General features: G+C 41.4%; 1 protein-coding gene and 1 long non-coding RNA gene across 4 annotated transcripts; one reads left to right on the forward strand and one right to left on the reverse strand.

Moving 5' to 3' along the window:
• Positions 1 to 33,283: 33,283 nt before the first annotated feature.
• LOC144588114 (uncharacterized) lies at positions 33,284 to 51,949 on the forward strand. Its single transcript, XR_013543465.1, has 3 exons — positions 33,284 to 36,448; positions 40,230 to 40,351; positions 43,946 to 51,949. It is a non-coding gene; the product is annotated as an uncharacterized LOC144588114 (long non-coding RNA).
• SLC5A7 (solute carrier family 5 member 7) lies at positions 45,395 to 101,453 on the reverse strand. Of its 3 annotated transcripts, none has more exons than XM_072994539.2 (10): positions 101,311 to 101,453; positions 100,634 to 100,680; positions 72,594 to 72,819; positions 64,316 to 64,429; positions 62,906 to 63,061; positions 59,224 to 59,372; positions 57,775 to 57,918; positions 56,845 to 56,998; positions 55,781 to 55,998; positions 45,395 to 53,491 (listed from the first exon to the last, which is right to left on the reverse strand). In XM_072994539.2, the coding sequence occupies exons 3-10, from the start codon at positions 72,769 to 72,771 to the stop codon at positions 52,871 to 52,873; spliced, it is 1,734 nt and encodes a 577-aa protein (XP_072850640.2). In that variant the 5' UTR covers positions 72,772 to 72,819; positions 100,634 to 100,680; positions 101,311 to 101,453; the 3' UTR covers positions 45,395 to 52,870. The 3 variants fall into 3 exon arrangements, with proteins under 3 accessions (XP_072850640.2, XP_020639703.3, XP_078246375.1); XM_020784044.3 differs by having other exon boundaries at positions 100,948 to 101,433; XM_078390249.1 differs by lacking the exons at positions 100,634 to 100,680; positions 101,311 to 101,453 and adding an exon at positions 74,048 to 75,885.
• Positions 101,454 to 144,179: the final 42,726 nt, after the last annotated feature.

Raw genomic sequence — 144,179 nt, forward strand, 5'->3', positions numbered from 1 at the left:
CCACAGGGCCCTCTAATGCCTCCCATGGAAAGACTAGGGGCAATGCCTTAGACCACTCCTGGTCACCTCCAGGAGCAGCTGCTGCTAGCTTTACAGAGGTAAGAAGGTGCCCCACATCACCTCCCCATTCTCCCAAAATTCAAAGATAAGACTGGAAGGGGCCATCTGGGCATTGCTGGGAGGTTGCCCCTCTGGATTTTTTGGTGGTCATTTCTGGGCCTTGTGTGGCCCCTGTTGTGTGCTAGGGGTGCACATTTCGCCTACAAGCTTGCCAAAGTTATTCCTTCTTCAAAATGGGACATGCTGCGTGTTTGACAAACCAGCTCCTTCAATTAATAGATGCTGCTGGTTGAAACCAGTCCAAAGAGGTGTCCATCATCAGCAGAGACATTCCACACAGTCCCCTTTTCCCTCCTGGGTTCCCGTATACGAATCATCTATTTTCTGTTCCGATAGTTTCAACTCAAATGGCTCAAAATAATGCTAAGAACCTTTGAGCAAGATTTCTCTCTGCCCAGTTTCAGGGCAAATCAGATGTTACATTAACAGGAGGAAATACAAGGAGCTTTTTCAAGAGAGAAAGTATAGAATGCAAATGTGGTTAATGTCACTGGTATTCACTCCAGTCTTTAGTATCCAATACGTATCCTTCTGAGAGGAGGAAAAAGAACAACCCGCTGTGTTATGGTAGCTTTCTGCTAGAAGCAGTCAATGAACTAATACATGCTAAGAAATGCAACCCCCTTCACGGATTGCTGCCTTGTTGTGTCAAAGGGGCTTGAGTAATTCAGAGAAGCTATGGGCTATGCTATGCAGGGACACCCAAGATGGACAGGTCATAGTGGAGAGTTCTGACTAAACACGATCCACCTAGAGCAGGAACTGGCAAGCCACTTCAGTATCTTTGCCAAGAAAAAGAGTCCCTTGGACTGCAAAAAGAACAAACCTATCCATTCTAAAGGAAATCAACCCTGAGTACTCCCTGGAAGGACAGATCCTGAAGCTGAGGCTCCAGTACTTTGGCCATCTCATGAGAAGAGAAGACTCCCTGGAAAAGACCCTGATGTTGGGAAAGAGTGAAGGCAAGAGGAAAAGGGAATGATAGAGGACAAGATGGATGGACAGTGTCACCGAAGCAACCAACATGAATTTGACCAAACTACGGGAGGCAGTGGAAGACAGGAGGGCCTGGCATGCTCTGGCCCATGGGGTCACAAAGAGCCGGACATGACCTGACGACTAAACAACAACAAAAAGAAATGCAAGCTGCAACATTCTTCACAATCCTGTCCTGTAACAACTTGCCAGCAATTTATAGATGATATAAAAACTGATTTTTAATATCAGTTTTCAAGACACCTATAGCCACTGAGCTGTAACAACACTTTTCTATTTTTCTAAAAATAAAATATATATGTATGGTTAACATAGATCTCTTGTGTATTTTTTTAAAATTCTAAAATTGAGTGTTCATTACCGAATAATATTTAAGAGTATTAATATGTAAAATTGTTTGGTAATAGTAAAGAAATATACCAGACAGCTTTGTCAGCGTTCATCCACAATGCAGTGAATACTAAACCTGTCAGAAGCTTTGAAACTCTGACAGATCATTCTGAGCAAAGCACTTTATTTTTGACAGAAAAGCCTGTTTTTTTCCCCCAGTCCTGTATCCCTGCTTCACTGAGCAAAGGATGCTGTTATGTTTGACTAAGTTCATTTTTGAGTCTCCAGGGGTCACAACCCAGAAAACTGAGTGACAAAGGGCCATCAATCAACACAAGATGACTCTTGGCTCAGGATCTGAATTCTGGGTACATGACGCTGGGTACATGACGCTCACAATGTAACCTGTGGAACAGAACTATTTTAATGCTTTTGACAGCCTGAAGCTGAGATCAAAATTCAGCCGTTTCCAACAACCTTGTTAAATGGCTGAGCTCCAAGCCTGCAAGTTGCTGGACGCAAGTGCAAATAAGTAGGCATTTTTGTTTATGGGGACTGGTTATCCTTCAAAAACTTTCCTATGCCACTCTATTTGAGGAAGCAGCAAAGCTAGCCCAGAAAAGATGTCAGGGGTCCAGTCAGTGAAGAGTGACAGAAAGAATAATGCCAGTACGTATAGGCCCCACCTGAACCCCAGATTATGATCTGGGGATGCAACGGGACTTATTCATAGAACATTTGCATTTTAGCTGGCACAGCAAATAAATGTACTTGTTTCTCTCTTTCTAATCTCAAAAATAGCAAGCCTCGATGTGAGGATCATACTAGTTATTCTGTTCCCTTTCCTCTCCCACCAGGGTAGTTTTCTGCTCAAAGGAAACACACATTTTCTTCTAGTTATTCTTTAGTGTACTGTGGCTAAGACTGTTGTTAAGCACACCAGCTAGGATCAAAAGCCCACTGAGTAATGCATATGACAAAATAAATTCAGAAAAAAGTTAGGTATAAGTTAAAAAAACAACCATCTCAAATGTTTAGTTCTGAAGCTTGATGCAGATGGACCAAAGTTAACCAGTTCCAAATCTGAATTGCTACTTTGGGAAATATGCAAATGTGTATAATACTTGTGTCTGAAAATATATATGAGATTTTGTTAGCCCTTAGTTGGAAAGCTGTGTGTCTTAAATGGCTGCTTTTTCCAAATTCAGAATTTTCTGCAAGTGTACTATAGAGATGCATGCAAAATGTATTGCATAACTTGGAATGAGTCCTATACTTGCATACTCTGCTTGAAGGGTTACTTTCTTGTTACTAAACCTTACACTTTCTCCTTGCCTTGTTGCCTAAAAATCAGCAGAGGGCGTACAAGTTAAATGAAGGAAAACCAATTTCATTCGGCCTTGCAACAGGAGGGAACTTAAAACGATAGATCCGGCGATGATGTCTTGCAGTAATAAAAATCAATTGTGTTTTTCCAAGGTTAAGATGAATGTGAATGTACTTCCTGTTATGTCCTGGGATGCCATCTCAAGATTATATCCAGCTTCACTAATGAGATATAGCAAACCGAGGGACACATACAGAAGCTCATAGGCAGTCTTTCATTCATCCAACTCTCACTCATCATTGTGATTAAGCTGAGTGTCAATTGGTTGTTGTAGTTTTTTTTTGGGCTGTTTGGCCGTATTCTGGAGGTTTTTCTTCCTAACGTTTCGCCAGTCTCTGTGGCCGGCATCTTCAGAGGACAGGAGTCAGAACTCTCTCTGTGCTCTGAAATTCTTCGAGAATTCATTGTCAATTCTTCTTGCAATAAAACGAAAATCCTGCCTTTTTGGAACGGACTGGAGTCTCAGGAACTGTTGGGGGATTCTGCTAAATGTACTGTTCTTAATTCCCACCATGTATTTTAGTAAGAGACCAGGACAAGATAATATGCATAGATCTGTGATGCATTTCTTGTAGTGACTGAGCACGGTGAATGAATGAGCTGAATCAACAAAGCTTGTGCTGATGCTGATCAGGGTTGAATGAATCCATTACAGAGCATATCTCTTTTAAAAGGAAGTATGTGAATTGGGGAGCAAAACAATAGTGGGATTGCTCGTCATACATTTGCACAAGAGACTATACCCATTTGTGAAAGAGATCACATTGTTCACATTTAGTGGAACCATCAGCACTACCATCTTTCCTGGATCCTGATGTTCAAACCCCAGATTTTTTTGTTTGGCAGGCCAGACATTCACTCTGATTAATTCAAGAAGCCAGGATGAGGACAAGGCTGTGATGTGAAGAGCTGCCCTGTACCTGTCATGGTGCCGAGGAAGTTGGCAGGTCATTGTGTGCCTGACGAAATGCCAAGGATGGATTTTCTTTAAAGTTGGAAAGGTCAGAAATCTGAAATTTAGGAGCTTAAAAAGTGACAGAGTTTGTCAGTATCATAAACTTGAAACTCGCTGAGGAAGATAGTCAAAATTAATGGCAGTAGGAGAAGTATCGCGAAAACAAAATTTTGGAAGGGCATGTCTTAGCTTTAGCACTATTTTAGTTTTGTTTGTGTATTTCCATGATAACTGCAACAACAAATACATATGCCATGGATGTGTTGGCATTGGTTCTGGTTATTCATGGTTGAATGAAAGGACTCTGCACATGCTTATGCAAACTCTTACTTAAGATAGACATTGAAAATTTGTTTCATTACTGTTCTGTGGCAGCCCTGGCTTAAGTGAAGCCTAGGCTGTGTTAGCATTCTTTCCCCCTTTGAATAAATGTTTTGTTCAGCTAGAGCTGACCTCCTGAGACCCAGTCTTAGAGATGTAGACAGCAAATTTTTCATATTTTTTTTTTCGTCTTGAAAAATGGGAGTTGCCTTTTGGGAGGTGCCTTTTTCTTTTTTGTGATTTTTGTCCATTTGTCTTTGGGAAAATCTATTTCAGGTCAGTCTTTTTGAGCTTTTCTGGCACTTAAAAAGCTCAAAATAACTTAAAAACCAGTCACAAAAATAGATAGGCAAGGCAACAGAAAATCAGTCTACTCCAAATGCTGGGAACAACACATGAGAAAGAAAAACGAGACATATGCATGCATTAGTTGATATTATTGCATTTACACAGCCATTGACATATTAGCATAGCCACACACAGTCCACCCCCTGGCCCATCCACCCTACGATGATAAGCAAAATAGTCCTAAAACCTCCACCACGATAAACAATTTTAAGAGAATAAATTAACCAAAGAACAATTTGTTCAGTCAAAAAACAGGGAAAAACTCCCCAACAGAGGAAAAAAATACGGACCATTTTTTAAAAGGAGCCCCTCTCCCAAAAACAAACAAAAGAAGAGCAAAAAGTAAATAAAGAGAAAATGTTTACATCCTTCCAACCAAAAGGGAGATTTATCTCTCCCCATCACTTCATGCCTTGTCTTATTTGGGTGCAGCAGGCAGCAGCACGCAGGCCAAGTTTAGACATCAAAAATAATCAAAGAAAGGACAGGGAGAAAAAAGGTTTTAAAGTCTGCAAAGAAATCTGGGGAAAAAAACCTCAGAAAATAATCCCAAAGAGGCACACTGGCATAGGCAGGCTGCCTAGTAGCAGGAGCAAAAATAATCCTAAGAAATGAGGACAAAATCCCCATCAAGAAAAACAGTCAAAAAAGAGAGAAAAGGCTCGAAAGATAGAGGCACAGAGACAAGGAGGCAGGACAACCCAAGATGAAAGGCAACAGGAGGTCCTCAGCACACAACAATCCCATCAACAGGAACAACTCAAGCCAAGAGTAATCATCACTGGGTTCCAATCCACTCAAGTCCTTTGCCAGATTTATGATTCTCTGTCATGCCCTCCTGGACATTCTACCTGCCCGCTGATGGCGGTCCTCACAACACCAGTGGATGAAACATTTCTAGAGAGATATGACCAACAAAGGGTGAAAGAAACAGGAAATGTTCATGTACCTCTCTTTTGGAAACACAAACCATTTGTGTTTTGTTGCTCTTTATGCTGTATAGAGGGTACCTCATGAAGACTCCCCCCCAAAAAAAAACACTGGTGGAACATCTGCCCAGGAAGCATTGCAGCAGGAAATGAAGGTTTAAAAGACGGTCTTGAAGGAGCCATCGGCCTTGTCCAGGTGATTGGAATGAAGGTCTCTGCAAAGATATGTTTGTGGGCTGGAACATAGAATTCTACCTGGGGAATTTTTGGAGAGTTCTGGGATCTGGACTCCAAAAAACTGAACGGCACACTCCTACTAGCATTATCTCCACCGTGTACATTGTTGAGGGCCAAACTGTTGTTGCAAGAGGAAATTTCTTATGTAATAAAAGTGTCTGATTGTTATAGCAGGAGCTTTTCATGTCATTGTTGGTTTGCAAGTAAGCTAGCATTGGTTTGTTACTGGCCATCAAATGATAAGCATAAGCCTCATTTGCTGATTCACACCTCCAAAACACTAATGGATTTCAACTTGGGTTATGAAATAATATACAATTAGGCCCTGAGACTCCTTTGTGAAGTAGCAGCCAAATGCTCCCCAGTGCTTTGCCTCAGTACTCCTAAGCAAGGCACTTCAGAGGTTATTACTTCACATTATAAATTAACAAACTAATCACACTATTTCCTGTGACAGAAAACATGCCTTGGCTATGGTTTTCTACAGCAAGTAGTTTAAGGTTAACTTTTCTCTTTTAGTTGAATCCCTCTAGATACAAATACTCTGGGTTTGGCCCCTTGTTAATATTTGCTTCACTGCCTCCTTTCAACAGGACTGGCTGCTGTGAAAGGCGAGTTAGAATTTCTGGGCAGCAAGGCCGCAAATGCCTTGAGGAGACGCCGTGCCCTACAAAGCGAGACCGGCAGCCTCCATTTGCAAGGCTTCATGAGTAAAGTGCACTTCCTAAATGTACACTTTACAAGTTGAAAGCCTCTTCATAGCAATGCCACTTAAACTGTGAGAGAAATTTAATTTTCAGATTCAGATTCCTTAAATTGCACTGCTTCATAAATGCTTCAGTTGAAAGTGCAGACATTTTTCTTTTCTGTTTTTTTTTCCCCTGCATATGTGCTTGTTCCCACACAGGAGAGGAACGATTGTGCCTATAGGCTCATCCTTCCCTCTTCTTTTCTTGTTCTACTTTTCAAGCCGGCAGATCTATTGGAGACGCCTGCTGTTTCGTTCCTCTGCTGTTAGGTAACCAGCACTTTAATGTTTGCTGTTGCATAGCTTAGGGCTTGTACATATGTCCCCCAATTTAGCAGGTGGGTGTACTGGGTGGAGGAAGGCACAGATGTATTGCTGTGTAGCAGGACATTGGTGGTGAAGATCCCTTCCAAGAGGCTGGTTCTATCCCTGTTGAATTTCTAATGGGTGGTGGAAACTACTATTCCATATGACTACTGGTTTTTTTATAATGGCTTTCAGTTTTCTTTTTAGTTGCGTTTCTAAAATGCTTTGACATATTTTATTGAACATCATTTTGTGTTCCTTAAGTGTGGAAAAGCAGTAAGAAATTACTATAAAACAAACAAACAAAGGCACTACTTAAGCCTCCTGTTGAATTTTCCTGCCACTGGGCAGGAGCCATTTTTAAGGCAGGAATGTTTAACTGAATAAGGAGTGGGGAGAAATACTATACAACCAATAAAATTAATTCAAAGATTCAAAAAGAAACTGATTGATGAAACCACTCCCCCAAGTTTGTTTGTTCAAAACATATTGCTAATTCTTCATTTTCTGGTAGCATGTCTATGAAAATGACTGGCTTCCCTTGGGACTCGCGAGTAAGTATGCGATATGTAAGGTTTTGAATTTGGCATCCATTCTATGATGGAGACCAGACTAGTCTTTTTAAAAGTTGTACATCCCACTCCGATTCATGTTTAATTTAAACTAAACCCAATGGGGTTGAAGAAGTGATTCGTTTTAAGTAAATATGTGCGGGATGGCAGCCCTTAATAAGCTGCACTGTATGTTGTACCACCAAGCTCCATTTTGACTTTGTCAGCAACCTCTCTTGTTGTGGGTGTCATGATTAAATCCTGATTAAATGCCCCCAGGGGAGAAAGCAGAGACGGTTCAGATGTGTGCTCTTTCTCACATCGATCTTGCTGATAATTTCCCCTCCCCCACCAAAATTCACACAATGGCTGAAATCTTGTTGCATATCATAAACAAAACTGCAAGTTTCAATTCATTCCTTGCCAGTGAATAAAGAACTTAGATGTGGGTGTGGGTGTTAGCGCCCGCCTTGAGAATTGTAGTGGGGGGCTTTTTATTTCCAGGTTAGCAACAGACCAAAATGTACAACTTTGCTTGCATTCTACAACAGACTTTTGGCCAATATGCTGTAGTTTAAGCAGAGGTACAAGCCGTATGATTCCAGAAACAAGCACGCGGTCAACAGCAAAGAATTAAAGCTCTTACGAATTCATGTTTACTGTGCTACTGGCAATGGAGAGCTGTTTCAAAAGAGAAAACACAGTAATTGATTCACGAACCAGCAAGATCCAACCTAGGATTAGAAGGCTCCAGAAAGAGGAACAACCACAAGTATGCACAGTCCCTCCCTTATTCACTGTGCACAACAGCTTTTCAACTTAATAGGAAATGTCATGAAGGGTGCTGAATGATTTCCGGTGCTTCAGCTTGGGTCCATTCAAATAAGAACGATTTCTCTCTCAAGTTCATCTTGAATCCTCTCTCACATTTAAGAATCAAGAGCTGCCAGTGATAATAAGGTCATGGATCCTTCTGTGTCAGCTTTGTCACAGACAATATTCCTGTGGCAGGCAGAACAGAGAAGAATATAGTACTGAAGAAGGGGTGAGGTAATCCAGTGAGCCAACTGACCTATAGAGCCTTTGACTTCTCCTGGCCCCTCAGTCTTGGGGGGGGGGAGAGTCAACTGGTATGTGGCTGCCCTTCCCTTTCCTCTGCTTACCTGCTTTTAAGGTCACCTGACAAATTCATATACAGTAGTGCCTCGCAAGACGATTGCGTCACATGATGACGAATTCGCTTTACGATGAGGGTTTCGGAGTGATCTTGCGCTTCGTTTAACGATGTTTCCTATGGGCAATTTTTGCTTTACGATGTTAGGGACCTTGACTCACAAGACGGTTAAATTTTAGGTCCCTGTTTTTTGCTTTACGATGTTTTTGATAGCCTGGTCTTGCTTCGCTATACGAGTCTTTTAATGGTCTCTTTTTCGTTAGACGGCTGTCTTCGCTTGGGAACCGCGTTTCGCTTAACTATGTTTCCTATGGCAATTTTCGCTTTACGATGACAATCTGTTCCCATTGGAACAGATTATCAGGTTTTCAATGCATTTCAATGGGAAAACGTGTTTCGCAAGACGATGTTTTTGCTTAACAGCAATTTTTGCGGAACAAATTAACATCATCTTGCGAGGCACCGCTGTATCTTCCTTAAGCTTGGGAGTTACAAGTCACAAGTGATGCAGTTCCCTCTAGTTACATTTGGATGAAAAACACACAAGAAAATTATCTTTCAAAAGTAATGTGATGAGCAATAAAGAATTTACTTTTTAGTAAAGACATTGTGGCAGGACAAGCCTGAAGGCTAGTAGGCCCTGCTGGGCACTTAATATTGGTAGCTGCTTAGTTTGCTTATTTTAATTTCAATTGGCCATTTCCAATGCAAGCTCAGTGGAGTAACAACTCCCATAAATCAAAGCACAACATACAAGCAAATACAGTTAAAATCATAATTCTAGTATCAGAGATGTATGACAAAACATTGGAAAAACATCAGGTAGAATCAACAACACGTGTAGCCCAATACTGGGAGGGGATGAGTTAAAAATCGCAAAGTAGCAAAATTAACTATCCCTTACCCACATACAGCGGGCCCAATACAGATGCCAAGGCAGCAGAGTGCTAGGTGGCGGCAGATCTGCCATTGCCATATACTCATTTACTCATATGTAAAATCAAAACTTTCACAGGTAGATAATACAATTTAATCCTAAATGTCAGTAGTAAAACATACTAGCGTTTCTTCCTCATGATGTATTTCCTTAGATGGACATTGAGCTTGTTCATTCTGCTTATTTTAATTGGTTATTCATTCCAAGAACTTTAGGTGCTTAAATCTCCAGGAGAGACTCAGGAGGAAAAGAATAATAAATAAAGAAACAGAAAGAACAAGGAAACAATATACTGTACAGCTCAGCATGGTGGATTTCTCCAAGAAAAGAGGTAGATTAATTAAAATATCAGTCAAAAATAGAGGCATTTGCTTAAAGTCCAATAAAAATCCACAGAATCAGAAAACCATTGAAGTGCCTGCTAGGTGGGTTTGATTTTAAATAAAAACTAAATAATTCCTCTAGATGAAAGTACAGAATAAAAAAGCAGTCACCCACATATAAATTAGACTTATGGGGAAACAGAAAGCAAACACCAATTGTCTTTAATCTGCTCAGAGATGTAAAATGTTCATCTCTCTACAAGCCCTGCCTTTTTCAGCTGAAGGAAAAATGAACGGGAACAAAGAGACCACTGGCTCTTACATTTCCATCAGTCATACACTGGGTTTGGCATATAGTATTTTAAATACTAGAGCCCACAGCAGGTCAAAAACAGTTTATAATGCCAACTCTTCAATGGAAGATCAAGGGGCAAGCAATCAGGTCTGTGCCCAAGAGACCAGGTGACTTTCAGAGTTGGTACGTCAACCATAAATAGCAAAGAAAAAGCAACCTGCAACAATTAGAATCTTAGATAATCTTAGAACTACAGAGCTGGAAGGGACCCTTATGGATCATTGAGTCTAGCCCTGTCTAGGAGGCTCAATAGAGAGTCGAACTCTCAGCTTCTGGCTCCACAGTCAGATGCCTAAATCAATGAGCTACCCAGCAGTTAATGGATAACAGTATTCAGAAATGACCACACAGACATTTGCTCCAAGTAGATACAGACATTTCTATACCACACCCTGGCATTCAGTTTACCTCTCTAGTGTTAAACAAGATGAAAAATCTATTTTAAAAAACATAATTTAGAAATTACATGGCATTTGTAATCCTTACTTGTATGAGCAGAAAGCAGTAGGATTCAATCCCATACCATGCCCAACTCTGTGCATTATCAGTGATGTTATCAGGATGCAACCAACAGTGGTCCTAATAGACCAATATAAGCAATCACACAAGCCAAAAGCTAGACAAAAGAATGCAAGCAAGAAAGGCCACCAAAACATACACACACAACACAAGCCTTGCTGGTTGAACAAAATATACTGCATACTCATGCCAGAACATCAGAACTGTTTGTGGTCGGTGATCAATGTTGTGCAGCCAGTGAAATAAGTATAAAAAGGAACACAGAGAAACATGGCATAAATAATGGGATACATACCCGTCTACAGTAGTTACTCTTACTCCAGGCACTTCCACCACGTGTAAATAGCATTTTCCTATCTTAACAAAAGGCACACCCTAATAAGAGGCAATTGCTCTGATACACACAATTGCTAGTTACCTTGCATTTTACACTGCTAAAGGTATTCTGCATTCCTTTTTATGAGACCTGATATTTGCATTGCAATGTCCCCTGACTCAATAGATGGTTTAAAACTTGTTCAGCGTGATTTGATGTGAATTCATGCTTACTCTCAAATTATGAAACATTGGGTTATATACTAATAAATACATATTTTCTTCTTTTTTAAAAATGCACATTTCCTCTATATATACAATAGCAGAACTTTGCAAACGAAGGATTAAGCACAAGGCCGCGGTGTTTATTACTATATCTCTTTTTGGTAATTTCATGAGGGTGAAAAAAGTCCACATTCCATCTAGATGGCCCCCCCAAAAAGAAAAAAAAAGACCCGTGTCCTAAACCAGTTGATTTCTTCAGCTTACAACATTTTGGCTCTACCAGGCACTAAGCTACTCCACATACTGTACATATTTATTTCAAAGGAAACATACATAGGGTCAGATTGCACTGGAATGCTGGGTGTGAGGAACGAGGAAGAGGTGTGTACATCAGGCATGGCTTGAGAGGTGAATGTACTCTCTGTGTCAATGTTTTCTTCAAACACAGCATTCTGCCAACCCAGACAGGAATGAATGGCAGACATATCTTGGGGAGCAGGTGTTGGCCTTAGGAGCAGGTGACCCAGGTGATGTCCAGAGCATCTTGCCCCAGGGGACGTGCTGGGCTCCTGTCACAGGCAATCTCCTCAGTTGACAAATGGAACAGTTCACCCTTGCATGTCCAGCTGGCAACTCTGAGCTGTGATAACAGAGCTGTGTTAATGTTCAAGTCACTAAAGTACTGTTGCTAATTCCAACTTGGTGATCCTCCCAAGATTTTCTAAGGAGGATTACGATCCAGTTTTCTATACCAAAGTTTTCTAGGTATAAAGGACTCAGTCTCTGGCTTATCAGTCTCCCCTTTAGGTGGCACTATGGAACTGTGCAAGTTGCCCAAGGCCACCCAGGTGATGAGGCACTTGATCCCATCAGCCACAGAAGGGGGATCTTGGTTGGCCATAAATCAGAAACGACCTGATGGTCCATTGAAAAGGATACAGTATACCTTTGAAGCAGGTGGATAGGGTTCTCATGGCTATACCTTGTGAATAGAAGCGGCCATTTCCAAGGAACTAGGAATCCTTTGTGCAGAGCTCTGTTTTCAATGTGTGCTGCATAATATGTCTTATTTTGACTTCAGAGAAGGTGGGCCAGATTATAATCCTGAGCACAGGGGCAGAGGAATCTCTGTAATCTCTGCAGAGCCCATTACATAGAGGGAGAAAAACAAGACCTTCTGATTAATCCTGTCTTCAGTATGTGGAAAGAATAATAAAAACAACAACAACTACAATGGCACTATACATCTTTTGTTATCTTTAAAATATTTTTAAAAAGCAATTTTACTTTTTAATTTGACTGTTCAACCTGTTAAAATAACATTAAGACCACAAACAGCTGGCAGGGTAGGTGGGAGGGTGTGCTGTCCAGAAACTTATTTCCAGGCCCAAACAGGACATAATCTCATTAGCTGCTTCAGATGGTGACTATCATAGAGAGTCTAGTAGCTGGTCAAGACTATGCAGTCCCTCAAAATATTTCATTATTAAGGCAAATATCTGATTATTTTGGAGGCAAGACATGTATAAAATCATCTATATGAGTAGACTGAATTCAAATCTTTATGAGGAGGCATGTATTTTTATTTCAGCGTAGGTAATTTGCATCATTAAAGCTCAAGTTAAAGTAATCAGAACAACCAGAGTTTTAATTGTTTTAAACGGAGGTCATGGCAGGAGTCTGCCCAAGAATGTATGGACTGTGAATACTTTAGGACATCCCTTGAGCAACAACAGCACCCTGTCAACTGGTTCTTCCACTCCAGAAGCATCACTGCTTCTGATATGAACAAAGAAGAATTGTTTTATACACAAACTGTCTCTGGGACTCCGGCTCTGGATTATGCCTCGAGGTTAACTCCTGAAGCCTTTTCCATCAGCAGATATAGCTACAAGGCAGTGGAGGTTCGAAATCAGAGTTTTGCTTCTCCTAGATGGGCTGCCTTCCAAGGCTGACGAGCCCCACCTACCCGGCCTGCTCCCTAGTAGTGCGTAAGTATGATCCAACCCCTAAAACGTCCTGCCTCCCAGGTGTATGCAATGCTATTTGGCTTTCCTATTTACCAGATTAGAGTCAAAAACAGAATCAGAGAATTTCGCGCGCCATAAGGTGCACACTTCTGCTCTCGCTCATTGAAATCTAAACCCCGCCCCCTCAGACCATGCAGTCAGGGAGAGCAAAGGTCAGCCTAGAAAAAAATACCTCACCAAATAAAATGTCTTCCCAAACACAGCTCACCTCCTGCCTCAGCTTCCTCTTCAGGAAAACACAATAATAATGTTGCTGACAAAAACATTGTGCCCTAATGAAGCCTGCTGCTTCACACCCAAATGTGACTCTCTGTGCTTCCTAAAATCACATTTTTAAAATCTTATTAATTCAGTATACCTTCTCCTGGGACTGAAATGAAGCCAGTTCACAAAATAAATTGTGCTTTGTTGGATTCTCCTCAACAACTGACAGCAGAGCTACATGAAAAATATTATGACTTGCCTCTGTCTCATGCAAGAGGGTGAATTACTCTGAAGTATCCCTATTCCTGTCTTTGCCGCAGTCTTCCATTACAGTCCTTGTCTGCATTGTACCAATCATTCATTATAGTTGATGGGATGAGAACGGGAAGGCATTGCACTCGTGTCGGTATCTGGAAGATTTCATCTTAGATTTTTCCCCCCATTCAATCCTGCTAATAGCTCTGCTGGCACAAATTCAGAACTAAAAATGAAGGGCTTTTAAAAAATGTATATATTAGAATGAACCAAAATGGAAGGTACCAAGAATTATGTTAATAACACGTTTTGTTCCATTATTTTAAAAAGACTTATGTTTCAAATGCCTTTGTTAAGAAATTGATTCTGCACTGGTGATAACTTTTCTGACTTTTAAGGGTATACACCCTCCTTATAATGTTTCTGGCACAAAGAACCAAACAGCATGAATCACAATGTTATATTTATAGGTGATTGATTTAACATTACAACAAAAGGCAGTCGAAGTTTGAATAGCAGATGGATTTGACAATACTTTTCCCAAAGTATAATTTTGTTTTTAAGAGATAAATTTGACTTTCCCTATAGTATACAATGGTTGGCTAGCTCACTGCGTTAAGTATCTGAGTTAGACACTTCCCCCTATATTTTGTGGTATAAATCCTGACTGACTGAAGATTGGCTGACTGGATGACTAATTGATTGATTGATTGGTGTAGTGTACTATTCTGGACAGTTAACAAACTAAACAAGCAAACAGTAACAAAAACACCACATTTCAAAGAAATTGAAAAACAAGATAAACATATAAAACATTTTCTCTTAACTATTATATTTTGGCCCAAACAGAAATAAATTCAGGACTTCAGACATAAATGTGAGAGTTTCTTTAAAAGATCTCATAATATGTTAAACATTATGGGTTTTTCACCTCTTCAGGATACATAAGATTAAGATTCATTCATGATCAAAGTAGGCCCCTTTATGCTAAACTTGATAAAATCATTGAATGCAGCTGTCAAAATACAAATAACTCCAAGACAGATTGTCTAATTATAAGAAGCTTGCTTCAGTAGACTGGAACTTACAAGCATTTTTGCTGCATCAGGGCAGTAAACCCCATTTATAGTAATAAAAGGACACAGAAAAAATGCCGTCAATATTTCAATTTGTTTGATAATCGTGTGTTTTCTAATTACAAAAGTGGTATGAAAATGTTTTACAGAGTGTTTTTATAACATTGATGTAAAATGAATTTAAAGCAATTAATAATATAATCACTTATATTTTTATTGACAGCGCATAGACATATGATACAACGCAACCCAAACATGTTTACTTAGAAGTAAGTGCTATTAAACTCAGTGGAGTTTACCGCCAAGTAAATCTTTGTATTGCAGGCTAAGTTGGAAATCCTTTGTCCACCTTCTTAGGAGTTAACCCCAATGGATACACTGCATCACACTTCCTACTAGAGAAGTACAGAACTGCCTTGTTAAGGCCGTAACATTTCATTGTTGGCTCCCTTAGTAGGAAATGTAAACATTCCCCGCTTATCCCTAGCTATGACATTGCCTTGATACATTTAATTGTCAGTGGCTAGTAGGAATGGAAGACCGGTTTCCCCACTCATTTGTCTGTAAAGCCATAAAACCTTGGGGTCATGCTGGGAAAATAATTTTTATTAAACACCTGTGAAGATTAAAGATCACATGAAGATCTATAAAGAATATAAAAAAATGGGCAGAGACTTTTTGTAAAGAGATGGATAGCAGGGAGCAAACCTAGTCTCTGTGCTTATGAGGTAGGCTGTGGCTACAAGCTCATTCTACTCCCTTAGTTGTCGGCTAGCAAGGACGGCTGTCGATTTTTGATGAATCGTGGAAAGTCTGTCCTTTGTCTGTATGAATAATGAGAAGGATTGTCTGAGTCAGTCTCTTACCAGACCTATCAGTCATGATCAAAAGTAGTTGCTAACATCCTGTCATGCACATTCACTGAGAACTCGGGTGGGCAACATGTGGCCCTCTTGAGCTTGCCGGGCTACAGATCTTGCTAACAAAGCCAACCATTAGGGATAATGAATCTGAGCAGTATCTGAAGAGCCACATGTTTTCCCATTCCTGATTTTTTAAAAAAGTGACCCAAATTTTGCAGGGTAATATTACCTGTTACTCCTGTACAGTATTGTACTTTGATGAACAAAGCATGTTCTGTGGAGAGTAAACTTGGAATTCTTCAGAAGGGGAACGTGAATTTCTTGAGGGAAGGACAAGCTGTGGTGGGTAAGCTCCCCTGAAAATTGACCCTCCCTGTTCTGAGTGTACCCTCTGAGCAAGGACAGAACATTTGGCATGTTGAATTTCAAGAACAGTTTGAAATAATGTCCTTCTCATCTGATTTCATTAGATATTCCTTTACTTAGTACAATAATGTAATTAACGTTGCGAGGCTCCTGGCCCTGTGTTTTTTAAAAAAAGGAATTAAGCACCATGACTCACTTGGGCATTATGTGAATAAATTCCCCTGACTCAAAATAATTCAATCATGAAGATGGGTATCAGACAGCATTCTGATATATGTCCTGAACAAGGGACACTTAATCTCATCTAGGTCCATTACTTTCAGCCTACACCAAAAATATATTTGGGAGTGTGTGCCGTTATTTTAGGTATACTGAGGATTCTTATCTTCCATGCCCTGTTGTCTGCCCTTTCAAATTAATGAAGTTCTGTAAAGCAAGTCTTGTGAAGTCTTGTAGAAAGGCTGTTTGCAAGGATGCTGAAGTTCAGCAGGACTTTTTGCTAGATTAATATGTATAGGACGTCAGCCATCCACACTTCCAGTTTGCTTACAGTTGAAAACCTCAAAGCAGATTCGTTTATCTGGTACTAAGATAAAAACCGTATAATTATATTTATTAATTGGAAAGATTCTTAGGGCACAATAATGTTTATTCTTTCTGCTCACCCAGTGATCCAGTACACCATTTATGGAGCTTGTGCAAATGGATATTTAATATGTTCTCACACAAGAAGAAGCCCTGTGTCTCTTTCCGCAGGAAGGCAAGTGGGCAGGGCTACACAAAGACTCAGCTAGATCCTGTCCTTATTGTCCAAAAATGTGAAAAATAATACCCTCATTTAAAATAAACAGAAAAAAATTGCTTTAAGAAATTGTTGAAGACAATTTGCCTGGTCAAGTCTGACTATGAATGAACCCCCTGCAAAGAATAAATTCTACTAAAAAGCAGAGTGTATTTGTTTAGGTGTGGAAAGGTATGATCCTGAAATATTCCAGAGTTCTCTAATGCAGTGGCCCTCAACCTTGGGCCTCCAGATGTTCTTGGACTACACCTCCCAGAAGCCTACACCACCACCTCTTCTGGCCAGGATTTCTGGGAGCTGAAGTCCAAGAACATCTGGAGGCCCAAGGTTGGGGACCACTGCTCTAATGCACATCACTCTAATCAAACGTTGTGTGCATTTTTCATTTTCTTTCTTTTTTAATGATTGGCCAGAATTGTTTGTTACACATCTGAGTGAACTGGCCCCAAAGGAAGAATTTCTCTAAAATATGTATTCAGTTTTTTAAAAAAGGTTTAGCTGTAAAAAAATGACTTCTGCTACTTCTACTATTCATACTGCTACCAATTATAATTCTGAATTTGTCACAGGAATCACTTTTAAAAGTGAAGGGACAATGGTGGTGTAAGATCTTAAGAAAGGAATCATGGAATAATTGGTGGCATGATGTAATTCACAATAAAGAGTGAGAATGAGAGGTTGCTTTTATGTAACGTAGCTCCCAGAATACAGCCTACAGGGACTTCATCTCTCCCCTGTTTTCACCTCTCACTTCCTATCACAACCATGCTGGTTTGAGAGATTCAGAGACGTGTAGGCTGAAATCCAGTGGTAAGTCATAACTAGAGTAGGCTCATTGGATCAGTATGGATTTAGTAAGTCAACACCTATATAAGTTCCATTGATCCAGTGGGCCTTTTCTAATTGTTATTTACTACTGGATTTCAACCATAATCAGAACAAACCAACGAGCACCACTGTCTGACTTGGCTTACCACTCTATACCAGTATTATGTATTTCCTGGGAAAGGGGTCCTGGAAAGGGCTCCTTTCTAGAAGATGTGAACATGGCTTTTTAATAGTAATGAAACAACTAGATTCTCTTTATCTAAGCAAAATGTTCTAATTTGTTGCTATGTGCCGTCAAGTTAGAACTGAATTATAGTGACCTTAATAGGCCTTTCAAAGTGAGTGAGATATTTAAGGAGTAATTTTTACCAGTTCCTCACCCTCCCAGTGAGTTTCCATGACTGAGCTGGAATTGGAACACAGGCCACCTGGGTCCTAGTCTTTCACTTCATCCACCACACCACACGAAGTATCTGCATGTACTAATTGTGTGTGTGTGTGTGTGTGTGTGTGTGTGTGTGTGTGTGTGTGTGTGTGTGTGTGTGTGTGTGTGTGTGTGTGTGTGTGTGTGTGTGTGTGTGTGTGTGTGTGAGAGAGAGAGAGAGAGAGAGAGAGAGAGAGAGAGAGAGAGAGAGAGAGAGAGATTTATGGCAACCCTTTCTAGGGTTTTCTAGGTAGACAATATACAGAAGTGGGTTACCATTGACTCCTGCTAAATTAAATTACTGAATAGCATTGATAAAACTCTAAACACAGGTCATGATCTGAAGTCACCATGATGCCAATGTGAGTTCTCAAGTTTCTAAGAGATCAGCTAAGAAGACTAAGATTGGAAAGCTGTATCTATATGTAATGTAGTGCATCCACAACAAGCCCAAGATTGATGCAAGTTGCATAAAATACGCATTCACCTAGTAACTTGTATAAAAAAGATAATCAGTTCCACATTGCAACAGATTCTTAAAAACCTTCTTCTATTGAGTGTGAAAACGCTTTGATTTTAATCTTGGCATGATTAAAGAAGCTTTTCCCTTCCAATGGAGGACATCTACAGCAAAATGTTATTTGTTTGCTTTCTAGTCTGTTACTAAAAAGGAAGCAAATATAGGTAACCGTCTTCAATGAACAAATAAGTATTCCCAATATATTTACTGACAGTTGTATCAATGCGCTGAATGCTAGAGTTGTACATCATTGCTGCTACTTAAGGTAATGGATTTAATTAATGATGATTTACATTGACTTTTAATTTTTCCCAGCCACAAGATTTTCTAGTTTAATGCATTTTCCCACGCGCCCCTGCTTCTTCCGATGCACCGAAAGAATGCAAAGATTATCTCACTGCATCTTCCTCAGGAGTTGGAAGAAGACTGCTCTGTTTTAATACAACATTATTGATTTTTCCACAGCATTTTTCACTGATATTAAGGGCTTTCAAAAGTCAGTAGCAGAACAGGGACTTTCCCTTTAATAAAGATATGGCAATGTTCTTCTCCCCATTGCTCATGCTATATACTGTAACATAGTTACTGGAATCAGTAATCATTACCTCTTGTGCTGTGTTATTCAAATTCTCATTTGTATTTCCCACCGTTTCCCTTTCTTTGCACCAAAAAATAACAACTATTCTCTATTTTATAATCCACCATGGTTCCTAAAAATGAATATTCTTCTTTCCAGAAATCTAAATACCATAGAGGAGAAGGTTGTCTGTTGTTACTAATCATAATGACTAAATATTACCTCCAGGGTCAAAGCCACCATGATTTGGAATCAGAGATGGGGATGAACCACCAAACTGGTGGTCGGTTGTGGTTTGTGGGTCGTCAAGGCTGACAACCCAGGAATTTCCCCAGGAATTTCCAACAAACCATGAATCGGTTTGTTGGGTTTTTTAATACAGGCTGTGGCTGTTTTTTTTTTTAAAAGGCGGAGCCAAGTCAGCCATGATACTTTGAAACAGGATACAGAATCTTTTAAACATCTTGCCATTGGTAAGGCACTTTCTACTGGTAAAAGTAAGGAACAATTAGTTACAATTTAAATCACTAAGAATTGGTTCCCATTGCCTAAATCCATTAACCCTCGTACCTGATAAGAGATTAGGAGTAATGATAATGGCAACACCCAGTAACATTACTTGTTGCAATGACAGAAAAGGAGAAGGGAAATGTGGTGTTCTTCTGAAAAAAAAGAGAGAGTTTATATTTTCAAAAAAAGGAAAATGAATAAGGCTGAGAGTTGTTGCCATTTATTTTCTTAACTCTCACCAATAGATTTGCCTCTACAATTCCATGACCTCTAAATGTTGGTGCCTTAGGGGAAAACCCCAGTTGCTTGAAAGCCCCGAGGCAGGCAGCACTGGAGGAGGAGATAGTTCGAGTTGTTTGTGTGAGGTAGCTTTAAAGCCGGACACCCATCTCTGCTTATTCCCAGGTTCTGCCAGGCCTCTCTGGCTAACCATAAAGATTATACCTGTATTAATGTTATTGCTCAACATCTCATGGTGGGCTCAACTGCATGCACCCACTGCTGACTCTTTCTCTAGTCCTGTACGTACCTTCACTTCTAGCTTTTTTCCACACCTTGATGTTGGATCTGTTGGTCTATGGAGAGCAAGACAAGGAGTGATTCCTTGTTGCGCAAGTCTTGACAGCAGTGGCCAAGACTTATGCAACAACAACAAAAATTCCCTTTCTATCTTTTTCCTGGTCTGTCTCTGACATCGCAAGAATCTGCTCTTGCCTCAGTTTTTAGCCCAGAAATCTCAGGGAATGAGATGCTGTTCACCCAGAAAACCAAGACAGGAGGGCCATTCGGTTAGGTGCCAGTATCCAGTATCAGCAGAGTCAAAGGGGAACACAACCCTTGCTTTCAGGCAGGGTGGTTCATTGGGTTATTATGAAAGTTGCAGTTGAATGCCTCTGGGGAAGGGCACCTCATTGGCAAAGGCAGGCTTATAGTTTCCAGAGGAGGACATGGCTGGCCCATATTCTAAGCACATCTCTGAGGGCTAATACTATGCCACCACATTTTTGCCCCTGACCCCAATGATTACAGATATTCCTATACTATCAGGCCATAGAAATATCAAATTAACACAGGTTTACTTAGCAAGCCGGATTGATGTTGTGGCAAAAAGATATAAGGAAATATATTTTATCCTCCTAACAAAATTTTTGAATGAACCCTAATACTGTACTACTCTCTCTTTAGGCCAGATCACAGATCAAACGCCACAGATCATCCTACATAATTACAGACATCCTTAATTTTCTTATCACTTGGTGAACAGTGCCTATATGAACAGAGGGCCAAACTACCGTATACATTACCGACAGCGGATTATTAGGAGAGGGCATTCCCTCTGAGCTAATTGTCTGCAATTATCATGGCAGGAGATTGTTTAACCTCCAGGAATTTGCAAATCATCTTGCTTTGCTTTGTGGTTGGTCTTTGAGACTTAAACATGTTTTTCATTTGCAAGTCTCAAGTCTACTAGAATTACATTTCTAGAACACTATGTAATTTTAGCTTAGTACTGCAAACCACCCTAAGTGGCCCTCAGCCAGATGGACAGTCTATAAATTGAATTAATAATTTAATTTCAGTGTTAATGAGGGGTTATCTGTAACCTGACTTGTGCAAAAAACATCTTAGGGTAGCCTGACATAACATGAAAGAAAGATATGTGGTATTTGATCTGTGATAGCTCATGTACACCCATGATACTGCAGTCGTCAACATGCATGCATGAGCCATCCATTCAGAAAACTAAAGGCTCGTTGTATGTGTGTGTGTGTGTGTGTGTGTGTGTGTGTGTGTGTGTGTGTGTGTGTATGAGTTCTGTACATTTTACCAAGCTTCTTTCTCTGAGCATCTAAAAGCCTTATTGAATATCTTAATTATAACCACAGGGTTGCGCTCAGTTGGCTTTAAAGTCTTCTGAGGAAACTCTTGACAATTTACTCTACACAAGCCTGCATTTCTTTCACTGTTAGTTTTATGATGGTGAAGGGACCATAAATTCGTAATAGTTTTCTTCTTCGTCAACCCAATATTAGTTTATAGCCCAACTGGGAGTCTTCATCTCATTAGGAATGGGTAGTTTAACTTTGACCCATTCAATCTGCTTCAGTTGCATAAGGAGGAGGAGCTGATGCTAGAGACAATATATTCTGTGCTCTAGCTTAGAAAACAGAAAATGTTTGGAAGTTAGTGAGGCAGAATGAAAGGAAGTAGAGACATTGGCAAAAATATGGCATTTTGTGACATAGTGCCAAATGTTAACAATAACTAGATTGAATAGATAGACCTCATGTAATTATTTGGGGAAAATATATAAACACACTACTCAGTATTCTTGAGAAAAGAATGTGGACACATGTCTTCAACTAACTGGGCAAGTGCACAGCTCACCTTTTTGAAATCTCATCATCCTGGGACAATAAGAAACATCTCATGTTTTCTGCTTTAGTAGTTCTCCGAGACCACAGCATCTGGAAAGTCTTAATTACTGATTTGCCTCAGTAAGAAGAAAAGACAAAAGCTAAATTCACATGATTAAGAATCTCTTTTCTTTATCAACGTTTCTGTTCCAATTCAACCATCAGACATTTATTTGGAACGATTGACAGTGTCATTCCACCACACGGTTGTCTTCATCAAGGCTGGTGAACACAGACATGGATCTACTTTTGTCCTTTTATAGAAAGAAAAGATGTCCTAGGCATCTCTCTAGAGGTGATTTCTTAGTGCATACTTACACTGAAGAACAACCTTTACACCATGGAGAAAACGCACAGAATATTCTGATTATAGATAGCATAGTACATTTTTGTTAGCAAAAAAAATTCCTGGAACATGGCAAATCATACACAGAAAAAGCCGGGCACACTGAACATTGGCACGCACACTCATGCTGCCATAGCGAACAACATGGGTGAAATTTAGCTGCAATCTCTACAGCTACGATTTCTTGTGAGGTAATTGGTTTATCTTTCATTTGTCCATAAATCCAATTTGCCTCTTTGACTTCCTGTATTGATACAAATGGAGTAAATCAGAATATGGCTTAAGCAGTCATGTCTAGGCATGCATTTTTCATTCCTGTTATATCAATTAAATGAGTTGCAATTGCATTACAGACGACTCTGCCCCCAAAGCCCATAAATATTCTTAATGCCTTCTGTCTAGCTAAAATGCAGAGTGACGCAGACAGCTGCACTCATGACCCCTTTCTTTTTCTTCCTTGACATGTAGCTTGGACAGTTACAATTTCTTGATTTTTTTTTAATGCTTGGAATGAAGAAATCTATCTATATATATATATAAGTTCTCTTTGTTCTCATTCTCTTGCTTACGTTGGAAAATATTGTCTGACTCTCTCTCTCTCTCTCTTGTACTGGTTAGACATCAACAAATTTGGCTGGAAGCAGAATTTTATATTAGCAAGGAAAATCACTCTGAAGCAGCTGACATCTGACATTCAGAATTTGTTTTCAAGTAACTCTTCTCTTGATAGTAACCGAGAAGTGTAAGAAAAGGGGGACAAAATGTAGGATCTCTTGTTTTAATAAACATGTACAGTCGTGCCCCGCTTAACGATTGCCCCGCATTATAACGAATCAACTTTATGGCGATGTTCAAAACGATGGTCTAAATGGGGGAATTTCGCTTAGCGACGATCGGTTCCCTGCTTCGGGAACCAATTTTCGCTTTACGATGATCAAAAACAGCTGATCGTCAGGTTTTCAAAATGGCCACTGAGTGCTTAAAATTGCTCCCCACTGTGCTTAGGGACGGATTCCTCGCTATACAGGCACCGAAAATGGCCACCGTATGGAGGATCTTCGCTGGACGGTGAGTTTTTACCCCATTGGAACGCACTGAACAGTTTTCAATGCATTTCAATGGGGTTTTAAATTTTGCTTTACGATGTTTTCACTTTACAGCGATTTTCCTGGAATGGATTATCGTCGTTAAGCGAGGCACCACTGTACAAACATGTCCAAAAAAGCCAAATGAGTTAGGAATGAGGCAGCCTAACACCAAAAGAAATCTCACTCTTAACTCCTTTGGGTCTGACATCATCATGTAACCTCTTCAGTAACTACTGTGTTTCTGGTTCTCTCTTCCTCCACTGTTGTAGTGCATATGTGGACAATTTATGGTCCTCCTACTGTTGGGGTGCAACTCCTATCATCCCTGGCTGGCATAGTTGACAATGAGGGAGGATAGAAGCTGCAGATTACAACATCCGAAGGGCTATACTGTATATTCCCTATCCCTGTAGATTTGGCTTACTTACTGGCAAGTTATGGGCCAGTTCTGCTGGCTTCCTCGTGCCTGCCAGTTGCTAAGATTCCTCCAGCGCTGGACTGGTTGGGTCTTTTCCAGACCCAGAAAAGCATTTTACATATACTTGGCTATATACCTGTGACTACAGATCATGTGTATATACCTGGGAAAACAGAACACAGACTGGCAATGGTTTTCAGCTGAGTATGACTTCTAACTTTGTGAATTTAAAGCTTTGGTGGGCCACTATTGAAACCATTAAAAAATGGACCATGCAAAACTCAAGCCAGACCAACCCCATAGCACAGCTTACCTGTGCCCTGATGTCAGACATACATTTCTCTTCTTTGAACAATGGGTGCCCAGACTGATGGCATCAGTATAATTTGCTACGTGTGTGTAATGGAAAAATGAGATGTGTGGCTTCCATGTTTTTGCAACTGCTGTAGATATAACATAATATCCTGCTCTGGCTTAAGGCTACACACTGATCAAGAAGAAGCATTGTACAATTCAGGTGGACTAACTTTGCTAGTTGGGTGAAATCTCATTCCTCCTGCTCAACACCTTCCAGCAGACCATATCCTGAGACAAACCAAGAGAATAGGTTTCAGACTCCACTCCTGGTGGAGTCTAGTTGGATTCTCTCTCCCATCTCACCAAACAAAGGGCTGCCAGGGACTTAGCGTTCTTCCTCTTCCATCACCTAGTTTCCTTCCTTCAGGATGTCTTATTGTCTGGGGATTGAAGTTACACAGGAATGTTGCCAGTTCCCTGACAGAGAATTAGGGAGGATGTTTAGGATATCCATTAGGTAGAGCCAATACTGTATTAGTGGTCTAATGAAGGTATCGCCTGCCCTTGCTTTTCGGTTGATGAGCAGCAGATGAGCAGAGGACTTGCAAAGTGGTGAAGCAGCAAAGCAACTAAGTGATATCTAAAGACAGGAGTTCTTCTCCTGAAAAGGAAGTTCTCCAAACTCGGGAGGCAAGGTAGATGAAGAAGCATTACAGAGCTCTATTGAATGTTTTTCTTTCCTGTTCCCTTATCCTCCTCAATTACTAGCTTCAATGGCACTTCTCACCATACACATCTGCTCATTCTTTTTGGGAGCTCCAATGCAGGCAAGGTTGACCCTGGAATTAGGGGTTGAATAACATCATGCGGGCAGAGCGCCTGTCCATCTCAGATGTTCATTTTCCTTTCCCCACGTACCTCTAGCTACTGCTGTTCTGAGAGCAGCGTTCCTGTCGCCGGGGGAGTCGCTGGTAACATCTGCCGTCCCCAGGCACTGGGTGAGAGACAGTGCCTGGGAGTATTTCTGGCCTGCACTCCCCTGCCCTTCAGGACCGGGACCCTGCTGCTGCTGCTGCTGCTGCTTTGGGCAACCCCACCCCTTCCTCAACACCAGCCACCTGGCTGGGAGGGGAGGGAAGCTGTAAAAGCAAGAAGCCGGTGCCAGGGCCCTGCGAGAGCAACGTTCCTGTCGCCGGGGGAGTCGCTGGTAACATCTGCCGTCCCCAGGCACTGGGTGAGAGACTGTGCCTGGGAGTATTTCTGGCCTGCACTCCCCTGCCCTTCAGGACCGGGACCCTGCTGCTGCTGCTGCTGCTTTGGGCAACCCCACCCCTTCTGCAACACCAGCCATCTGGCTGGGAGGGGAGAAGGGGCATTAGAAGGGTGTGTGGGCTTGTTTTGTTTGTTTTTAACTGTTATTGAGTTGCATAGAGACCCACAGTGGACCTGATGGAACAGGAAGGGGGGAGGGCGTTGGAGGGGGCAGCCATTGAGGTGGTGCTGGGTAGGGGAAGGAATGGTGGTGGGGGTAGAACATGCCCGCGTAGGAGAAGAGAGGTTAGATATCTTACATCTATCCCCTCTTCTAGTCCTACCTCCAACCAAATGGTATCAGGCGACCATATCAGCAAACCCTCGAGCCACACGGTGCTGTTGATGAACGCCAGGTCAGTACAAAACAAAACTGCCCTCATCCATGATGTAATTCTGGATGAGGGGGCTGACCTGGCGTGCATTACTGAGACCTGGGTGGGAGAGGAAGGTGGTGTCCCCCTCTCCCAGCTGTGTCCTCCTGGGTACTCAGTCCAGCACCAGTGTCGCTCAGAGGGTCGGGGAGGGGGAGTTGCTATAGTCTATAGGAGTTCTATCTCCTTGACCAGGCTTCCTATCCCTCTGAGAGGAGGTCTTGAGGGCCTGTATTGTGTGTTGGGCTCACGAGACAGATTAGGGATTCTGTTGGTGTACCGCCCACCCTGCTGCGTACCAACAGTCTCCCTACCTGAGCTGACGGAGGCAGTCTCGGACCTGGTGTTGAGGACTCCCAGGCTGCTGGTGCTGGGGGACCTCAACATCCATGCTGAGGCTGCCTTGACTGGGGCAGCTCAGGACTTCATGGCCGCCATGACAACCATGGGGCTGTCTCAATGTGTCATCGGCCCGACACATGAGAAGGGCCACACCTTGGACCTGGTTTTCACAACGGGACTGGAAGGTGGTGGTTTGGATGTGGAGGGGCTGGTCGTGACCCCATTGTCATGGTCAGACCACTTCCTGGTCAAGTTCAGTCTATTAGCGTCTTCTTCCCTCTGCAAGGGTGGGGGATCGATTAAGATGATCCGCCCCCGGAGACTAATGGATCCGGATGGTTTCCTGAATGCTCTGGGGGAGTATCCGTCTGATATGGTTGGCGCTCCTGTCGAAGCTCAGGTCACCCTATGGAATAGGGAGATGACCCGGGCGGTTGACACGATTGCGCCTAAGCGCCCTCTCCCTGCTCGCCGAGTCCAGACAGCTTCCTGGTATACTTCTGAACTGCGGGCGATGAAGCAAGAGGGGAGACGGCTAGAGCGCAGGTGGAGGAAGTCCCGCTGGGAATCCGATCGAACACGACTTAGAGCCCATTATCGGGCCTATTTCGTGGCAATACGGCTGGCGAAACGGCAATATTTCTCCAGCCGTATTGCTTCCTCAGAATGTCGTCCAGCAGAGCTGTTTCGGGTGGTCCGGGATCTTCTTCAACCGGGAAACCCGGTGGAGGTCCCGGACTGCTCATCAGCTCGCTGTGATGAGTTTGCTATTCATTTTGAGGAAAAAATCGCTCAGATTCGCAGTGGGCTGGACTCCACTGTTACCGCAAAATCGGAAGATGTGTCCAGTGTGCCGTGCTTAGGTCAAACTTTAATGGATGAGTTTCAATTGTTGAGACCCGAGGATGTGGACAGGGTGCTTGGATCTGTCCGTTCTACCACCACGCCGCTCGACCCTTGCCCATCTTGGCTAATTGGAAGATCTGCCAGGGGGGTTCGCACTTGGGTCCAGGAGGCCGTGAACGCCTCTCTGAGAGAGGGAGTGGTCCCTACCGCCTTGAAAGAGGCGGTAATTCGACCACTCCTTAAAAAGCCTAACCTGGACCCAAGGCTGGTGGTCAACTACCGACCAGTGGCGAACCTCCCTTATTTGGGCAAGGTGTTGGAGCGGGTTGTGGCCGGGCAACTCCAGGCGCTGCTGGATGAAACGGATTTTCTGGATCCATTTCAATCGGGTTTCAGGCCGGGTTTTGGTACAGAGACAGCCTTGGTCGCCCTGTATGATGACCTTTGCCGGGAGAGAGACAGGGGGAGTGTGACCCTGTTGATACTCCTGGACCTCTCAGCGGCTTTCGACACCATCGACCATGGTGTCCTTCTGGATAGGCTGGCTGGGTTAGGAGTTGGGGGCACTGTTTTACGGTGGTTCCGCTCCTTCCTAGCTGACCGTATCCAGAGGGTGGTGCTGGGGGACAGTTGCTCTGCCCCATGGCATTTATGTCATGGGGTTCCTCAGGGCTCGATACTGTCCCCCATGCTGTTTAACATCTACATGAAACCGCTGGGAGAGGTCATCAGGAGGTTTGGGCTGAGGAGTCAGCAATATGCTGACGACACTCAGCTCTACCTCTCGTTTTCCACCAATCCAGGTGAGGCGGTTTCTGTGCTGAACTCGTGTCTGGACCTGATAATGGACTGGATGAGGGTTAATAAATTGAAACTCAATCCAGACAAGACGGAAGTGCTGTTAGTGGGTGCTTCGCCGGACAGGTTGGAGGGCCACTTCCCTGTCCTGAATGGGGTTACACTCCCCCTAAGGGACAGGGTCCGCAGCTTGGGGGTGCTCCTGGACCCCAGTCTAACACTGGAAGCCCAGGTGGACTCGGTGGCCAGGGGCGCCTTCCTCCAGCTGCGGAAACTATACCAGCTACGGCCCTACCTGGACGAGCGGAGTCTCATGACAGTTACACATGCACTGGTAACATCTCGTATTGATTATTGCAATGCGCTCTACGTGGGGCTGCCTTTGAAGACGGTCCGGCGACTGCAACTGGTCCAGAATCGAGCTGCGCGGCTGGTGAGTGGTGGGGCCGCCAGAGAGCACATCAAGCCGATTCTGTATAATTTACACTGGTTACCAGTTGCTGTCCGGGCCCAATTCAAAGTGCTTGTTTTGACATATAAAGCCCTAAACGGCTTGGGCCCTGGATACTTGAAGGACCGCCTCCTTCCATATGAGCCTACCAGGCTGTTAAGATCTAGCCAGGGGGCCCTTTTGAAAGAGCCATCCCTCAAGGAGGTAAGAGGGATGGCTTGTAGACAAAGGGCCTTCTCGGCAGCTGCCCCCAGACTATGGAACGCCCTCCCAACTGAAATTCGCCTGGCGCCGACACTGATGATATTTCGGCGCCAGGTCAAAACCTTCCTGTTCCAGAAGGCTTTTAATTGAAATAACATTAACTGTGGGTCTTAATGATGGCAATTTTAATTTTAATTGTATTTTTAATTGTATTTTAATTGTATTTTAACTGTATTTTGATTATTTTATTTTATCGCATTGAATTTTAATTGTTGTAAGCCGCCCAGAGACCTTTGGGTAGAGTGGGCGGCATATAAATTAAATAAATAAATAAATAAATAAATAAAACATCGGCTGCTAAAGCCGTGACATAAAAGTTGTGATCGTAAGCCCATTTCTTTGTCAATGGCAGCAGGGCATCCTCTTTCCATTAACTTACATTTAGAACAGATATAAGAGGAACAGTTGGAGATGAAAGATGAGGAGGATAATGCTTTCTATGCTGTGTGGAAAAAAAGCAAGTCTTTCTCTTGGAATTAAGGAAAAACAACAGCAAAACAACCCCCCCCCAAAAAAAAACTACCTGAAAGTATCATGAAATGCATTTAATTTGCCCATCATGGGTGAATATTTATACAACTCATATTCAGAAGATTTGAGTCCAACTGTTACAATATCTGAAAAATTTGCAAATCTTAGCCCTCAGCTTCTGTGGCCTAGAAGGGCAGCTAGTGAATTTACTCAGAAGCATTTTCTGTTGTCATTCTATTGTTGAAAAACAAAACACTTAACACTGATGAGGCAAACTGCTTAAGGACTGAATGAGTGAAATACTGCTGTGAATAAAGTCGAAAACCACTCCTCATAGTGTCTGCTCCTGCAGTGATTAAAAATAGAAGAAGCTGATGATGACTTTTACATTAACAAAGTAAACAACTAACTCTTTAGACAGTTATGGTTTCTGTAATATTCACGTCAAAGGTTACAATGGCACTAGCAATGTTGTCCCTATGCATTGTTCATGTCCTCATTACAGTCAACAATCCCATCCTTGAAGAATAACGGTAGCAGAAGCTGCAGCTACAACCACAAGGGAACAGGCATTAGGTTTCCAAATCTATTTGTGTTCAAGTAACTTTCATAATACTTGTTTCTTTGTGTTGACTTTTATACAATCACTGAAATAAAATCAAGAATATAGTGTTAGCTGATAAGGAGACAGTTGCTTTTTTGGAATACATTTCTCAGAATCCCACATGCAGCATAATCACTGGTCATACCAGCTATGGGATTCTGGAAGTTGTCATTTTAAAAAGTTACTTTTGCCGTCTCTGCCCTGTCTGTTAGTACCATCCTGCCATACAGGTTCCGTTCCAAAACAGCTATTGATGCTCTGACCACTGCAATTCAATAATGACACAGGCAAGAATTGAAAAAAGAAAAACAGAGGGAAACTCTGAGCATATAAAGATCCAGTATATAATCCAGCAGGATGTTCTTCTGCTCTGTGTGTGTGTGTGTGTGTGTGTGTGTGTGTGTGTGTGTGTGTGTATGTGTGTGTATGTGTGTGTATGTGTGTGTATGTTCTGTGCTGTCAAGTCGTACCAACGTAGAGTGACCCTAATAGGGCTTTCAAGGTAAGTGAGATATTTAAAGAGTGGTTTTAGCAGTTCCATTCCCCCAGTGAGCTTCCATAGCCAAGTGGAGATTTGAACCCTGTTCTCTAGAGTCCTAGTCCATCACTATATCCATTACTGTACACAACATTGGGAATCTTCTTCTGCTAGGGTCTGCGTAAATAAATGGGAGCTGTGCAAGAATGTGGTGGGTGAGTATTGAGTAGAACCACTTGATTTATCACAGTTCTTAAACTGGAATTGCGTACTGTAGCCATTATGGGTTCACATCTCCTTTTTAAACTAACGAGTTTACAGTATAGTTGTCAAGAAAACAATTTGAACAAAAGATGTCAAATACGACTCGAAAGAATTAATAATGTAAGTTTTGATTGTGCTGAAATCTCATAGCAATGCAGTGTACAACCACAGATATAAAGCAGTGGCCAACATCGTAAGCCAGATTGGAAGACCAATTCATGCACTAGAACCCCCACTATCCTACCAACATTTGGCAGCAAGCAATGAAAATCCATCTTGAACAATGATTGTGTTATATGCACCAGGGGAGAGAAACATGTGACCTATTTAGCATAATTATGATGAAGAATGATGGGAGTTACAATCCCACAAAATCCAGAAGGCCAAATATTTCCCATCCCTTTTATACAATAACTGCAAAAACACAATACACATAAAGTATCCCGCTCAGAATAACAAGAAACTAGCAAGCTGTCATGGAGACATTTCACCTGTTTGGTGAAGTCAAGAAAAGAGCTTTGGAAGAGACTCTGTGGAGAAATAATACATGCAAATAAAGAAAATATATGGTCATATTTCTGATTTACATAATCTAGTCTAGTCTCACCGGATCTGGATTTCTCCTCGGCTGAACAATTTGAGATTCTTAGCGCAAAATTCAAAACCTCTGACAGAAGACCTTTCCTTTGTTTTTAATAATTACTTTTTCAGCACTGGTGAAAAACAGCTCCTTCTGTGAATTATTACCACTGCCTCAGAACACAGAGTATATCTTCTCATTTTGCCCAGGGCAAACATTGCTGATTATTCATCCTGTGGGAAGAGAAATGCTCATATGACTAACAGCGAATGCGGATGATGCCATACAGTGAGACTGAACATAGCGCCTGCTATTAAACAAGAAGTACTGTTTCTTCTCATCTTTAGTACACATTCTCTTAAAATTAATAGCAATGAATGAAATGATGAATATCCTTCAATAAATGGCAGTAAGTTTAGATGCTAACATCAATCTAGATACGATTAACCCAACAAACAAAATAAATTACAAGGGGGACCTACAGAATATTGTCCAGGGTTTCTTAAAAAATGTAAATGGTTGGTAGAACATTGTGAATTGCTGGATAGCTCAGCGGTTCAGGTCTCTGGCTGTGGAGCCCAAGGTTGGGGGTTTGATTCCCCACTGGGCCTCCTCGACAGGGACTGGACCCAGTGAGCCATGCAATCCCTTCCAGCCCTACAGCAGAACTGCTGGATAGCTCAGCGGCTTAGGTGTCTGGTTGCAGAGCCTGAGGTAAGGAGTTCGATTCTTCCTTGAGACAGGCCAGACTCAACGATCCGTAGAGTCCCTTCCAGCTCTGCAGTTCTAAGATCAGGATGATGATTACGATGGTTTTTAAATGTGTGTGGGTGTTTCTCTCTGCTATAAGGTAATGCCTCTCCCCCATAAGTCAGCTGAGTCTGTTTCAACAGCAGTCTATCTATTAGTCATTTCGTCTTCGTTTAGTCGTTTAGTCGTGTCCGACTCTTCGTGACCCCATGGACCAGAGCACGCCAGGCCCTCCTATCTTCCACTGCCTCCCGGAGTTGTGTCAAATTCATGTTGGTTGCTTCGCAGACACTGTCCAGCCATCTCATTAGTCATTTAGCAAACTATATTCAGCTATTTGTTCAGGAAGCTATAGAAATACTGTAGCAGTCAATTGTCGGAGAGCATAAATACAGCCAACCCAGCTTGTAACTTATTACAATATAGTGATGACTCCTCTCCCCCACTTGCTTGTTTTGTTTTGGGCAGAATCTACTTAACTAGAATTACAGGCTGATTGTAACATGGATTTGTTGAAGAGGTTTTCAATGGAAATCAACCCATCTATCTATCTATCTATCTATCTATCTATCTATCTATCTATCTATCTATCTATCTATCTATCTATCTATCTATCTATCTATCTATCTATCTATCTATCTATCTATCTATCTATCTATCTATCTATCTATCTATCTATCTATCTATCTATCTATCTATCTATCTATCTATCTAACTTATATGCCGCCCACACTATCCAAAGGTCTCTGGGTGGCTTACAGCAATTTGAATACAATAAAAAGATAAAACAATTAAAATACAATTAAAAATACAGTGCTCTAAAAATTGCCATCAAGACCCACAGTTGATATTATTTCAGTTAAAAACCTTCTGGAACAGGAAGGTTTTGACCTGATGCCGAAACGTCATCAACATCGGCGCCAGACAAACCTCCCTCGGGACAGCATTCCATAGTCTGGGGGCAGCTGCCGAGAAGGCCCTTTGTCTACAAGGCATCCCTCTTACCTCCTTGAGGGACAGATCTTTCAGGAGGCCCCCCTGGCTAGATCATAATTGCTGGGTAGGTTCTAATTGATAGTGCAGGACTTGAAAAATCCAAGGACTGTATTAGTGGGATCAACCAATAAATGAATGCATTGTTGGAAGATATAGATTGTAATCATTTACACACTTACATTGAAGTGAATCCTAGTGAACTTAATGCAATGTCGGGATGGATATATGCATGAGTGCACTTTGAAATTACTATAATATCATAATAATCTTCTTGTTAGTTTTCCAGAAGGATATGAAGGACAGCAACTAGTTATGAAATATCAGGGCTCAAAGGATCTACAGTAGTCAGTGCCCAGACCTACTGCTATAAAAGCAATTCAAGGTTCTTTGAATCTCTGTTTCAAGCACTTTTCCTATAATTATGCAGTTTTCTGGTATCTGATAAGAGAGAAACCAAATACGAGATGGACTGACTCCCTAGAGCAGTGATCCCCAACCTTGGGCCTCCAGATGTTCTTGGACTTCAACTCCCAGAAATCCTGGCCAGCAGAGGTGGTGGTGAAGGCTTCTGGGAGCTGTAGTCCAATAACATCTGGAGGCCCAAGGTTGGGGACCACTGTCCTAGAGGAAGCCACAGTCTTGCATTTATAAGAGCTGAGCAGGGTGGTTGAGGACCGGACATTTTGGAGATTGCTCATTCATAGGGTTGCCATGAGTCGGAGGGGATGTGATGGCATGGAACAACATCTGATCTTGTAAATGTTACATTTAAAACTTCAACCCCTAGAATTCCCAGCCAGCATTCTGGAATTCTTGGAATTTCAGTCTAAAAAAAGTAAATTTCCAGAATCCTCTCTACAACAGACAGATTTTTTTACAAAATGTCTGCTTTTTTAATGATGTGGGCTTTACTCTTCTGCTGTCTGTGAGGCCAGAGCGAGAACATGTCTACAGGAACACCCAATATTGGTATAGGGTTGCTTGCTATAAAACCCATTTTATAAGTTTTCTATGAAGGATCTGCAACTGGTGTTTTCCTGCCAGTGGATGTGCATAAGATAATCTGTCACAACATTTGGTACCAAAAGCAAAGATTACTCATCAGATGAGAACACTGTGTGCACGGAGCAGTTATTTTATGTTTCCAACCATCTACTTTCTGAGGAGAAAAAAACCCCAGCAGGACTAGAAATAAATCATGGAATGCAGCAGTGGCTTGATGAGCGGTCAATAAATCATTTCTGTTGAAAGCACAACTCAAAAGAGGTTTTTGATTTTTCTGTGGAGATGGTGGTGATTATTATCATTACGAGCAGTGGCTGAGATAACAAAACAGCCACCATCACAACAAAGGTCATCTATTAAAAATGGCTTGCTTGAGCCATCTTGAGAGAGAGGGTCTGTCTGCCATGAATGATACCCGCCAGCCAGGACTGACCACTCCAGGCTGCTATTCATGTGATTAATCCGCCGACGACTCACTGGAAGGATTCACATAATCAGCTTTGATTGCTTGGGGTGCTTTGCTTTTTTCTTTTCAAAACTGGCAAAAGAACAAAAATGTTCTGGTACATTCCCCTATCTAAAACAGGAATGCAAACATCAGACCTGTCCATCTTGTTAGCTGCCTTTGTTTTTTATTTGACCAAGGTGAATTTTGAGGGAATATAATTCCCTCCTGTAACAACCCCCCCATAATCTAACAACTTGCTTGGGGGTGGGTGGGGACAGCTGGGAATGTTCCAGACCAAGTTTCAGAGTCAAGAGGGGCCACAAGATGGAGGGAGTGGGGAAGGAACTTTGGATGATGTTGGGAATGTAGCCCTGAATTTAGAAGGAAGAGGAGTTAGAGGAGGAAGGCAGCATGTAGACAGGAATTATGAATATGAGATTGGGGCTGGGTGTTTTTGGAGGAAAGGGTGTAAAAGAGCCTCGTGGCGCAGTGGTTAAAATGCTGTACTGCAGCTAAAACTGTGCTCACGACCTGGCGTTCAAATCCCAGGTAGCCGGCTCAAGGTTGACTCAGCCTTCCATCCTTCCGAGGTCGGTAAAATGAGTACCCAGCTTGCTGGGGGGGGGGGGGGCAAAGTGTAGCCTGTATAATGAAATTGTAAACCGCCCGGAGAGTGCTTGTAGCACTATGGGGCGGTATATAAGTCCAAAAATAAAAATAAATAAATAAATAAATAAATAAAAGAATGATGTAAAAGAAATGTAAAAGAAACAAGCAAACAAACAACATCAAGGACTCTTGTAGCACTACGAAGTCAGACTTCAAAGGGATCCCATGCTCTTCTGTGTAAGTCAAAATCCACTACTAATATATTAAATAACTCACAATTTGTTACCCTTTTATGATACCTCAAATTACTACCTGACGCCAATGTCTCACTCTGGCTAATGATATTATCCCCTAAGGGGAATAGCAGCAATACCAGACTGAACAGTATACTGTTCCTTTCAAGAAAGTGTACAACTGCTGCTATGGTTTCCCATATTAGCAATGACAAAAATTAAAATATTCTCACAATATACTGCAACATTTCCCAGATATGGTAATTCTTCAGTTTACACAACTGTGGTGTGGTAATGGCAATATTGTTCAAAATGATGATAAATTTAATACGTAACATACACTTATTTATAACAGATACACTCTGAGTTGACTTCTAACCTGAACCGTCTATGTTTCAACAAGGCACTGGAGCTGATCTCCCTTAAACACCAGGAGTCTATGATGAGCCTCGGGCTGCCTCCGGTCTCACATCGACTTTGTCCATTTTGTAATCTTTTTCTGAAAAGATGTTGGTGCTTATCATTTCTGCTGGAACTCATGTTCTTAACTCTTAATATCCTTCCACTGTGGCTTCTTTTCTCTATTGCTCACTCAGGGTTCAAAATGGTTCTTTGACATCCTGACCGCTTGCTCACCCCCTTGTCCCTCCCTCTCTTGCTTGCCCACCCAATCACACTGCCACATTGCTCACCCCATCAACACCCTGCTCCTCACTTGTCTCCCCACCAGCCCGATTGCTTGCTCGTCTCCTTGCTCACCCCCTTGCTGGCCCACCTGATTGGCCCCACCAGCTTGCTCGCCTCATCCCCCTACCCCTCACTCATCCCCTTCCAGCCCAATTGCTCACTTAGTCTCCTGCCTGCCTGATTGCCCCCACAAACCCGATTGCCCCCGACTGATTACCCCCGACTGACCCCTCACTCCTCCCACCCGATTGCTGCCCTGCTCAGCCCCCCATGCACCCATCCCCCATGACTCACCTTGTTTTAACAGCCAGCAGCCTTGGCGATACAGGCACAGGTGAAGGCAGCAAAGGTGAGGACACACACACGCCAAGTGAGTGAACAAGTCGGATTTAGAACCTTCAGTACAAGGTTCTGTGAAAAGGATGAACCACTGTCTGCATAGACAACATTTTTTTCAGCCACTGCAATGTTGCATTAGTCTGGTTCCTGGATAGATCAATGAGTTGGGTATCTGGCCGTGGAGCCAGAAGGGCTGTTAAATTCCCCCTGCGCCTCCTGGAAGACTGTATGGTCTTAGACAAGCTGCTCAGTCCCAGAGCCCCTTCAGAAGAAGGGAAAGAAAACCCAGTTCTGAGTACTCTCTACTTGGAAAACCCTGGAAAGGGTTATCATGGTCAACATTGACATGATGGCATGTTGTTGTTGTTGTCGTCGTCATCGTCTTTATCATTATTAATAATGTTCTGTTAGTTTTGCCTGTATTTGGCTTTTCCATTTGCAATACAGAAAGAAACGGAATGACGGGAAGCCAGAAGAAATTTCCAGTTCCTCATACTTTTGGTAAGGATGAGAACTTACACCCTGATGCTCAAATTACCTTCAGCTTCCATACTACAAAACTATCATCCTGTGACTCAGGCTAGAACTCTACCATGTGAATGTAACTGTGTTATTAAAAGGGCAAGGAAAATGTGAAACCACTGAATGAACCACTGCCTTGGTTAATCCTCCATGCTATTAGCTCTAATGAAAACACACATTTGTTTCTGAAGCCTAAAAGGCTGCCATGAGACAGGTCCACTGCTGAGCAATATTTGGCGACATGAATTGCTAATCAATCAGCAGGACCTTTTAGCCAGCTAATGAGAGTTCTCAGCTAAGCAGAAGTGCACTCAACCATTTGTTTACAGCTTGGCACCAAAAGAAGATATCAAAATGAAAACACTGCACTGAAAAATATTTAATCCATTTTATATCAACAGCATCCAACTTTTTATGAAGTTACAGCAATTGATCACTTACAACTTGTTGCTACAAAGTATTGTTGCTGGGCTATGCAGGAGTAATTTAGTACAGTGGTGCCTCGCTAGACAGTTATCCCGCATGACAGTTTTTTCTCTAGACATTGACTTTTTGCGATCGCTATAGCGATTCGCAAAACAGTGATTCCTATGGGGAAATTTCACTGGACAATGTTTGGTCCCTGCCTCGCAACCGATTTTCACTAGACGACGATTTTGACAGCTTCCTCTGCGCTCTCAAAACAGGTGTTTTCGGGACCTAAGCTTTGCAAGACAGTGATTTAAACAGCTGATCGGCGGTTCGCAAAGCGGCTTTCCTATGGCCAGTCTTTGCTAGACAATGATGATTCTTCCCCATTGGAACGTATTAAACAGGTTTCAATGCATTCCAATGGGGAAATGCTTTTTGCTAGACAATGATTTCGCTAAACAGTGATTTCAGTGGAATGGATTATCATCGTCTAGCGAGGCACCACTGTAAATAACATGGCTCACTATATATGAAGACATTCACAGTAGAGCAGGAGAGCCTCTTTTCAATAATCTTTACAGCTTTTCCTCTAAAAAGGCTTGCCAGATTTGATCCAAGCTTGACAAAACGATTGTTTGGGACTAAAAAAATAAAAATAAAAATAACGATGTCCCAGTGAATTCGGAAATGGCATGCACAGGGAATGCAGGTGGCCACTTCCAACTGATAAGAAAAGACCTCTCGTCTTTTAATGTATTCTTTCCTCTCCACCTCTCACGTTTTTGCTTTATGGTTAGCCTCAGTGAGGTGAATCAAGAACATGAGAATTTGCCCAGAGGACGCACTCTGAATTTGTCAGCCATTTTATGCAGCATTGTCACTGGAGATTTGGGCTTAAGATCTGCACACATAGTTTTGTTATGATGTTACCAATACTGGCCCTATTCCTTTGTTCTGAAATTATGTAGAAGGGAAATGTGCTAGCTTGTTTCTTCAGTCAGTGGCAGTTTATCCCTCAGGGCTACTGAAGCACTGCCCACCTCAGGCAACTCTCATTTTTAGCTGTCTTTGTCAGGCGGAAGTCCCACAGTGGAGAATTATGGAGTTTGTAGTCTAAAAAAATCAGATGCTAGGACTTCAGTATACACATGAAAGGGCATCGTAATCAAACCTGGGTCTCTAGAAAATATAATTGTAAGATGTCTTAGTTTCCATGTCCGTTACATTCTTACATGAATGTATAATGTGTAAAAAACATCTCTCAGGCCTAGGAGTCATATGGAGAAGATGGATGTGCACAAAGAACAGGTGAGAATTTTCTTAAATACAAATTGTACTGTAACTTGTTATGTGCTGTGAAGTTGCTTCAGACTCATGTCAAGTCTAGTATGGTTTTTGAGGTATATGAGATGTTCAATGAGTAGTTGACCACTGCCTTCCTCAGTACGTTTCCATGGTTCATGTACCCAGGTCTCCTCAGTCCTAGTTTGACACTACCTAGTGAACCACACTGGCACTCAGACTGTGACTTACCCAGGATAAAAAGGGCTGTAGCAAAGGAATGAATGAATGAATGAATGAATGAATGAATGAATGAAGGAAGGAAGGAAGGAAGGAAGGAAGGAAACTGCTTTACCTCTAGGATCCACCTCATTTTTATATGTAATTCTTCTAATTTCATGCATCTAGTTAGAAACGTGCACCAAAGAAAAAATAATAAAGTCCCCCCCCCTTGAGATGTATGCCTTTCAGTTAATACTTCAATATGAACGTAATGGAACCCTGAAAGAACAAGAACAGAGAAGGAAGTAAAGTACTACTGATATTTGGACAATGTTGTCAAAAGGGTCTGGGAACTCAAATGCACTAGGGACTCCCCAAAGACAAGCAAACTTGTCTGAAATGCCCAGTAGAAAAAGGATGACAGTCTAGGCTTGTAGTGGTGTTGAATAAAGGACAAACATATTTAAAAGTTGTAGCAGTCAACACAGTCCTGATTGCTCTCTCTGTGTGCTTTTTTCATGGAGAGATCTTTACTTGATAGGGTTTGGGCTTATTGGAACTCTGAGCCTCTGTAGGGGTGAGGTGGGCAATTAAAAAAGTCTGCCCCAGGAGACTGATGGATCCAAATGGTTTTCTGATGGCTTTTGGGTGTAGCTTGGATGTGCTCCTGGTTTCAACTCTGAGCTTGGATGCATAAGTCTCAATGGTGACCAGGAGTGCATTTGCACAGTTAAAGCTGGTGTGTCAGCTACCCCCGTTTCTTGAGATGTCTAAACTGGTCATGCCGACATGTGCCTAAATTAAATCTTGTTTGGATTTCTGCAATGCATGCTACAAGGGGCTGCCTTTGAAGAGTGCTCAGTAATTTCAGCTGGTTCAAAATGTTGCAGCCAGGCTGCTGCCTAGCATTGGTTACTGGGAACATACAACTTTCTTATTACAACAGCTTCACTGGCTGCCAGTCTGTTTCCAGGCCCATTCAAGGTAGTGTTGATTACCTATAAAAGCCCTATGCAGCTTGGCTCCATACTATCCCATGTAAACCTTCTTGGTTGTCAAGATCTTCTGGGAAGGCCCTTCACAATCTCATTGGGTGTGAACATAAGAAAGGGCCTTCTCAGTGGCTGCTCCCAAGCTTTGGTATGCACAGCCTGAGAAGCCCAGATTGGCTCCATTCCTTTTAGCCTTCCCTCATTGGCTAAAGGCCTTAATTTTCAGGCACGTTTTTAAGTAAGAAATGGGGTGTGTGTCTCAGGATTGCTTTATTTATTAAATTTAGGCATTCAAAAAGGTTTTTAACATTTTTTAAATGTTTTTAATCATTGCTCTTAATATGAATAGATTTTTAATTGTTTTTAATGTAGTTTCTTTAGTATTTTTTAAACTATTTGTTATTGTGTAATTTTAATTGTTGTGAGCTACCCTGAATCCCTGATGGGGAAAAAGGTGGTATATAAATCATACAACACAACACAATAAAAACAGAGCATAGCACTGTGTATTTGTGACTCACAGGCCTTCCCTCACACTCTTACTTCTTTGTGTGTGTTCCACTGTGCTCTGGCAGTCACAAAATGAGCTTAGGGGAGTCTTGGAAAGGCACTCTTGAAGAGGAATGCAGTCGCATGATGGCTTTGTCATTTGCTTGTCTGTCCCTAGGCCGGTTTTCAGCTCTTAGAAGTGATGAGCTCATTAAGGCCTCTGCTCCCTAAAAGCCCTTCAGGGAAACATTTGTCTGACTGTTTGCCATCCTGTATTTACAGGTTGCAGTTGCAAAACGTGCAATGCCTGCTTTCTCATCTATCCAGAAGCACCTATCACACTTTTTTGTTTGTTTTTATTGCAGAATAGTTTGCAAAATGCTGCCAACACTCATTCTAAAACACAGATGAAGATCCTCGTTCCTGGGACAGTCCTAAGTTAGACACAACTTGACAGCCCATAACACCAACAATCAATTTGTAGAAGGTGACAAAGTTTTCAGCTTTCGGGAAGAGACAAAATAATTTGTATACTGTTTTTATAAACCAGAACACCATTTCTGTGTCTTAAGAAAGAAAGACCTCAGCTTGTCACTCAACCTGGAAGCCTTCCACTTGAGATCTTTGTCCTAAGTGAGCTATATTTATATATCTGTGTCTGTTGTCAGATGTCAGATAGAACTCCCACAATGGAGATGTTGAGATCTGTAGTCCAAGATATGCAAAAATCCCACCCCTGGTGACTAAGCCCAGCTTCAGTAATGATCCAATACAGGAGTCAGACTTCACTGGGTTCGTAAGTTGCAGTTTGCTGTGAAGATGGTTTGGCCGTCAAAGCCTTTGGGCTCCATTCCTCTGCATGTCTCATCCATACCGTCAAGCAGATGTTTTTGCCCATTGAAGAGGCATCAGGCCATCCAGGATTTCAAATTTTTAACAAACTGATCCTACCTCTCTTCGGTCAGATTCCCAGTCCCTTGGAAAGGTTTTGCACAGAAGCTCTAAAGCAGGGGTCTCAAGCATGTGGCCCGGGGGCCATTTGCGGCCCACTGGATGATAGTTTGTGGCCCCTGACTTGCCTGCCCCCCCAAAGTGCCCACGCGTCCTCTGCTGTCAAGAGCACCTGTAGGGCCCCCGCCCCGTTCTGTTTAATTTTGCAGGTACCGGTGGGGGCTTTTCTCCTTTAGCAAGGAGAATTCTGTGAGGGTTTAAAAAAAAAATGTCTTGCCCTCCTCCCCACCCCGCTAGGCGGTTGCCAGTACTCCCTTCCTTCTCCACTTCATCCTGCTGCTGCTGGTGGTGGTGGCGCCTCGTGGCGCAGTGGTTAAACCGCTGTACTGCAGCCAAAACTGTGCTCACGACCTGGGGTTCAAATCCCAGGTAGCCGGCTCAAGGTTGACTCAGCCTTCTATCCTTTCGAGATCGGTAAAATGAGTACCCAGCTCGCTGGGGGGGCAATGTGTAGCCTATATAATTAACTTGTAAACCACCCAGAGAGTGCTTGAAGCACTATGGGGCGGTATATAAGCAGCACGCTTTGCTTTTGGTAGTGAAGAAGGAGCTGGAGGGGTTCGTGGCTGGCGACGAGGGCTCATGTGCCCCTCCTCCTCCTCGGAGCCCCAGCCGGGCTAAGGAAACTCCTGGGTGGCTTTCTCGGGCTCTTGCTCCGCTTGGCGGAAAATCTGATGCAACCCAGCCTCACCCAGATTCTGCCTCCAGCGGCCCCCAGGTAAATTGAGTTTGAGACCCCTGCTCTAAAGAGTACAGTCATCCTCATGGTCAAATGACACTGCTGAATTCATACCAGCATCTGCATTTAAGACGAATAGGCTCCATTGCCTGTGCCCAGAGTGATCCAGGTGTTCTTTAATCAAAGTCACATTACCACCACATAATCAGCTTACACTGCACTTGCAAATAAAAATAAAAATGGCATGCTGCCATTCAGAAAACACAAACTGATTGGCAGACAGAAACCAAAGGTCAGGCAAGTAAGGCAGTACCTTTTGATTAACGTAGACAGAGATGTTTCTGTTCTGAGGATAAGCAACTCTTCCATTAATAGACTGATCTGATTACTCATCCCATGGAGGATTAAAACACAACAAAACTGGGAAGTTACATTTATCCTGATTGCTTTATTCATATACACCACCTTAACTGCAGTCACAACAAAGACTTCATGATGTTAGTGTTTCTTCTGTAAGAGAAATTTAAATGCACTTTAAAGGCTGGATCCCCCTGACCTCCAACTACAGGCCCTGTGTTAGAGGTGGAGCCTGGCAAAGCATCAAGGGATCCCTATTGCTAAGCATTCTGGAGCTGTATCTGTGTCTCTTTCCCAGGGGTTTTAACAGGCAAGAGTCCAATAAACCAGTCTAATGTCAGAAGTCCACTAGATGCAAAACAGATATCAAAATGCCAGAGCCAAAACACAAACCAGAGTCAGAAGTCAAAGTCCAAAGCTGAGAGTCTAGAAGACAAAGGCCAAAATGAGCAGGAGCGTAGATGCAAGCCAGAGAAATTGACTTGTTACTTCCACGAGCTTCCCAGCCATCTGAGAACTGCTTATATAGTAAAAACAGTCCTTGAACTGCTGGAAGCCTTTCATTCTGTCAAAACTCAGGACTAGCTGATCTGATGTTTCTGTGGGCAGCATTCAGGCGATCCTCTGACTTTTGTGTCATAAGTCTTTGCCAAAGTCTGGCCCTCACCCTGTCTACTGGGGGAGGAGAATCTGGTGCTGTCTGTGTTTCTAATCGCTCAGCATTCTCCTCAGCTGTAGTTAACCCCTCAGGTTCTGGATCCTTGGCTGAACTCATGACAATCTGCCTATGACAATGTCAGGTTAAATTCAGGGGATTCAGGTTAATGCAGTATTGTATTTGATTAATTTACTCTCTGAAGGCACAGTACCAAAGATTTTCAAGTCCTTTTCTCTCTTCCCTCCCAAGCACACAAAACCTATCTTTCCCTTTAGAGGTGACACATCCTGACACCCACCAAACCTGAAAATGTGTCTCCTCACTTTGCATGAGCTTGCCTCCATTTCTCTCCTTTGCCGAGTACTAGGGAAGTGTCATTCGATCGGTTGATCCTAATAAAGGTCTCCCTTCCTGCCCTTATCATCTCCAAGGCTGCTGTTTCTCTGTCTAACAAACACAGCTCAGAAATGGGAGATAAAGAAGAAGGAAAACTAGGCTTCTCACCTTTCCGTTCCTCTGGGAAAACTCCATGTGTGTTAATGTCTGCTTTGCTAAGAGAAGCAAGGCTCCACATACCAGTGGCTGTGCCAATTGAGGGTGGTAGTCCAGAAATATTTCTAAGACATATGAAATCTTATCCAGGTTACAGATTTATGGAAAATATGCTCGTGGTACCCTGCCATGGTATGAGGGAAGGAATCCATGTTGCCCTTTTCAAAGATGGCAGCTGCAGCTTCCCTACCCTAAATGAAGCCACAGCTGCCATCTTTACCTTTTTAAATACGTGGCTGGGAGGTCAGAAGGAGACCTTGGCAGCAGCGATTAAGGTAAGGGGTTGTTGGTGGGAGTGGGGGTGGAGGCCAAGGTAGAGAAAGGAAGGGGTGTGTAGGCTGTTGGGGTGGTTGGCTGTGGGAGGGGGATGGCTACCTATCTGCCACCGATCAGCTGATCGACGGCCAGTAAGAATGGTGTTTGTTGGTTTTTTTATATGAAGGGGGTGTCGGTGTTGGTGGAGGTGGGGGAGGGATAAGGTAGGGAGGCGAAGGGTGCGGGAGGGTAGGCTGTGGGGTTGGGTGGCAGTGTGGGGTAGTGGCTGCCCATCCCCCACTGATCAACTTATCTGGGGCCAGTAGGCAGAATGGTGTATTTTTTGTTTTTGTTCTTTAATATGAAGGACGAATAAAAATGGGTAAATATTCATCCCTTTATATTCATGGGGATCTCTGGAACCCACAAATATGAAGGGATGAATATTTAATGAATCGGCTATTTTTGTAGAAAAACCCAATCCGTTTTTATATTTGTCCCGATCTCTTCTTACCACCTGAGTGTATGATCAAGAATAATGTATTTCTAAACTGACTTTAATTTTTCAGAATCAAATTACAGTCTGTACCTACCTCAGCTAATTGGATACTTGCTATTTATCACCCTACCATCTCTGGAATTCATCAAGCAGTCAGTCATAGCTGTTTATCTTCATTACTTCACTCAGAAAAGGAAACCATCCACAGTCTCCTGATATGGCAGCCTGAACTTGAACTGTCAAGCTTTTTGTATTAATGCAAGTGTTTTCTTTTTTTCCTTTTGGTTTTTTTAAATATTGGTTTTATGACACATTCTGTCATAACACAACTGGCAGGTTCATTATTCTCTGTTTGAGCTACACTGCAAATTTACATTGTGTTTGCATTGTGGGGCATGGAATAAAGAAATCTCATGAAAAAGCAAAGCTTCAGCCTGGCTTGCTTTGATTTTTAGTACATGCAAACCATGGTCTGTTTTGATAGTAAACATAAAGGGCAAGGATGGAGAGCTGAGAAGCCGGTAACACACTGCCATGGCTGGACAAAGGACCCACTTTGAGATTTCCATCCAGGTAGGACAAGTTGCACCTATGTACTCCACAACATTATTACACTAGTTTTATTTCTCCTTCCTCCTTGATAGCAGAGCAGGCAGCTAGGTTAACTTTGGGATTCAGCCCCTTAATATTGGAATGGTTAGCAAAGCACACTTGCCCCTTTGGAAAGAAAGTACATTTAAGAAAATAAGGGTTTGACTAGATAGTCAAATTGGTAGATAGTCAGGCTAAAAAGGATCACAAAAAGGTGCAGAATGATATCTGGTGCAGTCCTGGTGTGTTTTGGGTCAAGAAACCAAATGGCATTTCAAGCAACTTTATTTCTGTTTCCTCCTCTTTCTGGGAGGAAGTTTTCAGTTTTCTTCATTTTTTCCCTAGGAGGTATAGCACATCAATGCTATCTTATAAGTCCTTTAAAAATTTGCTCCCCCCCCACAACTCCAAGGAGGTGAGGGGATCAGCTTTTAATTTCAATTTCTCAATACCATCAAGTGCTGGAGCTGAACTAAAATGGAGGGATTCTACCCACACCCAAAACACAGTAGGCCCTGATAGGAACCACCAAAGGTGTAGCTAGGCATGCATCAGGGTCAGCCTGATTTGTGGAAAGGGTGGACCAGCTCATCCCCAGAGCAGACTGAACCGCATGACAAATCCCCATCTAGTGGTACCCTGAGAAAGCTAGTATTTATTGCAGAAAGACACTGAGCTGGGAGAGACTGTAGGTATCCTAAATCTAGCTGACTTAGGTGGAGGTGCAACTGCGAGGGCTTGGAGATACCATCTCCAGAAAGTCTTTGTACCTGTTAATTAAGCTACCTCCTTGCAAGTTTTAAAAGCAGAGTGATTCATATTCACAGTAATTCCCCTTAGATATCATACACACCACTCCACTGTTTAATAATAAAATAAATGTATATTTTTAATACCTAGACAAAAATGAAATCAAAACTAGACAATGTTTTACTTTTCTCCTCTGAATTTTCTTGGGTGTTATTTAATATATTAACACACGGAGAAAGAAAACATATACATCAACAGTGTGTTTCTTATTTGATTTAGCCATTTGTTAAACATGTTTCTGAGACAGATAAAAATATACATCTGTTAACAAATAACAGCGACGACTACTACCCTGTTTAAATAGCAGACTTACAATTATATACTGGTTAGCTGCACAATTTACTTGATCAACTCAGCTTGAAGGGTAGACAGATAATTCACCATTGTTGTATTAGGACTTGGATTATTTGAAATATATTTCATATATTGAACAGTTACACTCTGAAAATAAAATCCTAAAAAACGGATTGTTGCATTATTTGATTAACTTCTTTTAAGGATACATTCAATTCCGTTTCTGGTAATGTTAGTAAAATACAGATGTAATCATATACATGGATGACATATTATCGCTTTTGGGGGCTCAAATCTTTGTGCATTGTAGTTGCACTCACGATCCCCATGAGTTGTGAATGTATTTGGGCGCAGAAGGAAGACAATTCCACAAATACCCCTCCTCTTACCTGGCACTAAAAAGAGAATATGACAATAGCGTATTAAAAGACAAACAACCTGAAAACTTGCAAACTTTTCAGCAACCCGAGGCAGTTGCCTCACCCTACCTAACAAGAAGGCCGGTCTTGCTGCAGAGAAGCCAGAGTTTTTCAGCTCATAGCTTGTGTAAGACAGGGTCACTACTAGGAGCTGGCTTGTGGGGCCACTCTGTTCGCCCAGTGGTTGGCTGGACTGAACTAACGGTGGCTCCTCCCCATCGCTGTAGTTGACGGAGCTCCTTCTGCTGAACGAATCCGCAACACCAGCAGGCTGCTGCAGTTCTGGATCAAAAGATAAGGATCAACTTGCCCTCGAATCAGACCCCACTTATGAATTTTTGCGGCAGAGGTGAAATAGTTACTGAAGCCAACAACAACAGGAAATGAAGCGTACGTGAACACTAGTAAAATGGGACACCATTTTGCACCTCATCTCAGAGCAGAAAGCTAGCAGATCTGGTTTTCTGGTGCACACACCTCTGCCCACCAGCAAAAGGGAATGGGCGGGGGAGGGTGGCAGCTGCTGCATCAGCTGCTCCTCCGTATCAGCCAGCATCCGGCACCTGCTTTTCCTATGTGGTACTGCTGTCTTGGACATAAATAACCATACCTAGATCTGATATGTCATAAGGAGTTTCATTTTCCCACTCATTGGGTGATGGTGCTGTGGATAAGCAAAACAACAATTTAGATGAAAGAACCTAATTCAATGTCAAAGGTTGGAAAAGTTACGTGGACTACAGCTCCTAAAATCTCCCAGGCAACATCCTTTGGGGAGGGGAGTGAAGAAAGTGGTTTATTTTGGTGAACACATGGCCATAGATTTCATGTATATAAATATTTTTTATGGCCATAAACAAACACAGTACCTGAGTTAAGCTGTTTCTTGCAAGATCTCTCACTTTCCTGTGTATGGAAAACAAACTTTTAGGCTTTAACCCTTACAGCTCTTTCTTCACTCCCACAAGCAACTTATGAAAACACATACACAGTCATCTGAAAAACTTCACATTTGGCCTACAGCATGATTAGAGATTCTCTCTCTCTCTTTTTAGCAGGGAGACAGTGCTGTGAACAGTAATTTGGTAAGTCTTTCTCCTCTGAGACCTATAATAATAATAATAATGTGCCATCAAGTCAATTCTGACACACAGTGACCCTCTTCAGAGTATTCAAGGTACAGAGTACTCAGATGCGATTTACCATTCCCCTCTCCTGAAGGTGCCCTAGGACTGTGCAGCTTGCCCAAGGCCACACAAGCCGGTTCTACTCACAGGACCCACAGTGGTAAACTGAACTCTCAACCTCTACCTCTGCATCCAGATACCTAAACCACGGAGCTATTCAGCTACGCAGGGACCTATAAGCCACTCTTCTCTAACATGGTGCTCTCCTGATGTTCTAGGCCACTGGTTCTTAACCTTTGTTACTCAGATGTTTTTGGACTGCAACTCCCAGAAGCCTTCACCATCAGCTCTGCTGGCTGGGGTTTCTGGGAGTTGCAGTTCAAAAACACCTGAGTAACAAAGGTTAAGAACCACTGTTCGAGGCTACAGATCCAGTTAGCTCAGGTAGTGTGCACAATTATCAGACATGAATGGGGACTGTGGCTCAAAACACCTGGAGGGTTGAGAAAGCTGCTAGAGTGCACCTTGTATGTTCATACATTCATTTCAAGTGATACCTGCAGGTGATGTGGTGCAATGAGACAGCCCAATGACCCACTGACTATCTACTTTGAGGGATCCTCCACAGAAGCTGTTGTAAAATGTCAGTGCTTTCCTGTTTATCTTGTTGAGCTAGTTTCGGGGTGAACCAAATGCAACAGGCTTGAAACAGTTCTGCTTCCTTCCTGCTATTCTGATATTCCTGGTGCCCAACGAGATGTTTTGTGGTTGCTGTCCCATGACAAACTTGCACATGAATGCACAGATCTGCTATTTACTGATTGTATGGAATGTGCAAAAGTACAAAAAATAAATATATGGAAAATGCACAAAGCGTTCTAGTTTCACTCTGGTTCTGGGGAAAACACATTTACAGGAATTCACTGTACATTTCCACTCCTGAAGGAGGTGGAATAGCATAGCTTTCAAAGTGCACGTTGGTTTAAAGAACTCTTCCGTTCCTTAGACTAAAGAAGTAGTTTGGGAAGGAAATTTTCATTTCTGAATCAAATTGTTCTGAGAAACAGAAAAGAAATGCCAGTCTCCCCGAATCTGATTCCCTCCATAGCTGTTGGACTACATGGCAACACTGCAAGAGAGTGATGGGAATTGTAGTCCAACACAGCTAAAGGGCACCAGATTTTTGAAGACTGCCAAACTTCATTATCAGATCTACATTTTTTTGGGACCAGAAATGTATGCTATGTGATTTCTCAATGTAATTGTCTTCTACTCAAATGAGGGCTACAGGATGAGGTCTGTCCCATTCCCCTTTGACTGCACCCCCAATTCAAGTCATCCCTGGAGCGCTGATTGTCCCTTGAACTGGAAAGACACAGGCACAGTCCAGCTGCATGTATAGGTAGCATCATCACCTCACCTGCAGCTAATAGTAGCTCAGTGGGGGTAAGTTTCATCAGGCTGTCACTATATATGGGTGTGTGTAGGACAAAGATTGACACTACATATTGCATTGCTGCTTGGGCTGCTTTTTAGCAAGATTACATGAGAAGGTCCATGCACACATCTCCCATACAACATGTAGGAAGCCTATTATTTGTTAAATGTCAGGCCTTCCTTGTTCTGTAACTTTTTTCACTGCCCAGCAATAGGGGATTTAAAGAGGAGGCAAAGCAATGCAATTTCTTCATTAGCTGGATTGATAAAAAAACAAAAGAGACAGACAAAGAGAATGACTGCAATAACAGCAACAGCAACCTGGTGGCTTTTTTCTTGATGAAAAAAATTAGGTATAAGAAATCCTGGATCAAAAGATAAGGATCAACTTGCCCTAGACTCAGACCCCACCTATGAAGTTTTGCAGCTGAGGTAAAATACAAAAGAGCTTCCCCATTCCAGGTACTCAAGCCAGCAATAACAGAAATTGAAGTTTACACGAACACTAGTAAACTGGACACCATTTTGCACCTCATCTCAGGGCAGAAAGCTAGTTTAAAGCCAGCAGATCTGGTTTTCTGGTGCATACACCTCTGCCAGCCAGCAGAAGGGAATGGGGATAACTCCATGAAATACTTTACCATTTAATCATCTGCACTTTTCAATTTTAGCTTTAAAAAGTGGGACTCAGCCTCAAAATGGAGGGGCGAGTCCTCCCACATTGAGCAAGTGCCACTGGTGATAAAAACATTTTACCAAGGGAAGCTTATTATTAAAAGCTTTTGGATATCTCTGAATCACATTATGATGTCCAATATGTGATCTTCTAATGAGAGAAAAAAGGGATGCTTTGGGGAGACTCAAAACTAGCTTTTCTATTCTGTTATCGCTTCACTGTTTCTTTCACAGAAATGTAGGCCTGCTCTTCCTGGTTACTATTAACTGGCAGCTGTCATTTCTTCCTAATAATATCCAACGGGATTAGAGGGACAAAATGGCACCCTTGTTGGCAGCTATCATTTTCTTTCTTGGAAGAATACTTCCTCATGATTGGGGAGAACTAGTAACCACTCAAAGGAATCTTGAGTGGTGAATTCCCACTCCTCTCCAGTGTGGAATTCACTCACTCATTGGTGGAAGACCAGCACAAGTCCCCTACCCATTTTTACTACTGTACTTCCCCTTACATTTGGTAGGGCTGTGCCCTGGATTTGGACAAATCATCCGTTCCAAACTGAATTGCCTAATCTGCACTGATTTCTATGAAGTCTGGATCGAAAATTTTGGAGTGGCCAAAAATTACTTTGTGTCCAGAGCAGAATCTGAATTGGAAGGGGCACAAATCTTTTCAACCATTACCCAGTAGGACAGTTACAAATTGCCCTGGATCCAGGGCACGAAACAAAGTGGATGGGATGTAAATTGCTCAAGACAGAATCGAGAAACATTCTAAAGCCTTGTAGTGGCCTTCCAGCTGCATTGGAAGGCCTCTGCACAGCTCTAGCGACAAGCGATGGGTTCTTTCTATCTTTCTTCCTTAGAATCAGTTTTCAGTTCAAATTATTGCTGTAGAATGTATTTATATTATGACTCTTCCCTCTACTGGTTGCCACCATTTACAAGTAGGAAATTGTGATTATATTCATCCTAGTGTAAGAACCTTATGCTTTGTATCCAATAGCTAAAATAACTTTAAATTTCACATTTTACAATACTCTTAAGTACTTCATGAAAGACTATGTTGTAAACAAAATTGATTTCTTCATAGAACTGTTATACTTCTAGGCAGTCTTTTTTAGAGACTGAAAAAACAGAGCAAGGGAGGCTTGGCTCAGTTCACAGATCTTCTCAAATAACTAGGTAGAATACAATTCATTTGTTACTGGAAATCAGAAAGGGAAGAAGGAGCCTGATGACCAGAGCAGGCAGCCTGTGCAAGAGAGGCATTGACAACATGCTAGTATGGGGTTCATAGCACTGCTAATATTTGTTTCTTCTTTCTCCTAGCCTCATCTCCAGTTTACAAGGAAGAGGATGCAGATGGAGTCACTGCCAAGACTTTCCCTGACTTAAAAAATCCTGTCCCCACCCTGGAAACAATTAGATACTGCATACAAAAGAAAATACTGTTATTGATGATGGATTGATGTGGAGCACCAGTTACAGTAATGTGCCCCTCTCTTCTTCTCCTAAAAGTGAAATCACTTTTATCAGATAACTGTTCTGGTTGGATACTGATAAATGTGAGATTCCTTCCTATCTCAGAATAGCCAAAAGCCTATGCTGAAATGTGTCAATCTACCAATTTTGATTTCACTGAATTTCACATTTCCCTGATTTCAGATATGTGTAGGCCTGCACTGAGTTCAGTTTGGAAACACAGAAAAAGGTACCCTAATATATGCATTTTTGTATTCACTTTTCTGTGTGTACAAATGCACAAAGGGTAGTAATTCCCCAATCCTCTGGATTGCCACTAGTGACACAGGGATATGTGAAAAACAAGCACGGAAGCTGAGATTTTATCGAAAGCCACAGTTTGGATGAAGTGTCCCTGTTGTAATCTGCAGTCAAGTACTTAATTAATTAGTAATACAGCATAGTGAGTAGAGGTCCTGGAGGAGGTATCTGTTTTGAGGAGTTACCATTTCAGACTGCAAGTGAAGGCATTAAAACTCTGAATGCTCTCCAACATAAAATGTGCTTAGTAAACATACCAGATTAGCATACCAGGAATACAACTTTCAGCTGGTCTATCCCATGATGTGCTAGCACTGTGTATGTGGAATGGATATTATGTTGAAAAGTAACTTTTGTTGAGTAAATCCTCTCCTACAGAATGTGACAAGAAAAAAAAATACATATAATGAAATGCTAAAGCCAGCCAGAACTGAGTGCTAAGATGATGCTTTAGATTCCACAGCATCACCCTACAATGGCTCATATATGGATGGCTTCTGCATGTCCTTATGCACATTCTTCTTGAAAGTTACTTGTCAAGCACTGAACTTCACCTCTTCCCAGGTCACATAAAAAAATTTGTTTTTTGATATTTTGAGTAACTCTATTGAAATGGCTGGAAATGGCTGCTTGGAGTGTTTTCCCCCTTTTTTCTGCTTCCTGAACTAAACTTCACACTTCAGACGGGAAACATTGGTTGTGATCTGTAACATGTGTTATTTTTTCACTGGCTTCCAATGCAGTCTGGGAGGCAGAGAAAGCTATATTCCCACATGAGATTGCTTGTTTTCTAGCAAGCTGTCCCTAATGAAGATTACCTGATTCTCCTTTGCAAAGCTAAGATCCTTACTGCTGGGTATGTGGGTGTATATTCAATGGTGAGAGTAGACTGAAAAGGGGAAGCTGGCTAGATACATGGATTTGGGTGAACCCCATTTCATGCTTGATCCACATTGAGCAGACTTGGCATTTTTCAAAGAAGGGAGTTTGCATTACAAATGCCCTTCATAGTTAAACTTTACGTTGAATTTAGCATTTCAGTATCACCCTATAGAAGGAAATGGGACAACCCAGCCATAGAGCTTCTGGTAGGTAGGGATTAATTTTCTTGTCATTCCCACCAGACATCAATGATTTATTGTGGGTTCAACTGAACCTTTCAGATGCCTAGACAGAAGTATCCTCCCCCGTGTGACTTAAAAATTCTCCCTCAAAATGTTTCCTTAACCTCCCAGGGTGGTCATGTGTGCTAGTTTGCAGGGGAAAGTGATCCATTTTAAAGATGGTCAGTCTTCTGTTTGTAAGTCTGTCCAGCTTAAGTCCTATTTAAAGAAAAAAAAGACCCCTAAGGATGGAGGGCAGCAGAGCCTGAAAAGTTTCTGATCAACAGTACCTAGCAGCAGACTGGGTAGGCATCCTGACCACCCAGCCAGTCTATGGTGAAATATATTCTATTTCTGTTCAAATTATGTATTTCTGCATTTATAAGTATGTACGTTTTATGAAAATCCCTGCCCTTTTTTTGGCCCACATTTTTAGAGGCGCATTTCCTCTTTCTTGGCAATACATATGTGGCCACTCTATCTGTTAAATAGCATTCTGCTTCATTCAAATGCTGGAGGAATAAGATACTATATAGTTTACCCAACACATTTTATAATAGGCGTAACAATTTATTCCACAGACTATTCCTGTTCCTATAGATGGACTAAGAGGATTGTGCAGTGGCTTGATGTTTCCTCTCCATTTCCTCTTTGCTCTTCTTTTTTTAAGAAAAGCCGCTGAACTCCCCTTCTGGCATACCCTGTTCCACTGTGGGGTGTGTGAAAGCAGCATTTCTCTTTGGCTGGGTTCCTGTCACTTATCTTCCGCAACGGATACCTCTGGGCTCGAGTCAAGATCACTGAGGGCCTCTTTGTTTGTGAAGGTGGAGCTCAGAGACAAACTGTGTCGAGGGTTCACAGGTGCCAGCTCATTGAGGACAATATTCTCGCTTTTCACAAGCGTCGTCTTGTCCATGTTCTCGCGACTGTACCTTGCCACGACAGCATCCAGAAGGTCTAGTTTGGGTGGCAGAGTGCCACTTTCAAACAAGTATTTTGCTAGGTAGGATACGCCGATATTCGTGAGGAAGGAGGTCAGCATGGCCATGGTCTTAAAAGGGAATCGCTGAACGTATCGATCATTGTCTTTGTACCAACCAGGATAGAAAATCAAGGGTTTCAACTGTAGATACGGTTCCCCTCCAGTGATTCGGAGCAGGAGGCCAAACAAATATCCGGCAATGGCTCCGTATGTGTTCGTTCCTTTGACAAAAAGGACACACAGGAGCTGAGGGAAGATGATGATGTATACCAGGTCTGAGCTCAAGTACCAGAGTCCATACACTGAATGAGTGAGTAAGGCCATCGCTGTTGCCAAAGCTCCAAACACAAAAATGGTACTACGCATGACCCAAACTATTTCTCTGTCCGATGCCTGCAAGACACAAGAACCACTGTAAGTGTTTTCTATTACTGTTCTTTAAATCACAAAGAAAAAGAATCATATAGATTCAAATTTACCAAATAGACAGATAAATTTCATTAATCTAGGATAATTATGATTTATACCTCAAATGACCTGATAAAATCCTGACATTTAGCAAGTCCCCAAGCATCCAGGATTGGATACTTGCCATTCCCCAAGTATTAATTGGTTAAAGAGCCTTAGAGAAACGGGAAATGACTTCATTTTGTTGGACCCTGAGAGCTGAGCAGTCAGGGCTTGGAAATGTTGGCACTGGATAGGGATTTGGGGAGTTACTGTTTTTTTTTTTTAGGTAACCTGTTCAACCTCTGAAAATATGCCTGAAAAATATTACGTAGTAGAAGGGTTGCCATAAGTTACATTCGCCTTGACAACATGTAATTAGATTATTAGGTCCTTTCTGGTAAAAAATAACATCACAGAGTAGACGAGGAAATGGAATATTTGAGAAGTATAATATACACACATCTCTCAATGCATATAGAAAAATTTCCACCTGGTCTCTTTCTCCCTTCAGAGGCTTTTAGTTTGAGGAAAATTCAAATATTCAGTTATGCCCTCTTCAGCTTTCTAAAATGGTATAATTCTATGCAGAACGGGACCTTAAAAATTAAAAAGAGGTCGAATTGGTATCATCCCCTGCTTATCAGTGATACATATTTTTTTCTGCTCAGACAGTTTGGGGAAAAATGACCTTTCTGGCGATGTACCTGCCTGTTTCAGCACATCAGTCATAGAAACACCTAGCCTCTTTTGATCCACATCTGCATCTGACTGTGGAGCCAGGCAGGAGAATGGGCTAAAATCCCATGAAGTTTCCTTAGAGCATGCTCAAAAGTATCATCTCCAGGTATGAAACGGGCCAGACGGATTATCTTTAATGCCCAAAGCATGCCTTTTTATATGCAGGCAATATTTTACTTGGTACGAATAATTTGAATGTAGCAAATTGTCACTGTTTGGCATAAATTTGATGGGGGGGGGAAGCTGAAATTCCTGTATTGCATTCTAGATTGTTCCTGCCGTCTGCTCAGTGACAGACCATGGCTTTATATATATATAAAACACAAGCTAAAACAAAGACCCTTCTTTAGAGCATCCATTGGACTTAACGGTTTTCTGTTTCACAACTGACAGTGTTAAAATGTCATATCTGAATGGAGTGATTATGGAAATAGAAGAGTTTGGGTGTCATGAAGGGGCAGTAAACAGTTCATAGTTTCCTTTGATATTATTAGGGGATTTTCTGATTTATGTGCCACAAGAACTTGACTGAATTTGGATACTATGTACCTATGTAAATAACACAAACAAACAAATAAACATGTACTCATGGCTAAACTGCAGTATGACCTGAGTTTGATCCTGGGCGCCGGTACCTGGATTGAGGTTGACTCAACCTTCCATGGTCAGTAAATTGAGTACCCAGCTTGCTGGGAGGGAGGTAGTGTGTATCATGCAAAACTGAATTGTAAACCACCCTGCTTCACTCTTCTCTTTCTTCATAAATAGAACCTGGGAAGATCTTTTGCAAACAACCCACAAACTGGGGAGAGAAGCCCACAAAAGTAGGTGGGGATAACTTCTTATTTCAGGGCTTTGTGTGGCTGAAAAACAATGGAATGCTCCAAGGACACGCAGATTGGTAGACTTCGGTCTGCTAGTAGAGTTCTGGGTGATTTGTGATAGATGGGCTTCTGACTCCCAGTAGTATGTGAATAGCAAGCAAAACGAAAAGTTTCTCTACAATAAAACCTCCCTGTTGCTCCTTACCTTGTGCTTCACAAGATATGGTGCATCATTATTGGTCAGTTTGATCCTTTGTGTATCTAGCCTTGATCTATAGTAACTCTGACATAGGATTGTATTTGAATACAGAGATGGGAAATATTACCCTTTTTTTAAGACCATAGTTCCCAAATTTCCATAACCAGCACAGGCATTAGCAGATTAGCATTGGAATGCTGGGGGTTCTTTAATTACTCAGGACATGTCTCACAAAGTCTAGCAGGTAATTAACTCCATTACACATGCGCCCATTCACACACAGTTTTGCACAGGGTTTTGATTAGTAGCCCACGAGAATCACATAAAACTCAAGATTGATCCCCCAAGCCAAAATCTGCCCATCCCAGCAACACTCCTTCTTTCCTTTACGTGTTAAGAATGTCACCAACTACCAACTATGGCACTATTGCCATCTCCCACCACAAAACCCCTGTTGCAATTTACTCTTACACTTTGCCGGAATGAAAGTTGGTAAATATTCCGTGCAAACATGGAACTTGCTGATAAGATGGAAGAGTCAGCAGAGGACATAACGGCAGCAGACACTGCCCCGAGGCCAAAAAAGGAGATGTACACTGGGCAGAGATACTGAAGGACTATGGGCAAAATCATGTCAGCTTCATTTGCTGACTTGGGATCCAGGCCTTCATAATCAGTTTGGTTCCAATCTGTAATACAAACATGCAGGAATTATTAAGTGCGCTTCATAGAAGGAAATTCAGGCTTCTGCACCAAGCTGATCTTGATTTCGGAAATCAACATAAGTTATGTTTTTAAAGAAGAACAAAAGTGCATATGGCTAAAGTTTTGAATGAGATCTAGGAAGAACCAAGTCCAGCACTCCTACTAGTTGAGTGGAAAGTCAAAATGCTAGCAAGAAAAATAAACCAGTACTTCTGGATTGCTGGAAATCTTGTCCAGCACTCCCCCTCCCCTGTATTAAAACTTTGTATGGCATTAGTCACTGACTTTTAGGTTGATCTCTTGAACTTCAGGGCATTTTAGTTGCTGTTTATAAAACAACATATAAAATGTAAAGGCACATTTAAGACAACATGCAGGTTGACCTTAAACCTCAGTGGAACGCCTTGTCCAGTGGGCTGTCTGTCTGTTACGTGAAATGATTATATATCACATATGCTCATCTTCCCACACTGCTTGTCAAAAGGCACTGTATATACCATGATTACCCGCACATTAGGAATTTCCGATTTCTCATATACAGTATTCTAAACTAAATCAAGATTCCCCATAAAACTAAAAGAGACATTTTTGAACACATATTTTAACATCACTAAAATCATGTACCCTAGAGCAGGAGCAAGGAACATCCACCTCCAACCTGCTTTTCTAGCTACAGTCAAGGCATAATCCCTTATTATTGGTGAGGCTGATGGGAGTTGAAGTCCAAACCATCTGGACCATTCAAAGTTCCCCAAGTCCTCCTCTAGGTTAATTTTCTTTTCTTTAGTATCCGCTGTTTCAAGTTAAAAGGATCTGGAGACTCAGTGTACCTGTTGATGCTCCAACTGCACCAATAAGTATTGCAGGCAATGCCATCAAAAGACATCCAAAAGCTGCAAGGAGGGATAGCACTTGAGCATACACAGCAGAGGAAGAAGAGAGGACGCGCTGGAAATACGCTTGCCAGGGGATTCCTCCAAAGATCTGCAAAGAACAGGAAGTGACCTTTGCATTATTCCTGGCTCAGGGAGGCATGGCTACGGTCACTTTAATACGTTCCAAGTCTGACTTTTTGCTGCAGCCAAATGATTGGTAGCTCCTGAAGAGAGGCCCAGCCGGCCCATAGCCGGTTTTCCTTCTTCTAGGAAGAGGGGTTTTCTCATAGAGGGACCCCTGCACAAAATACTCCAAAAGCTACAGCGTCACATGCTGGTTTTGGATCTTCTGTGTCTCAGTCCCACGCTCCACCTGATATACCACTGTCCATATAGCTTGATTCCAAGAGGTTGGAATGGGCATGAATTTCACGTGGTTTGTTTTTAAAAGAGAATTCCCCCAAACTCCCAAATGTCTTCATGGACTAGATGGAAAGAATTTGAAGCCAAATGAAAGTCAACCTGATGGCCACTGAACTGCAGGGATATGAGTGCTTACCTTTTGAAGTTGAGCTTCAAATCCCTCTATATTGAACTCAATTTGAATTATCACACACTTCCCCTCCCCATGAGGCCCTCCTCATTTTTAACTATATTTTTTAAAAAACACATTTTTTGTGGCCTGATCCTCTGAATACTCCCAGCAAAGATGTTTCTCCTGCTTTTTTTAGCCAATTCTCTAATAATTAGAAAACTGAAGTGATTCATTAAGCATATGATTATTCAGTGATAACGCTTTGAAGTCTAACCTTGTCACCATTTTTGAATTTTGCAGAATAAATCAGTGAGAGGTGACAGGCCATAGCCTCTCACAGAGATACTTACCAGTAAGGCGAAATTGTCAAACCATGTGAAGAGGTCAAGTGTTTTAATTGATCCAAGCCAAGGTTCTTGGTATACTTCATGTACAGCAGTGTACCCAATATCTGTTACTGCAGGATGGGACATGGCAAATGGAACGCTGATCCACTGTAGTAAAAAAGTGAAAAGTAAAAATAGGCCTAAAGATATGCAACAATAATATTTGATGCAGTTATATGTTGTTTAGCAGTTCACTAGTTCCAAGATGTGGTTCTGCTGAGGAAACACAGAAGGCACCAGGATTTCTTGCCACCAAAATTTAGTACACACACACAAACACACACACACACACACACACACACACACACACACACACACACAGAGAGAGAGAGAGAGAGAGAGAGAGAGAGAGAGAGAGAGAGAGAAACCATTGAGTAGTGTGGGGACATCAAATAAATATATTGCTTCAACAATATTTTCTGTGTTTTGTAAGCTGAGCTGTTAGGGCAAGGACACAAATTGGTGTGTTTTAATAAAATGGATGAGGGCTTGAATGTCTAAATGTTGGATTTACCCCATTATCTTCATATGTTTTGCGGCACAATCTGTCTGGAAGGTTACAAGCTGCCAACCCTTGAGTTGAGGTAATAGAGACCCAGAGCTAGGAACTAGAGTCAGAAAACAAAGGCGTAATTTGCTTCAGCAGCCACATTGTGTAAACAGAAATCATGAACAGCATTCATTACTGTAGAGCATCCTTAAGGTTTCAGAGAGGGAAAAAGGTCTTTTCAGCCAAAAATTGGTGATAGTCTGAGGATGGGCAGAATGCTGCCGGGGAAATGTCACTGGTCTCTAGGAATTTTTTAAAATGCTCCAGAAATCCTGCATGTATTTCCCTTGAGTTCCATCTTCTCATAATTTGTTTCCAACTTGTATTTCTGGGAGAATTCTAATGGCATTTGGAGGTAGAAGCCTAAATGGTTTTGGTGTGCATGTAATGATGATTCCCTCTTTATAGCAGTTAAGAAATTGGTAGCAGGCGGAGGGGAGGGGAGGCAGCCTTACCATTCGGTAAATGGGACAGCTGCCTCAGGCAGCACATGCTGGGCTGCTGTGGGGTGGTGCTGGTGAGAGAGCAGTGGGAAAATATAGGGAGAAAACTTCATCCTTCTCTGATCAATAGGAATGGGTTTAATGTGTGGAATATACCAACAAACAAGAACCAGTTGCATTGGTACACCCTACAGATAATACAGGCACAGCAGCAACTACAAGAGTTGACTGAGAGGGACATTCTCTTCCTCCTCCTCCTCTTCTCCTTTCAACACAGCCATTCAGCATCTTTCTCATACGTTAGGTCTCAATGAAGCATCTGCTTCCTATGTTTAGACCACCTTGGCTTTATCAATAGAATATGTATGTGCATATGTACATGCACTGTATGGATGTACACAGGCAGAGATAAAGACTTACCAGGCCTATGAATATGCAGAACAGCTGGACCACATCTGTGTAAGCAACTGAATAAAGACCTCCCACCAGTGTATAGAGAACTGCAATTAGGGCAGAAATAACAACTGAAATATTGACGTTGATGTCAATGATCACACTTATGGTGGCACCTGCAAAAGAGAGATGAGGATTGGAAAAGGAAAAAAAAAGATATTGGTCTACCTTATTGCCATTTCAGTACATTTTTACATGATTGCTCATCTTCAGATTTCACCTGTTTTAAAAGCAGTCTGTATTTTTCTGAGAAAGTAAAGAATTACGAGGATTAAGGCAGACTCCCTAAAAAGCCTAATCTGCACTGTGTTTTTTCTGAATTCTGATGTGCACAAACTCTTTGTCAAGTGGATGCCTCCGGAGAAGATCTCTTATGAACACGGCTGCTGTGATGTGTGGTATAGACCATCAGGAGGATCTTTCACATCAGAGCACTCCCAAACCTTGGCCAAGAGTTCAACCTGGAACATGCAGTACACATTCTGTTGGCCAGGCACAGAGGTTAGAAAGGTTATCTTTTTGGACTACAACTCCCAGCCTCCTCCAGTTGTCCATGCTGCTTGGGGAACTCTGAGAGCTATAGTTTTAAAAAGTAACTTTCACAAGCTTTAGTCATGCAGCACAGCCATTGCCCTGCATCACTATTCCAAGGCATCATGATGCTATGGAAGAAGCTCCCTGCAATGTGGCCTGAGGTGTCATCAACACGACAGAGGCAACAAATACATCATGGGGCTGAAAGAAAAAAAAGAAAGAGGGAAAAGGGAGTTCTGTGGGAAACTTTCTAACCTGGGATTAGAAAATAATGATGCCACTCATATAGCTGAAACACCTTACAGTAATATTAAAGACAAATGCAGAAGCAAAATGTTAAAGTTATAAACATAGAGATAGGCCTGGAGTCATACAGAGCTGCACATCCAAAATCCTGCCCATTTTTGAAATAGAGTACAAGAAGGCAGATATTATATGCCCCTCTTTCGCCTTGCTCAGATTTCTCCCATGGTGTGGGATTAGAATCGTGTTTCCTCAAGGAGGCAGAAAGATGGGTGGGATGGAATGAGAGGGAAGAAGAGGCTACAGACAGGACACAGAGCCGGCGGGAGGTCACCTCCCAGCTCGCTTGGTCCATAAGCCACTACAGGAAAGGACTGCAGGAGGAAAGTCTTGTCCCCTATTGCCTTGAATGACTCAGAGGAGGGTGGGAGGTGGGTGGAATGAGGGTAGAAAATCCTTCCTGAATTGTGATTTGATACCTCCAGATGCCCCATCTACTCTTCTGCCAGAAAGAGAGAAAAAAAGAAACAGCTAACTTGTAATGATCTTCGGTGAGTCTAGAGAGCTATTTTCCAGGAAAGTGATACTTCTGTGACACCCCCCGCCCATGTTTTTAAAAAACCAGAGAGTCCTCACATAACAGCACTGGGTAAGCTGATTCATAGACGGGGGTGCATAACTTGGTTTCTGGCTATTCAAGGGCTGTAGTCTACACATGATGCATACATTCAGTCTGTAGCATTAGATTTGTTTAGGGTTTTAAGAACATCTGCACGTGCCCATTCAGGTGGCATCCTCAGGGCAGAACTTGGAGCCTAGGGCCCCACTCAGCACAACTGACAGGTGGACCCCCAAACACAGCAGGGCTGACTTTGAAGAAAGTGGGTTACTGCACATTTCCACCAAATACCCTCTGTATGTATTTTCCCATAAGACCATGCATTCCAACAGCACACACGCACTAATTGAATTATTGCCCCTTTCTTGTATCGGAAGGCTCACAGAGAAAGCTTAGGCTCTGATATGCCGCTCTCCATGGTCCTACTTCTCAGTGTATTTCAGCCACTCAGTGCTTTGCCTTAACATTTGTAACAGAGATTGCTCACTTAAACGCTAGTCTGTATGCTGTCTTTTCGTGAGCATAACAGGTTTAAAAGGAATTCACAAAGCTGGCTTTCTCCTTGTGAAACGCCACAGATAACCTTCTCTTAAAAGAAAGCAGATATTTCAAAGTACCTGGAAGTTGTTTAAGCTGCTCAGCTTCCAGCTCCTCAGCATGGAGTTTATTCTTAGACTCTTGAGCATTTCCAATAAAATTATGGTTAAAAGCTCCCCATTGCTTTCCAGCTAATCAGAGCACAGCTGGAGTTGTGATTTGGTTTTCTAAATTTCATTTTAAAAAGACTTTAAAAAAGCTTTCTGTGTGCAGTTGTGTGGGGTGAAAAACAAAAAAACACCCAATAGCAAAAGCTGCTAAGACAATGTTTGGAAACACATTTTTTGCTGTTACTGGGCACAATTCAAACGGCTGGCTTTGACTTGTAAAACCTTAAATGCTTTGGGTCCAGGCTATTTTAGGGGCCCAATCCCCCATGTGATTTTGGGAGAAGGTCTCAGACCCATTGCTTTCATGGACATGCCTGGTGTGGAGATGAGAGTGGGACTTCATGAGGGCAGCTCTCAGGCTCTGGAATTCCCTTCCAACCAAGCTGGCCCCCTCTTTGATATCCTTTAAGTAGGCTTTTAATAAGAAAGGTGCTGCTAAGGGAAAGGTTTTAACAGGGCCATTGCCTTTTTTAATATTTTTAAATGTATTTAAAATAATTTAAAGGACTGTTATTTAGTCCCTTTTAAAGACTGATTTGTTTAATTGTTTTTCATCATCACTTTATCATCATTGGCTGAAATCCTGTTGCTTAAATCACTACCATCACATGCCTGCGAACACAACCAAGTAGTGGCCAAATGCATTGCTGGCATATATTTGGGCCCACAATAACCATCCAGAATGATCACACACTTCAGATACACAGGGTTTGGATATATGCTGCACAAACCCAATCGGCTTCTGGACAATAAATATATAATTCTAAAGAATCAAACAGCATTTCAAAATCTGCATAATCCTTCACATGGTTTGTTCAGACAGATCCGTGCTTGTAGTACAGTACAATGATTTTTTAAAAAAATCTCAGCTATGGTCATCATACTATATATACAAATGAGAAGATACATTGGCTTTTGTGATTTCAGGGTTTTGTTACAAAAATGGAATGGCTTAAGATTAACAAATACAGTTGCGAGTCCAACATAATCACTAGCAATCTCTTTAAGTTAGAGAACTGGTAGAACTAAAGCCTTTTGTGATGAATCTCCTCAAATGTTTCTGTAAATACCAGGATGCCTGACACTGCTCCACAACTGACAATCAGTTTTCTGACAAACAAGTGGCACCATGTTTTTGTGAACTTCAGTCTTGAACAGGCTGTTTAATATTTTTTGTATTACTTGACTACCCATCAGCATGCATTTTATATATTTTCAATTCAATATTTATACCCCACCTTTCTCTTAAAAAGGACCCAAGGGGGCTTACAGTATTCAAAAACATCCATGTGCTTGTAAATACATACACTTACTGGTAGCTTGCGGTCCACGTGGGGGGGGGCACAGCCCATTGTATCTTATCGGGGTGAGGTGCCTCCTTTGCTCAAAACATGGTTTGGCCCCAAACTCATCTCTGGGTCTGGTCATTCCTTGTTTATGCTGTGCCTGTACTGATCAGCTATTCCCACTCCCAAAATGCTTGTCCAGAGACTAGCAGTTGGCCATCTCTACTTCATTCAATGAGATTGTTCTCAGCACTCCTTACCTAATGCAGAAAAGATGGCTGCAGCCCAGAACATTTCACCCATCAGAGCAGGTATGAAGATGAGCCCTCCCATCCGTTTTCCATATATCTGCTGAAAAGGGTCCAACATGGTCACATAGCCTTTGGAACGCATGGGTTTTGCAAAGAACAAGCCACCTGAAATATCAAACACCAAAAAACTAATAAACATAAAAAAAGAGGAAGAGCTCTCATGGGTTGTCTGGTCCAACGTAACTTTATTCTTCAAGACTCAGTCTAAACCAATGGTTGTACATGAAGCTATTTCCCCATTGTGGGATAAATGTTTATTTTCCTTAAAAAATCTGCAAAACTTTTCCAGGCCATAAAATCATGATTTTGTTTGCCAGAACAAATGAGACACCTTTTTATGTAAATGGGATTGAAATCCCACACTCATGCAACGCTATGGAACAATCTCTTTGCTAAGGACTATAACATTCATATTATATTCAGCTGTATAGACTAGAACTTTAAAAATAAAAAAGGGAATCAGCAGAGCACTTTAAAGACAATATGAAATAGAACAGTCTGGATTCTTGTGAATTCCCAGTTTAGTACAGTCACCCGATTCAATGGTGCTTATTATTATTTTTCATCTAATGTTTGATAGATGCATGGTTTATTAATGGACCTAGAGGGGGGCTGTACCCCCCAAGTGGGGAGTGAGGTACCCTCTCACTTAATCTATGAATTGCTACTGGCAGCTCATAACAAAATTACATTTGTGGGTATCTAGCATGGATCACGGCTTTTGTTGTTACTGTCTATAATAAAACAAGCTGTCCAATGCTTTGTCACCAACCCTTACTGCAAATAAATGGCAATACGATCATGGGAATGGTTGTTATTGTGAAGTGCTGTCACTGTCAGCCGACTATCAATGGAATGCTACTCATCAATACGAATGTGCTAGGGTAAAAGCAAACATCCAATAGCTTCTGTGTAAACTTACTGGGAGCAGAGCCAGTTAGTCATAACTCACATAAAACCTGTTGATTTGAATGGGTCAAATCATGATATTAAGATTGCATTAAACGCAAAAGATGATATAATTTCATTAAATGCCCACATCCCTGAAGCTCCTTCTGTTCTTAAGACAAACAACAACAGAAACACCAAGCAGCAGCAACATGTGATGTAGTGCTTGTCTTTAGCATCTTAAATAGAGGCCAGTGGCACACTGCTCTGCAAGCTATCTATCTCCTTTCTGGTGCTCATCCTTCCCTCTTCCCAGATATTCACCATAAAAAAAACACTAAGGGGGCAGTCAACCAAGCAGTTCTTTGGTCTGTGGGTTCAGTGAAATGATTAACCTTGACTGCCTTATGTTTTAACATTGCTAGTTTGATGAAGATCATGCTATGTGCCGCCTTCATAGCATTAGCTTACCTACAACCAGGCTAAGAGAATATCCAATGGGTGCCTGGGCCCAGGCCATCCCATAACCTGGGAGGTATACTGCCTCAGCCGTCCCATTTATGTAACCGCCTCCAACCCAGGTAGCTGAAGAAGAAACAGAGAATTACCTTGAAGTGCATAGCAGACGAGGAAAGACAACCAACATACTACTAATAGAGAGTAACAAAGATGGTATACAATCACTCCTGACTGAAGAAGCGACTAGGATGAATAGTGAAATGTTTCAACCGAACAAGAAAGAAGTCCTGTTACCATGACTCAACTTCCAGATAACCTCACCTGGATTACTGAGAATCTTGATAAATCACGCCTGAGCTACGTTTTTGATTAAACTGGTGAGCTTTTAATATGCCAATTTGTATTAGACACTGATGGTGAAGTAGATTTATCCAGGGGAAGGTAACTGTGGTCCTCTAGATATTCTTTGGACACTACAACTCCCACAGCCCCTCACCAGTGGTAATGATGATTGGGGCTGATGGGAGTTGTAGTATTAAAAGCTCCCGGAGGGCCACAGTTACTTTCTGCTGATGAAGTTATTCTAAAGAAAAGTAACAGAGAGAATGAGAGAGTGAGACAATATAGTAAGCTCTAACAGTGCCATAACCCATCCAAATGTTACCCTTTACTCTTCTGTTTTTGTGTAAACATGTTTCTGTGTTAAGCTATGTATAAAATCTTGCCATTAGAAATGGCAGTGTCTCTCACATAGCTCCCTCCTGAGCAGCTAATGAGCTGATGCATAGCAGCATCTCCATCTAGCAGAGAACAAGGAAGACTCTGAGGCATCTCGAGGACACCAAGACATTAACATTCAAGCTGGGAAAATAGTCCTGCTGACAACCATTTGATGGAGTGTTTTTCTTCATTCTACAGAGCCTGTTAAAGTTCATCTTAAAAATTGAATGCTTTTGGTAAAAGTCTTGGTTATACTGGCTATAGGCCAATTTTTTCTTAAAAGAAATAAGCAACCCACCAGTTTGCCTTCTCTTCTCTATCTCCTCTTCCCACTCTCTCCACCAATTTGTATGTGGGGAAATTTGTCAGGCATAAATCCCAGTTTGGAATTTCTTTAAAGAAACCTTGACATTCCCCTCAGGTTTAATAAATCAGTCTTGCAAATTTTTTTGCAAGCTGTACTAAAGGCTGAATCTAGACATAGTCATTCTCATAGTTCACCCAATGAAATCAATGGGAGAAGTGAGTCATGACACCCCTCTTGAATCTTATGGATTTCTATGGGTCTCCTCTATATATGACTAAATCTATATCTAATCCTACATTGCAAACACACAACAGTAAGATTTGATAAACCTTTACACCGTATCTGCTACAGCACTGGCTCAATACCACTGTAATTCCATGTGAGATTTTTGTTAATTTATCAGCATTTCTAAAAAATGCTTGTACCTTAAGAGTTAAGCCATCCTCCCCATGCACAATGGGTCTCACCTGTTCTCCCCCTCTCCCCAGCTGTCTTCACAACAATTTAATAGGATAAGAAATTAGATTGCAGATATTTATTGTCTTTGGCACACTGTATTCTTGAGTACTCGTCAAGGGCAGCTCATTGTGCAGGAAGGGCACCTTCACCCTGAGATTGTGGGGTGAGATACCCTGCTTTGTTTAGAGCATGAGCTTCTGGCATGAGTATCGATATGATATTCTGAAGATCTACAATGAGATCTCCATCTTCATTGACTGTCAATTATGTCCTCCTCTGACTTTTTATTTATTTATTTATTTATTTATTTTATTTCTATCCCGCCTATCTGATCATATTAGACCACTCTAGGCGGCTTACAGTAAAAACAACAATGTAATTTTAAAACTTTACAGCAGAAACTTAAATAAAAAAATAATAATAATAAAGAACAGAATAAGAAAAAAGATCGTCAAGGGTTTTCTGTTGGGAAGGCCCGCCTATACATCAATGTTTTTAGTTGTTTCTTAAAAATGCCCAGAGAGGGAGCCGCGCGAATCTCAGGGGGCAAGTTGTTCCAAAGGCGAGGAGCCACCGCCGAGAAGGCCCGGATTCTGGTCTTTTCCTTTTGGGCCTCTCTCGGCGTTAGGCTCCTCAGCCTTATCTCCTGGCTCGCGCGAGTGACACGGGTAGATCTAGATCTAGTTTTCAGTTACTTTTATCTCCAGCACCATTTCTGCCTTTTCTGAGTTTTGGTGACGCATGTCCTTCTTTTGGTGGCATATAAGTGAATCCCAGTGAGTTTTCCAGGCTGAGCAGGAATTTGAACCAAAGTCTCCTGACTCTACTTTGACTCCCTGTGCATGACACCACTCTGTCAGATGATATCTTTAATAATAATCATCAAATGTTGTCAAGTCAATTCCAACTTATAGTGTCCCTTTTCACAGTTTTTCCAGGTCCAGAAGACACTCTGGGACTGTGCAGCCTGCCCAAGGCCACACGGGCTGGCTCTTCCCCTACGTAGAAGGCACAAATCAAATTTCCAACTTCTGGCTCTGCAGCCAGATACCTAAACCACGTAGCTATCCAGGCAGCAAGTGATCCCTTTTCTAGAACAATAACATCTCAAAACCAGAGTACATTTTGAGTCCTGCAGAAGTCTTCATCAGGCTGGCTTGGGGAAAAAACCCTCCCAAAAATATTTTTTGTCAGATATTGTGGTTAGGCTATTAAGAGTGATTATTCTATAAAGGTAGTTCTTTGTGCAGAACAGAGGATTTGATTGTAAATATATCTAATCAGCCCTCTTTCATTTTTGAAATAAATGTATGGGGGGGTCATTTTGTAAGAAAACTGTAGTGGCCTCTGTTAATTTCTTTCTATATGTATTCATCTCCAATAAGCTGCAAAAAATACAAGGCACAGAGAGTTATTAAACATATGCCTTATTTATTTATTTGTTTGGTTGTTTGGTTGATTGATAGATTTACTGTATATCCCAACTTTCTCTCAATGCTTTGTCCTAAGATGGTTGCCTAGTTACAATCTGGTGTAATATGGTGAGCAGTAGGATACTTCCACTTAAATTAGAGTAATAATATCTAATTGTAATAATATTTGCCTGTAGTATTTTAAATTAGCATATGCATGTTTCATGCAAAAATATCCTCCTTTTTGTGAAGAATTTCTCTCCTTTGGGTGTTCCATATCCTTCTTTTTCCAACAAAGCATGGGCTCCTGTATTTCTGAAGCATGGTTGATGGCAACACACAAGAGGACTTTCTTGGTGGTACCCTGTACGTGGAATTCCCAGTCCTGAGTGGTTAAGCCAGAGCTTTAAAAAGTTAGAGCTTTTCTTGTAAAAGTTAGAGTCAGCTGGCTGGATACTGGCTACCATTCACGGAAGTTTAAACCAAATGTAACTTGTTAGTCTTTAAGGTGCTGCAAGACTGCTTGTTTTTGCAATCTAAATACAGCAGGACCCAATTACCCACTGGGGGGGTGGGTTTCAAGCCCTCCTGGCAGATGCTGAAAAAAGTGAATTATAGACAAGACTATTTTAATTTTTTAACTTTCATTTTTAGAAATATATATTTCTATGGTTTTTCTTTTAATATTTTCAATATTTTCAGACCATGAAGAAATGAATCCGCAGATACTGATCCTGTGGATAAAGGAGTCCTACTGAAATTACTTTTCCAGGGTCTTGGCTAAGCTATCTTCCTCTTCAGTTGTGCTCTGCTAGTAAGTGACGATGTTTTTTTTAAAGCAAGCTTTTGTCCCAGTTGTTGTTTGGTGCTTAATGGCTGGTCCTTTGAAGGGTTTTAATGTTCGTTTGCTCCTCCTCCTGCTTTTAGTTTGTTAATGTGTTTTCTTCTTCTATATTTTTATGCTTTGCAAGTCACGGGGAGGAACTTCTTTCTGGAGAGGTTAAAAGTGGAATAATTTTAAACCATTTTTTTTTAATTGTCATAACTGAGTCTTGCACTGGTTGAGATCCATCATTTAACCTTATGAGTTGCTTTCCTTGCACGGTCCTTCTGCTGTTGCTTGCTGGCAATTGTCCCAGTGTTTAGTCCATAGAGACTCAGATCAGCTGCACGTGGCTCAGCAATGAGAGCACTGAACTATGGATTTGACTGGACAACATCATTTTTGATATGCTTAATAAACAATCCATTAGTATTTCTGATTACTTCCTTAAGACTTTTAAATAATTACTTATTCAGAATTCATAAATACAGAGCTTGGAATTGCTCTATATACTTGTATATCTCAAGAAGGCTTTGGGGGTATGGGAGGGATACAAACAATGACCTGTCAACTAGCAGCAATTTGCATCTGCAGTTTACACCACTGCTGTAACTAACCAAGAGTTACTGTAACTGTAACTAACCCAGTTACTATAACTAGTTACTAGTAACTTACTAACTGTAGTTACTTTTGGTTACTTGCTGTAATCAAAAGTTACTACATTTGCCTGATGTAGTAAAAAACTGCATTATTTTGTGTGTGTGTGTGTGCGTGTGTGTGCGCGCGCTATGTGCTGTCAATTCACATCCAACTTATAGCAACTCAGGGTTTTCAAGACAGGTCAGATATTTGAAGAGTGGTTTTTAGCATTGTTACCTCCTGGGTTTCTATGGAAGAGCAGGGATTCAAATCCAGGTCTCCTGCATCAGTTTATCACCCCCTCGCTAGTTACCACAACATTGTGCTACTATCTGCTAATAATGGCACTATGGCTATAAGGAAAATGTGAAACCAAATATGGGTTTACAGAAACTGTAAGATATATTTGCTATTACTTCAGTACAGTCCTTGTGTTTTGGAGAATAAAAACTATGCACAAAGACTTTTCAGTATATCCCCATGTATGGGAATGATGAGCAATCTCACTTCTATAGGTGTCGTTAAAACAATAACTTCCATATAGAACATGCAAGCAGGTTAGGGGGAGATTAATAGAACCACAATAAAAGAACGAGGGAGAAAACTTCAGGGGAAACGCTCTTTCCAATCAATCACCTCAGAACATGTGCCTTGGGCATGCTATTCAAAATGGGGAAAAGGAACAGGATATTCTAGAAAATGACCTGGCTAAACAGGAGTACTCCTCACTAAAGTATTGTATTGTAGACTTATCATGTATTTGTGTATTACTCATCAACCAACAGTGTTAAACCACAAACTCAGATCACATCCAGTTTTGCTACCTGGCTGAAAACATGGCTAGTATGAATGAACAGATGGATCCTGACATCCGAGTCTCCCTTCAATCAATTTACCCAACTCATTTCTCAGGAATCAGTGGCCTCAAATCAAGGGCCCAGACAGCTTGTTCTCCATAGGAAAACAATTGCTAATGATCTTTTTTATTTTTTTTCCATTCAAAAAAATTTCAGTGGCCAGATTTTCTGAGCAGTATACAAGTAGCTTAAAGTGGTAAAAATAAATCAGTCCGGGATAATACCATAGCAAAACTAGAAACAAAAGATAAAAGGGTGGAGAGCTGAGTTTGCCAAAAGAATTTCCGAAATGCATGCAATGAATATACGAGAGACTGCGTACCACACAATATATTTATGAGACACCGTCTACCTCCTGTGCAACAGTGTCACAGATAAGGGCATGTTGATACATCAGCTACAATTATGCAATAATATATATAAACTGATTTTATATTTCATATATCAACTTTCTCCTTTTACGGTACATATCACTCACAATGCTTACAGTATTTTACAAATGCTTAGTAATAGGAAAGCTATCTGAAGCCTCCTTTTTCTGGGTTTTAAGACTATTATAGAAGGCTGCTTCTGACAGTGTTTTGATTTTAATCTCAGCCAGATTAAGTGCTTTTTTCAAGACCTTTTTATCATAGACTTTTATTTTGAAATAAAATTATAGGTAACAAAAGAGGATTCTGTGAAGATAGCCAAATATGGAAGAAAGCAAAATTACAGATCACGGTGTGTGAAGGGTAAATTTATGAGACAAACAAGTTCAATTAACCAGAGTGCAAGACGAAGCACATGACTGACTGAGTGAGTTTGGATGTGAAGATTATGTAGCTAAATCATAGTCACAACCATATTCAACTAGAATATGATCAGATATTCACTCAGGATCTCGACTTATCCTGGACTTGAGATTTAAACAAAGATTTAAACAAATAGCAAAAAATATGCAATACAAATTAAAATATATTTCATTTTTTTTTCACGTATGTAAGGTAGTGTTCCTACAAATAGTTATGTAGTAATAGCTCCATAGGTTGCAGTAGGTCTGGGCTTGCATACATAGGATATAATTTTTTTTGTGCTGAAATGAAACTGTTTCTTGAATTTGCTTGCACTTTGCGAACACATGTATTTTGCATGGAATTCTTCCTTTTTTAGTTAGATACTTCTGTTAAAATCATACTGTTTTTCCTGTAGCTCATCAGTAGTAATGGAAACCATTTGCCACCATCAACATTTAAGAGTTTAAATATTTATGTTACATAGGTATTTCACAGCAGACAACTAGCATTTCTTTTGGTGAAATTGTCTGCAAAACTCAATTCATTTTCAGGACTGGCAAGCAGTTTTTTAAATAGAATTAAACATAGTTTCTCTTTTAAATTTTAGGAGTTCCCGTCCCTTCTGAGAAAACCATAATCAGTAAATATTTTCTATATTTTAATATCTGCCTATCAAAAATCAGTGTGAAATTATGACATAGTGACACAAATTGTTGTAGGATGGGGATCTTACCAAATAACATCATTTCTTATTTTGCATGTATTACCTCAGAACTCCCACCATAAGAACAATTTTTTGAATGTATACTGAATGGCAATCCAATGGGCAAGCAAAGGGGGAATACAAATGGACATTCTTCAAAAGGGAGAGAAAAAAGACAGAATTTTGTATAGTGTAGCTGATGTTCTCAATAATTTTCCATTATGAAGCTCTCATCCTATCTGTAATTGAGTGAAAATTTGATGGAAACTGACAGGAACAGATCAGAACAACAAAATTGTGTCCTTATTTTTATATTAAAATTTAGTAATTTCAATTTCAAAGTTGAAACTACTTCAGGTAGCACTGAAAGATAACTGTCAAATCTGGAACTGAAATGCTTAAGAAGCCTAATCTGTCTTAAAAATGAAGCCCTATAATGAGCAGAGTGGACTCATTTTATATTTAATGGCATTTCTAGACAAATCCTAAATGTCAGTTTGATAACACCTAAAAAGTGGAGTGGCTTGAGGTCCAAGCAGGAGAGGGCACCTCAGCCTGAACGGCGGTCCACTGATTAGGGGGACCGCTGTTCAGATCATAAACCACCAGTGCCTGCAATGGATGGCTTAGCTGTTAACGCTCTAAATATTTTGGTGCATTATGACTCACTATTTGGCCAGTTTGGCCTCTGTGATGTCATCATGGAGTCAAAGAAGCTTGACCCCATTTAAAGGAAAACAAGCCTCCAGGTCTTTGGATGTCAATGCATACAATAATATTAAGGCTATACTCCTGTGCAAAGTTAGCACCACTGCATGGAATGGGACTTAATTCTGCACATACAGGATTTCCTTGCACAACTAAATGGCTGAGCTGCTTTAATGGTCAACATATGGCCTGGAAGGTTTTGTGGATCAGAATACGAAATATTGGATTGTCTGCTTACATAGGGATAGGGCTGGTTCAGTGTATGCCTACTATGACTGAATCCAAATTACAGTTTCATCTGGTTCAAATTAAAGAGTTGTACTTTATTGCTCTTTAACATGAATACTACTTTTATCCTTCTTTGCACATAAACACATTTTGCCTTCATTCTGTGACGTGTACACAATAGATTTTGAAATAAAAGTAAAAATAAATTAATGCTCCACGACAAATTCTTAGGGGTCCATAGAGCATAGGAGTGGTTGACTTCTTTGTTCACCAGTTTTGCAGTGCAATGCAGGAATAGAGAAGTTAAGCAGTGATTCTTTGGATATTAGGTTGGAAAAGTCACTTAATTTGTTAGACAGCTTCTATAATAATGAATAAGGAGGTATATTAAGAAAATCACGGTTGTATATATCAACATTGACTTCTTCATGCTGTATTATTCAGCAAGCCCAGTGGGGTATGAATTTCAAAGCCCAAACCTTTTCTGTGCAAACACTTGGAAGCAACTTGTTGAAGTCTTTCTGACAGAACTATTTATGGAGCATGCAATTTCACTGGATATGATCCGTACAGTTGTGGATTTGCAAAGGGAACGATTATACCCACATGAAACAAATGTGTTCCTTAACTGACAGATAAACGAGAAGGACATACTTACCAGTCATGGTGAATCCACCCACCAGCAAGCCAATATCTCTTCCACCAACTATTATAGCTTCACTCCGATCTCCATCGCTGCCACTGTTTTTGGTTTTCCAAGCAGCCCATATTCCAACAAGAAGGATGGCCAAGTAGAATACAATGATGGCAATCAGCCCTTCCACGTGGAAAGCCATTTTGAAGTCACCACGCTTCTCTGGGCTGCTATTTCATTAACATGAGAGCTAAGGAAAAAGTAACAGCATATTATAAACTCACCAGACAGCAAATGAAACATGTAGAATCCGAATAAAACTGGAACATTTAAAAAAATCCCATTTAACTTTGCTGTTTATCCTGACAGCTTATATAGCCTTTTTAGAAACGTCTTCTTTGTTTCAGACAATCCATATGCCGTTCACAGGAATCACAGAATCTTTGAACAAATATTTCAATCTAACCATCAATCATATGTATATAAAACAATGCACATATATCCCTATGCCTAAAAATCAAGATTTTTCAGTCTTCTTCCAGTTTAAACAGGATGAGCTTATTGAAATGTATTGTTCTACAGGAACTTGGTTTGCTAAATCTGAATTTGGGTTCAAGATCAAAGATTTCTCCATAAAAGTCAAGATCGCTTTTAATCACCCACAATGGTGAATTCTGGAAGACTTTTTAATTAATTGAATAAGGTATTCACTTTTAATGAATTTTTAAAGTTATTATTACTATTTTGAATCCTGTTAAAAGAACAAGTACTAAAAATACAAAAGTGAACCTGCCACTTTTACACATGTAATTTTAATCTCAATGGCATTTCTTTCCTTTGTGCATTATCTTTAGTTTACAATAAAACTCATCCCCTAGAACATTGAAGATACAAATAGAATTCAGCACAGTCAATAGCCATCAGTGAATGATGAGAGAGCAAAAGTATTGCACTCATTTGATGTACTTTAGCCCTGATTTTGTCTGTTCAGAATTTAGTTTTTATTTCACCAATAACCTGAATTTTGTTTTAGGAGAGGACTGCTATTGTGAGTAAAATCCATTGTCTCCAGTCACAACAACATGCACAGAGGGATCTGTGTGACATAAATATTTAAGTTTCCGTAAGAACCAGAGGCAAGTACGATTTAATTAGTGCCGACAGCATGGGCATTCAAGCTAAATTACTAATTTTCTTCTCATCTGACTCCCCATGCCTGATTATTACCTTAGAAATTGATGACCAGTTTTCCAAAGTTCAAGCTTTTAACGCTGGCTGCTGGAGGCAATACATGAGTTTACACAGGCAATTCTTCAACTCTCAGATTAGCTCCAGTAACAAGTTGGATTCATTGTATTACTCCCATCCGAGAAAACCAATTATTCTTCCCTGCATTGTTAGACGAAAGCTCTTCCCTCCCCTCCATGCCCTCTCCCCTTTCTTACCCGTTTTCCTATTCCATCCTGCCCCCAATTCACCTCGTTTCCAGCAGGTTTCCTCTTCTCAGTTCTTCCAATGCACTCTGATTTACTTTCCCTGAATCTGGCATCAAGCAGCTCAATCTCAGCACCTTGTGTTCATCCACAGAGGCAGAGTGTGAGAAGCGGCTTTCCTTTGCTTTAAAGGGACAGGCACATTTGCAAGGAGCTCCAGGGTCTTAAAAGAGCATGGCTCAGACTAAGCAAGAGACACATGTAGGGTTCTGTCCAGCAGAGAAAGAAAAAAGCCCGTGCACCTCACACCAGCTGAAAGGCTGAATCTGCTCTCCACTGTGGAGAGCACAATGAAGAGCCACTTCCAGTGGCTACCTCTCCCCCCATTTGACCCCGTCCCCAATTGCTTTCTGGGACTGTAACTATGGAGGCAGGCAGCCAGGTAGTCAGCCCCACTGGTAAGATTATCTAGTGCTCCTGTCCTTCTAGACGCAATCAGAAGCCGATAAACAAGGTCTCTGGCCAAGATGTACCTGTTTCTCTAGCCCAACACCACAAGTGCAGGAAAGATGCCATTTCCTTCCTCCCATTCCTTGGATATGTTCACTTGGGGGTGGGGGGGCGCTAAGAAATAGTTAATGGATTCAAAAGAAGAGATTCCATTATAAAGGAGTAAGGTGAGGAGACTGCATCCGTCAGAGCTGGAAGAAATGCGTCACGGGGCAGAGAGGGGCCGTGCGGCGGAGGGATGACTCAACAGAGCGTGATCGACTACACAAGAGACAGTGGGGTGAAAGAAAAATGGAGAGGACGCTGAGAGTGAACAGGAGACGTGTTAAGGATGAGCATGAGAGCAAGAGAGCTTCGTGTCCAGGGACAGTTGCTTACTGGGTACCCTGGAAAGGGAGATCACGACGACATGCCAAACACAATAATAGTGGGATCTGTGTTTAGTTGAGCGGCATGGGTGACTTGGAACAGTGTTCCCCAAAATACAAGCATCTTAACTGTTAAATCATAGTAGTTCCATTCAATCCACTGCAAGTGTATTCAGGAGGATTTTAAAAGCCTTTTTAAAGATCACCACTGACATTCCATATTATCCCTGTGAATGTATTTTCCTGTTTAAAAGGTATTGTTTCATTCGAAGCGACCTCCTACAGTTTTATTTTCTTCCCCAAATGCCAGTTTCCAATTTCCTCTGCCAAAAAGACCCATGCACAATTGAGAATGTTTATTGTGCAGTCCATTCTTCTTCCAGTGTCTTATCAAACAGCTGTGCTGAAGTGCAAAGACTAAAATTCTGGGCATACAGTACTTGCACAGGAATGAGCTTCACTGAATGTACTGGGACCTATTTCTATGCACAACCTGGTGCACACGCAAGAGAAAGACCCCTCTAAAATTAATTTCCACTGCCTGGTGGAAATACAACCAATCAGCTTCCACATGGAGGCCGAAGTATGCGATTTCCCTTGGGCATTTTCTAAAGAAAAACCAGCAATATTGTATGGGTTAAATTAGATCTGGCAAGATAATGCTCCATGATAATATAGGGTATGACCACCAGGCCATTAGCTCTCCAGTGAGCAAAAGTGAGCAATCTATTTACATTCAGAATTTGTGGCATCTCTTCCAAAAATGTGATAGATAGATAGATAGATAGATAGATAGATAGATAGATAGATAGATAGATAGATAGATAGATAGATAGATAGATAGACAGACAGACAGACAGATAGATAGATAGAAAGAAAGATAGAAAGATAGAAAGATAGATAGATAGATAGATAGATAGATAGATAGATAGATAGATAGATAGATAGATAGATAGATAGATAGATAGATAGATAGATAGATAGATAGATATTAAGAAATCACAAAATCAGGATGTCACCCTACCTTTATTGGACCATTAAAATAACAAAAAGTGAGCTTTTGAGTCCTCCAAGATTCTTCATGAGGGTAGACATTAAGGAGTTTCTGTTAGGGGGAGAAACAGAAAACCAAGATCTAGCCTTGGTAACATTTAGACTTTTCTGTCACCCCTGCCCCACAGGTTCTGAAACAGCTAATGTGATGAAGTCCATAATGTGATGAATGTCCACCTTTTCAATTATATCTTAGTGTTCTAAAAATATACCATCCAGCCCTTTTTTTTTTTTTTTTTTTTGCTCATGGACCACATTGTGTATTTCTCTTTATGCAGAAAATCACCACTGGCCATGCTGTCTGTGGCATTCTGGGAACCAGAATTTAATTTTTTTTCAAAGCTGTACCTATATTGTATACATGCAAACGAAATGAGAGCAGCCAAGAAAATATTAGACTGAAATTAAGTAATGAGGAGTAAAACATCACCAGCCACTTGTGGCATCCAGGCAAAGTTCCAGTGCGTGGATTATACTGGTTACATGTGTGAGAATGCATAAAATGAACAAACTCAAAGTTAAGCTAGACTTTCTGTGTCTTTGCTTCCAAGTTATTCAACAGCCACAAACAGGAGCAAAGAACTTTAATGAATATTTTCTTTCCCCCGTATGTGGTTAATGCATATTCTGCCATATTATATTCTCTGACGGAAGGCACTGCCTGGATAATGTTTGATGTTTGGTTCCTTACTTGTGTGGCATTCATATTTATGGGGGTTTTCCCCATAAGAGTTTCCCTCAGCTTCTGCTGTGGAGGAATTCTGCTCACTGTAACAGTCTGTCACTTCCTCTTGTGGCTTTCTGGTGCTGTTGTCCTTACCTGCTGAAGAAGCACAAGCTAAACTGAGATTTCATCCTCCTTCTTCCAGTTTATCATCCTCTTCCCTGTCTACGGGTATCTCATCTCTCCCACATGCTTCTTCACCTCCAAGTATTATTTACTGGAATGGAGAACACTGGCTCTATTCAGTTGTGCTTTAAAATGTGTGGAGCCCACAGGTGGTGTGGGAAGTATCCTATCCCTGTGTCCTCCACCTTCTCTTTAATCATAGAAACAAAACTGCCTGCAGAACAGGAAGCTGCTCCTCTCACCCGTACAGCACTTCCTCTTCTTCAGAAAACCACTTATGGGCTGCAAGCATTTTAAAAGACAACTGAAGAGACCTTCTGGATAAGGTGTTTCTTACTCAAGGAAAGACAGACTGTATGTAAATGAAAATGATCATGGACCAGAACAGAAATTCTGTGAATATGTAACAAGCAGTCATGTACTGGTTATTGCTTTAGTTAATGATAAGTGCATAGAAGGAAAACACTGCATATGTAAGGAAGGGTTATTTCTTTGCCTCCCAATGTGATCACAGCTTCACTCGCTCCCCCACATGACAGAGAAACAGATTCCTATTAGCATTGGAAGGAACTCCCCCTTGCATTCTAGTCCACAGGAATTTCAACACTTGCAGGGAGCAAAGACATCCACCTACCCTCTGTATGCACATTGTTTCTGATAAAGATTACTGATCTGTAGCTAACTACAGATAGCTGTGTGGTATGAATTTACAGAATGTCTGCTTTGGCCATCACATTGCTAAGCCTATTCATTCCTGCTTGCAATCTCTAGTTTATGTCAAATGATGGTGAAAATTCCCCTGATTTCATGATTTCCACACTTCCCCATTACTTCAGGCTCCCCTGCATGGGCTGGATATGAGGGATCCTGTCACCAAGAAAATGCTTCTGCAGTTCAGGACCGTGTGGGTATCTTTCTCCGTATGGTCAGTACTTGCAGATGACTAGAGAGTCATGATGCAAATTATTGATTTATAGAGGCTGATATTTATTCAAAGTATTTTTATTCTGCAACATTCCCTCCCAATTGTTTTTGTGAATTCAGATTTGTTCCCGATTCAGACTGGTCTTATTCAGATCGAATCAGACCAGATTCATACCTGAATTAGAAAAACAAGCAAACAGAAATATGAATTGTATCTCCACTACTACCACCCATGGATCAATTCAGGAACTGATATAATTCAGGAGAAGCAGTGAGAGATGAAGTTGCTATACAGCAGAAGTGGAAAAGGTGGACTGGGGCTCAAGAAGTTAAGGTTCTATTCCACACAAACCATGAAACATATTTGATGACCTTATACCAGCTACCCTCAGCTTATCTCTGAGAACATTAGCCTCGTGGCGCAGTGGTTAAACTGCTGTACTGCAGCCAAAACTGTGCTCACGACCTGGGGTTCCTTCCCAGGTAGTGGCTCAAGGTTGACTCAGCCTTCTATCCTTCCGAGGTCGGTAAAATGAGTACCCAGCTTGCTGAGGGGGGGCAATGTGTAGCCTGTATAATTAATTGTAAACCACCCAGAGAGTGCTTGAAGCACTATGGGGCGGTATGTAAGCAGCACGCTTTGCTTTGCTTTTTTGATTGGCTAAGATATTCTGGGAGTTGTTCAGCAAAATAACTTTCCCACTTTGGCCTGCTTCAGAGTTCTTGTGAGGATACAGCAAGGAAGAGAACAGCCATACCTAGCATGTTGAGTTCACTGAAGAAAAGTTAGGATATAAGCAAAAAACACTTTCCTGATGTCCAGAAGATAATGCAACATGGAGGAATGTCAAAATGGATAGCAGAGTATGGCAGGGGGCAACTTTCTTTTTGTCTAGATGTTTTCATCATTTACTTGAGTCTGTTTTCTTTAGGCTAAATGAAGTGCTATAGTGTGGTCTATAGTGCTATTATTCAGGTACTAAAAGCAAGTTTAATCTTATCTGGACTCTGTGAGTTTATGGTGAAGAACATCTTTATAATATATAGAATCTATGGGATCTAAAGAGCACAGTCATAACAGTTACACTGTAGTCACATTTTCCTGCCTAATAATCAAGTGACTGTTGATTTCCTTCAGATATATTTCCTATTCTCTACACATCTTTCCATCCTAGCCTCGCTTCCAGACAGGTGGCTTTTCTAAGCAATAGCTGAATTATTTCTTTGGGGACTCTCTAGTTGCTAAACAAAACTGTAGTGGAATGGCAGCCTGAAAGCTACATTTCTGGTCAGTAGCCATAGTGGTTTGTTTGTTTGTTTGTTTGGGTAGATTAGAAAATGTTATCTTATGCAAGCTTTTTCCTTGAGTAGACATATTTAGGCTAGTGTCTACTTTTAGCTTTTTAATAAGCTTTAGACTAAGTACAGTACACTATACTTATAATACACTGGCTGAAATTTCATCACATTGTTAAGCAAATGGTGTAACTTTTGCAAGTGAACTGCTGTAAATTAACAACCTACATGGGTATTATCTTATACAATGAAGATCTCTTAACTTATGGCAATTTGAATCCAAAAGATATGCCGTTTGTGCAACTGTGCAATACCATACCATACCATACCATACCATACCATACCATACCATACCATACCATACCATACCATACCATACCATACCATACCATACCATACCATACCATACCATACCATGCAGTTAGTGATTCTTGTGACTATTTTGTACAAAGTCTTTAGGACTATGCGGTAAATCTGTCTCCTGGTTTTTTCAAACATGGATAAGATTTTTTCCAGTGAAACTGGAAGTAAATTCAGGATAGAAATGTTCACAACATATTAAGTTCAGAACAGAGGCTTTAAATATTACTTTTTTTTTAGATCAGAATTCCAAGATTCCCTAACCAGTGTGTGATATGCCATGGGAAGGACGTGTTTTTTGTTTTTCCAAAGGTAAGACCTGCATCTGTCCTGCTATGGTTTGTGGAACAATGAGGCTCTTAGGTCACTGACAACTTTGACACTCCCCTCTCTGCCTTGCTCCAGATGGCATGAGGGACCCAAGTACATGCACCTGCCAGCTTCCTCCCTCCTGACACCTCTCCCCTCCCACCTGACTCTCTCGTCTACCAAGGTAGCAGAAGCCTAGCATGTTTTTAAAAGCCAAAAAGAAACCTTTATGTTGAGCCAGTAAGCATGGAGCCAAGCTAGAAGGGGGGGCGGGGGAGATCCTTTAATGTCACCTCTCACACACATGGATAAAGTTCCTCCTTTGCTAGTGCTTCTGGGCTTGAGATTTGCCTCCTTGCATGGAGATCTGGGAAACACAGCAATTCCATCAGACTTCACCTGAGACTTAGCAACCCTACTTCCAGCTCAGTACTTTAACCACTAAACAACACAGTCTCTCTCTCTCATGCATGACTGCTTTCTGGCAAGTCTCTTTACTTAAAATCCCCACCTCTTTATTTCGCAGCTGTGATGCAGAGGGGCTCATAATGGGGGCGCAGTCCCCTTACTGACATCTCAACTCCTGCCCCAGCTGCTTCAAGCCAGCTTCTTAAGATTGGGACTGATCCCATGTTTAAGACTGCTTTCATGGGGGAGTTATCCACTGGGTCACCTGACCTTCCCAAAGGTCAAGCTAAATGAAGCTTAGGTCACCTGGTTATTATGTCTGGGTCACGTGAAGCTCCTGCAGGCCAGCCAGCCCAAAGGGTGGAGAAGTCACCGTTTTGGGCGACAACTCGCAGCACCTTCGGTACTGGATGGGGGAGTCTGCTATGTAATGTCATTGCATGCTTGTAGGCTTGGGAGAAGAAAGGAAGCACGCCTGTGAAGAAAAGATTCTTGCACAGTTGATGAGCAGATAAATCAACATTGTAATTCATAACAGGGATATGCAATTTGAATTTTGACCTGATTCACACAGCATCTGGAGCTTACACAGTCTCATTCTTTTTAGACAGCTAGAAAAAGGTGCTATAGACAAAATGGCCCATAAAAAGGTTAGGCAGAAAGGCAACCAAGGTAATAAATTAGCCTAGTTTTCATAAACCAGCTTTTAAGAAAACCTTTTATACTATAGTGCTGCTACAGATTTATTATGAAGTTATTGTTACAAGCCTCCACTTTATGATAAAATACAGTAAATTACCTGGAAACTGTGCTTCCTTCTGGTCTAATGTTCTTACAAAAACATTTTTCAAAAAGTGGCTTATAATTGATTAGGAATGCAGACAAACTCTGCAACCAAGGCGCCGTACACAGTTGTGTTAACCTAATGAGAAAACATGGGAGACTTTGTGCAATTCAAACAGATGACATAAAACCTGCTAGAAGCTGAAATACATAGATGTTTAAGCAAACTATGCAAAATGAAAGTACAATCCAGTTTCTCGTGGCATTTTTTACTCATGTCACTGGAGCTGTCACTAGTCAGCATGGCATCTTTCCTATCATGCACACCTGACTTTCTAGTCCTCTTATGTAGAAAGTAGTTTTCGCTGAGACTGGGGTGTGGTACATTTGACCTTCCATATCCTTTTGGAGTTACTGTGTTTGATCCAGTGAATATCTGAAGGGCTATATGTTCACCAACCCTGGTGAAGACTGAAATCTCCTACAGCTGGATGCTTGCAAGGTATTTCTTCAGTGTGTCTGTATTATCTTCGTACAACTCCTAGGAGAATCCTTTTTTTTTTCTTCTTCCAGGTGTCACCAGTAGACCTCCACTCCAATGCCAGATTCTGGCCTCAGAAGATTAATACAAGATGTTTTCTCATACTTGATACGTTTATATACATGTACCCAGATTTATTTATTTTTGGTCCCTCTTTGGTAGCAGTCAGGGTAACTAATTTAAGTCAGAGGTGACAGCTTTCTGCTTCTTGGAATATAACTTGTCCAGTCTCTTATGAATGGTAAATGTAGCTAGGGTTTCTAGGAGAAGAAATCTAAACATTAGGAAGGCCAATATTTTCTACCCCTGATTTAAGTGCTGCAGTATTCTTGGGAGCTACAGTATGTTGTTCTGTACCCAGTGATCTGGCAGCTAACACCTCGTCCACATCTGGGTGCCATCATCTAGCTCAATGAATATTTTATTCTGATGCCTTTAAACTGAATTTGCCTCTTGCACTTTGAAATTTTCTTGTCATATGACTAATTTAGGATATTCTGATTGTTATTATTCTTCAGATCTATTTAGGCCTATTAAAATCAGAAACATTTTCCTTTTTTGTGCTGTTGTTTTGGAATTAGGATTACACTTTTTTATTCAGCTATATTTCAATCCTTGTTGAATTACTGACTTGTTTTTGCATTATTGATCTGTTATTATGCTTCTCATGTTATGCTGATACAGTTATGTGGGCTGAAATTTAATTTATATATTTTGATGCTTTGCTGTGGTTGTGAGCTGCTTTGAGATCAATTTTACCTTTGGTAAAACAGCACAGACATATCTAATCCAATCCAGTCTTATTTTATTTTACCTAACTGAACAAAAGTTTTTCTGTTTTGAGCCATACCTAATATTTGAGAAGCCAGAAGGGAGATGCAAGATTAGAAGGTAGAATGCTTCTGTCTATTACAGCTAAGGAAGGAAGGAAGGAAGCTTATTCTGTCTCAGTCTCATTTTTCCTCACACCTTGATTATAACTTGGAGGCAGGTGGGATAACAGAAGCCAGATAAAATTGCTTTGGGACTTGACCAGCTCATACACCACTAGGTTTCCTATCCCTGCCCTCAACTTTTAAAAACAATTGTGCTGATTTTGCATATTTTAATTTTTTTTGTTTTATTGTTGCCTTTTCATTACAAATGAATCTGGAACATCAGACATCTACATCTGGCCTTTCAAGATGACACAGTTTGCTTTATAAAAGGACAGCAGATGTAATCTAAAAGCGTCAGAAATGAAGGGAAGGGAGGAATGACCCAGATGCAAATAAACTCTGACTGCACCTATACTGAATGAAATCTAATGCTGAGCTAAAAGTGGCATTAGGGCTTTCTTTCCCTCAACTCATACTTTGAATTAATTACTTCAGGTCCTACCCTCTAGACCCTCAGACAACAAGCTTGCTGCATGTTCCATGTGACCGCCCTTCAAATGTTTGATGATGGCCATCATATTGCCTTAAGTCTTCTGTTCTCTAGACTAAACACCCAGCTACCTCAACCATTCTTCATAGCACATGGTATCCAGACCTTTAACCACCTGTAAGTAAATAATGATGGACTTTGTCAGAAGCCTTGCTGAAATCAAGATACTCTACATACTATCCATAGCATTATCCTCATCTACCAAGCTTGTGACTCTATCAGAAAAAGGAACAGGATTAATTTGGCATGACCTTGGAGAAACCCATGGTGGAGATTTGAAATTATAATATTCTTTTCTAAATCAACACAGGCTGGAATGATCTGTTCTAGACCCTTGCCATCAGTGTCAAGATGTCTGGTTGGTGGTTGCCTCTTTTCTCCTGACCTATCTGTGAATGAGGATGATATTTGCTTGCCTTCAGTCTTCAGGGACCTCAGCTGTTCTTCAAGAATTGTCAAAGGTTACAGACAGATGTAATGAGATTATAACAGGAAGTTCCTTTAATATCCTTGAGCGCCATTCATTTGGCTCTGAAGACTGGAATTCATTTGCTCAACTTGGTTTTGATCAAAATCAGTGCATTTTAAGTAAAGCTTAGAATAAGTTACTTTTTTGGAATATAACTCCAAAAGCTCCATGAAGAAAATTATCACAAAGTTCCAAGTCCATGTTTTAAGTTAGCATTTTGAAGTATGGAGATTTAAAATGAAAAGAAGATGGCTGGAATAACTGAAATCCCCCTTACGCCTTATATTATCCCCAAAAGCCCCACTTTAAAAATGCCATTTCCCTCCTCATGAAGTTATATAAAATGCATGGTGCATATTTCAGCAAAATGCTGGCAGCTCTGATAAGCAATGAAGGCATTATATGCCCTACCCTATGTGTCTGTCCACCCAGTACTTCAAATCTTACTTTGACCTCTTACTGCTTTCCAGAGATTTGGTGGTGACCTGATGCTGACATGCCCTGTCTATTGCTGTGGTCTCATGTGCTTTGGTTCTCATCAGTCTGTTAAATTTTTTAAAGAATGTCCTGTGCAATAAAATGCTGATCTTCTTTCTCTCTAATTTGCTGAATACTCTTCTCCCTTGTTTTGCTACAAGAACTCTCCCATAATATGGTGAGTACTTTTCAGGGGGAAATCCTTGTCTTTCTGCAATATGGATGCAGATGCAAAAATATACTAGTATAGTCTTGTTATTAGGAAAACTACAATTCAAAGCACACAGCTAATCAGCACCATGGACAGCGAGACAAGGGTCTATTTCCAAGCTTTTAAAACAAAGATTTGTTAAATTTGCAATTAACAAAGACCTCTCAAAACATAAGCCTTAAACATCTCAAAAGTACCAGATAAACTATTTTGTAAATAGATTGTTTTGGTAAATTTGTCTTGACTAAAAGGCCAAAAAAAAGCTCTAAAAGAAATAAATATAAATAACTTTTAAAAAGAAGAATATGATACATCACTCACTTTCTAGTCTGCTGAAATCTTCAGTCTACCAGCAGCTCATTTCTATTATATTGTTTTGTTCCCTGTTGCTACCAATTTTTTGTACAATGACCCAGAAGTGAATATACCAAATATGTTAAATGATCTGAGGAGTTATGGACAGAAACATAGGATAACTGCATTGGCTATGTGAGAAAGCAGAAATACAATGGCAAACAAGAACAAAACAAATCATGGGTGGATGCTTGCCAGAATTCAAGTATTTGAATTTTGTCCAGATGATACTCATCAGGGTAGCTGTTCCAGCAAAATAGCTATCAAAGTTATGAACTTGTAAAAAACCATAGAAACACAAATACAATTATTCGGTCATGAATGTACATGCCATCTTGACGGCTCTTTTCAAAAGACTTCCAAATCATCCTAACATGCCCCAATTCAACAAGACAACAAGCTTGCTCATAGAAACAAGCTTCTACACATTCAGCTGATGTGCATATAGATGCACATCTGCATGCATACCAATTGCATTCAGGTCTGTGTGAGCACAGATGTTCTTCCAAGCTCAAGTTGGATAGCCAATTTATGTCTGTTCTCTTTCATGAGGTTTTCCACTGCTTTCCTTTAGATAAGAGGCATATCTTCTGTTAGGGCATGCAATTTTGATTGCCCTCCATTCAACACTCCCCTCCCTGTGTTTATTATGTTGCTGCCTTCTTGCTTTGAAGATCATCCATTTTTCCGTGCAGGTCTAATTACACACTTCTGGACTGTCACTCTATTTGTTATGTTTGTTGTTCTGACAGCAGGAAAAGTATATCCCCTCATTTGGAGAGATATTATAATGACATTTAAAGTAATGTTGACTGCTTAATATTAAAACTGCCAATTGTTATTAAAAGCACTCCAAGAAGTACCTTTTGGGTTTGGTCTGATTGACTCCCAAGTAAACCAACTATGTCAGTGCAAACACTTGTGTTTGAACAGTATTTTTGCATTTTTTTTCATTGGATTGAGTGGGGGGACATGTACCTGACTTTTTGTTAGAAAGAACTATGTTTGAATGTTTACATGTCTAGATTTCTTGACAGATTTTGAAGTTATTCCTAGAGGATCTCAATCAAGAGAGAGAAAGAGAGAGAGAGAGAGAGAGAGAGAGAGAGAGAGAGAGACCCCCGCGTGAGCGTTACATGCCCCTTGCAGGCATGACACCCCCTGCATTAGCATGACACACCCCAACATCCGTGGGGGTGTGTGAAGATCCGTATCCGCAGCCCAGTTCCGGCACGCCCACAGACTGGCACTGGACCATGGAACGGGGTTTGACAACCCCTGGTCTAAAGGAATTCCTGAGTGCAGAATTCTTTGGCTATGTACTGTATATATGTTTTTTGTGTTTGGTGGATCCCAGGATTTCTGAGAGTTAAAGCCCCCAAACCACAAGAATAGATTCCACCAGCCTGATTTCCCTCTCTCACCTCCCCACTTTGTTTGAAGGTGTTGAGATTCTTTGTTGGTTTTGATGGAACAGACTCATAGATTATGATAACCCTAAAAGGGTTTTCAAAGTACATTCATGGCTGAGCAGGGATTTGAACTCAGGTCTCCAAAGTCCTAGTGTGACACTCCATCCACCACATCACACTGGTTTATATTTTGAAAGCAGATTGCTTTTAGAATATATAGGACACTATTTTTCTTGAGGGATCATAATTTTAAGCTCAAATAATGAAGATTTTGAAAATTCTTCACCTTTTTAAAATGACCTTGGATTTAAAATGTTGTTTTGATTTTTTAATTTTTTTAAATGAAGTCAGTGCACCCAAAGAAAATGCTAATAGGATTAAACCAGCGAGCTCAGTCTAAACAATTCATTCATTTTTCTCAAAGGAGCCCGTGTGGCTTTGAATGAAGTCTTTTGCATTATTTTTCAGTGTGACATTTGGGAGTCTTATTTTCATGCAAATTGTCCCAACAGGAACATCTGCACACGTACAGGATGCCACCAGTTCAATGAGCCGATGACTCCTGAGCAGGCACTGATCCCAGGGGGCAATGAAATAAAATGGAATACAGCAATCTGTGTGTCTGAATAGTGAGGTTTGTGGGGCAAGGGAAGGAGGGATAGGGGAAGAAGAGAAACAGAAGGAAGGCCTGGTGTATACAAAACTAGAGGTCTGAGGATGGAGTTGTCTCAAAGTATTTAAGATGTGGCTCAAGCCAAAATGGCAAAGAAACAGAGGGAAAACCTGATATTTTGAAATAGTTGGAAGATGACACGTACATTTCTCATGGTCTACCATGATTTTTGCTCAAACTAGCTTGTTGTTACATGTCATCAAGTCACCTCTGACTTAAAGCAATCCTATGAATGAATATTTCTAAAATGTCCTGTCTTCAACAGCCCTACTCAGCTCCGGCAAACTCAAGCCTATGGGTTTCTTTACAGAGTCTATCCAACCTGTATTCGGTCTTCCTCTTTTCATGCCGTCTTCAACTTTTCCTATCATTACTGTTTTTCCCCAGAAACTCTTGCTTTTTCATTATGTGCCCAAAGTATGAAAATCTCAGTTTTATTACTTTTGCCTCCAGAGAAAGTTCAGCCTTAATTTGATCTAGAACCCATTTGTCTTTCTGACAGTCCAAGGTAACTCTAACGTGCTCTTCCAGCTCCATATTTCATGTGAATGCAGTGGTGCCTCGCTAGACGGTTGCCCCGTTTTACGATGAAATCGCTTTACGATGGTTTTTTTGCGTGCATTTTACCCATCGCAAAATGATTCTTCCAATGGGGCTTTTTCGCACCATGATCACCCGCCGGAGCACTTCAGAGGCTTTTCCTGCACAGTCAGGAAAAGCCTGCAAAGTGCTCTAAAGCGGGTGTGGGTGGTTTCGGGGCACCCCCGCCAGGGCTCTGATGGTGCAGGAGAAGCCATCAGAACCCTGGCGGGGGTGCCCCGAAACCGCACTCCCTGGCTTTGGGGGTCCCCCGGGGCTTACCTTGCAGCATGGGAGGACTCGCGCAGGTCCCCCTGCGCAGCGATCGGCTTTTGGAGAGGCTTGACTGAAAGCAGTTTTAAAGTTCCCGCCTCTTCCTCCAGCCTTCGGCAACCCTCGGAAGGGAAAAATGCTCTTTTCCCCCTCCTTTTCCCTTCCGAGGCTTGCCGAAGGCTGGAGGAAGAGGCGGGAACTAGTGGGGGGACCTCCAAAGCTTGTGATTGCGGGGAGGGGACCCTCCGCCATTCCTCCCATGGTGCTTCCCCAGCTCCCTAACCCTTAAGTTCCTTTTCTTTAAAAAAATTTCCCCTAGGAACGCATTAATTTTCAATGCATTCCTATGGGAAATTTGGTTTCGCAAGACGATGTTTTCGCAAGACGGCGATTTCTATGGAACGGATTAACATCGTCTTGTGAGGCACCACTGTATTTTTTAATTTTTTTTAGCTATCTTCACACTCCAGATTTCACACTCGTACACAACAACTGGGAATATAATAGTGTAGATTATCTTGGTCTTGGTTTCCAGTGACATATCCTTACACTTGACAATATTTTCTAATTCCTTCATTGCTGCCCTTTTGAATTGCAGCCACCTTCTGATTTCTTTGTGGTCTCCATTTCGATTGATGATTGAACCGAGATATACAAAATCTTTAACAATTTCAATTTCTTCATTAACAATATTAAAGTTGTATAGTTTGTCTGTAATCATGATATTTGTCTTCACATTCAACTGCAGTCCTTCTTTAGCACTTTCTTCTTTCACTTTTGTCAGATATTTTTTCAAATCATTGCTGCTTTTCATCAGTAAGATGGTGTCATCTGCATACAGTGGAGCCTTGCAAGATGAAAACAATTCATTCTGCGAGTCCCTTCATATTGTTAAAATGATCGTCTTGCGAAGCGCGGTTTCCCATAGGAATGCATTGAAATTGCCTTTAATGCATTCCTATGAAACACCTCGCAAGACGAATGCCATTTTTTTTGTCTTGCAAGCATCACTGCAAGACAAAAATAATCATCTTGTGAAGCATGGCCATAGGAAAAACCGTCTTGCAAAATGCCTAGGACATCGCAGAATGCTTTCGTTTTGTGAGTTTTTAGTGGCGCAAGGCATTTATCACTGTATTTTAAATTATTATTGATGTTCCTTCTACCAACTTTCACTCCTCCTTCATTTGAATCTCTTCTGACTTTCCATATGATATGTTCTGCATACATATTGAACAAAGAAGGGGAGAGAAGGCACACCTGTCTGGCACTTTTAACTTTAGGAAACTATTCTGTATCTCTATATTCTGTCCTAACAGCATGTTTTTGTCCACAATACATTCAAGTGCTGAGGCACACCCATTTCTTTCAGAAGAATTCAGAGCTTCTCATGATCCACAACATCAAAGGCTTTACTAACTCTGGAAAATACCAACAGTAGCCCCTAAGCCTGACCATTTCTGCTCCTAAAGACCTCACTAGCTGTTGGACCGATTACTTGCAAGCATTTAGGAGAGAACAACCATGAGTAAAACAACTCCATCCCCATATATCTCCCACAGCTGAATCAGGATTACAGAGTGAAACTGGCAGAAGAGACGTGGGGTTATCTTACAAACTGTAGCAGAAATTTCTTTATTTGGTAGCATGGCCATGATAGGGATTATGGATCAGATCTCCCATGGAATTCTGCTGCTGGATCAATAAAATCTAACAAAGGGAAAAGAAGGGAAAAGTCCCCTCCCCAAGCATACAATAAAGCCTGTCTGCTGGCGTCCTCTATGCATCCCCAAAATTTATGCTGTGCAGCTTGGAAACTGTTTCATTGAAGCAACCTGGAAAACTTCAGGTGGAATGGGAGGAAAGCAAATTCTGTTGGTAGGCATTTGGGTTTAGTCCCATCACTTGGAATAGCTAATTTGTGATATGACAACATTGGTGAATTGCATTCATGAAGAAGGTAGAATCCTGCCTGGCAAAACAGGCAAACGTCTGCTCCCGGTATGAACTGTCTATGGCAGTGATAGCAAACGTACGGCACGCGTGCCCAGGGAGACCTCTCCCTGGGCACGCAAGCAGGGCGCTATACCCCCACCCTCTGCCAAACCTCAAAGTGCACAATTGAAAGCCACCTATCCCTGCTACCTTCCTTGGTTGCAGCACTTGTAAATCAGTTCTTTTACAGATCAGAGATAAGGCTACTTTATTGTTTTCTGCAGTAGAACAGCCTGGGGCAGTCAATCTGGCTTGTGAATTACTACTTCCACCGGATGTGACTGCAAGCAGGAGGGAAAGCTTCAATTAAGGTGGGAAGGAAGATTGCAAGAGAGGGCTGGGTGGAGTCATCAAACATCCCTCTCTTGTTTAAGTGTAAAATTGTAGAAAATTTAGGGAGAGAGGGAGGGTGTATGTGTAAGAGACACTAATTTTCATAAAACCATGAAAAAAGGACATGACTGCAAAGAGAGAAGGCTCCAATTAAGGTGGGAAGGAAGGTGCGAGAGAGGGACCGGGTGGTTTCATCAAGCTTGTTTAAATGTAGTGAGAGGAAACTGACATACTGAAGTAAAGCAACTGATTGTTGAAAATTTACGGTGTGTGTGTGTGTGTGTGAGAGAGAGAGAAAACGAGAGAGGCAGAAAAAGAGAGAGACTTGACTCTTTCATAAAACCATGAAAAAAGGAACCGCCTAGCCGCCTAGAGTGGTCGAACATGACCAGATAGGTGGGATAGAAATGAAATAAATAAATAAATAAATAAATAAATAAAACCTTCCAAATTTAATCTCCACTGCATTTAACTCTGCAGTTTCTGCTGAGAAGAGCAAGTACTTCAAGATTCTGTTTAGACGCTGAATTTGTACTGGGCAGAACCAGAATATTTAGAAGAGTCTCGCTAACAGCAAACACCTAGTAAATGACAACCGACACACCTGAGACTAGATGACTGAAGTGTGTAGCAATTGCGTTTCTCTATTTCTCATCCCCAAAGCAGGCAAGAGTATCATAGTTTACTCCCCAAATCTGAATCCCTGTCTCTCTGCTCCTGGTCCTGCTTTGACTGCAACATAAAAAAAAAAAAAGTCTTACAAAGACTGTGGCTTTCTTTATTGAGTCAATCCATCTTATGTGCATTCTTCCTCTTTTCCTACTGCACTGCACTTTTTCCTGCATTGCTGCCTTTTCCAGTGAGCTTGTTTTCTCATGATTCCACTGTAGTACAATATCCTTTGTTTGGTTATTTTAGCTTCTAGTGAGATTCCACACTTAATTTGCTTTACTTATCTCTCTGAAAAGTCATGCTATCTGTAAAACTCTTTTCCAATGCTGTGTTTCAAATAAGTGAAATGTGTGTATACACTTTATGTAGTGTACAAAATGTGTATTAAAAGTCTGCACTCCTATATATAGCTGCTTTTCTGAGGATGGTTTACTTTGGAGGAAACAAATCCAGGGTTTCAATGTACTTAATAAGCTTTATAAATAGGGTACATTTAATTCAGTGTAGTATTCTGCACTTGACTTTTTTTCTAAAACTGCTGTCAGTTGGAGGAATCAATAAAGAGTCAGACAGACAAAATGTGTAAATGACATCAGGAGAGAAGAGCTGGTGAAACTGTTGTCTTTGCCTGGAAGAACACAAGGGAGAGATACTTACAATGCTGTGATGGAGGCACGTTTGTCACAAGACACAAGAGCAGAAAAAGTGGTTTCAAGTTACTGGTGACGGGGCACCTTGCATGGTGGGGGTAACATCTGGTTTCATACAGTTCTTTGTTAAAGAAGCAAAACATCCGGTCATTCAGTTTCATTGTACGAGTATTGAGCCTTTCCCAGAAAAAAAAAATCAGCTAGGAACCTATAAATTGCAGGGTATATTGGCCAATATGCCTGTATTCAATGGTGCAAAAATAAACAACTTCCGTCACGCTATTGGCAGATGACATGCCTCTACAGCAATGACGGACAGGTGGCTTCCAAGCTACCGTAACAATGACCTATGATTTTAACATCTTTCCTGTTCAGGTCCAAAGTGAACATGGCAGCACCGCCAGAAAAGTTCAATATGGAAGAGCATAGGACATAATCAAATTCCTGTTTCTCCAAGGGAAAGGTGCAATGCAGATCCATGATGAAATGTCACAAACTATGGGTGACATTGGCCCTTCATATGCAACAGTTAAACGTTGGGTTGTCAATTTTAAAACTGGCCATTCTGGTGTTGAAAGCGAGAAACCCAGTGGAAGGTCTGTTTCTGTCTCTGTGACTGCAAATGTGAAAGCCATCCATGACATGATCATGGAGGACCGCCAAATATCAGCCAGAAGTATTGCTATATATCTGAGAATATCACGTGAGAGAGTTGGTGCCACTATCTACAATGACTTGGAAATGAGAAAGCTGGCAGCAAAGTGGATCCCCAAACTTTTGACAACCAAACAAAAGAGGAAACGTGTGGAGTCATCGGTGGCTGTTTTGGAAGATTTTGCAAGAAATGAGTCAGATTTGTTATGATCCTGAGACAAAGGAACAGTCTAAGGAATGGAGGCATAGTGGTTCCCCCAGGCCAAAGAAGTTCCGAGTGCAAAAATAGGTGCAGAAGCAAAAGGCAACAGTTTTTTCGGATAAGGGAGTTCTTCTGGTGGACTCCAACAGGGTTCAACCATCAGTGCAAAATATTACTGTGCTTTGCTGACAATGCCTCGTCACACACTGCAGGTGAAACAATGGCAAAACTGAGCTCCTTAGGCTTTCAAGTGATGCCCCATCCACCCTATTCTCCCAGCCTGGCTCCTTCTATTATCTGTTCTCCAAACTCAAAAAACACCTAAAGGGACAATGATTTGGGAGTGTACTGGAGGCAACTAATGCTGCAAATGAGTGGTTACACCAGCAGTCGGAAGAATTTTATTTGCAGGGACTTAAGAAGCTGCAGGACAGATGTCGCAAGTGCATTGACATCCTGGGGGAATATGTAGAATAGTGTGGCAGTTATTGCTTCCTAGCTCAATTTTTTTTTCTGGGAAAGGCTCAATACTTATCAGCACCCTCTCGTATTATACATCAAGAAGCTCTTTGTGCCAGGGAAAGCAGCAAAAAATTAGACTATATCCTCAGAGATGTCACAAAAATGGTGAATTACCTCATGGCTTGTGCTCTTAATTTTCAACAGTTTCAAGCACTTTTCAATGAGATTCAGGCACAGTATAATACTTTACTTATGTACAATAATGTCCAGTGTCTGAGCAGAGGACAAGTCCTGGAGAGATTTGTAACCTGCTTGGATGAAATTAGGCTGTTTATGACTGAAAAGGAGCAAGAATATCCACAGCTCACTGATATGGCCTGGCTTACCAACCTCATGTTTTTTACAGACTTTACAGCACACTTCACTGCAACGTTTAGGGAAAACAACAGAAAGGATGTTTTGTGACATCAGAACATTTGAGAGAAAACTGCAGGTGTTTGAGAGACCTTGAAAGTGGGTAGCTGAAATATTTTGCAAATCTAAAAATGCATTTGGAAAATTCTGCAACATTTATGGACAGTCCTACAAGCCATCAGGAAATCTGCAAGGAATTTTCTAGCATTGTAGCAGCTGCAAAGGAGAATTTTAGGAACACATTTTTACAGTTCCGTAAGATGGAGACAACTCTGTATTTTCTTACTTCTCCAGATAAAGCCAAATTTGAAGAAAATGGTCTTTCCTGCTTACAGTGGTTAGATTTTGGAAGTCTGGAAATGGAGCTATTGGAATTTCAAGAAAACTCTATCTGTAAAAATAAATGCCATGACCTGCATGCAAGCACTGGAGAAGACAGAGTGTGAAGGGATGACAAAGGACAGAACAGTTGGTACTTCTAAAAATGAAATCCTTAAACTGTGGAATCCTCTGCCTAATAATTTTAAGTCAATGAAAGCACTTGGGACTGCTCTTCTTACTTTGTTTGGGTCATCTTATACTTGTGAGCAGCTATTTTCAGCTTTGAATTATATCAGATCTGATACCAGAAACAGACTGACAAATGACATGAGCGCTGCATGTGTTGCTCTCAAACTAACAGCGTATGAGCCAAGGTTTGACAAATTATCAGCATGAATACAACATCAAAAATCACATTAATTGTGCAAAAGCATGCCAAGTTGACTATCTCTCATAAAAAAATACATGTCCATAATTATTTTAAAAGTTTGTCTAAATTACCTGGCTTCAGGCGATGTGTACAATGTGTTGCTTGAATATTTTTTTCCATTTACTAGAGTTAATGGTTATTTTTCAATAAAAAGGTGTTTGTATCATTGAAAGTTCTGTTATTAGGTTTTTCTTTGAAGACAAAAGGTGTTGATTAGTTCAGACAACTGTATGAGTTGTTTTTTTCTAAACTAAACCCTCAGTATTCAGATTTAATTACAGTGTTGGCACTTTGAAAGAAATAATTTGGTTTTGCGTTGCCGTTTGGGCACTTGGGCTCAAAAAGGTTCACCATCACTGGTCTATGGCATATCAATGGCCCAAAGTACGTTTCCAATGTTGATACAAACGTACAGCTTGTGGAGTCTCAGAAATGAGAAATATGTTGTTTGCTTATATAAAAGGAAATTTGGGACCCACAACACAATCTATTTAAATGTTGCTGATGAATGCAATTTTCTTAATATGGAGTTGCTATAGTAGAGACGCTCATAACAAAAGCACACAGCAGACTTCAGGTTTGTGAGAACAGCTTTCAGGGCCGTTCATTACCTTGTCAGAATGCTCTCTTTCCTCTGATACGAGAACAAATTTGAAAACACAGCTATACAAGCCTCCCTATATATCACTTGTAGGAGGCATGAGGAGTACGTGCGGCAGTTGTGACCAAACCTCATCAAATATCATCCATCAGTTCGACAGAAGTAAAATACACACAGTTCTCTTCCCAGACACAATGCCAAGAGTTGCAGAACTGAAATGAGCTGTGCCTATTAACAAAACAAATAACACAGTGCCCCCTGCTGGTCAGAGAGGCAAGACAGCACATCTCAAATCCAAATAAAAGATGAGAGAGAGCAACAGTTGTATAGTGCATGACAGTGATTTCTTGATTCTAAAAATGCCTGGAAGTAAGTCCCACAGCTTTAAACAGCATCTGATTATCCAGCATGACATCACACGAAGGCAGCAATCATATGGGAGTAAATCCCTGAAATACTGTGAAACTTTCTTCCAAGTGAACATGTATAGGAGTGTACTGTAAGCAAGCAGAATGGTACCTACATGCGTTCATTTCATGCACCATTAGTACATTTGAAGCAGCTGTCCTGTGTGTGTACATGTTGTACATACAGGAGAGAGTAGTGGCAAATGGCAGCTCCTTGACATATTGTATGCGGGGCAAGGTTTCCTCTAACCTGGGCACGCATGAGCATGAGTCTGCCTCCCTCTGTGCAGCTCTCTTCCTCCTCTGCGCATTACTGCGTTTGGTTCTGGTTGTGATAGAACCCTGAGTGGGGTGGCGGCAGCAGAGGTGCGCATGCATGCTGGGGTGAAGTTACACAAGAGAGAGACAGAGCCCCACCTAGCAGGTCTGAAAATTAAAGGGTATGTTGATACTGGGGAGGAAGGGACGTGGTGGCACTGTGGGTTAAACTGCAGAAGCCTGTGCTGCAGGGTCAGAAGACCAAGCAGTCGTAAGATCGAATCCACACGACGGAGTGAGCTCCTGTCGCTTGTCCCAGCTCCCGCCAACCTAGCGGTTCGAAAGCATGTAAATGCAAGTAGATAAATAGGTACCACCTCGGTGGGAAGGTAACAGCGTTCCGTGTCTAAGTCGCACTGGCCATGTGACCACAGAAGACTGTCTTCAGACAAATGCTGGCTCTATGGCTTGGAAACGGGGATGAGCACCGGCCCCTAGAGTCGAACACGACTGGACAAAAATTGTCAAGGGGAACCTTTACCTTTATGCTCGGGAACATGTCTGTCAGATCATAAATCTGTTAATATGTCAGCTGTCAATTGCTTGGAAAAGTTCCTACTAGGACCTACAATTCCCATGCAGGTTGGGCAAATTGAGGTACTTTTGTAAAAAAAGAGGAACTTTCCCAAGTTAATTCACCATTGCTATGGATGTTTAGGATTGCCTGAGGCATTATACTCTTAGAACTGTAGAGCTGGAAGGGACCCTATGGATCTTATGGTCCAGCCCTTGTCAGAGAGGCACAGTGAGGAACAACCCCCGACGTCTGGCTCTGCAGCCAGATGCCAAAACCAGTGAGCTATCTGGCAGTAGATAGTACAAAGACTGTACACCTCCCATAAAGCAAGCAAGCAAGCGAGTGAGCGAGCAAGCAAGCAAGCAATCTATTTGCATTTTACTATTCCAAAAATAGCTGGCTAGATAGCTCAGTGGTTTAAGCACCTGTCTGCAGAGCCAGAGGTTGGGAGTTCAATTCCCAACAGCGCCTTCTGTGTGGCCTTGGGCAAGCTGCACACTCCCAGGATGTCCCCAAAAGAAGGTAGTAGCATACCACTTCTGAGTACTGCCTACCTACGAAAACCTGAAAACGGTTGCCTTAAGTCAGAATTGCCTTGACAGGACATGATTATTATTATTCCAAAAATATGTGCCCTGACTCCAAGTAGTTCAGAAAGATCCGTGGAAAAACAATAGAAAGATAAGCAAACACAGGATCAGAATGTCAAGCAGGTAGAGTGAATGAGGGCTCCACTAAACAAGAGACACAATTCTGTATTTAGAAACAGTGCACCCTTAAGAGACAGAGTGTATGTTTGTTCTAACAGAAGCTCACTTCGCTCTCCATTCAGCAAATTAGCCTGCTCTTGTTTTGATTCGTCAAGATAGCATGGCTTCATTTGCATGTCTGTCTCAGGCACAAAGCACTGAAATACTGGTGCTGCCTGGAGGTACAGTATCCATGGAGGATCAGTTCCATGACCCCCCAAGGATGCTGAAAAACGCCTATTATAGCAAATGCTTTATAATAGTGAATGCTAGTTCTGATAATGGCATTCTCAAAATATATTTCTCTAGTGAACACTATACATATTATGGTCTCTGGGTCCCTCTAGTATCTAGTTCTGGTAACCTAATCATTAGAAATATATATATTGGGGATTTTTCTTTTAATATTTTTAATATTTTCAGACTATGGATAAGTGACTCAGTGGACACTGATTCTACCAGTAAGAGGGTCCTACTGTATAACGCTGTGAGAGGGGAAAACAAGCTTCTGCCTTAACGTGCAGTTTGACCCAAATTATTAGCAAACCAGCAGGTATCGGGCTCCATATCACATTTTCAACTTCATTCTGTAAAATTAGAATAAACATCATGTTGCTATGACATGTATAATATACAGAGAATACATGTATAATATACAGAGAATAAGACTGGTCTATTCCAGTTTTGCAAGGGATTCTTGAGAGGGCTGTACTATTACATGGAGGAGGAGAAAGATGCAGGATCTCATGAAAGGATAGCCAATGTTTATCTATTTCATGCCTAAGTGGGATGCCTGTGAACTGTCCAAAAACCTCCACAAGGTAATATAGTCTCTGCATCTACAAAGGTAAAAAGCATGGGCCTGGAGAAGATTGGGCTATAATCACTTCCCAATACAGATTCTATAGCCCTCTTCAAATGTTATGTGACCTGGCACTGTGAACACACTTAGAGGGGAATGCTCAACCCCACCCACTCCATCATCATTTTCTTTATGGTTTCTGTGCTGGATCTGAAAAGGAGAGAGTCCTCTCACATGCAGGCTGTACAGGCGAGCAAAAACTCTGGGTTAGAAAATCCAGAGCACAAAATTCGGGGAAATCTAAATCATGAAGATCTTTGTGAGACAGTAAGAGCTGTTTGTCACTTGAATGGACTACCTTGGAAGGTGGTGGACTCTCCTTCATTTAAACCCAAGCTAGAGGCCACCTGGAAGGAATGCTTTTGCTGTGGACCTCCTAGTTCATCAAAAAGTTGGATTTGATGACCCCAGCAGTCCTTTCCAGCTCCAGTTCTGATTCTGTTATTCTTGCTCATATATAGAGTCCACACGCAAGCAAGAAACATCTCCTCTTCAGAGAGAATATGGAATATGAAGAATGTGATGATGGTGGGATGAGGCGAGGTATATTCCCTTTAAATATGTTGAATAACGCCTAAATAAGGCTTACAGTCAACCCTCAACTTACAAACATCCCTAGATACAAACTTTTCAATTTGAGAACAGTTCTGTTGGCATAAATTGGCATCGACTTGCGAACGGAGCTCGACCTATGAACGAGGTTGAGGATCCGTTCGCAAGTCAATGCCATTTTTTGCGAACGGAGCCATTCGTAAATGGCTCCCTGCAAAAAGGCAGGGAGAAAGGGCTGGAAATTTGAATTTCCCACCCTTTCTCTCTGCCTTTTTGCATTCGGAGGTTTCAAAGGGCTTGCTCCGATGTCGGGGGGGGGGGGGGAGGAAGCACTATATTTTTCAGTGCTGGGAGCCAGGCCTTATTAAGTTTTAGACTTTCCTCTTTTTTGTTGAAGCTTTGCTGGTGTTCATGGATTTCAATGACTTCCCTGTGCAGTCTAACATAACGATTGCTGGTGTTGTCCAGTACTTCAGTATTTTGAAATAGAATTTCATGTCCAGCTTGTTTTAGGGCACGTTCGGCTACTGCTGATTTTTCCGGTTGCTTTAGTCTGCAGTGTCTCTCATGTTCTTTGATTCTGGTGTAATGCTGCATTTTGTGGTTCCAATATATACCTGTCCACAACTGCAAGGTATCTCGTATACTCCTGCAGTGGTGAGGGGGTCCCTTTTGTCCTTTGCTGACCATAACATTTGTTGTATTTTTGTGGTGGGTCTGAATACTGTTTGTAGGTTGTGTTTTTTCAAAATGGTTTACCATTTCCTTCTTTTGGGGCCACTCTGAGACTATGCAGCTTGCCCAAGGATATTCAAGGCTGGCTCTTCTCCAAAAAGGCACAATGGGGAATCACACTATCAACCTCTGTTTCTGCCCTAATTCAGAGCTATCCAGTCATAGCTGCCATTACATTTTAAAAAAAGTTTGATCATCAAAATTTCTGAGCCAATCAGTTCTGTGTCTGTCATGGTTCAACCAGATATCAAGCTTCTATTTTTTTAAAAACAATTCTTTTCATAATGTATTTTCTACCCTAAAATTCCATGAATTTCTAGAAGGGCTGAAAGTAAGAGGTGCTTATCATTTGGTTACCATTCATTTGGCAGGTGGTCCCTTACCACATATGTGGGTGGTTTCTTTATGCATTACTGTACACAGCAGCTTTGACAATGTGGGTCCTGCTAGAAGCTACTGCCTGTGCTCCCCTAGGCCCAACTCAGGAGGTACTGCTGGCCAAAAATAGGAGAGGAAAATATTGTGGTGTCTTAAGGAATAATACATTTATTTCCATTTCAGCTTTTGTGGCTCAAGATGCACTTCCTCAGACACGTGGCCTGAAATCATGAGAGCAGGCTCACTGAATTAACAGAATTTACAAAGGATACCCAGTGTGGTGTAGTGGATAGAGTGATGGACTAGGAATCAGGATGTCTGGGTTCAGATCCCTGATCTGCTGTGGAAGCTCAATGGGGATGTGGAAGTGGTAAACTCATTCTTTAAATATCTCACTTACCTTGAAAGCCCTATTGAGGTTGCTATACATCAGTTCCAACTTGACAGCACAAAACATAATAAAGGAATTGACTCACAAAATCCCCACTGATTCAATGGGCTTACTCTAGTAGTGGCTTACTATTGAATTTCAGCTTCCCATTATACCTCTGTACCTTTACACATCACTAATGGGGGTGGGGAATCGTGAGTAGGTGAAGCTCCAGACGATAGATAACAAGGTGGTACACTGGAATTTGTGGTCTACTTCCTCTGTCTCTCCCTTCTATCCCTTTCTGTAATTCTTTTTGTTGACAATAACCACTTTGAGCACCATAAGTGACTTTGGATGGTGCTGCCAGTATAGGGGATGCAACTGGCATCTATATTTGTAATAGACTCTCATTTCTGTCTCCATCTCCAGGTTGTGTTGTATGTTGTATATCAGTACAGTAATTGTTTAAGATGGGTGTGAGTGTGCGCTATCTGCAGGCCAGTACAGACGGACCATCCAAACCCCGGGAGAGTAAAGTATTGTTTAGAATGGTCTGAACATCATTGACAACAGTCTCAGTGGCCTCGTTTGGGACCTACATTATTGGAATCTATAGGATCATGCATCATTATGCATCAGTTTCAGGGCCTTGGTAATATACACAAGTGATCTATATAAATAATTACAAATGATAAAAATAAGCAGTTATTATTGAGTCTACTCAGAAGTAAGTCTAGCTGATGTCAACCGGACACTCGGTTAAATAAGTATACAGTTTCAGCCTTAGACCAATACTGTGTTACTAGACAAACACAGAATGATAACGTAGCATTTCTGCTGCTGAGTTCAGTAACTAGATTGTAAGTCTTTGGGCTTGGAGAAGGTGGAGAGAGGAGGAATGAAAACTGAACAGATGGTTCCAGAAGTTTTGAATTTTTTAAAAGACAGATTTGAGCAGAATGGGATAACTCCATCTGTTAAAGTAAACCCACTGAATTAATGGTGCTTACTAAGCTGATAGGTGTGTAGATCCCATTGATTCAATGAATCTATAGTTGGTACAAACAATTGGATTCAGCCCTATAAGTGCGAGATCAATAGAGAATTTAACCTACCACAAAATTCCCTGGCAGTGGAAAAGAAAACTCAGCAGTAGGATTAAGTCCCTACGGAGGATATTTTCTGTATGTCTTGCATAATACTGAAAACTGTAATTACAGGAGACATTAACTAACATGTGTGATTCATTAGCTGGTGAATGGAATATCTTTCATGTGCCATACTCAATAGTAAGCTAACAACCTTTAAATTACATCATACAGTATGCAGTTTTGGCCCTAAGTCAGTAAGTTTGTTACGGCCTTTGAAAGAGGTCTGTACAGTAAATCTGCATTTTACAGGAAAAGGCCTGTGACTCACCTACTGTAAATTTCAGTTCCCCTGCACCAGAGATCTTTTGCAGCATGCTGTAAATAACTGGTTCAGCTGCTGGCCTGCATTGTTACTTCCTATGACTCAAATTAATTGAGACACAACTGACGCCAAAGTATGAAACACGAGCTACTCCAGCAAAGTTTTTTAAACCGAGTAACTGCATACTGTTTAGATGTCAATTCCAATTACCTCTGGGCCTGACAATCCTTTCTGGCATTCTCACTCTATTTTTATGTGCCGCCTTCTTTACTAAAAATAAATAAATAATAATTTGATTTAATCAGACTGTATTACCTCAAGCGGCTTGGGATGGCGCTACCAGGTCTGTAGCCAGATGGCCCCTGGAAAAGAACAGAGTTGTTAAGATTACTCTTTTTTTTTTTGCTTGGCCTGCTTAATTCCTCTACTAGTTATACAGTATATGTATTTATTTATGGATGATACATTACTGTTTCACAAGATCAGCCTGGGACTTTTCCACACCTACACTGACCTGAACTGAGGTATACGCTCATTAAAACCAGCCAGGTTATGCTGGTACACAAGGCACCTCCTCCCTTCCTGACTGAAAAAAAGGGAAATATATTAAGAGATTAAAAATAACTAACAATTTGCTCATTTCTTGTGGTATCCAGAGCCTGAGGCTCATTTTTCTGCCTCCTGGTAAAGTCAGCAATGTCACACACTTGGATGATCATTGAGGATAGATGTTACAAACACGCAGCCAGGGTGTCCCTAATTTCACCCACAAACTGTTGGGAGAGGAAGTAAATTATCTAAACAGTCTTTTCACATTTCTTTTTTTTTTAAAAAGGCTCTCTCTCTCTCTTTTTTTTTTCCCTAGCTAGGCCTGGCAGCAACGAGCCTGATGGTGGCTGTGCGGGCTTGAAGCGCCTGGGACTCCCTCTGCCCAGCTACCGGTTGAAAAAGGCCAGCTTGGCGGCAGGAAACGCTGGGCCGAATCGATCTACCTTGAATCCCGCCCAATGCAGTTAAAGCCTCGATTTCAAATCCAATACTTTTGATGAGGCTCTGAGGGGCTATACAGTAGAGCCGAGAACAGCGAGCACCTTCTTGGCGCGGCTCTCCCTCCAAGAGAGGGCGCTGTAGGAAAACAATTCCACGAAGACGAGGCTAATGGCCGGGCGGGAGACCTGGCAAGGGAGAGTTCTGCCTCGCCCGCGACAGTGGCGGCGTTCACCGCGCAAACCAGGGCCGAGGCAGCTCCCGCTCTCGGCTCCGCGCCGCTCTTCCGGCGACGCACATGGCGAGGCCGCTGGGCCCGTCCCTCATAAGACCCACCATGTTCGGAAAGTTTGATCTGGCCTTGGTTTGGCCAATTAAAAAGTTTATACACCAACATGTTTCCTCCTCACAGAACGGCGCCCGTCCGCTGCCCCTTGGGACGGCTCCTGCCATTCGTCTTTTTTTTCCCCTTACGGAAGCGTCCACAATTTCTCTCTCTCTTTTTAAAAGCACTGAAACGCCGGCCTTTTTTTTTTTTCTAATACAGTAAGGCCTGCCTTTGGCTGCCATGAGGAAAAGGGGGGGGGGGAGAAGCTGTTGGGGAATCAAAATATGAATACAGTATCTCTACATAAGGAGATGGCTGGCTGCGTATTTGGGCAACTGTTATGAAAGGAGGTATTTTTTTCTCTCCCTCTCCTCTGGAGGGGTTTGCCAAAGGCAGCTACAGCTCATGTACCACCCTCATTGCTTTGCCGGTGACATTGCAACCTTCCTTTTTCAAAACGCAAAAATCAGACAGGCAGATACCTTTCTGGAAAAAAATATATTGTTGTAATGTGGTATATAATTCTCTTCACATTCTCTGTTCAGAGCCTAGCAGTGATAACATCCTCTTGAATTAGCTATAAAAGAGCTGGTAAACAAAAAGCCACTTAGATTCACAGAGAGGGCTTCTTCATTCTGAATAATATGTCTGTTCTGGGAAGGGCATAAGCAAACCTGGCTGTCATCCAGAAAGAAGAAGAGGGTTGCAGGAGGAGGATAATTTCCCTGCCCTTCTGCATGCAGACTGAAAAGGGGGTAGCTTTCCAAGGTGGAACAGGTTCTGTTATTGTCATTCTGAAAATATACATTGTACATGTGCATGCACACATGTACATATGAAACATTTGCAGATGAGGATTTTGCAGCCATAAGACTGCTTTCCTAGATTAAACCACAGTGTTTCAGTCCAACACCCCATTCCTGCAACATACCCAATTTTGATCCCTTCCCCTCTTTCCTTCCGTACTTCCCCCTTCCCCTTTTCATCATTCCTGCTGTTCATACTCCCTCATTTTTTCTTGCCTTTCCCCTGATTCTCCTTCCCCATACCCCATAATTAACAGATAGCAGCATCTCTACCCCCATCTTTAAAAAGAGTTTAGCTCTGCATTTGTATCTGGCTCCTTGGTTGTCTGAACCATGTGGAATTATCTAGAGCACTGGTTCTTAACCTTGGGTTACTCGGGAGTTTTGGACTGCAACTCCCAGAAGCCTTCACCACCAGCTGTCCTGACTGGGGTTTCTGGGAGTTGCAGTTCAAAAGCATCCGAGTAACAAAGGTTAAGAGCCACTGATCTAGACATCATCTGGGAAAAATAAAGATGGATAGCCGTGAACAAAAAAAAAAAAAAAAAAAAAAAAAAAAAAATTCCAATGTGGGCTGATATATCTATTTAGCTAACAACAACAACAAAAAAGATATGGAAAATGTGGATGCTTTCAAGATTACTCTTCATCAGGCAAGATGTTAAAAAGTAGGTGGGAATGGGTTAGGACAAGGAGGCAGGGCTTGATTTTAAGTCTTTATAGACTGCAGGATATCCTGGGACAAAAATGGAGAAGGCGAGTTGAACACAATGAAATTGGTCTCATCAGGAGATGCAATGGTATTTTTGCTCATGGGTGTCTCATAGACTTACTAGAGCTGGAAGGTTAGATATTTTTGTTCTCCCTCTTAGACAACATGAATATTCACAGTAAATTGAAAGCTGTAACCTCAAGAGGTGCACATTTTTGTATGTGCTTTTTTTTTGCTTATTCAAAGAATCACTCCATTATGGAATGTTGGAATGTGTATTGTTCCAGAGCAACAACCCCTACTTTTGGTTGTAACTTTGTGGATACCTCATTTAGCTGTTCAGCAATAAAACCTACACTGTACCACATGGGGCTGAAGCACTATGTGGTACACAAGACAAATTTAAAGTTACGCAGTTTGACTACATTGATTTCCTTTACCACCTGATCCAGCATCTAAAACTATTTCCAGAATTGACAATAAAAAGACTGCTCCCCTGGAATCTCTGTTTTCCACTCTCCATGGAACTTTATGTGTTCAGAAAGGATAGATAAATCTTTAAGCTTACTGTAAGTACTAGTATTGTTTAAGCAGTCAGTTACACAAGGGGGAAAAGGCTGTTTTTGAATTTGGTTTAGTATGTCAGTTTTTAAGATTCTGACCAGACAACAGACAGGGAAAATATCTCACTTTTCAACTAAACAATGTGCTTCCTGGGCAAATATATATATATATATATATATATATATATATATATATATATATATATATATATATATATATATATATATATATATATATATATATATATATATATATATATATATATATATATATATTTGCCCAGGAAGCACATTGTTTAGTTGAAAAGTGAGATATTTTACTTAGCCACAAGAGGGTTGTTTATTTTAAATTGCTTGTGAAATCAATTTATTTGGAATATATATATATATATATATATATATATATATATATATATATATATATATATATATATATATATATATATATATATATATATATATATATATATATATTTGCCCAGGAAGCACATTGTTTAGTTGAAAAGTGAGATATTTTACTTAGCCACAAGAGGGTTGTTTATTTTAAATTGCTTGTGAAATCAATTTATTTGGAATTGTTTTGGCATATGTGACAGCCTCTGTTAGTGTAAACTGTGTCTGTGAGGTTTGTCAAGTAATGGATGCCAGGATCATGGGTTTTGGGCTGCGGGAAAACTTTACAGTCTAATCTGAAAAGAGACCCAGCAGAGAAAAGTCGATTTCTCTGGTCAGTTTCTCTTTACTATTCACTAGTGTTCCTTCCCTCTTGCCAGCCCCTGCTGCCGGTTCCATTGCTCCCTTTCCTTCTCCACCCCCTGTATGTGTGTTTGTGCTTGTCTGTCTCTATGCACATGCATCAGGCTGCAGGGAAAGCTGGTCTGATCTGTTTCATTTTTTCTTTCTATCACACCAAACTAGCGCTATGCCAGATTGCATTTTAAAAAAAAAAATACTAAAAGTAACAGTACAGCAGCAGTGGCTACTGGCTGTGAGAGGCAGCCAACATGAGGGAGGGTGAGGGGAGCACAGGACAAAGCCTCAACAGTAATGATTCTAAAAGCCCATGTAGCCTCCTCCACCAATATACAACACAGTTTAAAATGATTATTTTTTTCCCAATAGGACACACACACTAACTCAAAACCCAGCTGTAATAGGTCTATGGACTAGGTGGGTACTGGGCTGTCTTCAGCATCCACAGATATGTAAAGGAGGAGGAGACAATGTGATCCCTTGCTAACCAAAAAGGCAGGAAAAAGGAGGTGGAGGCAGCCAGGGCCTTGCCACCTCAAGGAACTGCCTGTCTGAGGCAAATGGTGGGCTGTCCTTGCACCCCAAACACCTCCATTTTTATTAAGATTCAGCTTCAGGTTGCTGGACCTTCATGGCATCCATATATTGGTTTGGTATGTGTATAGCTTGTATTGATTCAGAAAGAACACAGAGAGAGTGCTGGATATCATATGCATAAAACTGCTTTGTTAGCATTGCCTAACAGAGCTGTTCTCTATTACTGTTTTTTTCCACCCCTTCAAGTGTTTTCTAACTAAGAGGCAAACAACTGAGTTTGTGACATGATTATTCTATTGAAATAAATCAGGAGCTGGATTGGGGGTTTTGAAGTCACTTTAAAGTCATGTGGTTTGGGGGTTGGTGTGTGCATCATCTCAGGACAGTTTTTAATCTGGGTGTAAGATGTATGCTATATCGGTTGAGGGGACTGCACGGGTTATTAAAATCATTTTAAAGTCAGCACAGCGGAACCCAGTCTTCTGGTGTTTTGCTCTTCTAAGGTTATGCATTCTTACAGTGAAATGTCTGCACCAAAAAACTAGAATAAAATCCCAGGCTGCCATAGCTACGGGGAGACGCTTTGGACACTGGCATATCATCCTGGAATTACTTTAAGGGTTTTGGCCTGTGCCTGCCCACATTTGTGCTGGTTTCCTCTCACAGTCACTTGTTGCCACCACCACCAATTCATTTCCTGTGTTGAGGTGATGTGAGTGGCAAGGGCATAAGCCATTTTCTTCTGCTGTGGTTGAGTTTTAATATTTGTTTAACCTTTTTCAAACTGGCTAGATCAGTGTTGTAGATTTTAAAAATACGAGAGATATAGGATTGCAAGATTACGCTGCAGCCTGAAACATGTGATCCTGGCATCCAATATTTGACAAAGCCCATAGATACAATTTACTTCAACATAGGTGGGCAGGCAAACAAAAACAATGCAAAATAAATCATGTTTATGGTCTAGTTAAAATAAATTAGCCTCTAGGAGAGAGAGAGAGAGAGAGAGAGAGAGAGATTATAAAAACTCACTCTCTGAACCAAACAGCCATTCTTCCTGACCTAAAATAAAATAAAATAAAATGTTCACTTAGCTGTATGTCGTGAAAACAAATATTTTTAAATCGATTTCAAGCATGCTAAACCCTATGCAAACCCAGGAGTATTTCAACATGTAACTGCACCCTAAATTAATTACATGTTGTATCACTTCCAGATTCCATACCACTAGAAATTACTTTGAATGCATGTCAGATATAGACATCTAGAAGCAAAACCTAGGTGGGAAATGACTGACATTTCTGGGCTCATCAAGCCAGGAGAACATCAGCTACAGACCCATGACAAGAGGAATGCTAGCTCTTTTGACTTAATACACGTGGGAATATTTAGTGGTTCCACAGAAAAATCATTTCTGTGAAAAGAAATGGGAAAATGTGCTGTTAGTTTAGAGTCAGGAACTGCAAGAGATTTCTTGTAAAAAGAAAAATACAACCTATCTAATTTCACTCCATTTTGAAGTGGGTTTTTTTTCTTTATTTCATTAAAAATGTACATTTCTATGAAATATGGATCAGTAGCGGGTTCTTCATGTGAACAGAAAAGTACAGACTTACCAATTCAACATAAATTATTTGTGTTGGTTTTATCATGTCCACGGAACTGCACATTCTAAACATGTTTTTCTGGTAGAGTTAACATGAAACAAGAAAGAAAAAGAGGGGTGAAGAGTTACAAACCACAGAGCATTGCAAAGGAAATGATAGGAAGGAGGCTCAAGCAGGGATATCAGTATAAGTAATAGAAGGCCTGGTTGGTTGTTAAGAAAGTTGCTGTACTCCAGATGCTTCATTTTCCACTTAAGATCCAAATGCATATTTATAAAAGCATTTTTTCAAACTAAATTCTCCATTGGGAACTGGAAGCTAATACAAATACAGGAGTAGGTGATGCCATTATAGACTACTAACAAAAATCATACAATCTGTTACCTTTTGTGGCTCAGGGCCCACTTCATCAGGCCTGCACTAGTGTCTTGTCATTAGTGCAGAGAATTTAGATCCTAAAAGTTCATGGCAGATGGATTTGCCAGCCATCTTTCTTAGATGTAAGTTAGGAAATATGCTGGTGACGTTGGAGGTGTGGTTTTGAAGTATAACTTGAGAAAGACGCCTCTTTCACGAGATGGAAGGGACAGATCCTATGTTTTACAACCAACAGTTCTCCCCAACTTGTTTTCAGGCATGCTGTATCCTTCCATCCCCAAACCGTAATTGTATTACGGGATGTGTAGTCCACCTGAAAAAACGTGCCAGATTGGGGAAAGCGATTATAAAGCAACAAAGGGACCTTTTTTTTTAAAGAGCTAATAACAAATGTGTCATGGTGTGTGTGTGTGTGTGTGAATGCTAAAGACCCACATAACCTTCTCTGTAAAACACACTGCTTATTTCAAAACTAATGATTTTAATTAGCATGGAAATAATGCCAGTTGAATGATTTAAATATTGTTTGTTTTTAACATTAACAGCAACAAGTTAATATACCAGTTTCTAACAGTCAACACAATTTTCAAACATAGTATCCCACGTTCTGGGTCTGAACAGTATAAGGCACCTTCCTGTGTACTAGAAACAACCCCAGTCCCTGTGTTGGGTGTGACATATTTAAGATTGCAAGACCTCAGGGATGTATCCTTTAATGGTGCTCCCTGACCTTCCATTCTTCCTAAAGTCCTCTCCCTCTTATCCAGTCCCCTTACTTTTAGCAACCTTAATTTCACTCAGTGCTTATCTTCATTCTTTTGTCTTCAGTGTCAGTGAGAGGAAGCCAAGATTGATGATGAGTTTACAGTATGAACATGAATGTCTGTCTGACTCTAGCTATGACCCATGCTGTACAGATTATTAAATCAGAATATATTAGCTCACAGCATTTAGCTCTGTATCAGAAAACCAAAGTAGAACTCTGCCTCACCCTCCTATTTGAACCCCAGAGTATAACCACTATAGGCAGCCTCTCTTCTAAAATAATGAGATGTGAGCGACTGGCTTAAGGCTCTTCTTGACATAGAATATTATTACATTACGGAAAATTCTCTCGAGAGATCTGCAGGCTTTTTCTGTGGGTTTTCTCAGCAGGATTTTATTTTTATTTCCCACCTAAGACTAGCTGTCACCTTTGCTATTTCTTGCTAAAATATGAAATACTTTGGAAAGAACACCCAACCCCACCTTCTGATTAATGAAAACTCAAGCTTGAAATCCATTTGAAGATTAAGGGCACTGTCTTCTCCATGGAGTTCTAACAAATTGAATGTTATTTATAATTTATAGGAATACTGAGTAGGAGGAGCACTTCTACCTTTCTACCATTAATCTAAAGAACATAATTAACCCCCTAAATCTGAAGTGTGTAGGTCTTTCTACAGAGGAGAAATAGTTTCTATATAGATTTTACAACAAGAATATTAACAATAAAGCACATTAAACTTTTAAGAAGGTATAGCATTGTAAGATGGACTGAGAATTAGTGATATCATATAAAGGTTTCTGGTTCATATTGATGTAACTCATTTTGACATTGAATTTCCCTTTTAGTTAGCAGAGTAAGAAACATGGAAAAATCAGCTCGGTTTCAATACCACCACCCTTTCTCACAAGGACTAGTACTTTATGTTTCAAATCACTCTAGAAGCATTTAAAGTAGAAAAAAAGAGCTTTCTTTACTTGCAGTTGTGATCAGTAATCACAGTAAGAAAGATAAAAAGAAAAACGAGGAAAGATGAATCTCTACTAGAGATGGGCACGAATCTCAGTTTGGAGGTTTGTGCTAGTTTGTAAATACAGCACCATAGGCACCGCATGTTCCCTTCCCTTGCCTCCCTGGCCAATGCCCCACTCATTGGCCAGAGCACTCATTGGCTTCTTCTTTTCAACTGTTCAGCCAGTCCTCAGCAGGCACATGGGCTTACCTGTTCCTCCTCCTCCTTCTTGTCTGAGTGGGGAATCAGCCAAGCCTGTGATCTTGTCGGTGGCTGGCTGAACAGCTGAAGAGGAAGAAAGGTGCATGCTCCAGCTTATAAACTGGCACGAACCTCCACATCAGGGTTCGTGCCCATCTCTAATCTCAACCATGTGGGAGACAGACCATCCATGCTGCCTGCATGGTCAGAAGAAAAGAGAAGCTAACAAAACAACAGAAAATGAAGCAAATTGGAAGAGAGGAGAGGCAAGCCCGAAGCGGGAAAAAGAACTTTAGGAATAGGTCAGTGGGAAAGGACAAAATCCTTTTAGGTCCCTAAAGGCTCCCTTGCAATAATCCCCCGTGTTACAAAGCATGCAAGATTGTTATTACAGTACAGTATTTCAATAATCTGGATATATGCTCAGCCTGCAAGTTTGTTCTTAGTATCTGAATTCAGCTCAGAGTTTCTCTGTGCATAATCCTACTTCTGGCTCCCCTCAAGCATTCTTAACATGAGTGTTATAATTTGGGCTGATTCTTTTTTTCATGTGTTGGCACAGGGAATCCAGACAGTACTTTTCTTGATTTAGTGGAAATCACCTCAAGATGCGTTATTATATCTCAATCTATGAGGGCTGTTCCTACAGATTCAGAGAAATCCCTAATCTAAATCTAAACTGAAATGATTGAGAAGGATTCAGAAGATATCCAATCAGACACATCTGAAACACACTTAATCTGAACTGGAGCACTCCTGCAGATTTGGTAGCAATTGGAATTCAGAGGATCTAAGAGACAATAGTGTCAATCACTTTGATCCTTTCCGACCCTAGTTATCTTCAGTCTGTGTTTCCATCTCATTTTTGTTGTTTTGTCAACCACTGGAGGTGTACCATTGTTCCATCATATATGTACATCTACATTACGTATGTAGAATGAAGCATAACGCAAGTCACACCAATACAGTATAGTAGAGCTTCTGCCTTGTCTTGCAATTGCTCAGCCAGTGTACTTCAAATGTAGGACTGAAGTCTCAACTCCCTCATTCTTCCCCAGCGACCATAGCAGTCAGAGTTGCAACTCACTCATCAGAAGAACACAAGGCTGGGGAAGGCTGCCTTCAGCTTTTGCATCATGAAATCGTTACAATTGCAACTGCTTATATTGGTTGAAGTGGCTGGCAGGTGTCAACAAAATGAAAACACAGGATGTATTATCCTTAAGGGACGGATCAGTATAATGGAATTTGCTGGCAGCATTATTGGTATGACAACAGTATGATGCTTCCATTGTAGTTGCTTTTATAATTTGAAGAGCAGATGCCAAAAGAAAAAGGGAAACCAAGCTATAAATCAATTTAGGAAAGAAGAGGTGGAAAGGGAAAGGAAGATAACAGTGACATACAGCTAAATCTATTAGGAGGAAGTTTTAATCTAGATACATCTTGTAGGAGAGGGGTGACATGCAGACTTTGCAGTGAGAATCTGAATTTATTTCCTCCAGTTTACTTTGTATAACCCCACTCACAACCTTCTCTCCCCTTCTCTCTCTGACACACACACACAGTGAAATTCTGGATAACATTTCATGCAAAAGTGATAAGTGGATCCTAGTCCACAAAAGCTCATGCCATAATAAATGGGTTTATCTTTAAGGTGCCACAAGACTCTTTCTTGCATGCTCTCCCCATCCTGGAAACCCTCCCTCTGACTTAACACAGCTTTGGAAATTTTCCGTACAATGCTGCTTCAGTTCCAGGGGAGGGGTAGAAATGAGTCATTTTGATGTTCTCATTTCAGGTGTGAAAATGTCTTCAGGCCAGTCTTGCCAGAACCTCGCTGAATTTCATTTCCTGAGAAAGCTGCTCTGCATTCAGGATCCCAAAGAAAGCTCCAATTAGCTCAGATAATAGTAAAAGTAAACTGCTTTAGTTGGAGAAGAGAAATTGGCAGTTAAAACATAATAGCAAGCTTGTAAACATGCTTGTTATTCTTAGTGCTTGATAAATCATCCCTTTTTGGCTCCTGCAGACACACGGGGAGCTTTTACTTCTACAAACGACTTCAGCGGATCAATTCAAAATTAGTTACATTTAGTTAATTGCCACCTTTTTATCTTCCTGCTAGGTAGTGGCTCATTTATTATCCTTTCATTTCTCAGCAGTAGTGGGAGGGAGGAAGAAAGGCTAAGGGAAGGAACAGGGTTGAAACTGTGCTTTTCAGACACCACCACGGCCTTTGGTGACAGCTATGCCGGGGGGGGGGAGCCCTCTTCTGTGTATAGCCCACATTTCACATGAAATAATCAGGTAGGGTTTTTCACAGCTTGAGGTAGGAATGGGGGAAAACATTATCATTTGCTCTGTAGAGAAGATTGGTATCAGAGGCAGAGGCATTGGGAGCGAGTATAAAAAAACAACAATCAAAAACAACTCCTTGCTTCTGGAGATTAGGGGATGAGCCTGCAACTAAGGCAAAGGGCTCTGAGGGGTACCTGATAAACCTTGTTGAGTGAGTGTGGGTCCATCCAGGCTTTAATTGTGCTGCCCCCAAGTGCCTCTCCTCCTCCTGAAAGAGGAACTTGGGCCATTATCATTTGCTCAGGCCAAATCAGCAAGCAAGAGACATTCCCTCCACCCCAACTTGCCATCTGTCTCCTTTATTTGTTATATTTTGTTCCTTTCCCCTTTAGGAGGCACATATGGCTCTCCTCCTACCCAGTTTATCCTCCTAACAGCCCTGCGAGGAAGGTCAAGTTATGCTTGGCTGAAGGCTACTCATGGAGTTTCAAGGCCAAATGGAGATGCGAACTCAGATCTTCCTAGCTGTAATCCAGCGCTCTTAACTGTCACACCCAACTGGACTCTCCACTTTACATTCCCAAAAGATGGCAATTAAATTAAATGTCTTGGGATGTCCCTGTGTTTAGGAACCAACCTGAAATTTTCTATGAAGGAACACTACCAGTGTGTCTTCAAGGATAACCAGCAAGGAAAGACAGATCTGTCAGTTTCTCTTTCTCCAACTTTCAGGTCCCCCCCCCCCCCATTTCATGTTCTTTCCATTACACTTGTGAAGACGTTTGAGCATATTTGGTAATTTCTTATCAAAACACACAGTGAATGAAATGCTCCGTTACCTGCTCTGGTTGAATTATATGGTCAGAATCCCACTGGTGTTTGTGTATGGTTTGTGCAACTTGCCCCCAGCTCCTTGTGGTTAACTGATGAGGTGTTGGGGTATGTCTTGGTCACGAGTGTGGTCGTGTACCTGGTTGTACAAGGAAGATAGCTGTGCCTGCAATTAGCCATGGCAAGTTACACACATTTTATGCAAACCAATGCAATTCCAGATAGCAGGTATAGCTTGTGCTGGCATACAGAGCATCACATTGTTCCTGCCTGCCTCGAAATGGTTAAAGTTAAAGTTAAGGAGCTTGAAAGGGAAAAAAATGGAAGTGGCAACTGTAATTCAGCACTGGAAACACAGTTGTGCACATAGGAATTTGAACACAGGCTTTCAAGTCCTAACCAGTCTGTGTCCTCCTCTTGGAAGGATACTTTTTTTCACTTTTATTTTAAAACTTCAAGTTCTTTGTAGTCTATTTACCAAGTGTTTTGGAAAAAACAGAATTCTCATCCATTCCTAATTATCAAATATCTTGTGGTTTTTATTCTCATGTAGCTAATGAGAATCCTTTCTGCTCCTTTCATGTGCCTTCCATTTCTTCACTCTCTCTCCTGTTTCTGAGCCAGTTTTGAAGGTGGTTTCTAAAGTAGTCTTTCCCTCCTTGAGGATTATGGGAGTTGTAATCCAACACATTCAAAGGGCACCTGCCTAGTAACACTTGGTCTAAAAAAAGATATTTCCTCTTCTCCAATATACTGGATCTGGTTCATTATTAAAACACTACTTTTGTCTGTCTCTGTTACAGTTGCCTACAGTGACACTTGGTTTGTCACACGTTCTTGTCTTGTATATTCTCCATCAAAGTTTCCATGCCATGACTTTGTTATATATGCTGTTTTGCTGATGGATTTGTAACAATATTATGTCCATGTAAAAGAATTGCTGTCAGATAAAATACGGAACATTGTAGACTGATTGTGTGCATTCTGTCTTGGCTCTCCCACATACATTTCACTTATTTGAAGAGAAGTGCTTCTAAATCTGGTTTTAGAAACGCTTTTACCTAACATTTTAATACAATGTTATTAATTCTTTTTTGACTATTTGTATAATTTACTGTTTTTAGTTTTTAATATTGTGTTTTTAATGTTGTAAGCTGCCTTAGGTCCTTTTTAAAAGAGAAACGCAGGGTAAAACTATTTTAAATGACTAAATAAATAAATCTTCTTCATTATAAATTTCCTACAACTATTCCTTTTTAATTTCTTTATCCTTTACAGATACAGCAATGCCTGTAGTGTTATCATATTAACAACAGTGATGTAGAATGGGGCTGTAGCTACTAGCACTGTTCCCACCACCGTGTCCCCATCAGGCTACCCCTATATTATCAATGCTTGGAAGGTTCAGTCATCAGTAGTGGAGAGCCTGCTATAGATATGTCAAGCGGCTTAAACTGCAGAAGCTTCTGTGCTGCAAGGTGAGAAGACCAGCAGTTGTAAGATTGAATCCACATGACGGAGTGAGCTTCTGTCCCTTGTTCCAGCTCCTGCCAACTGAGCAGTTCAAAAGCATGTAAAAATGCGAGTAGATAAATAGTTACCACCACAATGGGAAGGTAACAGTGTTCTATGTCTAGTTGCAATGGCCACATGATCACGGAAACTGTCTATAGACAAACGCTGGCTCTATGGCTTGGAAACGGGGATGAGCACCACCCCCTAGAGTTGGACACAACTGGACTAAATGTCAATGGGAACCTTTACCTTTTACCTATAACTACGGAACATGAAGGATGGGGAGTGCTGTGTTACACTGGAGAACTTGGAGTGGTCATTTCTCTTGTGTTTATGAAGTAGATTACTCTAATGTCCTATTAAACCATGACCCATTCCTGGCACATATTTTAAACAGCAAAACTCAATGTTAAAATATAGCACAACAGTATGATTCCTCACAGAAGCATTACTCCTCTCCTTCATTTGTTCCATCACTTCATCACGAAAACAGAGCACTAGCATCACCACAAAGCAGAACATGGAGGGCCACAATCACCAAAAAGAGTGGTAATTCATCACTCAAAAGTACGACAAATGATTGAAGGTAGTGTCAAAGTTCTATTGAACATAGAGGTTCAAAATGGCAGATATTGACTTTTGGCTGGATCATACCCGCTAATGATAAAAAAACAGCAATAAGTCTAAGGAGCAAGTGCCAGGACTGCAGTCTTTGTAGGCTGAATAGTGAGACATAAGTTTTAAAAATGTGTTCAAAAAGATTCAAATGCTTACTATTTTAATGTCTCAGTCGAGTGTGGGTGGGTGAGTAAAATACTTTTCAGATTTGAAACATAACTTTGTTGCTGCAATCCTATATCCATAAGCCTCATAGAACTCAGTAAGATTTATTGATGTGTCAAGATATGAAATTTTGTGTGTCCAGACTGCTAAAAAAAATTAAGGATGTGCATGTAGAAAATGCAATCCTGAAAACATACACTGTGTTTTAAAAATGAGGTTTGAACAACAGTTTACCAGAGTCACTGCAAAACAATCAGCCAGTTTTCCAGCCAAGTGTGGAACCAAGGTCAATGTACAATAACATTGCCTTGCAACAGAATCTTTTTCATGGCTGACAGTTGAATGTATAAACAAATGGTAAGAAACAGGAAAACAAGTGAGAAAAACTTCCTAGAATCAGATAGAGCAAATTAGTACCTGCCCAACTTAGTCCACCAACACTTTACACCCACAGCATTTTGCCTATCCATTAAGGAACTTACTATGCCCACAAGTGTGGGGACCCATTTAGCTCTAATAATACCTGTTATCTGCTATAAGGGCAAATTTCCAGCCTTGTAAGTTACAAGAGTTGTATTTTGCCACCCTAGTTAAAGTAACAGAGATTTTGATTGAAAAAAATTCTGACTTTTTATAGTGATGGCTCCCAGATGTTCCTAGACTAAAACTCACAAATGCCTTCGCCACTAGCTGTGCTAGCCCAGATTTCTGGGAGTTCTAGTCCAAGAACATCTGGGCACCCACATTGGGAACCACTAGCATATAGCGATCAGTAACTTTCTGTACCAGCAAAATTCAAACTGTTTACAGTTGAAGGGAAATTGGCATATACAGAATTGCACTATAAATCTCTTTTATGTATGATTGGTTTACTGATATATAGCAGAAAAGAAAGACCTTCTTAGGGGAAATTAGATGTGGGTGGAAGAAAAGAGAAAAATCCTCCGATGACTGAGAGTAGGCCCCAATCTCTCTTTGCTCCCCCTCCTCTCCCCCTGATTCTCCCCTCCCCTTTTTAGCCACCCACACTTTTTCTTTTTCTTTTCCTCTGAGAGGAGCAGGAGAAAGAGCCAGGTGATTGCTGCTGCCACCACCCTGCTGGATCTAGATGCTGATGAAGCTGGATGCAAATCAGGACAGAGGTCAAAATGCAGCACAGTCCTGCCTGATGCCAGACAGATGGCAACTCTATTTATCTGTCATCCAATGAAGTTTGGTAGGCAAGATCAATTATAGAATGTCTCTGTGGCTGCTACAAAAGTCTCCTAAATATGCCAACACCTATTGAGTTAACAGAGCACTGGGATCAGGGCTGGCTTTATCATGCAGCACGGTGAGACTGTTGCCTGAGGCAGCCAAAGGCTGGGTGATGCCAAGAGGACAGGGTTGTGTGTCCCAGCCAGCCTCTCCTCCACTATCTAAGACAGCCTGTGGTGGAGGATAATATATCACCACCAGTGTCAATGAAACTCAGTTGACTGTTTGGTTGGCTTCTGTAGATAGGGTGAAGGGGGACACAATCTTTTCATGGAAAAATGGAGTTGGAAGGGATGTATAAGGTCATTGGATCCAACCCCCTCTCCCATACAGGAATCCAAGTCAAAATATACTGACAGGTGACTGCCTAACTTTCTTTTGAATGCCTCCAATGTTGGAGTGCTCATCAACTCCCAAAGTAATTGGTTCCATTGTCGTCTTGCTCTAACAGTTAAGAGATTTTTCCTCATATTCAATCAAAACCTGGATTCCTGTAATTCGGGCTCATTACTACATGTCCTGCACTCTGGGATGATCAATAACAGAGCCTCCTCTGTGTGATAATCTTTCAAGTATTTGAAGAGTGCTATCATATCTCCCCTCACTTGTCTTTCTTCAAGCCTAAGTGTTCCCAGTTCTTCCAGGTTTTCCTCATGGGCCTTGATTTCCAGTCCCTTAATCATCCTTGTTGCCCTCCTCTGAACTTGTTTCAGTTTGTTTGCAGTGTGGTGTCCAGAAGTGGACACAGTACTCAAGATGAGGCCTAAAGGTAAAGGTTCCCCTTGACATTTTCGTCAGTCGTGTTCGACTCTAGGGGGCGGTGCTCATCCCCGTTTCCGAGCTGTAGAGCCAGCGTTTCTCCGAAGACAGTTTCCGTTGTCACGTGGCCAGCGCGGCTATACACAGAACGCTGTTTACCTTCCCACCGAGGTGGTACCTATTTATCTACTCGCATTTACATGCTTTCGAACTGCTAGGTTGGCGAGGAGCTGGGACAAAGTGACGGGAACTCCGTCGCGTGGATTCAATCTTACGACTGCTGGTCTTCTGACCCTGCAGCACACAAAGGCTTCTGCGGTTTAGCCCGCAGCGCCACCATGTCCCACTTGAGGGGGATTAGATTATTTTGTGATTTGGATACTACACTACTGTTAATGCATTTGCCTTTTTTTCCTCAGACAGCAAAGAGTCTTGAGTCACACCTTACTGAGATACTCACATATAGTATGTGTTGGTGCACAGAAAAGGAAAGGTAACTCACAATTGCTAACTATCCAAATCTCTTCTAACACACAGTTATATAGCTTGATTGAGAGTCTCAAGGCAACTGTTGTTAAAGAGCGAGATATATTGGTAAGAATTAGCCCAATACTCTGGACCAGCCAAAATTATGAGCACATTTCAAAGACAGCTTCTCATTACAGTAATTGAAATCATGTGTTTCCATGGCAAGACAAGTTATCTCTAGGAACATGGGCAGTTAGTGTTCTAGTTTTAACTGCAAATGAATACCTGGTCATTACCAAAACCTGGACACTGAGTTTCCTGAATCTAGAAGTATGTTAAATTGTGTATCTGACTCTTTATAGAAGTATAACCTCATCAAACACAAGTCAAAATGTCAGATGCAGGGGAGGGGTATCAGGAGACCGGTATCTAGTTGTCTTGTGTGCTCCCAGAGGCAGCTGGCAGGGCCACTGCAAGATACAGGAATATGGACTAGATGGGCCCTTGGCCTGATCCAGCAGGGCCCTTCTTACGTTCTTACGTTAAGTTGAATCCCTGCTATTCTATTGATCAAGAATACTTCTGTTTTGATAGTTTGTTTGTCCCCATCCATTACAACAATGATAGAGGCAGTGTCTAAGAACTAAAAAGCTTCCCTTGGATTTAGATGTAAAAGAGAGAGAGCTGAGTGCCATCAGCATTAAGATAGCACCAAACCCTGAAGCTCCATAGAACATATTTCATTGTTTTCATGCACATGTTAAACACTATGGGGGGCTAGACAAAGTCTGGGGGATATCACAGACTGATGGCTAAAATAGTGAACAGGATTCCTCTAGCACCCTTTCTAAACTCTCTTGGAAGGGCTAGAGTCATCCTTTCCATCCACAGCTCAGAAGAACACTGTCATCAATGTTATTGAAATTTGTTGAGATGTCCATTGAAATGCACAAGGACATATTCCTTTGTCCAGTTCCAGGTTTGTACCAACCACCAAGGCAACCAAAACAATCTAGGTCCCACAAATAGGACTGATGCCAAATGGAAAGGTTTCTATATAATCTTCCTCACCCAAGAATCCCAAGATGGGTGCTGCAACCGTATGCTGTCACCACCAAAGTTAGGACAACACCAGAATATTGTTAGATAGTCACTGATGCGATAACAACAATACACCACCACTGTCACAATGCAAGTTACTATCTTCAAAACGTCATGGAGGATTAACCAGTAATATACTTTGCCTCCTATTATCATTACGCTCATGGCAACCCTCAGGGTTCTGTTGTGTCCTCCATACATGAAACCACTGGGAAATTGTAACATTGCAAGCCGCCTTGGGGTCTCTTGATATAAACTATCACCATTGTGCCTCAAAGACATAAACCAATACATTAATCACACTTTTCAGTTCAGCTAAACCCTATGGTCTGGTGGATCTGCCTCAAGAGATTTTCCAGAAATCTGTAGTCTTAAAGCAGTGTTTCCCAACCTGGAGGTTGTGTATTTTCTGGAGAAAGGGTGTTTCGTGGGTCACCTCATATCTGTTGCAGCCCTTGTTAAATAATTTCTTTTTTATTTATTTATTTATTTTATTTTATTTTATTTATATCCCGCCTATCTGGTCGGTTCCTTGACCTTTTGAAGTGGGATATTAAATTTAGCACGTATGGATGAGAAACAGGCCCTTTGGGGGAGAAAGAAGCCTCTGCTTTCTGAGAAGAAATGACTTTACCCCATTAAAAATGCCTTTTTATGCAAACATGGCAGGGGAGTCGGAGGTGACTAGGCTATTATAAAATAGGATTGCGAATTGAAAAAGGTTGGGAACCACTGTCTTAGAGAAAGCTGGGTTATAGGTCCCCCTTAGTAAAAAAGTTTCCATCTGCAAAGTTTTTATCCTATACTATTTTATATTGCAGCTGCTGCTGCCAACAATCTTCAAAAATACAGTATTCAGCAACAAGGGACTAGTTGAAGATAGCCACACCAGCTGTTGCTGTCACTATTTGCCACCTGATTTTCTTCCCATTTCCATGAAGAATTCCCCAAAGATTTAATAAAACTCACTCTTTTTAGAACTGATTTTGAATCAACTTAAATAATACAAAGTGGTAGTGATGTAGGTATCTCGTTGTGGAGCTGGAGGTTGGGATTTTGATTCCCCACTATGCCTCTCGGGAGAAGAGCCAAGGGCTGTGTGACCTTGGGCAAGTTGCATAGATCCCAGGGTGCCCCCAGAGGAAGAGAATAGTAAATCACATGCGACAATTCTGCAGCTGGAACCCCCTGAAAAGCGTCACCGTAAGTCAGATTTGATTGGATGGTACATGATTGGAGATAGGATGTTTATATTCGTCTCCCAGAAGTACCCCAGCCTGCACTCCCTGGGCTGCTGTCCAGCAAGGAGGTGAGATGACGACTCTCCCTGCTCAGCTACTGAGTGAACAGCAGCACAGATTGGCGCGATGTTTCCGACAACGGACGTGTGCACCACACAGAGCCCGGTGAGTGGATTGGGCTGGTTCTGGGGAGAGGGTCAAAAGGGCCCAGCCGCCTGTGATGGCAATATTCGTACATATATCTCATTTCTACACATGATTATTATTATTATTTAGAATATGCCTGGGAATCAGCATATATCTGACTATAGCTTAGGGGGAAATCACAGGCATGACTGGATCTCTCAGTATAGCTCAGTGGTTTAGGCATCTGGTGCCAAAGGTTGGGAGTTTGATTCCCCACTGTGCCTCCTTGACAGGGGAGTCAGCGATCCATAGGGTCCCTTCCAGCTCTGCATCCCTAAAATGATTATGATTATGAGAACATTTTTCTCAACTCTGTGCTTTAGCCATGGGGCAGGAGGCAATATGAAGTGGTGTTGTGTACCACTACTGACTGGAGTTAAGGCTTCTATGTGGGTTCCCTAAGGCATATTGCTTGAACACCCTCTCCATCAAGGGCAATAATGTATGGAAGACAATCCCTGGTTTGAAGCTGCTTTTAATGTAATTTTTTTTAAAAAAATACATAAATAAGTATTGTTTAAATAAGCTGGTGAGGGGCTAGAAAACAATAAGGCTTTGTCGCCATAGTTTGGATGAGTATTTATAAAATCCCGTTCTCTACATTCTGTCCCACAATCTCAATATTCTGTCACACTGCAGTGTGCCACTTCCAAGAACACAGGGACCAGTTTTCTCACTCCTGGACTCGTATCCTTTCCCCAGCTCAGTCACAACCCCTTCTCTCTCTCTCTCTTTTTGCTCCAAAAGGATAAATCAATACACCCAGAAGCATTGGGAACTTGGGGTTTGCTTTAAGCTAAAAGAATTCCATCATCATCATCATCATCATCATCATCATCATCATCATCATCATCATCATCATCATCATCATCATCATTATTATTATTATTATTATTATTATTATTATTATTATTATTATTATTATTTTAGAAACACAAGTGCCTGGAAACTTACACGTCTTTGGCTACTGGGAGCACAAGGTGCCATTTGAGGACAATGAAGTTTCAGGGGTGGTGGTAGGACATGGAGGGGCCTTTTGGAGGTCATGTGCCCTGTAAGCCACACTCTGGCTCTCCTGTGGACAACAACTGCAGCCAGAACAGAACTCCAAAATAAAAGGTAGATGGTTGTTGTGGGTTTTTCGGGCTCTTTGGCCGAGTTCTGAAGGTTGTTCTTCCTAACGTTTGCCAGTTTCTGTGGCCGGCATCTTCAGAGGACAGCACTCTCTGCTCTGGTGTCCTCTGAAGATGCTGGCCACAGAGACTGGCGAAACGTTAGGAAGAACCACCTTCAGAACACGGCCTAAGAGCCCGAAAAACCCACAACAACCATTAGATCCCAGCCATGAAAGCCTTTGCAAATACAAAAGGTGGATGGTTATGTAGTTAGCCCAGCCTTTATTCTTTATGCCTATAGTCACTATGGGCGGGAAAAGGTTTAGCTCCTGCAATAGCAGTGTGGCCAAATGCATTTTAGTGTCTTTTCTGTACATGAATGGCTGTCATTAATTCCAGAGGGAAAAAATGAACATTAGCTAGTCCTATGAAACATAAAAACCATGTGCATTCCTGTACCCACCATAATAATGAACATCTCACTAGCTGTATATGAAATAGCAAAGCAAAGCAAAATTTGACCACGCCATGCACTAACGCTGTAGTCCCAATCTTGCTCTAGCTACTGGGCATAATGATTGTATGATTAGATGTTTACTTTAGAATTACACGTATATGGAGAAGATGATATGGAAATACTGAAACATTCAGCTATTTCTATTAATTATTTTTGTCTCATTTCAGCATAATTGTTTTGACTTTTATACCATGTGTAGGCAAACAACACCACAAACAATGAAAAGGTTACCTTATGTTGACTTTGGTTAATCACTTGTGACAGTTTTCAAAATGATTAAAACAAACTGTAATTTCCTTTGTTTTATTATATTTATATTTCTGGCATTGCTTAATTTCCACTTGGCACTTCTATATTTTATTGTATATATGTTTCAGGCATGGCTTAATTTCCATGTGGCGCTTTTTATTTTAAAGGAATGGCATTCCTTCTTTTATCTGTCAACCTATTACAGAGAGAGAGAGAGAGAGAGAGAGAATGAAAACAACCTACTAGAGTAAATACTGAAGATCATTGACACAGAAGGCAGAAAGCAAACAACATCTGGTTTGCATAAGTATATGAACTGAAAAGAAGCTGTTTCTCCTGTGGTCGTTGGATCTCATCTGCATACACATGTTAAGTGTGATACTTGCACTGGCCAGCCAGTAGAAAGCTGATTAATATATATTTTTTTTTAAAAATTATAGTCATGGGGTAGGATCCAACACTGTTCTTCTACTAACTTAAGGGATGTGGAACCATCTATAAATATCTGTTCCCCTTCCCATCCAAGTCTACCACAACACCTTCCTGAGTTAATCTGGGGGAGTTTGCAACCCTCTGCAAAAAGTAAATAAAAATTCTCCACATTGGTGATGGGGATTTGGTGCCTTGAATGTAAAAACAAAAAGACTCTGACGTGGGCACTGTACCAAGGACACTGACAAGGAGTTATGCCTAGCTGCTCCGAGTGTTCACTTTTGAAGGTGAGGCCAAGATGCATCAGCAGCTGCAGCTCGACCCTGCCAAGCATTTGGGCCTCCAGGACAGAATTTGGAATGCTGTTTCTAAGTAAAATGAATATAAAGATACTGGCTGGATAACTCAGTGGTTTAGGTATCTGGCTGGAGAAGCAGATATTGGGTGTTTGCTTCTCCACTGAGCCTCCTGGGAGAAGAGCCAGTGTGGGTAGCCTCTGGCAAGCTGCACAGTCCTGCAGAAGCCACCATGCATTGTGAGCAATGGTAGAATAACAATCTGGGACTTATTACTGTGGTGTCACGGATGGCTTTGGCATTTCATTATCTGCATTCTTCTTAAAAATAACTGTTCATGTCATGCTTTAATGGTTATTTGCAAATTGCTTTTAGTGCTTTTATTTTTATTTACTGTCTCTTTTATACTTCTTGTAACCGCCCAGCGTAGTGTCTTGGCACTAATGGGAACAGGATGTAAACTGAAGAAATAATAATAGTAACCATTGCTCTGGTTGCTGTTTAATCATGCGAGATCCTGATTCTGCCCTGTGAAGCTGTGACTATTACATTTATTTTGGTCCTTAGACAAACTGTGAGGATGAAAAGCTATTTTCCTGAAACACGTTTAAATACAGGAAGTCCCTCCCAAAAATAGAGCCCCTGAAACTACTCTAGAGACCTGGCATGGAGCTGGCCACAGTTTCTACCTTGAGGTCCTAGAGAGAAGTTACATTTTTAAGCAATCTGAGAACTGCCCTTACTAGTATTTATTTTGTTTTATTAAGTGTAGAAGAAGTCTACAGATCTGGAGAAGTTTTGAACAGTTTGTTATAAAATTCCAGGTTGCTCCTGTTTGGGGGGGGGGAATGAAATAGCATCTTTTGGATGTGGGTACATGAACTGCACTCCTGTGGGTGTTAAGCCTGTTTCACTGCCCAGTGTGGAAATGAAATAGGTGGCAGCCCAGGAGACGATAAAATTCTAGTCTCCCTCCTCTTCTCAATTCTTGGGAGTTGCAGTTAATTTTTCACCAAGGAAGAATTCCCTTCTGCTGTTTGAACTCATCAGTAAATTACCTACCTTGAACTCAGAAGAAGCATTGCTCCCCTTTTTTCCTGTAATGCATCTCCTGAACTGTACCTCCTTCACTAGAGGAACTGGATTCCTCAGCCTCCCAGAAACTGGGTTTCCTTAGCAGCTGGTTTCCTCACAGCTGGGTTTCCTCAGCACCTTAGGACACAAAAGTCATCTCATGCGTCAAAAGGGATATTCCATTTTAAAAGAAAGAACTGTATTTGATGTTAGGGGACAGATGTTGAAAGCAACTGAGGAGTGCAATAATACAAAATATTGTTTCCTTGGGCACTGTATCAGAAGTAGAGAAAATAAAAATGTTCTTGTTAACCAAAAGGGGGTACCAAAACAATGAAAATAAAGAATACAACTCGGGACAAACAAATATCCTAGCTATTTACACTTCTGCAGATCTCAGCTCTTGTTTCGTTCTGTAGCAGGGATAACTCTATCCTGCTGCTGGCCCTGTGCTCAGGTCTGTGCCCCACAACTTCCATCATTTTTTAAAAAATCTTGGGATGAAGGAAAGGGGAAAAGGCAGCTCCTGTGTCTTATAATTTCCTCTGGAAACCTCCTTGACAACATCTTGTCCTTCATGCAACCCTCTCTCTGATCTTAACCCCTTGCAGACACTCTGCCACGCTTAGCATGATTTAACAAGGGTATAATTCTTCATTATTTCACTACAGGCTTAGTTAAATTTGAATGTTTCCCTGCTGCTTTTGTGTGGGGATGGCTAATTTCTCCCAAGTGGATATTTTTGGAGTTCCAATAAGGTGATCATAAAATGTTATTTAAATACTATTAGACTTATTATCACTGAGTTCTATAGATCAGTGGTTACCAACTTGGGTAACCCAGGTATTCTTGGCATGCAATTTCTAGCTGCGCTAGACTGGGTCTCTGGGAATTGCAGTCCAGAAACACCAAGGCTGGGAACCAGTGCATAAATCTTGAAAGGTAGTTCATTGTTCAATGAGCCCGATTAGTTGGAGAATTAGCATCAAGATTCTACTTTGTTTTCCTTTTTTGTGATTTTTAAAAAAATCTTAGACTGTGTGGAATGAACAGGTGCATTTTTTAAATTACTAATTTCCAATTCTTTGGCAATATGTTTGTGAAGGGAATAAAGATCCTCATACGCCGTTCACTGTAAGACACATGGATGAACCCTAATGGATGACAGCAAAGGCTCATTTAGCCCAACATCTCATTTCCCAACAAGGCCAACCAGATGCCGCATGTGGGACATAAGCCCTTCCCTGCTTTTCCTCCTTGGGAACTGGTACACAGAGCTATGCTGCCCCTGATCCTGGAAGTAGTATAGAGTCATCGTCTTTATTAGCCATTTACTGTATTATTTCCCACAAATGTTTGCTCATTCTTTTAAAAGCTGTTTCCACTGAAGCCATCACCACATGTTGTGGTAGCAAAATTCATGATTCATATAGGTGCTCCATGAAGAAGCCCTTGCTTTTGTCTGCCTTGAGTCTCCTACCATCCATCTTCCTTGAATGGTGTTGCTTATGTGGTGGAGGCTGGGTGAGAAACAGCAGTAGCCAAGTGTCAGAGGACTCTTATGGAAAGCAGCATAACCTGTGTGATGCAGCCTCAAAAAAGCCAGCCAGCAGAAATGCTTGGTTCTGAGGGGTCTTTCCTCCTCTTAGGGTGCCTCAGAGGCAGGCCTTTGGGATGTGGCCAGCTCGAGATCATGATGATCCCTAGAGCAGTGGCAGTGGATAATTTTTATTATCATTATTAATTTGCTATTGGGCATGATAACGAGAACACAGGAAACATGATTCAAAATAACATGTGGACACAAAATGAAGTAGAAATGCCCAATTATGGGGGGGGGAGGGATAGATGAAAAAAAATTATGCAAGAGCTTCAAGAAAAGAAGACCAAAAATATACATCCATACAGAACTGACATTTGTATGCCACACACTCTAATTCTGAAAGAGTTATGAGGTAGTCAGCTCATGGAGTAACAGAAAGTATATTTATTCTCCCAGTCCTATAATAGAAGTTATTCAGCCACTGAAAGGACACAGAGAGTCCATTTGTGCAGACCAAAAGTTGGTTTCCAAGATGCAGGTAAGTGGCAGGGGCTGTTAGTGGGCAAACAGTACAATTTGGACCTCCATCAATTACACTTCCTTATACTGAACTATATTTCATATTTTATTGTTCATTTACCTAGCTTGGAGAGACCATTCTTGAGCTCTTCACTGTCCTTGCATGTCTATATGTCTTTTACCACCTTAAACAATTTGACATTGTCAAAAAAGCTGCCCACTTCACTGCTCATCCTTAATTCTGGAGGATTTTATGAACAAATCTAAAAGCACCAGCCTAACCAGAGATTCTGATATGAGAACTCTCCCATTGTCCTGCTTTCTGCTTCTTGTCCTTCAAGCAGCCCCTGATCCATGGGAAGGCTTCACTTCTTTTCCCATGACTGCAAGTTTATACAGGAGCAATTTTATAGTATTCTCCAAGAATGTTCAGAGGTGGTAAGACTTACTTAACACTATTTTCTTATGTCATGAAACAATAACATGCGTTATATCATCCAGTTGAAAATGTTCACAATTCCAGAGCAGAACAACAAGGACTGGACAAATTACAGGCACCCACACAGAGGGCAACTAACAAGTCTATTAATTAAATAAAGATAGAAGTGCTCAAGTTACCCTCTCGGGCATCTTATTGCCCTCCTCTTGGTTATGCTCAGGGCCAGAAGTCCTGACAAAATTAATATCTATCCCTATTAGATAAATATGTTTTTTATTCTTTTCACCCCCATTCTACTCTGTAAGCAAGGCAAATTCCCACAGCATAACACCTATTCTGAATTTAAAGTTCATTATTTACAATCTACTGACTTATTACGAAACAATTTTTCTTATTAGGTTAGTTTTAAAATAAATCTATATCAGATTACAGTCTGGAGATGTTTAGTGAGAGGCTTTTGTCTCTTTAATGAGTTAAATTAATTCAATTTTATCTGTTTTTGCTTTCTGTTTTTCGATTTGTACAGCCAGTATCTGTTGGATTCTCTCAGCCATCTTGTTATTATTTGGTCAGTGTCCCCGGCATAGCCTCACATTGCTAGTGGTACACATTTTTAATTAGTTTCACAACAGTCATCAGCTTTGTGATTAGCTTTGCATCTCGGAACACCTGGTGTGACTTCAGAAATTACTTGCCATCTGGCCTAATATTGGGTAATTATAGCAAGTTAATGGCACAATTAAAAAAATACTGTTTGCTGAGACACTTGGTAATTTATCCACATTCAACATGCCATGGAGCTTTAGGATCTTTCGCATCTCTTAGCTCATTATGTCTTTTATTGTGGACTTTCCAAATAGAATACCTGATGGTATCTTGTGAGGTTTTCCTGATCTCAATCGTTGTGTAGGTCTCAAAGCTCTGAAAATTATGATCAAAGTCTCCTTGAAACTCACTGGGATGGTACCTGCTCAAAAACTTTTACTGAAGATGAATAAATGAAGCAGCAAATGGATCTTGTCTGGAAAGTAAATGCTCAAGGCTACTGCAGGGGAGCCATTTCCAAAGCATCCCCGCAAATGGAAAGTCTCTAAATGTGCAGCAAATGGAGTCTTCCCTCCCCATAGAACTAATGATACTGTACCAGAAGGGTGAAAGTGTCTGACAGACAACATTCTGCACAATGTTACATAAATAAGTCAATTTCTTGTGAAAATCAGCGGATCGGGTAATGAACTTCATGCAGTGTGGTTCGGGTTTTTGATTAGCTCTCTTTATGATGTTCAAGTTTTTCTTGTGACCAATATATCTCAGAAATAAGTCCCTCAGATAGTCTTTTTCTAATTCCCTTTTGCCAATAACAAAGTGTTACTTAAGAAAATGTTTCATTCATCCATTTTCCTATTCTTAGAGTAGTTCAGTTATTGCAGCTGGGGTGTGTGAAAGCGGAAGAAAAGGCCTCTGTTTTTTTTTAAAGAGAGCAAGAAAGAGTGGAGCCTTTCAAATGATAAGAAACTTATACAGCGCACTTGAGAAGTGAAGGATTGTTCAAAACTAATGCATAAACTGTACTCTAGACAAAAGGAGAGGAGGCTACTGTTAACACAGAAAAACAAGACAGTCTTCAATTGGCAAGGGTGTCAGACAAGCATGCATATTATCTCCCTACTATGTTAACATAAAAGGTGGATTAGATTCAGATGAAGAATGAAAATTAATGGAAGAAACATTATGTAGATGATACAATATTTATTTCCATTCCTATATGGCCTCATTAGTGTTGCCACTCTCTGGGAAGTTCACAGTATACAATAAAATCATATCAACACTACGTAATAAGCACAATAAAATACAATAAACCCTGTCAATAGCTAACAGAAACTTTGAATAAAAATACAAAAATTAAAACCCATTTTAACATCGCAGGACAATATTCACACTAGCAGAAGGCAGCTTTATATAATTCAGTCTAAGAACAGCAGCAATAATAATAAATCTTAGAACAGCAGAGCTGGAAGGGACAGGAAGTATCATCAAATTCAGCCCCTGTCTAGGAGGCAGAGTGGGGAATTGAATTCCCAACCACAGGTACCTAAACCACTGACCTATCCAGCTGTTCAATATTAGCTTCTTAAAAATAGGGATGGTACCTGGTGAACCTCTGTAGGAAGCTTGTTCCAGAGAGAAGGGCCCACGAGTGACAAAACTTGATTCCTAGTGCTGGCCTTTTTGGCTTCCTCGGATGTAATAATTCTTAACATCAAGGACTGTGAGGAGCATGTGGGATGGGTAGCTATTTTGTGGGAGACGTGTTCTGCCAAATATTGAAGTCCAAAATTGTTAAGGGCTTTATAGGTTATGACCAGAAACTTAAATCAAGCATGGAAACTAACAGGGAGCCAATAAGGGTGTGCCAGGACTGAGGATATATGTCAATATATCTGCAGGTACCAGTAATCAGTTTGGCTGACATATTTTGGGCCTGCTGACATTTCTGTACTGTACTGACTTCAAGGACAGCCCTATATAGAGAGGATTACAGTAGTCTGTTTTAGAGATTACTGATATATGGACCAATGTTGTTAGGGCAGGGATGCAGTTGGGCAGCCAATCAAAGGCACCCCCAATAAATGGCACTCTTAACACAGCAATGTTTGTGCCTTCTTTGAGAGAGCTGAGTTCAAGAGTCCCCAGGCTGCAAACCTGATCCCTCAGGTGGAGTGTAACCCCTTGGGAGCCAGGTAAATATCCCTCCAAGCCATCTAATGGTCCTTCCAACAGTAGAATCTCCATCTTAACTGGATTCAGGTTCAATTTGTTGGCACTTGTCAAGTTCATTATCGATTCCAGGCACAGCATTATCTGCAGATGAAGAGAAGGAGAGACAGAGCTGTGTGTCATCCATGTACTGATAACAATGAACTCCAAATCTCTGTATAACGTCTCCCAATGACTTCATATAGATACTAAAGAGCTTTGGAGAGACATGGGACACTGTAATGGATGTCTGAAAGGGTGGGCAACACCTGCCCAACATCTGGGATCACCCCTTGAGGAAGGACCAGAACTAGCAAAGAATAGAGCCCCCAAGTCCCAACTTGATAGCTATCTCAGGAGGATATTGTGGTTGATGGTGTAAAAGTCTGTAGAAAGATCCAGGAGGACTGGGAGGGTTACACTCCAGCTATCTACTTTCCTCAGGAGATCATCTTGCAGGGCCAACCAATTCTCTTTCAGTTCCATGGCACAGCTTGAACCCCAACTGAAATGCATCTAGATTGTCTGTTTTCCCCAAGAATGCCTGCAGCTAGTCAGCCACCTCCCTCTCAATCAACTTGTTGTTGGTAATAGGCCTATAGTTGTTCAGATAATCTGTTGCTAAATTAAATTCTGAAATGGACTTTATAATGGTTTCCTTTACACGGGGAGGTAAATGACTATTCCATAGGGGCACATTAATGATGTGAGTAGCCTCTTCCATGGTAATTTCCTTTCCTGATTTTAAGAGCCATGATGGGCAAGGATCTAGAGTGGAGGTGGCTTTGCAGTGTGCAAGTGTTTGTCCATTTCTTCAGGTTGTACTAGCTGAAAGTGATCCAGTTTAACCTGTCTAGACAGTACATTGGACATCTCCATCAGCTCTACTGGTATCAGCAAGGAGTTAAGATCCAGACATATGGTTTTGAACTTAGATCTAAGTTGGGCTGCCAGTCGGTTGCAGTTCTCAGTGTTTGGAGAAATGGTACGCATCTGCAAAGAAATTGTTTTTGTCTGGAAAACGACACCACAAACTATATGGAAGAGTTGCACCTGATGGATGGTTGGAAGTCATTTCAATTACTTGGATATTGTGGCTTCTTTTGGTTCCCCGTGAGTTTATTCTGATATCTTCCAAGTGCTTCTTTGAGAGCCACCAGGTTGAATTCCATGGGAGCTTTCCTCCATCTCCTCTCTACCTTTCTTCATAATTGCTTCATTGCCCTTAACACTTCTATGAACCATGAGAAGGCTGGGCTCTGCATGAAAGGGAGTGTTTAGGGGTGACCGAAGTACAGTGGTGCCTCGCTTAACGACGTTAATTCGTTCCATCGAAATCACTGTAGAGCGAAAACGTTATAAAGCGAAAATAAACCAATTGAAATGCATTAAAACCCAGTTAATGCATTCCAGTGGGCTAAAAACTCACCGTCCAGCGAAGATCCTCCATACGGTGGCCATTTTCGGTGGCTGATTAGCGAGGAATCCATCCCTAAGCACAGCATGGGGCCATTTTGAGCACCCGGTGGCCATTCTGAAAACCCGACGATCAGTTGTTTTGATCGTCGTAATGCAAAGAATCTTCGCAAAGTGAAAAAAAAACCATTTAAAACATTGTTTTGCGATCGCAATTGCAATCGCAAAAACATTGTTGTGAAGCGGATTCGTCGTAATGCGGGGTAATCGTTAAGCGGGGCACGACTGTACCAGTGATTGACCAGAGCATCAACAAGAGCACCATCTATATCAAATCAGCTGATAAACCCTCTGTAGCATTTTGGAAACCAGTCAGATTCATCAGCCTTCAGGAGCAGACCACCATAATAGGTTCTTCTACTCCACAGAGGAGTTCAGTTGAGCAGAATCCAAATCTTAGCGGGAGATTATCTGACCATGACAAAAGGTAGGTTTCTCACTTTCTGATAAGCTTTTTTCTGGAACCATATTAGAAAACACAAATGACCGGGAATGACAACTGATGTGGGTTAAGGATGAAAATGCAAAAGCAGTATTAGATTTAAAGAACACAAAAATAATGAGCAGATGAGAATTGTTATGTTTGTTTGTTGGAAGCGCTTATAAAGACTTTATTGGGGCTTTCAAGGTAACTGAGATATTTAAGGAGTGGTTTTACCAGTTCCAGCTGAGCTTAGTGGCTAGAGAATTACATTATTTTAATGCTGACAACATTCAAATATAGACTACAGCTATGAAATAAAAAGAAGACTATCAAGGACCTAGAAAAAATGTTGAAGTGTAAGAGATTAAGGGCCCTGGAGACTAAGGCCAAGATCATCCATATCATCCTGATTACAGTGCATAGATGTGAAAGCTGGAAAATGAAGAAAGAGGAAAGGAAAAAAGAATAGATTTATTCAAAATGTGGTGCTGAAGGAGAGCTGTGCAAATACCTTGGAGCACCAGAAAAAACAGATGAAACCAACCCTCCCCTTTGAGAAGAAGCTAAAATGGTTAAACTGAGGCTATTCAACTTAGGATGTATCATCAGAAGACAAGACTCACTAGAGAAACCAATAATGATGGTAAAAATGGAAAGCAGGAGGAAAAGAGAAAGACCTAACATGAAACAGATTGATTCAATAAAGGAAGCCATGGCCTTCCATTTGAAAGACCAATTATTATTTTATTTTATTTTATTAGATTTATAGTAAAAGACCTAGTCAGGACTGTTAATAATGGGGGCTTCTGGAAATCAATAATTTGTAGGGTCACATTAAATTGGAAGTGACTTAATGGCACATAACAGCAACAAACGTAAATATATACATGAAAATATTTTTGGATAGGCTGTATCTCTGTGTATGTGTGCATGTGTTTTTTTAACCTACACGTTGCAACTTCAGAAAGGTTATTAAACCAGCATCTACTATTTCATTTCATTCTTCATAAAAATTCATGAAATACTCATTCTAACATAATGATATCAATGCGATTGGTATAGTTTGGCAGACATGTGAAACTAATATGATGAAAATGAAGATAGCTGCTCAGTATTACATTTAATAGGATTATGAAAGATATTAATGAATACGGAACAACTTGGGGGGAAATCTTTATGTGTTCAAAGCTGCGAGTATTTGAATTGCTTGTGAATAATATTCTTTTATTGATCATTTTACCTCTTTTTACACTATGTGGCTTTGTTCTGTATGAAGAATCTGAGATGATGCTGAATCTAATTTTCTTTCTAAGCCAGAGGTTGATTGAAAAATGCTATGTATATCCAGAAAGATAGCAGTACATAGAAATACTTTTTATCAGACTATTTCCATGCCACATCTAGCATGTTTTAAATAATAAAAGTTTTCTCATGGACCATTTTGATAGGAAGACACAATTAAACATTTCAAATAAATAGACAAATAAATTATACTGTAATATTTCTTTAACCCTCTCAAGTACTGTTGTTGTTCTATGCTGTCAAGTTGCTTCTGACTTAGGATGAGCGATCTCCAAAATGTCCCCTCCTGAACAGCCCTGCTCAGCTCTTGCAGACTCAAGCCTGTGACTTCCTTTAGAATGTCAATCCATCTCATATTTGGTCTTCTTCTTTTTCTGCTGCTTCCATTCTTTACCAGAATCATTGTCTTTTCCAGAATCTTGCCTCCTCGTGATGTTCCCAAAGAAGGACAGCCACAGTTTCAACCTTTTGCCTCCAGATACGGTTCAGGTTTGATTTGTTCTAGCACTCACTTTTCCATCTTTGTGGCACTCCAAGGAATCTATAAAGCTCTCTTTCAGCACCATATTTTGAACAAATCATTTTTTTCCTCTTAGCTTTCTTTAGCTTGGATCATACATGGTGATTGCGAATACAATAGTGTGAATGGTCTTGGCCTTGGTCTCCAGTGACACATTCTTACACTCAATGATCTTTTCTGATTCCTTCATTGTTGCCCTTCTGAGTCTCAGTCACCTTCTGATTTCCTGGTTGCAGTTTCCATTTGGATTGATGACTGAACCAAGGTATACACAATCTTTAAAAACTATTTCAATTTCTTCACTGTTGACATTCAAGTTCTGTAGTTCTTCTGTAGTCAAGATTTTTGTCTTCTTAATGTTCAAAAGCAGTCCTGCTTTGGCACTTTCTTCTTTCACTTTTACCAAAAGTTATTTCAAGGCATTAGTTCTTTCTGGTAGTAAGATGATGTCACCTGAATATCTTGAATTATTAATATTTATTCCTCAAATTCTCACTCCTTCTTGATTTGAATCGATTCCAGATTTCTGTATGATATATTTTGCATACAGATTAAACAGATAAGGAGACAAAATGCACCATTGTCTGACACCTTTGCCTATAGGAAACCATTCTCTTTCCCCATATTCTGCCCTAATGGTAGCTTCTTGACCACAATACAGGCCATGCATCAGGCACACCAATTTCTTTCAGAACAACCCAAAGTTTCTCATCACCCACACAGCTGAAGGCTTTGCTGTAGTCTATAAAGCATAAACCAATTTTCTTCTGAAATTTTGTGGTGCTGTCCAGTAGCCTGTTTTAAATTTGTTTTAGATGTTTAATCTGAGTTTTTAAAATGCAATTTTTTTATGTTATTGCTATAGGCTGTGAACCACCCAGAGTGACCAAACTGGTCAGATGTGCGGTATGAAAATCAAATAAATAAATATGATCTTGAGTGGCTCCTGCTTTTTGCAATCCAGCTTGAACATGAGGCATTTCTTGCTCCGTATAAGGTCAACACCTTTGTTGCAACACCTTGAACGTCACTTGGCTTGCATGGGTAATTAAAGCAATGGTTCTAGAATTACTGCACTCCTTGACATCTCCATTCTTGGAGTTTGGTATGTATATTGAGCATTCCCAGTCTGTGGGCTAATGTTTTATTTTCCATATAATTTGGCATATTTTTGAGTGCCTCCCTGTCCTGGAAGAGTTGGATAGCGAACCAACCCTAGCAGAAATAAAAGCGGCCTTGGATTCCCTTGCCTCCAGCAAGGCACCTGGAAAGGATAACATTCCTGTTGAAGTGCTGAAATGCTGTAAAGAGACTATCACCACCGAACTGTATGAAATCTTTCATCTTTGCTGGAGCGAAGGTGGAGTACCACAGGACATGAAGGATTCAAACATTGTCACATTGTATAAGAACAAAGGACAGAGGAGCGACTGCAATAACTACCATGGCATCTCTCTTCTCAGCGTTGTAGGGAAGCTGCTTGCTCGTGTGCTGAAGAGGCTCCAGGTGCTTGCAGATAGAGTCTATCCAGAATCACAGTGCGGATTTCGAGCGAATAGATCCACCACTGACATGGTATTCTCCCTCAGACAGTTGCAGGAGAAATGCAGGGAACAACAACCACTCTTAGTGGCCTTCATAGACCTTACAAAAGCATTTGACTTGGTTAGCAGGGATGGCCTTTTTAAAATACTTCCTAAGATTGGATGTCCTCCTTGACTCCTTAACATCATCAGGTCCTTTCATGAGGGAATGAAGGGCACTGTAGTTTTTGATGGCTCAACATCAGATCCCTTTGACATCCAAAGCAGAGTGAAAGAGGGCTGTGTCCTCACGCCGACCCTGTTTGGGATCTTTTTTGCTGCCATGCTGAAGCACACCTTTGACACTGCAACCAAAGGTGTCAATCTTCGGACTAGATCAGATGGAAAGCTCTTTAATCTCTCTAGATTGAGAGCAAAGACCAAAGTCCAGCTGAAATGCAGGTGGGACTTCCTCTTCACTGATGATGCAGCCATTGTTGCCCACTCTGCTGAAGACCTCCAACAACTCATGAATCCTTTTAGCAAGGCCTGCCAAGACTTTGGACTAACTATCAGTCTGAAGAAAACACAAGTCATGGGCCAGGGTGTGGACTCACCTCCCTCTATTACCATCTCCACACAAAAATTGGAGGTTGTCCATGAATTTGTGTACCTTGGCTCAACGATCTCTGACACTCTCTCCTTAGATGTCGAGCTGGATAGATGCATTGGCAAAGCAGCTACCATGTTCTCAAGACTCACAAAGGGAGTATGGCTCAATGAGAAGCTGACGGCATATACCAAGATCCAGGTCTATAGAGCCTGTGTCCTGAGCACACTCCTGTACTGCAGCGAGTCCTGGACCCTTCATGCACGGCAGGAGAGAAAGCTGAACATGTTCCATATGCGTTGCCTCCAACGGATTTTTGGTATCACCTGGCAGGACAAAGTTCCAAATAGAATAGTCCTAGATCGAGCTGGAATTTTTATCATGTATACATTACTGAAACAGAGACGTCTACGTTGGCTCGGGCATGTTGTAAGAATGGCTGATGGTCGGATTCCAAAGGATCTCCTGTATGGAGAATTAGTGCAGGGAAATCGCCCCAGAGGGAGACCACAGCTGCGATACAAAGATATCTACAAGCGGGATCTGAAGGCCTTGGAAATGGATCTCAACAGATGGGAAACCCTGACATCTGAGTGTTCAGCCTGGAGGCAGGCGGTGCATCATGGCCTCTCCCAATTTGAAGAGACCCTTGTCCAGCAGGCCAAGGCAAAGAGGCAATCACGAAAGCAGCAAAGTCAGGGAGCTAGATTGTCTTTGTCCTCAGTGGGGAAGGGATTGTCACTCTCTAATTGGCCTTCTCAGCCACACTAGACGCTGTTCCAAGTCCTCCATGCAGAGCACAATACCATAATCTCTCGAGACTGAAGGAGGCCTGTGATGTAGTGCTTTCAGAGCAGCTTCCACATCACTTTCTTTCTTCAATACCACAGCAAATTAGGAAATTATGCAATACACTAGTTACCTAATGTTGTCTTTTACAAGAACATCTAGTTTGGGTCCATTAACAATAGAACGTTTGCCTCTAACATCACCAGGATCATTAAAATTCAACTGGAGTTCATCACAGTTGGCTAGACATTGTTTACTCTAAAATACATGCCAAACATGATTCACAATGGAGACTACGGTTTTAAGGAAAGATTAATATATAAATGGATTTTGTCTCTGTATTAATCGTAGGACAGTCAGCAACTCCGCAGAATGTTACTGGATGCTTACATTGACAAAACTGAAAAAAGGAGTATATAAAAATGTGCCAGAATAAAAAGATGATAAAGATCCAACTGGAAGGACAGATCCTGAAGCTGAGGCTCCAATACTTTGGCCATATCATGAGAAGAGAAGACTCCCTGGAAAAGACCCTGATGTTGGGAAAGTGTGAAGGAAGGAAGAGAAGGGGACGACAGAGGATGAGATGGTTGGACAGTGTCATCGAAGCTACCAACATGAATTTGACCCAACTCCGGGAGGCAGTGGAAGACAGGAGGGCCTGACGTGCTCTGGTCCATGGGGTCACAAAGAGTCGGATATGACTTAACAACTAACCATAAAGATTCAACTCTAAGAGGAGCATGACAACTCACCATATACCGTGTTTCTCCGATAATAAGACCTATCCCGAAAGTAAGCCCTCCCCTTAATTTGTAGGATTCCTCTAAAGTAAGCCCTCCCCCGAAAATAAACCCTATTACCCTACTCGCGCCCTGGGTAAGCTTACCGAGGGCGCAAAAAAACATCCCTTCAGCAGAGCAGAATGCAGTAGGGAGAAAGCAGAGCTTCGCCCTTCATGGCAGTGCTTTCGTCTCAGGGCGCGCCGAACGGGATCCCGGGAGCCAACAGCCGCACGAGCTCCTCCTCCACCTGGAACTCCCCTGCCCGGCGCGCGAGGGAGAGAGAGGCACGAGCCCCGTGGGCGCCGCGCGGGCGCTCCTGCCCCCGGACCAGAGAGGAGGAGAACAAAAGCTTCAAGCCGGAGGGGGGAGGCGACCAAGGCAGCAAAGCGAGGAGCATCGCCTGCAAGCCAAGCGGGCACACTCGCTCGCTGTGTTTTCCCCCTTCCCAGCAAAGCCCGCCTTTTTGGCTCCCCTTCCTCCTCGTTTCGCTTCCCCAGCGGTGAGGGCTTCGCAGAGAGCCAGAAAGCGAGAGGAGCCAAGCAGGAAAGCAGGAAGGAGAAGCCCAGTTCTTCTCAGCCGCTGCCTTTCCCCAGCCTCCATCTCCTCCCTGGCCGAGCCCAAGTAGCCGCCGCCGCCAACGCCGCTGCTGCTGGTGCGGCTGTCGCCAGCTTTCGGGGAAAAATGCTCTGGTTTCTCTTCAGATCGCATTTTTGGGGGAGGGCTTATTTTAATGACGGGTCATTAAAATAAGCCCTCCCCCGAAAATAAGCCCTCTGCCCTTTTCTTTCCCCCAAAAGATAATAAGACAGTGTCTTATTATCGGAGAAACACGGTAGTTCTTCTGTCTGATATTTGAACAAAGCCATTCTAGAAAACCCCTATAGCCTTCCAACCTGTCCAGAACCAAAGGGCATCAGAGTTATCCTATGAGAAATGTCACAGAAGACCTAACATGGGAAATATTCTACATCTCTTGGCATGTGGGGGACACCTAAGTGATCATGGCTGTATTTTAATCCATTACTAAAAACTAGAGATGGAGGTGTTCGTATACGAATACGAATATCACCCCACAAGTGGAGATAACGAAGGTCTTGCCCCATGGGGCTGGACAGTCCAGTCATGATTGTGCTGCTGCCTCAACCGCTGTGGAGCCTTCCAATGGCTCCATAGATCACATTCGGTGAGCCACTCTTTGACCTAGCAGAGAGGCTTGTTGTCCCGCCTCCTGCCAGGAGTGGGAAGCCGAACTATTGGAAGACTCTTCAGCGGTCAAGGCAGCAGTGCAATCATGAGGGGATAACCCTTGTTATCTCCACCTGCAAGGGGGGGATATTTGTATACAAATACCCCCATCTCTACTAAAAACCTATCTACTGTAGCTTGCACCCAAACAAGCAATGTTAACAGAGTTTGTCTGAAATTGTGAAGCAACCATGCATTTAACTATCTCCCTGCAAAGGTAAAGATGGAAAAAATCATCTGAGATTTATATACTTAGTTGATTGTTAGAAAAGTTTGTTGTTTCCATATGTAAGAACATATCCTACTTCAATGTAAGCATGGAAAATTCTGTATCATTAACTGTCAGAAAACCAGCAGCACAACTTATACTGCTTAAAACTGATGATGTCATCAGCCACAGTAATTTCTGGGAAATGAAGCAATTATCTCCCAAAGGTCCCATGGTTCTTAGAACTGTGAAGCGGGAAGAGACTCAATGGGACATTAAATTTATTCATTTATTTATTAGTTTTATTTATATGCCGCATTTCTCTCAACAAGGGACCCAAAGCAGCTCACAACATTAAAATTCACACAGTTAAAAAACACAGTAAGTTAAATATTAAAAGATAAATTAAACAATATATGATTCTAAATCAAATTAAAAGAATAAAACATGGAAACATGGAAAAGAGTAAAATTATTTGCTGAAATAGGGTTCAGGGATTCAGTATAATTGTCAAAAGCCTGCCTGAAGAGATGGGTCTTTAGCTTTTTTTTCGGGAGGATAACAGGGCTATCCTGATCTCCCGAGGGGGAGCGTTCCATAGCCTGGGAGCTGCCACAGAGAAGGCCCTCTTCCATGTCCCCATCAGCTGTACTTGTGCTGGCAATGGGAATGAGAGGAGGGTGTCCTCTGCTGATCTTAATTGCCGAGAAAGCACATATAGGGATATACAGTCCTTCAGGTAGCCTGGACTCAAGCTGTATAGGGCTTTATACTGGGTAATGACCAGCACTTTGAATTGGGCCCAGAAATGGACTGGTAGCCAGAGCAGTTCTTGTAACAGGTGTGTTATATGCTCCCTATAACTGGCCGCAGTAGGTAATCTGGCTGCAGAGTTTTCCACTAGCTGAAGTTTCCAAACTGTCTTCAAAGGCAGCCCCACATAGAGCACGTTACAGTAATCCAAATGGGATGTAACTAAGGCATGTGTCACTGTAGCCAGATCTGACATCTCAAGGAACGGGCACAGGTGTACCACCTTTAGCTCCTTCTCCCCTAGAGCCGGGTGGCCAGTGTTGACCAGGGGGTGGGAAGCAGCCAGATGCAGGGACCCAGTCCTGCAAGGCATTAGGAGTCTAAAGCCAACTCCCACAGGGAAAGCTGGCAGCAGGCAATAGCAGCAACACTGTCTCTCATCCAGTGCCCTATGATTCGACAGTTGATGATGACTCCTCTGCAGGCAGGAATGCAAAACCAGTCCCTGTCAAGGAAGCACAGCGGGGAATCGAACCCCCAACTTCTGGTTCCAAATCCAGATACCTAAACCACTGAGTTATCCAGCCAGTTATCCTCTTAAAGTAATTTAAGAGATTTGACCAAATTGTTGTGCATGTTACATGCCTTTGAGTCACTTCTGAAGGTCAACACTATAAATAAATCTTGCAAAAGGTCCTATTGTTAACAGTTCTGCTCATCTCCTGCAAACTAAGGGCCATGGCTTTCTTTCTTGAGTCAATCTGAGTTTCAGACTTGCTCTATTTTGTATTGCTTTCCACCTTTTAAAAACTTTTGACTGAAATCCAGTAGTAAGTTGCATCTAGAGTAGGCCCATCCGATGAATGATCCTACATATCTGTTGAAGTATCAAATCCCCACTGATTCATTGGGTCCACTCTAGTTGTGACCTTAGCATTTGCTTTTAGCTACTGTGTTTTCCACTGAGTTTTGTCTTCTCATGTTATGCTCAAAGTATTCATTTCTGCATCTAGTGAGAATTTAGGCATTCTTCTTTTTCTTTCTTTCCAGCAGTTCCTGATGTCTTTAAAGCTTTCCTCTGGTACTACATTTCTATGGGGTCCTCTCTCTTTTTTTTTGTTAGCTTTCTTAATTGTCCAAATTTGCATCTGTACATACTAAAACTGCACAAATTCCCATCAATAATGAGGTAGAGGGACCATATGTCCCCCATCAGCTTTCCCAGGTTTGAAATCTTAAAGGGGACGGCTTTCTCTTAGTCCTTCCACTGGAGAGTGCCGTTTTCTTGGCTACTCCTAGGCTGTTGAACTCCCTCACATGGGAGACCAAGTTGGATGCCTCCCTGCTGTCTTTCCTTTAAGGCAGGCCTATAATATGTAAATGCTGCTCAGGAAGGGATATTAAGGGGTATTTTTAAAAAAATCTTTTAAAGTGGATTTTTAAAATGGTTATCCAGGGATTATATTTAGTGCTCTTCAATAATTAATATATTTAATTATTTGCAATAGTTTAATTTCTTCTGTTTGTTATTATATTAATATTTGTGTTTTAAAAATGATTTTCAAGATGCTTTGGGTCCCTCTACAGGGAGTAACTTGGAGTAAGAAGGCAAGCAGACAAGCCTGTTTCTGGAGTCCTTTTGCCCCAGTCCTGTTTCCCTGTTTTGGATCCTCTGCTCTTCAACTCCATGTCTTCAACCCCCTCTGTTTCCTCAAGGATCTATGTTTCAGGCCAGTGGCTACTACTCCCCAACATCACTTCCTACAAACTTTTCCCCATGTGGTCAATGAATACATGGCAAGTTCCAGTCTTTATAATCTGGGTGCATTCAACTGAACATTTCCCCCAAATATAGAATCGGCTCCAGTAAAATGTGGGTGTGGCCACCAGCTGAGGTGGCTTTAAATTCACAGAGGGGACAGCCACTCGTCACAATGGCTACATGCCATCTTCAGACTCAGAGGCTGCATGTCTCTCAGTTGCTGGGCAGCATGAGTGGAAGAGTGATGTTGCCCTCATGACTTGACTGTCAGATTCCCAGAGGCATCTGCCTGGCCTCCGTAAGAAGCAAGCCTCTGGGCTGGATGGGACCTTGTTCTAGTCCAGCAAAACTTGCTCCATGTTCTTTCTTGAATCTGCAGCTTTTACCTCTGCGAGGTTTTAATTCTAACTCAGAACTTTCTTAACCTCTTAGAAACTGGACAGAAGAATTGTCTGCATCCTCCCACTCAAGTATTCTGAGCTAGCATCCCTTCTACTGCATTCCAAACCATAGCACCAGGCAGTTGGTGATAGAGATTTCAAAGGCAAGCCAATGGAGAGTATGAAAGCCACTTGTTCTCTTCTCTCTTTGGGGCCTGCCTCACTGTGCTTTCTAGTGGCCATAATTTGAAAGACTGTGACACATTTCCTGAATGAATGGTCTGAGCTGCAGCTGGTGAGGGCAGCGCTCATGCTCAAGGACTGAAATAAACAATGGCTTCTTTGTCAGGTGACTGGGTGGCACAAACAGCTGCAGTTCTGTGGGAACACAAGTCTTGTTATATTTAGACCCCGAAGAAAATGCTTCTCTCATGCCAAACATTAAGGCCTATAGATATGTGTTTGTAATTACCCTTCTGAAGGAATAGACACGAGTAAGCCAAGAAATGGCCATACCTGCGACTGTTACCTATAGATGCATTAAACAGCCTTTTAATATTTCAACCATGAATGTAACATAATGGCACCTTCTTAAATTTTTAAATAAAAACTTTATGAAAATAAATGTCTATCAAGCTACCAAGAGGTGACATCTAATTTTGTGTGAATGAGCATCCATGCACACAGGGGAAATTCTCCCCTCCTTCTTTCGCCCTCTACCTCTGTGCCCCATTAAATCTGCTCTGGATAATCCCCTACCCCTCTGGCGTACATCTTAGGTGTGCAGAGAAAATCTCTTCCCCACCCCCCATGATGTCTATTCCATGGGCAAATGGACACAGTTGTATTTCTCCTATGAAACAAGATACAGAGTCAGTACGACTTTTGTCAGGACTTTATGGCTGTTGCTTTTTTCTTTCCCAATTTTTAGTGCATCAGAATGGTAGTTGGTTTTCTTTAAATGCAAAACCAAGGTTCTCTCTATGTGTGTATCTTTCTCTCAAAGCAGTGCAGTTCAACTTCTTTGTTTTAAGGCTTTCCCTAGAAATATATTGGCAACAGCCTGTGAGAGAACTAGGTGTACCGAAACCGATTCAAACCAAATCAGCTTAAGCACACCTAAATCTCTGCTGGATTGTGGCCATAATGCTTCAGCATTATGTTTTACTTTGCAGTATTCAAAGCTTAATTTCCCCGATATCCTGTGCCTCTTACTTTTTATCACCAGAAACAATTAGCCGTTCATTAGTGCCCCCACGGCTAATGGATGTTGAGCCTACTTAAGCCAATGTTAATGAAAAGCTTGGTTATTCGACAGTCTCTCTGGGCAGTTGTCTTCATTCCAGTACAATTCAACTAACACACACAAACACGTGCATGGGCACACATTCACACAATTTAGATTTTAGATTTCACTGAGCTATTTCTAATTTTTTTTAAAAAAATAAGATGTCATGTTCAGTACTATGCATTCAGATTCTGTACAGTTTTCTCTACCTGATCAGAGATATCCAAGTAGCTCCATGAAAGCTGCTGAGAGGTTTTCTAGCCTCATGGTGAATACAGATTGCTCCTCCTCTAAATCTGAAATTGGCCAGCATTCATCCCAGCCTCCATTTCAGCCTGTGCATGCCTTTCCTCCCCAGGATTCCTGGCTCATTGTACAAATACCACAACCGCTTTGACACTCTCTCCTTGCAACATCCCTGAGTTGCATATTTTAATTAATAATGAATTATTACAATTTATTTATAATGATGCTGAGGAGTTTTACCTGACCTTTCCATTAAATGAATCTCAAAGTTGTTTACCAGTAACAGGTAATAATAATACAACCCACACACCAGAAATCTCTCCTCGCTCACACACCTTAGACCTTTAGCTCAATGGTTCTCAACTTGTGCCAGCCCCTCTCAGTGGTCTGAGCCAGAATTGGTCAGGGTCAGGATTCTGGGGAGTAAAGTTCAAAACATCTACGGGGCCAAATATAACCCCAGGGTTCACAACCAGGGCTGGTCTCAATATCTAAGTGTATGCTATTACTCACTTTTGACTTGAGCTCCCTGGTTTTGGTTTCTGTGTACCCATATTCTCTTAACACACATAACAGTAGCCCAATATCCTATCCCCAAACTGACCTAAAGTGAGAAAGCTTTATGTCTTCAGACCTTACTCACAATCTTCTCAAAAAGGTAGCAAGCTCTTGTCTCAGAAGGCAGTCGCAAGGGCACACTGTTGGATGTGCAGGTCTTAGCAATCTTCAGGTAAATCACAGAAATGAGTTCTAGTAGGTACACCAGGAAAAAAAATGCAGCAATCAGAATGTGCCTCAGAAAGAAATCTGAAGAGAGGGTGACTCAGCCGGAAAGGGCTGGCAAGGCAGATGTGATTTCAGAGCAAAGTGGTCTCAGCAGAGTGATTTCAGCTCAGTCTCCTCAATTCCTAATCGCAGGGAAAAGAAAAGGAGTCTTCCTCACCTCTTTTCCCTCTGTTCACCTACCTACACAACCCCTGTGCTCTAGAGCAGCCATTTTCAACATTTTTTTTTACCATGGCCCCTTTAGGAGCTCTTCTCAGGTTCCAGGGCCCACCTGTGAACCAAGGATATAATATAAACAGATATATTTCAGAAACGTCTCACATTTTTCTGTTTCTGACCATTCTAAAGTGCCACAGCACACAGACCCTGGGGGGGACAATATGGCCCCCATTGAGAATGGTTGCAGAGGTCACCTCAAATTGTGGTGAACCCAGCCACACACTTGCACAGTAAGCGTGCTGACACAAAGACACAAGTAATTTCACCCCATCTTACTTTTTAGATTGTCCCGGCAATTAAAACAAAACATGATGATTCTGTGCATTATGCAAATAGGCATGGTATGATGCAGTCAGACACAAGATACTCTCTGCATTTTCTATCCCCACCATTTAGTGGGGTGTGTCCTTTCCTCTATAACTTTACACAAAAGTTACAAACCACCGCTCTCGCTGAAGCACGGCGCCAGAACTACTGTCTTCTGGCTTTTCTTTTAACAGGACAGACAGGCAACTGGAGTAGAGAACTCCTTCTAGTAGTAGTAGGAGGCAGGGATGCAAAGGTCTCTGCTTGCCATTGATCAGGGTGACTGTGGCCTGGAAATTCATCTTACTAATGAATGGGATCCAGTTTCTTCTCAACACGGCTGAGATGTTCTTCCTGGGAATCAAGGAATATAATTTCCCTGCTACTTTATCCTTTGGGAAATGATAGAAAACAGAAGAACATAAGAAGAGCCATGCAGGATCAGAACAGAGACCTGTCTAGTCTAGCATTTTGTTCACACAGTAGGTATGCAGTAGTTAACTGGCTGCCTATGCAAGGGCCCCAAGCAGGACATCAGTGGAACAGCATCTCCTTGTTCCCCAGTCATGACCTGATGTGCAACTGATATACAGTACTGATACACACTGCCTCTGGTACATCCATCACAACTAGTTGCCACTGATGGCCCCATCCTCCACTAATTTGCCCAACCATTCATGTTTGTGGCTATGTCTGCATGATTGATAGAGAACCCCACTGCTTAACTATGTATGCTCTGTGAGAAAAAAAGTGCCATTTCCTATCTGTCCTGAATCTCCTATTTATTTATTTACAATATTTTTTAGCCGCACCATTGCCAGTGGCAATTTAGCAATTTACCATTTAGCTTCAGCAGATGAACCCCAAGTTAGAAGAAGAGGGGCAAAATATTTGAAGTGCAGCAGGGGAGTCAACCAAAGGGAGATCACTATAGCTTATTATAGGATATGGGGCGTAACTGCTCAAGCCCAAATTGCTCTCCTGCCTCACAGCTAATGCATTGACATAGGTGATACAGGGAAGCAATCAATGTGTCCATTAAGTACTCGGCTTCTCTTTACTTAATTGCAGCCGCATTGAATTTTGCAGTTGATCTCTTTCTATTGATCCCCCTGAATCTCATGATTTCTTTCCTCTAAATCTGGATTTCACAACTAGAGTCCTCAAAGTATGATTTGCAAAGGCCAGAGGGGTAGCTAATGATGG

Source organism: Pogona vitticeps, chromosome 3, assembly GCF_051106095.1.
Source record: "Pogona vitticeps strain Pit_001003342236 chromosome 3, PviZW2.1, whole genome shotgun sequence".
NCBI classification, from domain to species: Eukaryota; Metazoa; Chordata; class Lepidosauria; order Squamata; family Agamidae; genus Pogona; species Pogona vitticeps.

Coding starts and splice junctions, on each gene's coding strand:
- SLC5A7 (XM_072994539.2), bottom strand. CDS start 72,771: ATGGCTTTCCACGTGGAAGGGCTGATTGCCATCATTGTATTCTACTTG. Junction 63,062..64,315: donor TTCTCTTAGCCTGGTTGTAG/GTAAGCTAATGC, acceptor TTGATATTTCAG/GTGGCTTGTTCTTTGCAAAA. Junction 59,373..62,905: donor AGCCATCTTTTCTGCATTAG/GTAAGGAGTGCT, acceptor TCTCTTTTGCAG/GTGCCACCATAAGTGTGATC.